Source organism: Hibiscus syriacus, unplaced genomic scaffold, assembly GCF_006381635.1.
Source record: "Hibiscus syriacus cultivar Baekdansim isolate YM2019G1 unplaced genomic scaffold, ASM638163v2 tig00110503_pilon, whole genome shotgun sequence".
In the NCBI taxonomy this organism is placed as follows: Eukaryota; Viridiplantae; Streptophyta; class Magnoliopsida; order Malvales; family Malvaceae; genus Hibiscus; species Hibiscus syriacus.
In genome coordinates this window covers 3,437,075-3,567,080 of record NW_024062764.1, presented here as the reverse complement: position 1 = coordinate 3,567,080, position 130,006 = coordinate 3,437,075, and the positions used below count along the sequence as shown (strand labels likewise).

The window sequence follows — 130,006 nt, the reverse complement described above, 5'->3', positions numbered from 1 at the left end:
CCTCTAAAGTTTTTACCCTAAAAGTTGGGTGTGATAAAGGAGCGCAAAACAAATCATTTTAAACCGTTGTTATAGATTTGAGCAAGAAGAATAAAAAGTTAGAATCAAAATTACCAAATGACTTCAAAGAGAAAGAACGAGAACAACGAGAGCAAACAAAAGAGATAAATATAAGTACAAAATTTAAAACCTATTATAAGTTAGGGTAAAGTACACAACTCAACTATTAAAAGTTACAAAATAATCCTTTGACTATAAGATGTTACTTTGTTGAGTTCCTCGATTATTAAAAGTTACAAAATGATCACTCGACTATTCATTATATTACAAACTCGTCATTTTCTGTTAAAATATTAATGGTAGTCTGGGTTTAATGTTAATCAATTTTCTAAGATTTGATAGTCGTTTAAGATTATGAAATTAGATTTTATTATATCACATACAATAAATTAACTTCTAACTCATACTACCATCCATTTTTTGACAGAATATTATAAATTTGGAACATAATGAATAGTCAAATGATCATTTTGTAACTTTCAATAGTCGAGGGACTAAAAAAAATATCCTATAGTCAGAAGATCATTTTGTATAGTTGAGGGACCTTTTATATACTTTACCCTATAAGCTATTATAAGTGTTGTTAAAAATCAAAACCTAAAATGATGAGAGGAAACACGTTTATAAAAAGAGAGACAATATTAATGTGGAAGTACGAGAGGATTAAAATGAATATTTGTTGATCCATCAACTTAAAACTTAAATAAAATTGTTTTGGATCCATATAAAAGCCGCTTCTTATTTTTCTTTTTCTTTTTCTAATTTGAAAAGGGTTTTGTATAGTCATAATCCAACATACAAACAAAGCAAAATCATGAACCTCGTTAAAAAATCTCTCTAAACCTAAGTGTAGGAAAAAGAGTATACCATGTCAATGCCACTCAGAAATCAGAGGTTCCAACAACTATGATGCACCAAGAAACATACCACCCAAAAACGAACATGCTAGTTATAACGCCCTAGAATGACACTCCCGTTGTGGCAAACTTTGCACCAAATCTCTGCAGGAGCGGTCTGCACTAACACAGTACACACAAGACCAAATACCATGGAGAAAACTAATTTAACCAAACCCTTCACTCATCAGAGCAACGTTAGGCATCAATAAAAAGGCACCTTTGAACATCATTAATCGAAGGAAAAAGATCAGGCCACTTACTATTACACCACCGGCCGATCCTAAGGGTTGCAATGTCAAAAAATTGGTTCACACAGCAGGGTTTATAATTACACAGAAGGTCATTTCTATAAAGCCAGATACTACATATGAACCCAAAAAAAGCCATTTTCCATAGAGGCTTCAAGGCTTTCTTAACCGGTTGATTCTCCCAAGCGATAACAAAACTTTTCACATTATCTGGGCATACAAAAGTCACTGTCCAGTTTGATCACCATCTTTTCCAGACTTCCCAAGACACCTTGCACTGACAAAACAAATGATCCGATAACTCCAGCTTCTCATGGCAAAGAATGCAGACACAATGGCCCAGATTTTGTACACCTCGTTTTGTTAATTCGACTAGTGACGGTACTCTCCGGAGAACGACTATCCAAACAAACGCCTCCATTTGAGGAGGAGCCAGCTTTGCCCAAACTAAATACCAAAAAGAGTCCTCAACTACTCCAGCACCAACTGCACTGTTACAGAAGCTTTTAGGGGTGTAGACACCACTGTTAGAACCCTTCCAAACAAGCTGATCCACTTCAACACTAACGCTCACCGCTCTGTTGATTAATTCTAAGAAATCCTCCCAAATTTTTAATTCCCAATCAATAAAGATCTTCTGAACTCTATTTGCCAGCACCAAACTCCATTTCTCCTCTGGCCGAACTCGACAACCTTACCAGTCTTCTTCAAGGCAATTGCAAACATACGGGGGAAAACTACTTTCATCGAAGGAACATCACACCAATAATCTTCCCAAACCGCAGAATTCCCGTCTCCAACAACATATCTAATGTTCTTTATGAACATATCATCAGATAAGTTTAAGGGACGGGATATGCCTCTCCATATCCAAGAAGGTTTAAACGCCTTCACGCTTCTTAGTAACAACGACGGGGACACAAAGTCGTACTTTGCATCAACACCCTTCTCCATAGCCTATCTGTTTCAACTCCATATCTCCACAGCCACTTATTTAATAAGGAGCAGTTTCTTAGCCTCGAATAAAAAAAAACCTAGACCGCCAAGCGACCTTAACGTACAGACCTTTTCCCATTTTACCCAATGGATCGATCTACCTAAATTAGTTCCCCAAAGAAAATTAGCAATGATTTTATAGAGCATGGAGGCTACTGCAGCAGGCAACTGAAACAACGATAAATAATAAACAGGAAGATCAGATAGCATAGATTTTAATAAGGTAATACGTCCTCCAAAAGAGAGAAACTTCCCTGTCTTGCTCGGAACTTATCCAAGATGAGATTCCACATGTCAAGGGAGTTTCTCCTTTCCCAAGGGGGAGGCCAAGGTAAGTGGATGGGAAGGTATCCCAACCACATTTTATACAAGATGCCCAATCCTTCAAACAGTTCTCATCAGTACAGATCCCAAACAACTTTGACTTTGTTGCATTGAGCCTCAAACCAGAAGCCACTGCAAAGATACGAAGCAGTCTCTTGATATTTTTAATCATCTCCAAATTCGACTCTGAGAACACTATTTGGTCATCTGGGAACTGAAGGTGGGTGACTCATAACTTTGACGATCCTACTGGTACACCAATTATCAACCCTTGAACAGATGCTTTATTAATAAGCCCACTAAGAGCTTCACCTACAAGGTTGAATAGAAAAGGAGACATGACATCCTTGCCTGAGTCTATTTTTTATTGGAAAACTTTCTGAAGGAGATCCGTTGACCAAAACAGCAACTGACGCAGTCATAACACAACAATAAACCAATCTTCTTCATCTTTTACCAAACCCCATCGACTTCATAATAAAATCCAAGAAGCCCCAGTCTACTATATCATATGCTTTAATGAAATCCACCTTAAATATAATCGCTTCTGGTTTCAGACTGTATAAATCGTCAATAATCTCGTTTGCGATCAAAGAACAGTCCGCTATTTGTTTGCCAGCTGAAAACGCAAATTGCGCTTCCCCAACCACTTCATTAATACACCCCGACAGTCCTTTTGATAGCACCATTGCCACCAATTTATATAGACTATTCACAAGTGATATAGGCCTGAACTCTTCAATCCATTCTGGGTTCAATTTCTTTGGAACGAGCGTAATAAACGATTTATTAAAAGATCTTTCATCCAATTTCCCTTTGTAGAAATCTTTAAAAAATTCCTCAGTTTCACCCTTGACAACCTGCCAATATCGTTTGTAGAAAGTAAAATTAAAACCGTCCGGACCTGGGACCTGGATCTATCGACAGATTTGATAGCTAACCAGATTTCCTCCTCCGAGAACGGGGCTTTGATAGCCCGCCTTGAATCTACACCCAATCTTTTGAGAAGGACATCAAACTTTTTGATCAGGAAAGTGAAACACAAATTAAAACTTGACCTGAAATGCTCCACAAAGGCCTCTGAGATCTTATTTAGATCAGTTATCTTTTCATTTTATGTCCGGATGACAGAGATATGATTAGACTTCCCTCTCATAGCTGCTATGAGGTGAAAAAATTTGGTATTCTTATCGCCCTCATCAATCCATTTGAGTCTTGACTTTTTTGAGCCATTCACGCTCCTCTCTTCTATATCGCGCCCACAACTCCGCTTTAAGGTCATTTATCTGCGCTCCAATAGCATTAATGGTATCACCCCCAATCATTGAGCGCTACAATATATCAATTCTTTCTTCGATTTGAGCTGTGAATTCGATTATTTTAGAGTCCACTTCTTTGAAGCAGTCTTCATTTCACTTAGAAATTTCCCGAACCCTTTATTCTTACACATTTCAGCCACATGCTTAACCAACTCCGAAAAACCTTGGTCATCCGCCCAATGAGAAAACCACTTAAAGGTACGACGACCCCGATTTACTTTTAATGCTTTGAGTACAACTGGGTTGTGATCCGATAGGCTTCTAGGTAAAAAAGCTTGGCTCAAAGAAGGGAAGTTAAGCAAGATCTCAGGTGAAATCAGAAACCTACCTAGCCTACTAGCTGAAAGCGATGTGCCCCTTTGTACCAAGTAAATTTGCTTCCCGAAAGAGGTAGATCAATAAGTTCTCTACTTTGGATGAACTTATTATAATCGACCGACGATGATCTGGTTGAAGTAGCCCCGATTCTCTCATCTTCTACTCTAACGGTGTTAAAATCGCCACCAAGAATCATAGGATGATCCACCGTTTCCATGTAGTCTCTGAGAAGGTTAAAAAACTCTTTTATTTCCCTTATTTCATTTGGAGCATAAAAATTGACCCTAACAATTTTCAAATTATCCGGTAACATCTTTCCTTCCAACTCAATGAAACTTGAACTCAGGACCTTTTTCACCATTGAAAATATCTGGTGTCCCTATGATTGTAAAATCACGTAATCATTCAAGTTTCAGTCGTATCCTGACAGGTCAATAAAATTGGATACATGTTGAGTCAGATCAATTTAATGGTTAGACTTAGATCATGTCGGGTCTATGTCAAATCAGTTCGGGTCTAAACCAAATCAGTTCGGGTCATTTTTAAGTTGATTTGAAATCAAATTCAGTTTGAGTTCAAGTCGAGTTAATGTTCGGATCGACGTCAATTCAGATCAAAACGGTTTAGGTCTGAAACAATTAAATACCAGGTTATTTCATGTTCGGATGGACTTCATTCAGTTCTCGTTCAGATCGAGTGACATCACTGACAGATAAAATTCAGGTCGGATCTTACCAGATACGGATTGATTTCAGGTCGGATAATTTTGACAATTTTTGGTTAATTGTTTTTCGCATTTCAATAATGAACGTGAGTGAAAACATCGAATTGTAATTCATAATTATATATGATTTAGAATAAATTAAAAGAAATATTAATAATTATGGGTTAATTTTGCTAAAAATATAATATGAAGTACCAAATTGAGCAAACATGAAATTGGAGGGAAAAAAGTAAATAAATTAAACACCATGCATGGATGAGCCGATGAGGGATCAAATTGAATTAATTAAAAATGTGAAGTTCATAGAAATATAAAAAGTGGACTAAATTGCATACATTTAAAAAGTTGGAGAACATAATTACAAATGAAATTTATTATGTGATATATTTTATAGGGCTTGAAGTAAATTATAAAAAATAAATAAATAAATATGTGTCAATTTTATATACAAATATAATTGAAGGAATAAATTGAACAAATATTAAATGACAAATTAAAGTTGAAATATAATAAAAAACATAAAAGGATCAAATTTAAAAATAAAATAAAATGTGAGAAAAAAATTACAAATCAGACTGAAGTGCATAAATTTCAAAAGTTGAGGAAATAATAAAAACTATATATATATAATGATGTTATGTTATGATAATAATAATATGATACATGTATATATAAAATATAATGTACATTATACTTATGCATAGATTAATACATTAATACATTATAAGTATATAGTTATATATAAATATAAGTATGTATGTATGTATATATATATATATATATATATATATATATATATATTAATTATAAAGACAAAAGGATATAAGTATATAATATAAAGTATATAAGTATATAAATTATATAGTATAAAAGTATATATACATATAAAGTATTAGTCTATAAAGTATATATTTTATATTATATACTTTAATACTTTTTATTTAATACTTTATATTATATACTTTATAGACTATAGTTTATATATATATATATATATATAGTTTATATATATATAGTCTATAAAGAATATAATATAAAATATTAAAGTATATAAGTATATAAGTATTAAAATAGATACTATAAAGTATAAAACTATATAATATAAGTATTAAAGTATATACTATAAAGTATAAAACTATATAATACAAGTATTAAAGTATATACGATAAAGTATAAAACTATATAATATATGTATTAAATTGAAAAAGTATAAAAGTATTAAAGTATAAAACTATAGAATATAAGTATTAAAGTATATAGTATAAAGTATAAAACTATATAATATAAGTATTAAAATGTATAAGTATTAAAGTATAAAACTATAGAATATAAGTATTAAAGTATATAGTATAAAGTATAAAACTATATAATATAAGTATTAAAGTGTATAAGTATTAAAATATTAAAGTATAAAACTATAAAATATAAGTATTAAAGTGTATAAGTATTAAAGTATATAGTATAAAGTATAAAACTATGTAATATAAGTACTAAAGTGTATAAGTATTAAAGTATTAAAGTATAAAATTATAGAATAGAAGTATGAAAGTATAAAAGTATGCATATATATATAAACTATAATGTATAAATATATAAACTATATAAGTATAAGTTTATATATAAAAACTATAATGTATAAGTGTATAAACTATAAGTATATAAGTATATAATATAAAGTATATATATATATATAAGTAATCATTAATAATTAATAAAGTATAAAATATATATAAGTATATAAGTATTAAATATAAAGTATAAAGTATATATAACTATATAAGTATAAGTATATTAATATAAAGTATTAATTATTAAACATAAACTATATAAATATATAAAAATAAATATGTATAAAGTATTAAATACAAGTATATATAAATATGTATAAAGTATTAAATAAAATATTAAAAACATAGGGATCAAATTGTAAGAATTTAAAATGTAAAGCTTAAAGTAATACATATTATGAGACTAAATTGAATTATTTACAAACCAAGTGAAATGGATAAAACTCCCAGCGAAGTTTTTTTCAGAGACACAGGGCTAGAGGCCCGAAATTATAGTGCATTTAAAGGCAAAATCTATCATTTTCTAAAATTTTATATTTTATATTTTTTTCATTTTCTCCTTTCACTCTCTTTTTACAACCCGTTTCTCTCGAAATTCTATACCTTCTCTTTAGAATTCAAAGCCACAAACACCCAAAACTAAAAAAAGTTTGAATTTTTTCGATCAAACTCCCATTTTTCATCCATGTTCTTCTTGTGTTCATCCCTAAAAGCCTTGTTTGATCCTTAAAACACAAGAAAACTATCCCCAACCTATTTTTTCGATCAAAACTCAAAAATCTTTTTTTTTCACACGTTCTTCCTCTTTTCCCCATTTTGATTCTGGAAAATAGAAAAACCACTCACCTTTATGGGTTAACTCGATCAAACCCAACCTTTTTTTATATTCTTTCCCTTTTTTTCACATGTTCTTCCTCGTTTGATCTTTTAAAAGACCAAAATACTCACCGGTTCTATTTTTAGTTCAAAATTCAAAATATGTCTTTGTTCATCCATCTATAACCCTAATCCTCAAATCCTAAATCCCCAAGTCTTAAATTCCTAAACCCTAACCCTAAATCCCTAAATCCGAGACTCTTCCCATTAATTTTCTATTCCCAAAATCCCAAATCCCTAACTTGGTTCATCCCCTTTTCTCATTCTCTAACCGATGCTCTTCCCTTTCCATGAGATCCCAAACAATGTTCATCCCCTATTCCCCTTCTCTAACCGAGACTCTTCCTCTCCTCCTCCATTTTTTGTTCCCCAAAATACAAAATCCCATCATTATTCATTATATTTTCCAAAACCCTCAAACCCCATCAGTGTTCATTATTTTTCTCTAATCGAGACCTCTTATTCTTCTTCTATACCTGAAAACCTAAAACCCCATTATTTTCATTATTTTCTCTAATCGAGACTCTTCCCCTTCTTTTTTTCTCTAACCAAAACTCTTCCCCATTGGAACCCTTTTTTAAGGTTCAATGGATAATATGTGTTAATGTTGAACTTTCCATGTTAAAAGCTTTTATTTTCATTTTTTTTGTTTTTAATTGTTATTTCGAGACTAATGATTTTTTTTATTTTGTATGAGACTTCCAAGCAGATCAAAATGAATAGCAACATTCTGAAAGAGGTAAATTGTCCGAGTTACTATTTTTTGTATGGTTTCTTATATTTATGGTTTGAGTATGGTTACTGATATTTTGTGTGTGTATTGTTATTGATGTTTATGATTTGAGTATGGTTACTGATTTTTGTGTGTGTATGGTTACTGATATTTATGATTTGAGATTTTGAGTATGGTTACTGATATTTTTTTGTGTATAGTTACTGATATTTATGATTTAAGTATGGTTACTGATATTCTAAAAGAAGAACACTTTTCTTTTTTTCTTCTTTTTTATATTTATGATTTGAGTATGATTACTGATATTTTTTTATTTCCTGCAAGGAGATGGTAATGATCAATTGTCCGAAGCTGTTGATATCAATGTTCCTCTAAGACTAAGAGGAAATGTTCATCCGAGTTTAGGAGAATAACTTCTCCTGTTTGGTACCATTATACTTTCATCAAATCTGTCGATGATGGGCTTTATGCTGAGTGTAAGTATTACAAAAACAAAAGGTATAAAGCTGATTCTTATATTGGTACATCTAACACTGAAAGACATACTGATAAGTTCCAAGCTTATAAGGATCATATTGTTGTTAATCCTACTATGGTAAGTTTGTTTGATCAAAATAGATACTGTGAACTGTTTGCTGAGGTTATTTTATGTCATGGTTATGCTTTGAGTGTGGTTGAGCATGAAAAAATTAGACTTTTGCATCATTATCTGAATCCTTATGTCAAGTATATTTCGAGGTATATTGTTACTAAGTATTGCATGTTGGAGCATGAAAAACATAAAAATTGTTACTTGATTCATTTCATTATGTTTCAAGTCGTATTTGTTTTACATGTGATAGTTGGTATGTCTACACTTCACGTTCTTATTTTGCTCTCACTGCACATTATGTTCATAATAATTGGAAACTTCAGTCTAAAACACTGATTTTTCGTCGTTTCCCTCTACCCTACGATTTTAATTCAATTTTTAAGTTTATTAAAAAGATGATATGTGAGTGGGTCTTAAAAGAAAAACTTTTGCCATTACTCTTGACAATGCTTCTGCAAATGATAAAATGGTGAAGTGACTTAGAGATGATTTGAATGTCATTTCTCCTCTTCCATGCAATGGTAAGTAATTTCATATAAGGTGTGTTGCCCACATTTTGAACTAGATAGTTCAAAAGGGTTTGAAGGTAATTGATTCTTTTTTTATGAAATTGCATGAAATTGTTAAGTTTATTGATTCTTCTGATTCTTTACTTTGTGCCTTTTAATTAGTTGTTAAAGATTGTGATTATTCTTTTCATGGTAAGTTGTTAATGGATGTTTCTACTCAATGGAAGTCTACTTACTTAATGATTCATAAGGCACTTGATGCTAAATTAGCCATTAACATGTTTGTTAATAGAGAAAATGACTTGGATATGATTACTGAAAATGAGTGAGAAACTGTTCAAACTATCTGTGATTTTCTTAAGCCTTTTTATGAAATTACAACTTTGTTCTCTAGATCTAAGTATCCCACTTCAAACTTGTACTTGGCTAATGTTGTTGTAATTGAAAAGTTGTGTGATGCTCACAATGATCCTTGTGAAGGTATTTATGTAATGGCAGGACCCATGCTTGAACTGTATAAGAAATATTGGTTTGATCACTCAATGATTCTATCTTTTGTTGTTTTGCTTGATCCTCGATATAAGTTACAATTTCTGAAGGAGTTGTACAATGTTCTTTATGTAGAGGAGCAGGTTCAAAGGAGGGTAAGTCTCATTTATAATAAGTTTCTTGAGTTGTATATATTTTATTCAAAAATTGTACCTTGTTGTTGTTGTTTTTCTTCTGTCCAAAGTAACTCATCTTTAGAGAGAAGTAAGTCAAGTTCCAATTGGCCTCGATCATTTAAAAAATCTGATTTATTTCAGGTAGTTTTAAAATTTAATTTAATTTTATTTTATTATGTTTTATAATTTATTAATATTCTTTATTTTTTTTCCAGAAATTTGATGACAATTTGTCAACTTCAAGGAGTGGACGATCAGATGTTGACTCCTACATTAGTTTTCCCCTTCTCCCTCGTACTGGAGATACTGAATTTGATATTTTGGAGTATTGGAAAACATAGAGTGTTCTTGTATGATACTTTCTCGCATGGAGAGAGATACATTGATCATTCCAATTACTTCAGTTGCTTCTAAATCTTCCTTTAGTATGGGGGTCGAATTTTGAACAAATTGAGATCTAAACTCTTACCTAAAAATGTTGAGGTTTTTGTAACAACTCGTAATTGGTTGTATGGTTTCGAACCGGAGAAAAATATGAAGATTATCTTACTGTAGTTAATGAATCTTCCCTTTAAAGGTAAATATATTATTTACTTTTTTATGTTAATTTTGATTAATATTTGTAATTGCTTATTAATTTTTTTTTTTACTTTTTGTAGGGAGTATTTACACTAAGTAAATACAGTAAATTTATGTCTTTGTCTTTTTTCTTCCCTTCAAAGGTTATATTTATTATGTTTATTTAATAAAAGTTTCAAATAGTTCATTAATAATTCTATTTTTTGTAGGGTGCCTTACAACAAGCAATAGTTGGTGCTTGATTCTGCTTGATATTGTTTGATTCTGTTTTATATTGTTTGTTTATGTTTGATATTGCTTGATTCTTCTTGATATTTGTAAGGGTTAAGTAAAGTCGGAAATGTTTGGCACTGTTGGCCATCGGATTCCCTTTGGCTTTACCACTGATTGTATAATTTCTGAATGCAGGATGCTTGCTGAATTGATGCAATGATGCTTTCTAAATTGATACAGTGATGTTTGTTGGTTGGTGCTTTCTGTTGCTCACTGATGCCTTGTAAATTATTGTTGTTGGTCTAACTTAAATCAATTTTTGTACCTTGTAAATTCTTATCTAAATAGTTACTCATGTTAAATTATGGTGGTGTCATTTTGGCTTTTAAAGCTAGAAAGTTGCCCATAATTAAACATTTTAGCAACATTTAGGTATAAAGGCTTGATGATGAAATTTCTAGTAGTAAAGTTAGGCTTTTAGCCTTGAAAAACCTTAGCTATAAGATCTGAGAGCATTTATTTTAACATAAATTTATTTTGCTTAGTTGATTTTATTGTAATTTTAGTGTATTAAAGTGTGATAAAATTTATTTATTCATTTAAAAAAATTTTGTTTTAGTATTTGTTATGTTATTCAAGTTTCAAATCTTTAATAAGTTCATCATTTTATCTTATATATATATATTTTAAAATTTTAAGTTAAATTACACTTAAATTATTAATCAATTTTCACATTAAAAGTAAATTAGATTTATGAATATTTTAATCCAATTTATATAATCTAATAAAATCATGTTCAATAAGACAATAACTAAATTTAATTTAATGATTATAAATAAAATTTATAATATGTGAATTATAATTAATATAAAGAATCGTAATAATATAAAAACCAAAATTATAATATACAAATTATAATTAATATAAAAATTAAATTTCAAAAAGTAATCATATTAATTTAATTATCATAAGTTTATTATAAATTTAAAATATCATAATTATATTAATTGTAACTTATTACTTATAATTCAGTTAAATATCTTATCAGTTCAACAAGTCGAATTATTTACAGGTTGAGTCAATTACAGGTCAAGTTCATAACATGTTAGGTTGAAAATAAGTCGGGTAATACTAGTTATTTACCAGGTTAATCTCGGGTTCGGGTTCATATCAGTCGGATGCAGGTCGGGTTCGGGTTCATATCAGTCGGATGCAGGTCGGGTTCGATTGTCAAAATTTTCGGTTTAATTCAGGTTCAGGTCGTTCTCAGATAAGGTGCAAGTCGGGTTCAGATCTACAATTTCCAAGTCCAATTTGGGTTCATGTCAACACCAGTTCCGACTCGAGTGAGTTTCGGATCACCACTGCTCAGGTCACAAACAATTTTGACTCAAATCGATTTCAATCAGTTTTACAGGTCGTGTCAACCTTTTACAACCTTAAGGTGTCCCAAGATACTATCAAACCTCCTGAGGCCCCCTCCGATGGCACCATAACAAAATCATCAAATTTGTTCCCTTGAATTCTTTTTAAAAACCCCGGTTTAAGCACCGAGAGCTTTGATTCTTGGATGAACAAAACATTAGCCTTACTCGAAACAACAACCTTTTTAATTGCTCTTACTTTCTCCAGTTTACCCATCCCTCTAACGTTCCAAGTCAAGAAACAAAAATTCATAAATAAAAATCACACACAAGAATGAACACAAACGTACCACACAGTCAACTCTACTGCTTTGCTTCAAGAACCTCCAGTCTTTTCACTACCTCCGCGTCAGGGGCATTGAATTCAAGCTTTACCAAAAACAAGGGTTGTAGCCGGTTCTAAATCAGTCGATTCATGTGCGATTGGAAAAGATGGTAATGTTGTAGGAATCCTTTAGCTGCTATTCGGATCAATAGCAGAATGGCTGAGGGCACACGGATTCCTCCTCTCACGGACATGCAAAGATAAAAATGAAGAATTAAAAAAATAAGAGAGGGAAAAAAGTTTTTTTTTACGATTTTACATTTGTAACCTTTGTAAAACGAGTATAAAACCCCAAATCGAATGTAAAATAAAAGAGGAGTAATTTTGAGAAATCAAGAAGCAATACCAGAGATAAAGTATTTTTCGAATGTATCTTTCGTTCTTCTTTTAATATTAGTTCATGTTCTTGTATGTACGTGTAGTGTGTTAAAACGAAAGATAGAAAGAGGAGGAGAAGAGTTAGGATCCCATTACCTTAGTCATTTGGTCATCTCGTCGGGATCTTCATATGAGTCAGGGACCGTCAGGGAGTGTCACACCCAAAAATGTTGAGGTTAATTATTGGATTAAAGTAAGTTAATTTGGGGACCAAATTACAAGGTTTTGAAATAATAAGTTGGTTTTAAATTTTCTAGACAATTTAGGGACCTAAACCATAATTGAACCATCACCCTTTAGTTGAGAAATAATAAGATATTTTAAAATGTGTGGCTAAGGGATTTTGAACCTAAGTTTAAAGCATGGCCACCCTTAACCCTACCGTTTAGGTTAGGGTACTATTGAGGATTATTTTATAAGATTTAAGTTTTATATTGGAGTTGGACCAGACCCAACACCCAAAAAACTTAACCCTTTTTTATCAAGCCAAACCCTAGAACCCCAAATTACTGAAGCAAATATCTATCGTCGCCTCATCGTCGTCTATTCACCATTCAAGCTCCGTTTAACTGTCGTGTTCATCACAGCCTCTATTGGAGTAACCGTCGACCTCCCGTGAACAAAACCCTGATGACCATTCGTTGACACCCGTCGTTGTTGTTTGTGAATCAACGTTTGAAGCTTCGATGAAAACCCACCAAACGCTATCGAAATCCTTCAATTCTAGTTGATCTTGAGCTCCGGTGACCACATCGTCTCCCTCATCGTGATCCTCACATTTTTCCAACCAAACCCCTGACTACTCGTCGAGACTCACCACCGAGAGTCATGGAAAGGTCCTTGAAGTTTCATCAAAAAACCTAACCCTCGTTGTTGCTCATGTTTAAAGCGTTTTCGATCGATTTCGTCGCTGTTTCACCTCACCGCCCTCAGCACTGGAGTCATCGGTGTCTCGCGACCAACATTGTCGTTTTCTTCCATCGTCGTTGGTAAGAGCTCCAAACACCCAATTGTTACATTTTTCTATGATTTTCACTTGGTTAATGGATTTATTTTGGTTAATTGGTGCATTTAGAGTAATCGACCGACGCCATCAGACTCTGTTGCCGTAACACGCACCGTCACGCGCCTCTATCACATATGGGGTAGCTTCTTCAGTCCAAATTATTCTTGAATCGGTCTGAGTCAACTTGAACCAAACTGAGTCAACTTGGACCAAACTAAGTCAACCTGAACTAGCCTGAGTCAACCTGAACCGTTGACCCTATAGACCGTTGACTTTGATCTAACTATTGACTTTGACTTTGACCGTGTTGATAGTTGACTTTGACCAAAAAGTTATATTTTTTAAAAAGTCATATTTTATTTTTTCTGACATCTCGAGTTTGAATCCGAAGTACGTTTCACCAAATTCAAACACGGTAAGTTTTTTTCAACATTTTATCTTCAAATTTGAATAGTTTTCCTGATTAAGTAGCGGTTTTAACATAAATTCTTTTGCTATGTATCCGAGATATTTTGGGACGTCAAATTCAAGTGTGTGAGCGATCAAATGGAGTTTAATTGGTTGACCAATGTGGCTCGAAAATTGAGGTAATGCAATACTTCTTTTTACATGTTTTAATGAACACGTTGGTATTGGTTGCATAAATAAATATTATTGGCCATTATGTATAGTTAATTATCCTTGGCTTGAACTGAATACGATATAGAGGTAGTAAACTTAATAAGACTCGGATGACTCACATAAAGAGTTGGTAGACTGATAAGAAATAATCCAAGTTCAGTGATTAATTAGCAAATTAATAAACCTCATGATCATTAAAATTTTGATTATTTTTCGTTAAAGGTTTTAATGCTGAAAATACTTGGATAGAAATTACGAAGATGCCATTGGATTGTAAAAAGATAGTGATTGTCCTAGAAATGGAAATAATATTGAAAAACTATACTTGATCCGAGAAACCACTGTATTCACTGATTAAGTGTTGGTTTTGTTAAGAAAAATCTCGACACTTGATTTTAACCTATGAGATGACAAAAGAAAACTAATTTGATTCTTGAGTAAACACCTAAAGATTGATTTAGCAGAAGTAATGTCTATGACAAAATTGAACGATTTTACCTAAATATCCTTGAAATAAACAAGGGACCTTGATATCCCCTGACAATGGAAATGGCCTAGGAATTCATTCTTGACTTGATAAAACTACGAATTCATCGATTAAATTCATGATTTGATTGAAAAAAAACCTGACAATTGATTCTTAACCTTCAAGATTGTAACATACTTGGATATTTTAATTTATAAATAAATACCTGAAGACCAATTTTTTGGAAGAACTTTATATGGTTGAATTGATTGAAATGACCCAAATACCATAGAACTCCAAATTGACTAAAATAATCCTCAAGTGTTAAAATGACCTAAATACCCTCAAGACCTAGAAAAAAGCAGATGTCACTAGATAAATTCTGGAAACACAAAAAAACCTAAGGGTTGTAATGCCCCTAAAGGTTTTGGAGTACAATCTTAGTATATTGATCACCCTTGTTAATACTGCAATATTAGAATGAAATACCCCCAAAATACATGATCGATGTTTCTAAAGGTGATCTGTTCAACTGTTGTAGTCAGTATTAAGAAATAAATATCGATGAAGTATCTCGGTCCTAATGATTCGTAAGTATCGCAATGTTGAGATCTGATCAGTTCAATTTACTCAAAATTCTGATATTTCGATGTAAATTTTGAATACCTTCCTGATGCACCCAAATCCTAAATGGTCCTGAAGCATTAAATTCTAAATGTATGATTAAATATAATAGTAATTGAACCCTTTTAATAAGGGTCTCGTTCTTGAAATCCAATCAATTTACGTAAGCTACATGTTTTCTATTCCTGATAACTACCAAGTGCTTTAAAAAAATATCTAGATCCTTTAATGTGTTCCCTATGAAAAAAGATGTTTTCTTTGATTATAAAAAGTATGACTTTGATATTTGAAATAAAAATCTGATCGATGATCTCTGTTTTTTTATATATATAATATATCTGTCTCCTGATCTATGACATTATTGGTTATTGTTTACTATCTGTATGATCTTATTTTTATTAGGATATTGTTTGGGTAGGGTTCTAGAGTTCTGAGGTTCAACAATGATCAAGTTAGTAATTCCTTACGGACCTAAGGTGACCCTTGGGTAGGCTCTTAGGCCCTAAGGTACTCCATTGGGAAGACTTTAAGGTCTAAGGTACTCCCTTAGGTTGGATCTTACGGTCAATAGGCTTAGGGTAAGTCTTTATGGATGCAATTCTAGGGAACTGCATATGGACTATTCGGGTGGATGGTATTACTGTGTTTTTAAAAGTCTATTTTACTGAAATAAACTACTAATTTTGGTTTTGTTGGAACACACTAGACTTCCCAACTCCATCTTCTGAATCTTTCTCTATGAATTTTTCTTATGAACTATAAGCTTCAGGTCTGTTACCTAAAGATTTAATTAATGGAATCTCAACTCATCACTAGGACTTGTCTATGCCTGGATAACTAAGGAAATTTTCATGTCGCACAATATATCGACATTTAAGGCCGAAAGCTCACTCTGTTATTCACCATTTAAGGTTAAATGAATTGACCATGTGCAATATCGACATTAGTAATGAGGTTCCTTCGGCCTTACTTGCAGAGTATAGTACATATGTAATTAAAGGGCATGTAAGTCACATTTATTTTTGTACTGAGTCTGAAACTTGATTTGATGTACGAAATTATTGAATTCTGATTTAATGCATGAAAATTTTTAAATCATTTTACGATTTTTAAATGGTTTAAGAAGATTTTTATTTTTATTTTTTCAGTAATTTTTACTTTGGTTACTCCGGTGGCCCTAATGTGATACCTCAGATCGGATCACCCGCATCGATCTAAGGGCGTGACAAGGAGTGAGGAGTAGGAAAACCAAAAGTTGGGTATTTTCGTCGACATTTTCGATCTTGTGTGTCCCTTTGAAGGTTTGGTTTAGGTGTTAAAACAAAGAGAGAAAGACATTAGGGTGAAATAGAGGATGATTGATCGGTTAGGGTGGCCGATTTTCATAGAAACGAAAGGTCAAAGTGATTTTAAGTGAGTTTAGGGGGTTTGTTTGATGATTTTGGCCCCAAATCAGGGTTCTAAGGTTCAAATCGTTTCAGAATCTATTTCGCATTCAATTTAGGTTTTCTAACCACTGTGTATGGTGGTCGAAGGGTTGAACTACCACTGATGTACGGCGGTGATCGAGTTTTGGGGGTCAGTCAAAGAAGAAAGCATAGGGTAAGATGGTTTTGAGAGAAAAGCACAAAGGTGAGATTTTTTCTTTTTTTAATATTTAGGGTTACAAATGAAAAGAAGAAGAAGAAAAGTAGCATATATACATCGAACTTATGTATCTAGGCTTTATTCCCCCTACTTCTGCGTATTTTTGTGTTTTGTTCACTAATTGAACTAGTTTGATTTTATTTCAAATTTACATGTTCTAATGGTGATAGTTTCGTTTTTATGTTCTTTTAGTTTAATGGGGTTTCATTTTGGGTTATTCGTAAAGATGTTATAGGTCGGATTGGATTTTTTTTACGCACCCGAACCCGATCCAAAAAATAGGTATAAACATCAAAACCTGACCCGAGGAACTTTAAATTTTCATCCAAATCTGACCTGATTCGAAATTAACTCTCCATACCCAACCCGACAACCATTTTAACCCTATAAATATCTCATTTTCAAAGAAATTTCATCTTTATGTATTTGTTATTTCTGTGTCCAGATCTTTTATAACATTTTCTACAAACAACAAATGATTTATGTAAATTAGAAGAAAAAGCAGTCAACAACAGCCTTGCTCCTCGTGAGTGAGTTAGAACTTTAAGAAAAATATAAAGAAATTGTAAAATTAAAGAAAGAGTATTCAAAATGTATAATAAAAATTAAAGAGGAGATTTAAATCTTACCTTGTAGAGAATGGACAGAAGGTGCAGAAATCCAAAAAGTCTTTAGTTTGCTCCTGTGCCTTTGGTTCTGAATAGAATTTTTAAACTTTAGATATATAATATATATAGTGGTATTTTTATGATTATCCTGGGTCGGGGCTGGACGGATGTACCCTCAACTCGACTCTAACCCGACTTTGAATTATCATCTCTCAAAACTCGACCCGATCTGATCCGAACATAATTTTTTAAAAAATACTTTTTTCGAATCAGATTAGATCAAAATCCGCCAGTTTCGGATTTTTTGACATCCCTATTTATTCGCGTTTAAACCATATAACCCTTAATGTATTTTTACATTTTAATCACTAATTTTCATCTTATTTTTTTTTGAATTCAGCCCATTGTTTTATTTACATTATGTTTTAGTCACTATTTACTTATTAATATACTTTGGATAATTTCCTGATAATGGCTGATGATTTGTAGTTTATTTCATTTTTATCCTGAGTACTTATTGTATATGAGAATGCCTTACTTATGCTTTAGATCCTTCTAGCTTTGTTTCGTATTCATTTTTCTTCAGTTTAGTTATTTTATGAAATAATAAGGATATATACATCGATAGTCCCTTGTAATTTTTTATTTGTTTCGATTTAGTCCCTTACTGTATGCATATGTACTTTTTATTTATATATATATATATATATATATATATATATATTTCCATATTAAATATTATTTTGAAATATATGTATACGTTGTGAAAAATATGATAATATTATTTCGTGAGAGGAATCTATGGAAACACACCTTAACTAGGAAGGAGTGTGTTTCTTACTCAAACAAAATAGTACCCTTTTGGAATTTGAGTAAGTTTTTAAATATTTTTAATATATGTGTTTTATTACTAAAATTTAGGACAATATGATTTTGCGTGAGAAATCTATGAAAATGCGCCTTAAATGATAAGGAATGTGTTTTTTTGAGTATTGTTCAGACAAACTGATACCCTTTTAATTTTACTAAAAATGGATTATATTTTAAATATCATTCGAATTCGTAATTTTCAATATTTAGATGACGTATGGGCGATGTGGGGAGCTCATCCTTCCCCACGCGCAATCGACTCTCGAATCCTTAAAAAATGAATCTCTGGTCAAACACAAGCTACTTTTATCTTTTAACTTAATTTTTTTCTTAAAAATATTTTTAAAAGGTATCTTTAAGTATTCGACATACTTAATCCAAAGGTTGATGGTGGCTCTAAATCATTTTTTCTTCAAAATCCAATCTTTTCAAGTTATGTTGGTTTGATCCCCACCTAACTCCAAAAAAAAATTTAAGTACAATTCTGATTATGGAGATTTTCAGATAGTTGGGGATGATACAAGATTTAAAGGTAACAATAACTTAGGTAAAGGAGGTAGTTAATGGTTCAGGTATGAATTGATTTTTAATTAATGGTTGATTTGAGATGATAGAGAACACAAAAAGGTTGAAAAACGATAAAAGAAAATATCGATATAAAGCCTAATTTAATAAAAAAAATTAAAAATAAATAGTAATAAATTATTGATTTTTGTTTACATGATTCGTATATCAATAAAATAATTCATGTCATCATGCTGGTCTAAAGATAATAGTGAAGTAACAAATAAATTTAAGGGTTAACTACACAGAAAATCACTTACGTTTATGTTTTATCTATTTTTAGTCATTGATTTTAAAAAATAAAATATAACCACCTTCTTTTTTTTATTTAAATATGATTTGGTCACCACGGGTTTAGATATGACCACTAATGATTTTTTCTGAGCTGGCACGGGTTTACTGAGCTGGATTAAGTTTTTAAAAAAAATAATAGTTGATATAAACGTGGAATTAAAAGTCCTTTGTCCTTTCTTTAAATCCCTAGCAGCCCTAAAAAAACTCCTCTGTTCTTCTTTTCTTCAAATCCTAACAGCCCTTAAAATCCCTAAAAAGAAGAAGAAGTCACGACGATGAAGAAAAACAATGATGAAGAAGATGGAATCAAGCAGTGCCATGCCCTTGTTTCGTTGTGGAAAACTAGCTAAAATCATCACTGCTTGGACTGATGAGAATCCAGGTTGGAAGTTCTATGGGTGTAACAATTATGAGAATGAGAGCATGGTTTATTGTCGATTTTTTGCTTGGTATGATGTTCCGGTCACATCTTGTTCAAGAGTTGCTATTGTTGGACTCTTTAAGAAATTGAAGAAAAACAAGAGGACAAGAATGTTAGAACAAATTTGTTGGTTATGTCTATTGGTTTTGTGTGTGATAGATGTGTGGGTTATGAAATAATGCGTCTGTTGGTTTAAAAGATTTTGTGTGGTGTTTTATGGGTGATGATGGTGGAGATATTACTTGATTTAGTTGTTCCTTGATTTTTTAAGTTTTTTGGAACAAAATTAATCCAAGCCCAACATTTCAATTCGTTTGTATTAACTTGATTGCTAATCTGAAAATTAAAGCAATGGAAATTGACATTACATTGAACTACAAAAATAGTGGGCATTTCAATAAAGAAAACTGCTTTATGTTCTATACATGTTTTTAGTGCTTTGTTTATGTTCTGTTTTTTTTATTTAGTAAACTTTGATTTATCCACCCTATCACATACATCAAACATTAAGAAGCTCAATGCATCAAGAAGATCATAATATGTAATAGAAGTATATGTGTATTTTACGACATGTGAAAAAAAGAAAATTTTCACTATAATGAATTACACAATTAAATTTATCTGAATCAGGATCTGCAAATAACATATGACTGTATTAGTTGGATGCAAAATCTTCTAACCCTACTTACTACTTTAGTTTTTAAGTATACATTAGATTTACACTATACGAGAGCATACCAACAGGAAAAAAAATTCAACATGTGGTCACATATGGACAAAACAAATAAAATGTGGACCACATGTAAAAAGAACCCTAAAAATCAGAATATACCTTATTGCAACTTTATTAAATAAACAATAAAAATCAATACATACCACATATTACTCATCAACCTCGTATAGATCAAGCAAACAATTTAAAAAACAATCCATATTCTCAAAGAAAGCAAAAGATTAAAAACAACAGAACATAACAAAGCACTAAAAACCCTAGACCATATAATCAAAGAAAACATAACCTTCTTATAGCTTATTTCATCTCAAATTATTACAGTAAAAACATATAATTAAATAAATTACATGAAAATTACCTATTATCTCATAATCTAGATTTAAAACAAAAGAACATACAATATTTTAAGGCGTTTGAGTCACCTAAATATAATTAATCTTATATTCGATCTTACACGAGTATACTGTTTCCCCTTTGATATGTATCAGCTTCAAAATTAATTTAGTATAAATTTTAATAATAAATATTAACCAAATGTTATTACTTAAATATATTAACATATAAAAATATATAATCTTATTTAATATAAACCTTAATAATAAATATCAACATAATATAATTTAACAATAGTGTATAAATAGATTCATTAAAATATAAAGATAAAAAAGTTAAGGAATATATCTTTTAGTTTTTGTCTCACATTGTCAAGAAACATAACCTAAACATTCTAATATGCCTTCATAAGCTAGTTCCATTAAGCTCTTCGACTCATGGAACTAATATATATATTAAATTACGATATTAATCCCTATAATTTTTTATTTTATTTTTTAAAACATATTTTTTTAAAATGCTTTGAATGACGATGTGGACCGATCGAAGGCGTACTTAATGATCCACGCCTTCAGTATATTCAGAAATTCAACTAAGGCGCGAATGATAATCCGTGCATTCCCTTATGTGACGTCAATTCGCACAGAACCTCGCATTTTATCGAAAAAATATGTTATATTGATAATATTAGAAGAAAGAGAGTGTCTAACATGTAATTAATGGATCGGATAGATATGTTTCGATAAAAACGCATAGAATTCTACCCTCGATTATCAGAAAATCTAAAGAACCCCCAAATTCCCCCCCCCCCCACCCACCCCCCAATAAAATCCTCTCTTTTCCCGAGATTTTTTTAAAATCTTAACCAAGAAAAAGAAAGTTTTTAAACCCCCAATTTAGGCTTAAGGAAATTAGAATTTTCTTGAGGACGTATGGGGAAGGCTCTATTGGAAAAATTGAAACCGTCCTCGTCGGCAGCCACCTCCGTTAGCTCGACAACGTCTTCGACGTTGGTGACGGAGTCGGAAAACGGGTCTCACCAGTTCAAGATAACGGGGTATTCGTTGTCTAAAGGTTTGGGGATCGGAAAGTACATAGCTTCCGACACGTTCATGGTGGGTGGATATTTGTGGGCGATCTATTTTTATCCCGATGGAAATAGCCCCGAAGATAATGCCACCTACGTTTCGCTGTTCATTGCTTTGGCAAGCGAAGGGACCGACGTTAGGGCGCTTTTTGAGCTCACACTCTTAGACCAAAGCGGTAAAGAACGACATAAGGTGTATAGCCATTTTGGGAGGACGCTTGAGAGTGGGCCTTATACGCTTAAGTATCGCGGGCAGCATGTGGTAAGAGTTTTCATCTCTCTCTCTCTCTCTCTGTGGTGGATTCAATTGCGTTTTAGAATAGCGAACCCCTTTGGATTGATTAATGTATTGGTGGATTATGGGGCTTGATGCGTTAATCGTGGTTCTTCTGTTGTAATTGTAGACACCCGTTTTTGTCTGGGTCTCGAAAACATATTATTATAATAATAATTATTATAATAATAATAATTATTATATTATTATTATTAATTATTATTATTAATTATTATTATTATATTAACATATATTACACTATTTTGTAGACCCAACAAGTGACCCGGTTCAAGCCACTACCCAACCGCCTGCTCCAGTACGCTCACCATGCCCTGCTGCCAGTCGCCATACCCGTGCCCATACCTCCACGACAGCAGCAAGGTCGGCCTCTCCTCCAAAGCATGACACCACCAAACGCATCAGGAGAAATCAACAAATTTAATTTTTTATGTTTTATAATTTGTAATGGGTATATAACCCAACCAGAAAAAGTAATATAAAGGGGGGACCCGATTTTCATCAGTAAAAACAAGAGCAATTTTTATCAACAAAAAGGAATATTTTTAGCATCAATCAAAAAAAATTTTTGGAATCAAAGAGAGAATAGGGAGCTCGATTTACCTTGAAGTCGGCGTACTCGTCGGAGCAACAAGGTCATCGGAGAGGAGGATTAGTGGCTGATCGGAGTGGAATAGCCACCCAAATAGGGTGGCCGAAGTGATGTGGGTTCCAGCTTGTTGGAGTCGGCTGCTGTGTTGCGCAGAGTGAAGGAAAATAGACAAAAGGTTGGAGTTTTAAAACCATCGACAGATTGAAAAATAGGGAAAGGAATAAGTTGTTCTTCTTTTAATTTTGGGTAAATCCCACAAAAGGTCATCATACATTAACGTGTTTTGCACTTTAGTCACCACATTCGTGGATTAATTACACATATGTCCTCTAAATTTAGGAAACACATATTATTTTGGTCACTAAGTTAAGGTTAAATCACTGTATGGGTCCTTGTATTTAGCCCAAGTAACGTTTGGAGCATTAAATCATGGGTAAACATCCTTTAGTTCCTCCTTATTTTTGCCGCATTTTATTTTGATCACTAGGTTGACTATTTGTTAATTTATTTCAATTCATCCTGCATGTTTTGTTTTATTTTATTATGGTCATTTGCTATATTATTTGTTTGTTTCGAATTAGTCCATTAATATTTATTACTTTTATTTAGATCACTGTTTTGGCAGTTTTGCTTATTATCTTTACGTTTCTATTTATTTCATTTTAGTCATGTATTATATCTGTTTAAATATTTAGATATTTAGCTGTTAATTTTGTGTAGTTTTCATTTTGGTCATCAGTTAATGATTTATGTTTATTTCATTTTGGACTTAATATTTGTTCACTTTTCATTTTGATCCCTATTTGTTCACTAGTGTGTTTTGGGTAAATACTTTGTTTTGAGCTCATATTTGTAATTATTTCATTTTAGTCATTGTTTTAGTTTATTGTGTTTTTTTAACATTCGAATCTGGTCATGACATTTTACGTATTTATTTTAGTCATTGTTATATTTAGGTTTAATTATTATTCGGCCTTCATGTTTATGTTTTATTGCATTTTAGTCCTAAACTTCATTTTGGGTTATTTTTATTTTTAGTGTCTGTAATGTTTAATATTTCTGATTTTTACTATGTTTTTTATTTACCATGTTAGTCCTTGTAATTTTATTATTTATTTTTTGATTATTATATTTGGTGATTGTAATATTTATTTGTATTTATGTCAATCGTATCTACATCTTTTTATGTTATGTATTTATTTATATCATATGTAAATAAATATGTTTAACTTTATTTATGGTGTATGTTTTATTTTGTATTTTATTTATATTTATTTCCATTTCTTTAACTGTTAATGTTATCTGAATAGTTTCAAGAACACGAATTTGTAGAACGGGCGTAGAAAGTATCACTTGATCGAAGTGGTACAATCTAATACGACGTTCAAACTAAATGGAACTTGAAATAAATCAATTCTAGTTTGTTAATTGTTAATTCATTTTTATTTTATATTGATCAATACAAGTTATGTATTTTATTTTTTTGTACTGTTAATATTCATTTTATATTTGACCCGTATTTTATCGATTGAGGAAACATTCTTTTAGTGATAAGAAATAGACGAGTTAGCTTTCCCAATGGAGGATTGCTAATTTCGAGATTTCTTTTCGAATTAAAGAATTTTCTTTAATTATTTAATTCGAAGCAAATTAATCAATTTTCGATAAACATATCATATTTTAACTTTATATTCGATTTGTAATTTCCACCATTTACGACGATGTGTAAGCGACACAGTACCTATTTTGGGCATTGTGGGGTGTTTACCCTTCCCTACACGTAACCGACTCCCGAATCCATTTAAATGAATCTTTGGTAACGCAGACCAAATTTTGTCTTAAAAAATGATTTTTCTTAAAATTGTTTTAAAAGACGTTTTTAGGTATTCGACCTACCTAACCCAAAGGTCGATGGCGACTCCCTTTTCCATTTTATTTCAATCAATCCAAAATCACCCAATTTTCCAAAATTTAAGTCATAATCGTTTTTTTAAAATAATATTTAATAGTTTTATAAAAAAAAAAATGGTTATGACAGCTTGGCGACTCCACTGGGGACTTTTTTTTAGAGAGTCGAGCTGTAAGTCGCTTACACATTGTCGTCTTGGTGGAAATTATTAATTTGAGTCTTTAGTTAACTTATAATCCATTTATTGAAGATTTTTTAATTTCTTCATTTCTTTAAATTTTTGTACTAAGGTTTCGATTTTTATTCAAAGGCTTTGTCGAGGATTTACCAAGATTTTTTTTCTTGTTCTCTTTCCCGTTTTGAGTCAAAGGTAGGTACGATCCTCCTCACACACATTACGTTCATTTACATGGCATAAGCTCTAAACACGAGCTTCGATCCAAATTAGTTGGGGTGATTGCTTTACTCTCGTAAGAATTTATTCTTCGTATGAGTTTTAGCAAATAACCCATGGGATACATACCTTATACCTTCGTAGGGATTTATTCCTCGTATGGGTATAAGGCAGTGAATCCCCTCGAATTGAACTCGTTCCGCTCGAAACCTGTAATGGGTGAGGATCGAGGGTCTGGCAGCCCAAGGGGGCACCGACATCAAGGACAATTCGATTACCCTTTTCCCGTTAGAGCCGAAACCAAGCATATAGTGAACCGTCGAACGATCACCTTAGGTATAGTCATAATGAACCTTTGTCCGTCAGTAGGTACCCAAAATAGGTGTACATGAAGGAGGAACGACTCTAAACCTTTACCTTTTAAATTTGTAGGATATATTTTTTCGAATAAAAGCATGTGAACTAGATACCATGCGGTTAGAACCAATTTCTTGAAAATAGATCATTGTGGGTAGAAAGCATGTCCGGGTAGGATTGCTATCTATTGAAAGCATGCCCGGGTAGATATCATGACGGGGTAGGTGTTATATTCATCTTTAAATAACATTTTTATATATATCGATTGTCTTACCTGTACTAACTAATTTCTTTTTTTTCTTTGTGTGCACTAACTTATTTATTTTCTTTTGTTTGTGTCTTTTTTCATTCTTCTTTACATTGCATCATCATAACATAATGCGAAAATGTTGATCAGCAAGGGGATATTCGAGAGAAAATTTTCACAATAAGAGATGAAAGTTTTCAATCAAGTAGTCGCATATACAGACATGCATTGAGGGCTAAAAGAAGTCCAGAATACAAGAATGAGACTCGCTCGAAGATAGTGCAGCATCCGAGACTGGAATGATGATCTATTGAGCCAAGGAGTAATCCAACAGTAGATTCTTATCTATGAACATTCCATCACTAACCATCAGGGAGTGGCGCATGACTTCACCACCGTCGGGGCAGTAACGGAGTTAGATTACAAAATGCTTAAGGGGCATCATTTTTTAGGACGAAGATCCGAGACGAAGAAACGACCCATTTCAGATTCGACATCTAAGAGAAGTCAAGTCTGTAAAGTGGATTATCTTGTAATGTGAAAACTTTTATCTCTGGTGAAAATTGTTCTAAAATATTCATCGGTGGGATCGATATTTCTACATTTGCATTTGCATCGTTGCATTTTGTACAACATTCATTTAAGCATGTTTACATGCATTAATCATACCTTGCGAGAAACTTTGAGGAAGCACTTCTAACTGTGCAACTGCATTCACACAGTACTGAGAATGGATGCAAAATTTGAGGAATTGAAGAAAGAGCTGAACGAGAGTTTGCAAAAGATGCAAGCTGAGTGGGAGGTTAAATTGGAGCAGATGCAAAAGGCCACTGTGGATCATATCTTGCAAAATCAAAGTGACCTAGTGGATCAAATGGTAACAAAATTGGCTGAGCTTAACCAAGGAAAAGGCAAAGAGAAGATTTCCTTGACCCGTGAAACAGTTGAATGTGTGAAGGCACAGGCTAGTTCACAACCAATTATATCGCCCAACAGGATTCCTGGTCACGAAGTGACAAAAAGAACAAATAACGAGATCCCAGAGAATTTGAAACAATGGTGTAGAGAAACATTCCAGGGAATGAGAGGACAGAGCTCTCACAGAGGGATGGATGCAACAGAACTAGTACTAGTTCCTGACCTGGTGCTTCCGCCCAAATTCAAGATGCCCGAGTTTGAAAAGTATAGTGGAACCAGTTGCCCCAATGCACATCTCACAATGTTTATCCGAAGGATGACTGGATACACCAACAATGATCTGATGTTGATCTACTGCTTCCAAGATAGTTTGATTGGACCCGCTTCTAGGTGGTATAATCAACTGAGTCATACTCAAGTCCGCTCCTGGAGGGATCTGGCTAGTGTTTTTCTGGGCCAATACAAGCACATGATTGATATGGCCCCCGATCGAACAATGCTTCAAAATATGGAGATGAAGAATTATGAGAGCTTTCGACAGTACGCACAACGATGGAGGGATATTGCATCTCAAGTGCATCCACCAATGACTAAAAAAGAGTTCATCACTCTATTCATCGATACATTGAAGTCTCCATATATCGACTACATGATAGGGGTTGCCACTAAGAGTTTCTCTGACATTGTCATGTGTGGAGAAATGATCGAAAGAGCAGTCAAGAATGGCCAGATAGGAGGCACTAGTCTTTCCGACAATGAGGAAAGAGATGAGATTAACATTAAAGGATCTTATCTAGCTAATCTGGGGACCAAACCTCATAAGGCATTCCGTCGCATCAATCCAATCCCAATAACATATGAGGAATTGCTCCCAATGCTAGTTGAGAGGAACCTTGTGACTCCAGTTCAATCCAAACCAAGAGAGACCCCATATCCTAAAGGCCATGATATTAACGCCATATGCAGCTATCACATTGGGAGCTCAGGGCACACCACGGAGAATTGTAGGACATTGAAGCGCAAGGTCCAAGATCTGATCGATTTAGGGGCATTAACGTTCAAGGTGTGATGGGGCATTCTGATCGAAATTCGGCCGGGCATCCATCATTGAGATTTTGTTACATTCTCATGCATGTCATCTTGTTTGATCTTGTTTTTCTTTTTTATGTGTGAATGTTTGTACGTCGCTTGACGTGTGAACATTTTCAATAAAATGCTTCATTCTTAGGAAATGAACAATGAGCAAATTTCAATTTTAAATATCATTTTAATTAAAAGTTTTTTTAATAACTGAGGTTGTAAATCTTTGATAAATGACAAGATTGAACCCTGCAAAACAATGACCCCTTGATCCTAATCCAGAGGTACACCAGAGTACATACCATTTTCTTGCAGGGACCGAGCTAGTTTTCTATTCACATAAAGAGTCAATCAAAGGGTTTGGCATTCAGGTATGTGTTAGGAGCGGATAAAATGGGGCAACTAGCACATGAGATTATAAAACTAATTGGTTATTATTTCTGTTTATGACGTTCAATGATGATCATAATCTTCTCAGATGGAATGGTCACGTAGATGAATCCAGTTTAGGTCAGTTGCTTGGAAATTGAACTCTAACGATGAGATTTTCTTACCTTCAACAAACACCAGGACTATAACAGGTTTTCCTCAGCGAGCTTAAGAAATGGAATCCGTAACCAAACAAAAAAAACATATATATGTATACAATAAAGCTGAGCTATTCTGCTAAAGCAATTGGTAATAGAGGAAACTCGAAAGCCCTGGCTTTATGAATAGAGTACATTCAAACCATGACATTGATCGGGTATTTGGCAATCCGGTGTATGCTCCACTGTGGTTGTCAAGTCGAAGACTTTGTGACGACATGAATCCTTCAGCTAGCTTGATAAAGGCAATTATAAAATATATATACAATAAAGCTGAATTCAGCTAGCCAAACAATGGCAAATTAAATCAAATTCACTAATATAAGGAGTTTCGGTGAATATGGACTAAGGGAGTTGAGGAACACCTGTTATAGTCGAACTCACACGAACACTCAGAAATCTCATTTTTAGACCGATATTTTTGCACTACCTTGACTAGGTGAACCTACGAAGCCTGAACAAATGGAAGATTTCAGAGAACTGAAACAAAAGTGTTCTAAAGAGTTTAGCAAGTGACTATGCTAGTTGCGTCATTTTGTTCGCCTCCGATTAAAATGTCAAACCAAGAAAGAGGAGCATGCCACGATCATCTCGATGACCAAATAGAGGAAACAAACCCTAGAATTTAGGTTGCCAACCTCTAAGACAACATTTCGATCTTGATATTTGTCAAAGATTTGCAGCTATTAAAGCTTAAAAGAGTAGTTGATTTTTGATATTCAATGAATTCATATTTTGTGATTTGCTCCAATTGTGAGGCCGAAGAAGGGGCATTATTTTAGTTCATTTGACAATGAAAAAACCACATATTCTTTCTTCGTCAAGTTGTTTTTAAAAGAAGAAAAACATTTTCAAACAAGATAAGTTCTCTGGAAGTATATCTTGGAATTCAATGAATATATCTCCGAAGCTCAGAATCGAAGCTGGGCAAGAAAAGTCAATTTTTGGGTCAAAATTTGCTGGGGCAAGGAAACAAATTGTCTCAGGTCAAGGTTTGCAAGAGTACACCTTGGTGGAAATGAAGACAAACTGAGTCAGGGATAGAATGAAGACTGCTCACGCAACTATTCCTCTCACAGATCAACATACATACATCAACACATACATACATGTTACATGAGTTTGCATCTTTGCATCAAACATTTATCATCATGTGCATTAAAGACATTTTCCTCCTCACTTGAGGATAAATTCAATAAAATTCAAATAAATTTCATCTTGACATTCATCATAACATCAAAGATTAGGCATTCATAAATACATCATTTTGATCTCTCAGGAAATCAAAGCTCAGAAATGACCAAATGTATTCAGCCTGAAAGAACAATGACATGACTTCCTGAAGTCAATAATTAAGACATCTCCTTCAACAGCAGGAACAAACAGACTATCAGTATCCTTTGATGTTGTTTTCTTGAAACAAAATTTTGTCTCGCTTGAGACAGTCTTGAAAAACAAATTTTGTCTCACTTAAGACAATTTATTTCAAAACAAATTTCGTCTCGCTTGAGACATTTTTCCTTTGAGATACAAATTTTGAATTTGTTTCACTTGAAACAAAATTAATCTCACTTGAGATTGTTATATCTCAAAAAAAAAAAACAAACTTCATCTCGCTTGAGACATTTTTTCCTTTGATACAAATTTTGAATTTGCTTCACTTGAAATAAAATTAATCTCATTTGAGATTGTTGTTTCTTTTAAAACAAATTTCGTCTCGCTTGGGACATTTTTTTCTTTGAGAAACAAATTTTGAATTTGCTTCACTTGAAACAAAATTAATCTCACTTGAGATTGTTGTTTATTTCAAAACAAATTTCGTCTCACTTGAGACATTTTCCCTCAGAATACAAATTTCAAAGTTGTTGTACTTGAAACAAAATTAATATCACTTGATATTTTCAAAGTTGATTCGTCTCGTGTGAGACAGTTTCCCTTTTAAACACAAATCCTGAAATTGTTTCCCTGTAAACAAACAAACACCTTTGAGATTATTTCCCTATAAACAAAATCGACAATCTTTGATTCTTTTTCTCTTAAAACAAAGTTTTTGTCTCTCTTGAGACAGTTTCTCTTGAGAAATCTTTGAGTCGTTTCCCTTGAAACGAATTTTGTCTCTTGAAACATTTTCTCTTAAAACAAGATCATCTTTGAGTTTGTTTCTCTAGAAACAAGGTTTTATCTCTTAATACAGTTTCTTTTGAAAAAAATCTTTGAGTTTGTTTCTTTAGAAACAAAATTTACCATCTTTGAGTCTGTTTCCCTTGAAACAAAACACACATCTTTGAGATCGTTTCCCTTGAAACGAGTTTTTGTCTCTTCCGAGGAAATTGCTTTTAAAACACATTATCTTTGAGTCAGTTTCTCTTGAAACTTACTTTGAATCGGTTTCTCTTGAAACCAGTATCCCTAAAGATGGCCAGAACTCTTCATCACGTATGAGTCGTGTCATCTCCTGACCAGAACTCCTCATCGCGTAGGAACCACATCAACCATAGATAACCAGCCATCCTCATCACGTAGGAACCGTGTTATCGCCCTTCCTAAAGATGGCCAGAACTCTTCATCACGTATGAGCCGTGTCATCCCCTGACCAGACCTCCTCATCACGTAGGAGCCGTGTCACCCTAGATAACCAGTCGTCCTCATCACGTAGGAACCGTGTTATCGCCCTTCTTAAAGATGGCAAGAACTCTTCATCGCATATGAGCCGTGCCATTCCCCGACCAGACCTTCTCATTACGTAGGAGTCGTGTCACCCATAGATAACCAGTCATCCTCATCGCGTAGGAACCAAGTTATCATCATTCCTAAAGATGGCCAAGAACTCTTCATCACGTATGAGCAGTGTCATCCCTCAACCAGATCTCCTCATCACGTAGGAGTTGTGTCACCCTTAGACGACCAGACCTCTTCATCACGTATGAGCCGTGGCGTCCCCCAACACAAACACTTCACGTTTTAAAACCAAAAAAAAGAGAACCAGACAAAAACTGGTTGTCTTTTTCGTCTTTGCCCTATTCTTGTTAACACAAGAATGTGCAAAGAGGGGCAGCTGTAGACACCCGTTTTTGTCTGGGTCTCAAAAACATATTATTATAATAATAATTATTATAATAATAATTATTATTATATTATTATTATTAATTATTATTATTATATTAACATATATTACACTATTTTGTAGACCCAACAAGTGACCCGGTTCAAGCCACCACCCAACCGCCTGCTCCAGCACGCTCACCATGCCCTGCTGCCAGTCGCCATACCCGTGCCCATACCTCCACGACAGCAGCAAGGTCGGCCTCTCCTCCAAAGCATGGCACCACCAAATGCATCAGGAGAAATCAACAAATTTAATTTTTTATGTTTTATAATTTGTAATGGGTATATAACCCAACCAGAAAAAGCAATATAAAGGGGGGACCCGATTTTCATCAGTAAAAACAAGAGCAATTTTTATCAACAAAAAGGAATATTTTTAGCATCAATCAAAAAAAACTGTTGGAATCAAAGAGAGACTAGGGAGCTTGATTTACCTTGAAGTCGGCGTACTCGTCGGAGTAACAAGGTCATCGGAGAGGAGGATTAGTGGCCGATCGGAGTGGAATAGCCACCCAAATAGGGTGGCCGAAGTGATGTGGGTTCCAGCTTGTTGGAGCCGGCTGCTGTGTTGCGCAGAGTGAAGGAAAATAGACAAAAGGTTGGAGTTTTAAAACCATCGAACAGATTGAAAAATAGGGAAAGGAAAAAGTTGTTCTTCTTTTAATTTTGGGTAAATCCCACAAAATGTCATCATACATTAACGTGTTTTGCACTTTAGTCACCACATTCGTGGATTAATTACACATATGTCCTCTAAATTTAGGAAACACATATTATTTTGGTCACTAAGTTAAGGTTAAATCACTGTATGGGTCCTTGTATTTAGCCCAAGTAACGTTTGGAGCATTAAATTATGGGTAAACATCCTTTAGTTCCTCCTTATTTTTGCCGCATTTTATTTTGATCACTAGGTTGACTATTTGTTAATTTATTTCAATTCATCCTGCATGTTTTGTTTTATTTTATTATGGTCATTTGCTATATTATTTGTTTGTTTCGAATTAGTCCATTAATATTTATTACTTTTATTTAGATCACTGTTTTGGCAGTTTTGCTTATTATCTTTACGTTTCTATTTATTTCATTTTAGTCATGTATTATATCTGTTTAAATATTTAGATATTTAGCTGTTAATTTTGTGTAGTTTTCATTTTGGTCATCAGTTAATGATTTATGTTTATTTCATTTTGGACTTAATATTTGTTCACTTTTCATTTTGATCCCTATTTGTTCACTAGTGTGTTTTGGGTAAATACTTTGTTTTGAGCTCATATTTGTAATTATTTCATTTTAGTCATTGTTTTAGTTTATTGTGTTTTTTTAACATTCGAATCTGGTCATGACATTTTACGTATTTTATTTTAGTCATTGTTATATTTAGGTTTAATTATTATTCGGCCTTCATGTTTATGTTTTATTGCATTTTAGTCCTAAACTTCATTTTGGGTTATTTTTATTTTTAGTGTCTGTAATGTTTAATATTTCTGATTTTTACTATGTTTTTTATTTACCATGTTAGTCCTTGTAATTTTATTATTTATTTTTTGATTATTATATTTGGTGATTGTAATATTTATTTGTATTTATGTCAATCGTATCTACATCTTTTTATGTTATGTATTTATTTATATCATATGTAAATAAATATGTTTAACTTTATTTATGGTGTATGTTTTATTTTGTATTTTATTTATATTTATTTCCATTTCTTTAACTGTTAATGTTATCTGAATAGTTTCAAGAACACGAATTTGTAGAACGGGCGTAGAAAGTATCACTTGATCGAAGTGGTACAATCTAATACGACGTTCAAACTAAATGGAACTTGAAATAAATCAATTCTAGTTTGTTAATTGTTAATTCATTTTTATTTTATATTGATCAATACAAGTTATGTATTTTATTTTTTTGTACTGTCAATATTCATTTTATATTTGACCTGTATTTTATCGATTGAGGAAACATTCTTTTAGTGATAAGAAATAGACGAGTTAGCTTTCCCAATGGAGGATTGCTAATTTCGAGATTTCTTTTCGAATTAAATAATTTTCTTTAATTATTTAATTCGAAGCAAATTAATCAATTTTCGATAAACATATCATATTTTAACTTTATATTCGATTTGTAATTTCCACCATTTACGACGATGTGTAAGCGACACAGTACCTATTTTGGGCATTGTGGGGTGTTTACCCTTCCCCACACGTAACCGACTCCCGAATCCATTTAAATGAATCTTTGGTAACGCAGACCAAATTTTGTCTTAAAAAATGATTTTTTTTAAAATTGTTTTAAAAGACGTTTTTAGGTATTCGACCTACCTAACCCAAAGGTCGATGGCGACTCCCTTTTCCATTTTATTTCAATCAATCCAAAATCACCCAATTTTCCAAAATTTAAGTCATAATCGTTTTTTAAAATAATATTTAATAGTTTTATAAAAAAAAATGGTTATGACAGTAATAGTTACTGTGGTTTAAGTGTATTGCTGCACATTATGAACTTGATAATGTTTTCTTGCGCTTCTTGTGCTATCTTTTTAATTTTCTGGTTGGCTGTCGTTTAAGGGCCGGATTCTGAGTGTATTGCAAGTGTGTTGCCTATATATGGTATATACAATAGTGACAACTTGTTATGCAATATGCTAGTATATCAAAATCTATATATCGCAAATTATGGACTTGTCAAAAATAGTATAAATATAGAATATCTTAAGTATGATTATGAAATTAGAAAATGCTCGAATTGGCAGGTTTAAGAGATTTGGAGTAACAAGCTTCTTTCTGGTGATTTTCTCTTTGACGTCAAAAGAAGCTATTTTCTTAAATATTTGCCCTTATTCTATGGTGCATGCGAATGCAATATGAATTGCTCGTTACTTGTCATCAATCTTCCTAGGTACCTGCACTGCCGTTATTATCATTTTTTAATTTTCTTTATTTGTATTATTATTGTTATTTATCTTCCTTGTCTCTTTAAGACCCGTGATGGTATGAATTTAAATTCATTTGAAAATAAATGTAATATTTAAAATTCAAAGTATGTTTTTGAGAATAGGTTGTATGGATTAGTAAGGGGTTGTCTCAGGAAAGGCGGACTAATATACGACTAATATATGGCGTGACCGGATACATTAAAAGATATTTAACAAAATTGGTTTAACGCTACCAAAAATGTTGAGTAATAATAATGTTGTAGGTGGAAATCATGAAGAAATATTAAAAAAAATTGGCAATCGGCAAACTTAGCTTGTCGATTTGTGTCGATACAAATAAAAAATGTATCGATCCATAGCAATATAACAGGTAAAAATATGACAAAACCGGTCTCAAAATGACCAAACCGGTAAAGCGCTACCTGACATGTTCAAAGTGTCGATACTTTAATATAAATATCGACACTTTTGGAATTTAAAAGAGAAGCAGTAATAGCGTCTATAAAGTGTCGATACTTTATAAAAATGTATCGATCCATAACAATATAACAAGTAAAAATATGATAAAATATGTCTCAAAATGACAAAACCGGTAAAGAGCTACTGGATATGTTGAAAGTGTCGATACTTTAGTATAAATATCGACACTTATGAAATTTAAAAGACAAGCAGTAATAATGCCTATAAAGTGTCGATAATTTATAAAAATGTATCGATCCATAATAATATAACAGGTAAAAATATGACAAAATCGGTCTCGAAACAACAAAATCGGTAAAACGCTATCGGATATGTTGAAAGTGTCGATACATTAATATAAGTATCGACACTTTTGGAATTTAAAAGAGAAGCAATAATAGCGCCTATAAAGTGTCGATACTTTATAAAAATGTATCGATCCATAACAATATAACAGATAAAAATATGACAAAACCGGTAAAGCGCTATCGGATATGTTGAAAGTGTCAATACTTTAATAAGTACGCATAATAAATTATCGACACTTTAAAAGAAATAGGTAAATATCATATCGAAAGTATCGACATCTGATATAAAAGTATCGACACTTGGGTTATTGTATCGATTAAATATAAATAACATATCCGGTGAAAATATGCATAACTAAATTTTCTCTGAAAATAGATAGAAACAGACGAGTATTTGAAATCGAAACGTAATTGTTGCTGCATTTCAGAAGGCGTTTCTAATGCGAAGTTTGTTTGTTTGTTGCTGCAGTCAAATCGAAAAGTACGTTGTTGAAACCCTAGTTTTTTTTATTATTACAGTAATCGAAAATAGGATGTTTATGTGTTATTTGGGGTTTTCTAAGTGAAGAAACATTTGAGATCGATTACAGGTAGAAAGTGATATTCTAGGTAAAATATAAATATAGATACTTTTATTAAATATTATAGGTAGAAAATGATATTATGGGTAGTATAAATGTGTCGATACTTGGAGTATTGAGTGTTTCCATTCGTTTGAAGGAAATAGGGATTAGGGTTTTTAGGTTTGGTTTAGGGATTTTGAATCGAAGCCAAGAAGGATTTGTGACCGATTATATAATATTATAGGTAGAAAATAAATATAGATACTTGTTTATAATATTATAGGTAGAAAATGATATTGTAGGTTGTATTAATGTGCCGACACTTGTTGTAGTGGCCATTCAAATTCTTTTGAAAGAAACTGTTTTACTACAAGAGTAGTTATCGATATTCGTATATTGAATAAAGTGTATGTAACCAGTATTTGATTTGATTTGCGTAAACTGATATATGAGGGAAAAATGAAGTCAAATGATCTTGGAATTATTGGCGGCGAAGATGACTTTGAAATTGAGGCCGAGAGTCGAAAGCAACCAAAGGGGGGATATATGTACTTCTAGTAAGTATCAATGCCTTTTTGTTATTATTGTTGAAATTGTTAAAGTATTTAAGAACTTTAAATTGATTACAAATTTTAAATATTGACAGTATGACCGAATGTCAAAGGATGAAGGAAGCTGGCAAACACATCAGTTCTGTATGTAAATTGAAATTAACATTGATTATTATTTAGCGTTAATGTATTGATTAAGAAACGTTTATGCTTAATATTAGGTGAAAAATGATGTGTTGGAGAAATGGAATTCGATGAGTGATACTGAGAAGGAACCTTACATCGCACAGTCAAAGATGGATAATGAAGAATACAAAGAATGAAGGAAAACACATGAGAATAAGGTATTCATTAAATATGTAAATACGTTGATACAAGATATATAAGAATAATAACATTATATATTGTTAAAAAATGTAGGAAGTGTCGACAAGGTGTAGCATAAAAAGAGTGAATTCATTAATTGAACAACTTAAGGAGAATGATCAATTGAATATGCTGGAAGAAATGGGGTTTGGATCGTTGATAGGAATAAGGGATCGATCTATTCAGAGGGAATTGTGTCAATCCTTGATGAAGCAATTTGATGTCCAACAATGTATTGCTAAATATGGTGATTATTCATTTCCTCTGGGGGTCCCATGTGCTGCAGCCGTCTTGGGGGTACAAAATGAAGGCAAGAGTGTTGTAGAAGTCTGTAAGAGTAAGAACTGGAAAGCACTTGCCTCCAAATATGGTTTGAAGCAAAAAGTTACATATGATGAAGTTGAAGAGGTTATCAAAAGTGGATCTTACGGGGGGATGACCTGAAGGCCCAAGTTCTATTGTACTTTGTCGGGATATTTCTTTGTCTAACGGGTGATACGTCAACGAATAAGGACAATATGAAGCTCATTTGCGATGAAGGCTTGAAGGGTGAATTCAATTGAGTTGAATATATCCATTCGAGATTGATTGAATCAATAATCGCCTTTCAAAAGGACAACCAGAGATACCTCAAAGGGTGCATAGCAATCTTAGAGGTAAATGAGTTGAAGAACATTTTTGTTTTTTTATATAAAATGATAGTATAGTTATTATATAAAATGATAAATTTTATTATAAATGCATGTTGCACTGTTCAATTTTTGGTCGGGCTGTGATGGTGTGTCGGCTTATGAAAGAACCAAGTTGGCACGCATCCGTGCATGGGGGAAGAAATAGGTGGTTAGAGTGATGGCGAAGTTAAAGTTTGATAGACTGAGGAAGTAAGAAAGGGTAATAAATGTAATTAAATAATATTAAGAATATAATCAATGTCTTAATATTGTAATTTAATTTTGAAGGTTATTTGCAAGGAGGTAGAGGAGGCAAAAGAGAAGGAATAAGAGATGGTTATAGGGGGATGACGGTCAGAGGGATGACGGTGAGGGAAAACAAAGTAAATTCGACATTTTGATGCTGAATTGGCTGATATAAAAAAATTCCTTTTTGATAATGTGCAAAGACAATCAAGATTCGAAGAGACACTTGAGAGGCATAAGGGGGGAGTGAGAGGAAAAATATATGGAGTGGTTAAAGAAGTTGAGGTATTGAGGGGTGAACTTAAGATGGTGACGGGTGGAAAAATTGATGGAGTGATCAAGGAGGTTGTAGAATTGATGAGTGAACTTACGGGGGGTAAATGGAGTGGTTGAGAAAAACTTGGATGAAGGGGAAAAAATGAAGGGTGAAATAAAAGAGATGAAGAGCTATGTAGAGCAAAAATACGATGAACTAAAAAATATGAATAAGAAAAAATGGAGGAAGAATAAAAGATGGAGGAAATGAGGAGGAAGGATGTCGATGTGATATATACACCGGAGAGTGTTATAGATGCATATTTGGATTCGGAATGTCCTGCACCCCAGAAGAAGAAGCAGAAGGTAAGTTGAATAAAAGAAAACTTGATTTGATTTTTATCATGCTGTTGTGACAAAAAATTGTATGCAAAATTGTAGGTTGAAAAAGCAAAAATTTCAAGCGGAATTGGTGAGCTCGAAGCTGCAATGTGTGATTATTTATGGAATAGTGGGTTAGAATCGTCGTAAGTGAAATATATTGCTTTGTGAGTGATATTTAAATATTTTATGACAAGATATTAATCCTAATGATTCATACAGATATTCTGTAATCGCAAGGAGAAATCAATATGCTAGTGTATCAGACGTTGCAACGTTGAAGCCTACGGAATGGGTTGGCGGTGTGGTAAGTAGAAAGTAAAAAATGTTAAAACCTATTGAATATGTTTTGATTGTGTAATTAATTTTTTAGGTTATTGATTTTCTCTGCTGAATATTATGCTACGATTCGAAAAAGTCAATCGGGAGGATTGACTACCTTTCATACCACTTAGCGATGAGTTAAATTAATAAATGTTTAAAAGTAGTGTTATAAACGATAAATTAATAATGATTGTCGCGTAATTGCAGCAACAGGCGTTGGAGGCCAACAACAAAGTAACTGTTGAGGGTATTGCGAGCTTTTGGGGTGCCATATTGGATAACTATGTGAAATTCGTCGGCTGCGAGAAGGTAAGACACCATAGGAATTGCAAATGATGTTTTCGGATATATAATGTTGAATTTTGTCAAATTGGGTGTGAAATTTGTTACAGATCCTGATCATAATAAACTACCATAATTCACATTAGTATCTGTTGGTGTTTGATATGGTAGAACGTGTTGCAACGATATATGATAGTCTGTTTACATCTGAAGCAGCTAAACAGAGAGTGAATGATGCTAAGATATTGGTATGTATGAAAGGAAATTATGTAAATTATAAAGCATAATTTGTTTGGATCATGATATTTTTTTAATGTAGATGAAAATATTAAATAGTTATAATAAGAAATGCATTTGGGTAGAAGCATGTGGCTTTCTAGGAAAGGTCCCCTTGAAAAATTTCAAATTTGTGGAGCATAAGATGAATGAGCAATTGAATGAGTATGAGATGTTATCATAAATAGAAAACTTAATTTATGCTGGTTTTATAATTGACATGTGTGGTATTCAAATTTTGTAACAGATATGATTGCGGCATTTATGTGATGATGCAGATGAAATCGATCGGTTCTAGAGGGGCAACTGGTGATTTTGTAAATGGAATTAAAAATTAGTTTGTGGTTAAATTGTTAAAAGTCGTAGATTGAATGTTGTGGTTTACAATACTTAACGTACTGACAATTTGAATATAGGTTGTTGGACAATGGGATCATATGTGAATATTAAACGATCTCGTAAGCCACAAAGAAAATAAACTAAGAGATGAGATGACAAAAGCTGCCATGAGACACAAGAATAACAAAAGGAAGCGATGATGTAAATGTAGGGTTAATTTTGTATAAGATTTATAATTTTGTATACGATTTATAATTTTGTATGTGAATGTAATTATGTATGAGATGAGAAAAGTTAGCAATAGGTTGTTGTACATGTTTCTTATACACAGTATGAGTCATGTTGATACTTACGATATATGGAGGTCATTGTCTGCATTATTCCAAATGTCACTAACATAATTGTCATCATGTGCGGGACTGAATGGTCATTCCATATTTAGGTATATACAATAACTAAAAATTCAATAACTTTAAAGTAATAAGGAAATTTACAATGTAGGTGGTAAAAATAGACTTTTTTAATGATAAAATTAATAAACACAAAGATTTGTTTCCAACATTTTGTCTAGTATGGTTCACAAACATAAAGTTTCCAAAAAAGTGTGTCGATACATTTATAAAAAGTATCGATCCCAAAAACATCGAAGCCAATAATTATAATGTAATAGGTAATTTTTCAATGTAACCGGTATAAATATACCAGTTTTATGAGAGAATAGGTCTACATAATGTATCGACACTTTTGAAATTTGTTTCGATACTTTTTTTCCATAATGAATGCCCAAACTAGGTGCACGCATAAAGTGTAGATACATTTATAAAAAGTATAGATCCCAAAAATATCGAAACTCATAATTATAATATAATAGGTAATTTTACAATGTAACTGGTATATATATACCAGTTTAATTAGAAAACATATCAAAATAATGTATCGACACTTTTGAAATTTGTGTCGATAGATTTTGTCCAGAATGAATGCAAACGAGGTGCACGCATAAAATGTCGATACATTTATTAAAAGTATCGATCCCAATAACATTGAAACCGATAATTACAATGTAATAGGTAAATTTGCAATGTAACTGGTGTAAATATACATGTTTTATTAGAGAATAGGTATACATAATGTATCGACACTTTTAAAATTGGTGTCGATACATTTTGTTCAGAATGAATGCCAAACTAGGTGCACGCATAAAGTGTCAATACATTTATAAAAAGTATGTATCCCAAAAACATCGAAACCTATAATTATAATGTAATAGGTAATTTTGCAATGTAAACGATATAAATAGACTGGTTTAATTAGAAAACAGGTCAACATAATGTATCGACACTTTTTAAATTTGTGTCGATACTTTTTGTCCAGAATGAATGCCCAAAAGAGGTGCACGTATAAAGTGTCTATACATTTATAAAAAATATCGATCCCAAAAACATAGAAACCCATAATTATAATATAATATGTAATTTTTCAATATAACCGGTATAAATGTATCAGTTTAATTAGAAAACATGTTATCATAATGTATCGACACTTTATAAATTTGTGTCGACATTTTTTTAAATTACGCGTGTTTTTTCCTTCATTAGTTATATTTTAAATTAGAATCGATACAAACTCCAAATCGAAAAACCCTAAACTTAAAGGCAGAAGAGAACTCTTCGACTCCGACGAATACCAGCGTTCATAACAATTACAATCAGATATTTATGTAAATTTATCGATATTTTGCCATAAATTAGGGTTTGATTGATTTCCAGATTGGAATCTTTTTTCCTTAATGTGTTTGTGTTCCAATGTAACAGCATCCACACCAAAAATGACTCCAAAACGTCAGCGTCAGAGGCGCGGTCTTTCTCAAAGCTCTTCTCAACCACAACCTCATTCTCAAACAATCGCTTCTTTTAAGCAAATCAGGTCATTCGAAACTCTGAACCTTAGATCTGATGAGGAGAAAGAAAGATGGCAGAGGAGTTTTAAAGTAAGGAAGATTCATCCCGAACGTTTCATTGACATGGGTTTCTTGTTCGTTGATAAATATGATTTCAGTTTTAAATCCACATTTACATCTTGGGGTTGGATTGAATTCCTTGGTGTAGAACCAAAATATTACCCCAACCTAGTTAGAGTCTTCTACAACAATGATTCCTTTCAGCGTGAGCCTAATAAGAGTAATTAATAGGAATTAATACCCATGTTAAGGAATTATGATTTGCGAGAAGTCTAATTCTGATATTAGGTAATCTGAGTACCCAGATGTAAGCAGGTAGTGATATGATGTTCAGAGAAATTCGAGTCTATGCATATGTTTAGATGTATTTACTTCTCTATGTTTGTGATCTAGGTGAATATGCCTTGTTGCATTACATGTTATGAGATATGTGATGTATGATAGTGATCTATGAGATATTAATAATAAGTCATAAGATTACATGCACATGTAATATAAGATAAAATATAAGAAATAATATGTTATATTCATATGAGAAAAATGTATATGTGAACTATATAAAATGGGATAAAGAACTATGTGATGTGACCATGTGTGAAAAGGATGAATAATGTGAATTTCATGGAAAAAGCTACGTGAAAGTACACTATGTGACTATGTGATCATATGAAATGTGATAAAGAGCTATGTGAAAGAACTATGTGATATGAATATATGAATGTGTAATGAGGTAAAAGATAATGCCCATGTCATGTGTTATGAGAGCTATAGGTATAGTTGGCATGCCAAGAGTCGAGGGTCTACGCGGTCCTTCGGGATATAGTGGTCCTTCGGGACTTAGTGGTCCTTTGGGACATATGTGTTATATGTGGTCCTTCGGGACAAATTCTATGCGCCCCTAGTGGGAATTATACGAGCTGTGGTGACAACATAGTGCACAACCTCTATGTACTCACATACCTTAAGTTCTCAGTAGTGTGCATGGGCTAACCAAAAAGATAACAATAAAATGTGAGTTGTAATGAGAAATGTGTTACATGTTTTATGTGATGATATATGTGAATGTGTGTATATGTTACAGGAAAGAATGTGTGTTATGGGTTATGGCATTTGTTATGTGATGTACATGAATATATGTTAATGTATATATATGAATGAATATCAATGACTCATATGATGATGTAAGAACATGTTATAAGATATAGAATTTGAAAATAAGAGATCATATGAATAAGAAATAAGAGATAGAAAGGATAATCATATAAGAGTATGAGAAAATATAAATGATGATATGCATGTGTGTATGTAATTGTTACATGAAAAAGTATGTACACAAGTATGACATTGTATTACATGATATGTACATGCATTTGATAATTTACATATGTATTTATATGTCTCACTAAGTCTATGACTTAGCATGTGAGTGTTTCATACGTAGGTTCATGAAAGCAGGAAGAGAAGATAAGAGGAGCAAGACATGTTAGTTTCTCCATACCGAAAGTCAGATCAGAACCTAAATGAATAACATGTATTTTGTTATATAGAATCTAGTTGGCATGTAGTTAAAAGATTTGTATTAGATACGCTCTAATCAGTTTTGTAAAACCATATGTTTTATATCATAGAAAGTAAAGGGTTTTATTAGAAATATCAAACTAAATCTTGGGTATTTTGTAAAAGTAAATGTTTTGAGAAGTCAATGTGACACCTCATACTCATATCCGGGTCGGGTACAGGTTGGGGGTGTTACATTTAATGGTATCAGAGCTAAGGTTTAATCGATTCTAGGCTTAAACCAAAGTCAAATGAGGTTTAAAAATATGTACATGCCAACTCAAAGTGAAAATTTCTGATCTGATATAGTAAAGAGTATGATGTCTTGCTAATAGAATAAGATTTGTATGATATATTAGAAATTGATTATAGAAATTGTCAAAGCGAATCTATAACCGACAAATCTGATGGTGATAGCAATTCACCTGCTTTGGCCAGACAGGATGAAGAGCGAAAACCTCAAAAGTGTCTTATAAGATTAAATATTGATTTCAGAAAGTTGAAATCATATCTGAATAATGATAGAAAATTTTCACTGTTTTGAATCTGAAAGGTGACATGGAGTCATTTTGTTATTTAGTGGATAAGATAGAATATGGTGAACAAGTGTCACCATAAGAGCGTTAAAAGATCAAATGATGCAATGAGAATTGGTAGAAGAGTTCAAGAATAAATGTATTAGTGACAAGCGTATAAGATGTATAAATCTAGAGATTATGAATTTGAAACAGGGGAATCATAACGTGTATGAATAAGAGTGTATATGATTAGAAGAACTGTTGCTGACTAACAAGGGTAAGTGAAGATGAATGTATTAGAGTTAAAGGATTAAAGATGATGTCAAGTTAAGCTAACAAGGTATGGCATAGAATTTGTAAATGGTTATGTATTTTGATTCGAACAAGGATTTTAGAAAGAATAAGATTTGTGCAAAGAGTGTTGACTATCAGAGTTATGAAAATGTTATAAAGATTGATTATCAAGGATAAATATGAGGGAAACAAAAAGAATATGTGAATACAGATGGAAGATACAAGTTAGTTATGTTATAAGGAGATCGTGATTATGAAAAGGATAGAGTTTAGAAAATCAGATATGACAAATATTATATTGAGGCATGTATTATGAGTATGATTAGAAGTAAAGACGGTATGTCAGATAATGTGAAAGATTAGTTGATTAAGTAAAGTATTTGTTTTAATCAATTATGATATGGATCTTAATATGGTTGTGTATTTTGATCAGATAAATATTATGAAGACAATGAGATAAATATTTGTATGTCGAAAAGAGGGATTTAAGGAAGGATAATACAAGTATAAAAGTTGGTTAAACATTAGATTCTGTATAAGTGAAGTTATTTATCAAAGTTACGAAGATATGTTCTTATTGTGCATGTCTTGAAGATTCAGGGATGAATTTTTTTAAAGGAGGGGAGATTTGTAATATCCCAAAATCAGGGCTAGTGGCTAAAATGAGAATTTTGAAAGTATTGTGCTCAATTTAGAAATCAGTTAAAAGTTCAAGGACTTGAGTAAGGAAATTTTAAGGATGGATTAAATAGCATAAATGGATGAATTAAATGGGTATTTTGGTCTTTTATGCTTAAAGGATATCTTTTCACCTTTAAATAAGGGTTAGACACGTGGGTTTGAGAGAATTCTGGAATCCTTCTTCTTACTCTCTTCTTCTCCTTCCCATAGCTCAAGTTTAAAAGGTAAGTTTGATTTTAGTTTTGAATTCTTTGACTAATAAGTGGGTTTTGATTATTTGAGTGTTATATAAGCTTAAGGAAAGCTTATATGAACTTAAATCATCAAGTAAAGAGAATAAGAAGAGAAATTCTATTATGGGTTTAGAAATGAACTTTTGATATAAAGAGGTTTTTAAAGTTGTAATGAAGAATTTGTCTTGTTAGTAGTTTATTTAAGAGATATGAAAAGTTAAAATTAGATTCAGAACATGATGAAATTTGAGTATGATTCTTGAAGCCTATGTAGAGGATAGGATTTGAAGATTTAAGATGTGATAATGAGTACAAATGAGCTTAAGTATGTGTGTTTGAGTTTAGGATATGAAAGGGGTTGAAGTATGGCATAATTGAGTTAGAATGAAGTGATTTTCGTGCTAAAATGTAATTTCTGGGCTGTGTGCATCGATACACATTCAATGGGTACCGATGCACTCTCAATGAAATAAACATCGAATGCAATGAGTGCATCGATACATCCATTAAAATGGAAACATCGAATGTAAATTGTGTATCTATGCATGGGTAGTGCATCGATGCACCTGTTAAGGGATGCATCGATACAATGTAGAATGTACCTATGCACTTAATTGGGAAATGGAATAAATCTTTTTTTCAGTCTAAGAATTGATAGATTATAGTATATCAATTGGATACTGATAAGTATTAATACATGATTGTGTAGACATCGATCGAAAGCAAAGTTTAGATAGGTCGTCAGAGTAAGATACGCAAGAAAGAGAAAGAGCTTGGTAGTGCTATTGGTGATCAGGTGAGTACCTGATATGAAGTGTAGTCATGTTAAGAAATTATGACTAGCGAGAAGTCTAATTATGATATTAGGTAATATGAGTACCTAAATGTAAGTATGTAGTGATATGATGTTCAAAGAAATTAGAGTCTATGCATATGTTTAGATGTAATTACTTCTCTATGTTTTTGATCTAGGTGAATATGCCTTGTTGCATTACATGTTATGAGATATGTGTTGTATGATAGTGATCTATGAGATATTGATAATAAGTCATAAGATTACATGCATATGTAATATAAGTTAAAAGATAAGAAATAATATGTTATATGCATATGAGAAAAAGGTATATGTGAACTATATGAAATGGGATAAAGAACTATGTGATGTGACCATGTGTGAAAAGAATGAATAATGTGAATTTCATGGAAAAATGCTACGTGAAAGTAAACTACGTGATTATATGATCATATGAAATGTGATAAAGAGCTGTGTGAAAGAACTATGTGATATGAATATGTAAATATGTAATCAGGTAAAAGATAATGCCCATGTCATGTGTTATGAGAGCTATAGGTATAGTTGGCATGCCAAGAGTCGAGGGTTTACGTGGTCCTTCGGGATATAGTGGTCCTTTGGGACATAGTGGTTCTTCGGGATATATGTGTTATATGTGGTCCTTCTGGACATCTAAGTTGTCCTTTGGGACAAATTCTACGTTCCCCTAGTTGGGATTATACGAGCTGTGGTGATAACATAATGCACAACCTCTATGTACTCACATACCTTAAGTTCTCAGTAGTGTACATGGGCTAACCAAAAAGATAACAATAAAATCTGAGTTGTAATGAGAAATGTGTTACATGTTTTATATGATGAGATATGTGAATGTGTGTATATGTTACAGGAAAGAATGTGTGTTATGGGTTATGGCATTTGTTATGTGATGTATATGAATATCTGTTAATGTATATATATGAATGAATATCAATGACTCATATGATGATGTAAGAACATGTTATAATATATAGAATATGAAAAGAAGAGATCATATGAACAAGAGATAAGAGATAGAAAGTATAAATATATAAGCATATAAGAAAATATAAATGATGACATGCATGTGTGTATGTAATTGTTACATGAAAAAGTATGTATACAAGTATGATGTTGTATTACATGATATGTACATGCATTTGATAATTTACATATGTATTTAGATGTCTCACTAAGTCTATTACTTAGCATGTGAGTGTTTCACACATAGGTTCAGGAAAACAGGAAGATAAGCTAAGAGGAGCAAGACAGGTTAGTTTCTCCTTACCGAAGGTCAGATCAGAACCTAAATGAATAACATGTATTTTGTTATATAGAATCTAAATGGCATGTAGTTAAAATATTTGTATTAGATATGCTCTGATCAGTTTTGTAAAACCATATGTTTTATATCATAGAAAGTAAAGGGTTTTATTAAAAATATCAAACTGAATCTTGGGTATTTTGTAAAAGTAAATGTTTTGAAAAGTCAATGTGACACCTCAGACTCGTATCCGAGTTAGGTACGGGTTGTGAGTGTTACATTTAATGGTATCAGAGCTAAGATTTAGCCAATTCTAGGTTTGAACCGAAGTCAAATGAGGTTTAAAAATGTGTACATGCCAACTAAAAGTGAAAATTTATGATCTGATTGAGTAAGGAGTATGTTGTTTTGCTAATAGAACAAGATTTGTATGATACAGTAGAAATTGATTATAGAAATTGTCGAAGTGAATCGATAGTCGACAAATTTGATGGTGATAGCAATTGACCTGCCCTGGCCAGGCAGGATGAAGAGCAGAAACCTCAGAAAGTGTCTTATAATATTAAAGGTTGATTTCAGAAAGTTGAAATCATATCTGAATAATGATAGAAAGTTTTCACTGTTTTGAATATGAAAGGTGATATGGAGTCATTTTGTTATTTAGTGGATAAGATAGAATATGGTGAACAAGTGTCACCATAAGAGCGTTAAAAGATCAAATGATGCAGTGAGAATTGGTAGAAGAGTTCAAGAATAAATGTATTAGTGAAAAGCGTATAAGATGTATAAATCTAGAGATTATGAATTTGAAACAGGGGAATCATAACGTGTATGAATAAGAGTGTATATGATTAGAAGAACTGTTGCTGACTGACAAGGGTATGTGATGATGAATGTATTAGAGTTAAAGGATTAAAGATGATGTCAAGTTAAGCTAACAAGGTATGGCGTAGAATTTATAAATGGTTATGTATTTTGATTCGAACAAGGATTTTACAAAGAATAAGATTTGTGCAAAGAGTGTTGACTATCAGAGTTATGAAAATGTTATAAAGATTGATGATCAAGGATAAATATAAGGGAAATAAAAAGAATATGTGAATACGGATGGAAGATACAAGTTAGTTATGTTATAAGGAGATCGTGATTATGAAAATAATAGAGTTTAGAAAATCAGATATGATAAAGATTATATTGAGGCATGGATTATGAGTATGATTAGAAGTAAAGATGTTATGTCAGATGATGTGAAAGATTAGTTGATTAAGTAAAGTATATGTTTTAATCAATTATGATATGGATCTTAATATGGTTGTGTATTTTGATTAGATAAATTTTATGAAGACAATGAGATAAATATTTGTATGTCGAAAAGAGGGATTTAAGGAAGGAAAATACAAGTATAAAAGATGGTTAAACATTAGATTCTGTATAAGTGAAGTTATTTATCAAAATTACGAAGATATGTTCTTATTGTGCATGTTGTGAAGATTCAGGGACGAATTTTTTTAAAGGAGGGGAGATTTGTAATATCCCAAAATCATGGCTAGTGGCTAAAATGAGAATTTTGAAAGTTTTGTGCTCAATTTTGAAATCAATTAAAAGTTCAAGGACTTAAGTTAGGAAATTTTAAGGATGGATTAAATAGCATAAATGGATGAATTAAATGGGTATTTTGGTCTTTTATGCGTAAAGGATATTTTTTTCACCTTTAAATAAGGGTTAAACACGTTGGTTTGAGAGAATTATGGAATCCTTCTTCTTACTCTCTTCTTCTCCTTCCCATAGCTCAAGTTTAAAAGGTAAGTTTGATTTTAGTGTTGAATTCTTTGATTAATAAGTGGGTTTTGATTATTTGAGTGTTATATAAGCTTAAGGAAAGCTTATATGAACTTAAATCATCAAGTAAAGAGAATAAGAAGAGAAATTCTATTATGGGTTTAGAAATGAACTTTTGATATAAAGAGGTTTTTAAAGTTGTAATGAAGAATTTGAATTGTTAGTAGTTTATTTAAGAGATATGAAAAGTTAAAATTGGATTCAGAACATGATGAAATTTGAGTATGATTCTTGAAGCCTATGTAGAGGATAGGATTTGGAGATTTAAGATGTGATAAAGAGTACAAATGGGCTTAAGTATGTGTGTTTGAGTTTAGGATATGAAAGGGGTTGAAGTATGGCATAATTGAGTTAGAATGAAGTGATTTTCATGCTAAAATGTAATTTCTGGGTTGTGTGCATCGATCACATTCAATGGGTATCGATGCACTGTCAACGAAATAAACATCGAATGCAATGAGTGCATTGATGCATAGGGAGTGCATCGATGCATAGGGAGTGCATCAATACATCGATTAAAATGGAAACATCGAATGTAAATTGTGTATCGATGCATGGGTAGTGTATCGATGCACCTGTTAAGGGATGCATCGATACACTGTAGAATGTACCGATGCACTTTAATGGGAAATAGAATAAATCTTTTGTTTCAGTCTAAGAATTGATAGATTATAGTATATAAATTGGATACTGATAAGTATTAATACATGATTGTGTAGACATCGATCGAAAGCAAAGTTTGGATAGGTCGTCAGAGTAAGATACGACAGAAAGAGAAAGAGCTTGGTAGTGTTATTGGTGATCAGGTGAGTACATGATATGAAGTGTAGTTATGTTAAGGAATTATGACTTGCGAGAAGTCTAATTATGATATTAGGTAATATGAGTACCCAGATGTAAGTATGTAGTGATATGATATTTATAGAAATTCGAGTTTATGCATATGTTAAGATGTAATTGCTTCTCTATGTTTGTGATCTAGGTGAATATGCTTCGTTGCATTACATGTTATGAGATATGTGTTGTATGATAGTGATCTATGAGATATTGATAATAAGTCATAAGATTACATACATATGTAATATAAGTTAAAAGATAAGAAATAATATGTTATATGCATATGAGAAAAAGGTATATGTGAACTCTATGAATTGAGATAAAGAACTATGTGATGTGACCATGTGTGAAAAGGATGAATAATGTGAAAAGAGCTATGTGAAAGAACTATGTGATATGAATATGTGAATGTTTAATCAGGTAATAGATAATGCCCATGTCAAGTGTTATGAGAGCTATAGGTATAGTTGGCATGCCAAGAGTCGAGGGTCTATACGGTTCTTTGGGACATAGGGTCCCTTTAGGACATATGTGTTATATGTGATCCTTCGGGACATCTAAGTGGTACTTCGGGACAAATTCTATACGCCCCTAGTGGGAATTATACGAGCTGTGGTGACAACATAGTGCACAACCTCTATATACTCACATACCTTAAGATCTTAGTAGTGTGCATGGCTAACCAAAAAGATAAAAATAAAATGTGAGTTGTAATGAGAAATGTGTTACATGTTTTATATGATGATATATGTGAATGTGTGTATATGTTACAGGAAAGAATGTGTGTTATGGGTTATGGCATTTGTTATATGTTATACATGAATGTATGTTAATGTATATATATATATATATATATGAATGAATATCAATGACTCATATGATGATGTAAGAACATGTTATAAGATATAGAATATGAAAATAAGGGATCATATGAACTAGAGATAAGAAATAAAAACGATAATCATATAAGCGTATGAGAAAATATAAATGATGACATGCATGTGTGTATGTAATTGTTATATGAAAAAGTATGTATACAAGTATGACATTGTATTACATGATATGTACATGCATTTGATAATTTACATATGTATTTTATGTCACACTAAGTCTATGACTTAGTGTGTGAGTGTTTCACACGTATGTTCAGGAAAGCAGAAAGAGAAGCTAAGAGGAGCAAGACAGGTTAGTTTCTTCTTACCGAAGGTCAGATCAGAACCTAAATGAATAATATGTATTTTGTTTTATAGAATCTAGTTGGCATGTAGTTAAAAGCTTTGTATTAGATACGCTCTGATCAGTTTTGTAAAACCATATGTTTTATATCACAAAAAGTAAAGGGTTTTATTAGAAATATCAAACTGAATCTTGGGTATTTTGTAAAAGTAAATGTTTTGAGAAGTCAATGTGACACATCGGACTCGTATTCGAGTCAGGTACGGGTTGAGAGTGTTACATTCAATGATATCAGAGCTAAGGTTTAGCCGATTTTAGGCTTAAACCGAAGTCAAATGAGGTTTAAAAATGTGTACATACCAACTCAAAGTGAAAATTTCTGATATGATAGAGTAAGGAGTATGTTGTCTTGTTAATAGAATAAGATTTGTATGATATAGTAGAAATTTATTATAAAAATTGTCGAAGTGAACCGATAGCCGACAAATCTGATGGAGATAGCAATTCACCTGCCATGGCCAGGCAGGATGAAGAGCAGAAACCTCAGAAAGTGTCTTATAAGATTAAAGGTTGATTTTAGAAATTTGAAATCATATATGAATAATGATAGAATGTTTTCATTGTTTTGAATTGGAAATGTGATATGTAGTCGTTTTGTTATTTAGTGGATAAGATAGAATATGGTTAACAAGTGTCACCATAAGAGCGTTAAAAGATCAAATGATGCAGTAAGAATTGGTAGAAGAGTTCAAGAATAAATGTATTAGTGACAAGCATATAAGATGTATAAAGCCAGAGATTATGAATTTGAAACAGGGGAATCATAACGTGTATGAATAAGAGTGTATATGATTAGAAGAACTGTTGCTGACTGACAAGGGTATGTGATGATGAATGTATTAGAGTTAAAGAATTAAAGATGTTGTCAAGTTAATCTAACAAGGTATGGCGTAGAATTTGTAAATGGTTATGTATTGTGATTCGAACAAGGATTTTACAAAGAATAAGATTTGTGCAAAGAGTGTTGACTATCAGAGTTATGAAAGTGTTATAAAGATTGATCATCAAGGATACATATAAGGGAAATAAAAAGAATATGCGAATACGGATAGAAGATATAGGTTAGTTATGTTATAAGGAGATCGTGATTATGAAAAGGATAGAGTTTAGAAAATCAGATATGATAAAGATTATATTGAGGCATGGATTATGAGTATGATTAGAAGTAAAGACGGTATGTCAGATGATGTGAAAGATTAGTTGATTAAGTAAAGTATATGTTTTAATCAATTATGATATGAATCTGAATATGGTTGTGTATTTTGATCAGATAAATATTATGAAGACAAGGAGATAAATATTTGTATGTCGAAAAGAGGTATTTAAGGAAAGAAAATACAAGTATAAGAGATGGTTAAGCATGAGATTTTGTATAAGTGAAGTTATTTATCAAACTTACGAAGATATGTTTTTATTGTGTGTGCCGTGAAAATTCGGGGACGAATTTTTTTAAAGGAGGGGAAATTTGTAATATCCCAAAATCAGGGCTAGTTGCTAAAATGAGAATTTTGAAAGTTTTGTGCTCAATTTAGAAATCAGTTAAAAGTTCAAGGACTTAAGTTAGGAAATTTTAAGGATTGATTAAATAACATAAATGGATGAATTAAAGGGGTATTTTGGTCTTTTATACTTGAAGGATATTTTCCCCTTTAAATAACGGTTAAACACGTGGGTTTAGGAGAATTCTAGAAGCCTTTTTCTTACTCTCTTATTCTCCTTCCCATAGCTCAAGTTTAAAAGGTAAGTTTGATTTTAGTGTTGAATTCTTTGATTCCTAAGTGGGTTTTGATTATTTGAGTGTTATATATGCTTAAAGAAAGCTTATATGAACTTAAATTATCAAGTAAAGAGAATAAGAAGAGAAATTCTATTATAATGAACTTTTGATATAAAGAGGTTTTTAAAGTTGTAATGAAGAATTTGACATGTCAGTAGTTTATTTAAGAGATATAAAATCTTAAAATTGGATTTAGAACATGATGAAATTTGAGTATGATTCTTAAAGCCTAGGTAGAGGATAAGATTTGGAGATTTATGATGTGATAATGAGTACAAATGGGTTTAAGTATGTGTGTTTGAGTTTAGGATATGAAAAGGGTTAAAGTATGGAATAATTGAGTTAGAATGAAGTGATTTTTGTGCAAAAAAAATTTCTGGGCTGTGTGCATCGATACACATTCAATGGGTATCGATGCACTCTCAACGAAATAAACATCAAATGCAATGAGTGCATCGATGCATAGGGAGTGCATCGATGAATAGGGAGAGCATCGATGCATAGGGAGTGTATCGATACACAAATGGAAACATCGAATGTAAATTATGTACCGATGCATGGGTAGTGCATCGATGCACCTGTTAAGGGATGCATCGATACACTGTAGAATGTACCGATTCAATTCAATGGAAAATAGAATAAATCTTTTTTTCAGTCTAAGAATTGATAGAATATAGTATATCAATTGGATACTGATAAGTATTAATACATGATTGTGTAGACATCGATCGAAAGCAAAGTTCAGATAGGTCGTCAGAGTAAGATACGCAAGAAAGAGAAAGAGCTTGGTAGTGCTATTGGTGATCAGGTGAGTACCTGATATGAAGTGTAGTTATGTTAAGAAATTATGACTAGCGAGAAGTCTAATTATGATATAAGGTAATATGAGTACCCAAATGTAAGCATGTAGTGATATGGTGTTCAAAGAAATTCGAGTCTATGCATATGTTTAGATGTAATTACTTCTCTATGTTTTTGATCTAGGTGAATATGCCTTGTTGCATTACATGTTATGAGATATGTGTTGTATGATAGTGATCTATGAGATATTGATAATAAGTCATAAGATTACATATATATGTAATATAAGTTAAAAGATAAAAAATAATAAGTTATATGCATATGAGAAAAAGGTATATGTGAACTATATAAATTGGGATAAAGAACTATGTGATGTGACCATGCGTGAAAAGGATGAATAATATGAATTTCATGGAAAAATGCTACGTGAAAGTAAACTACGTGACTATGTGATCATATTAAATGTGATAAAGAGCGATGTGAAAGAATTATGTGATATGAATATGTGAATGTGTAATGAGGTAAAAGATAATGTCCATGTCATGTGTTATGAGAGCTATAGGTATAGTTAGCATGCCAAGAGTCGAGGTCTACGCGGTCCTTCAGGACATATGTGTTATATGTGATCCTTATGGACATCTAAGTGGTCATTCGGGACAAATTGTACGCTCCCCTAGTGGGAATTATACGAGCTGTGGTGACAACATAATGCACAACCTCTATATACTCATATACCTTAAGTTCTCAGTAGTGTGCATGGGCTAACCAAAAAGATAACAATAAAATGTGAGTTGTAATGAGAAATGTGTTACATGTTTTATATGATGATATATGTGAATGTGTGTATATATTACAGGAAAGAATGTGTGTTATGGGTTATGGCATTTGTTATGTGATATACATGAATATATGTTAATGTATATACATGAATATATGTTATATATATATATGAATGAATATCAATGTAACATCCTCCATATCGGTTGAGTGATTAATTTGCAAAGTTTCAACATTTGGTGATTAAAGTAGAATAATTATATAGTTTAAAAAGTATGGTGAGTAAATATGAGATGGAGGTAAAGACCAAATGGTCATTTGTAAGGAAATTTTAATTAAAATAAAATGTTATGGGGTTATATGAGAACCCACGTGTGACATTAGGTTTCCAGAACCCTCCCATTTCTTCTTCCTTCTTCCTTATTTTCTTCTCTTCCTTCTCTCAATGTGGAGCTTGCAAGTAAAGGTAAGAATCTGAACCTTGGTAGTTTCTTTGATTTTTAAGATTGGAAATGAAAGCTTGGATGTTATATAAGCTAAAGGAAAGCTTATATGACATTAAAACAACAAGATAAGTGTTTTAGAGAATGATTTGGAAAATGAATTTCCAGAATGCTAGAGGGGAATCGATACCCCCAGGGGGGAACCGATACCCCCTCATCGTATATGAAATTCCAGAATGCTTGAGGGGAATCGATACCCCCAGGGGGGGAACCGATTCCCCCATGAGAAAAAAAAAAGAGAAGAAAGAAAAGAAAGAAAGACTAAGCTATAAATTTCTTAAATTAGTAATCTATTAAAGCTTAATTTCAAGACATAGACATCTGATGATCATCTTAAAAAAATTATGTTTATGTAGATACCGAGGATCGTCTTGCAAATTTTAAGAGATAAAAAGTTGTATGCCAAATTGTCCAAATGTGAGTTCTGGTTAAACGAAGTAATTTTCCTGGGGCATGTGATCTCGGCGGTTGGGATTAGAGTAGACCCTCAGAAAGTTAAAGCTATAATGGATTGGGAAGTTCCTAATAATGTGTCTGAAGTTCGGAGTTTTCTTGGACTTGCCGGTTACTATCGAAGATTCGTTAAGAATTTTTCGATGATTGTGCTGCCTCTAACAAAGCTAATGAGAAAGAATGTACCATTTGTTTGGATCTCTGAATGTCAAGAAAGCTTCGAAGCTTTAAAGAGAATTCTGACGGAAACTCCGATATTGGTTCAACCGGAATCTGGCAAGAATTTTGTAGTATACAGTGACGCATCCCATAACGGGTTGGGGTGTGTATTAATGCAAGAAGGAAAAGTGGTAGCGTACGCATCGAGACAGTTGAAACCACATGAAAGGAATTACCCCACTCATGATTTAGAAATGGCTGCTGTAGTATTCGCTCTCAGGATTTGGCGTCATTATCTTTATGGGGAACGTTGTTACTTATATACGGATCATAAGAGCCTGAAGTACCTGATGACTCAAAAAGAATTGAATTTGAGGCAACGTAGATGGGTAGAGTTCTTAAAGGATTATGATGTGATAATTGACTATCATCCCGGAAAGGCTAATGTGGTAGCAGATGCTCTGAGTAGAAAGACGTTTGCAGCTTTACGAGCTATGGATGCAAGATTATCTTTAACGGGAGACGGTGGTCTTTGTGCGGAATTAACCCTTAAACCAGCATGGTTGGAACGAATTGGAGAATTGCAAGGTAAAGATGAAATGTGTTTGAAAAGAATTGAACAAGTAAAGAACAAGGAGATTAAAGACTTTGAGATTAAGTCAGATGGAAATCTATATTGTAAAGGAAGAATTGTAATACCCGACAATGACGACTTGAAGAAAGAAATATTAACAGAGGCTCATTATAGTCCGTTAACGATGCACCCGGGTGGAACCAAGATGTATATGGATTTGAAGGATCGATTTTGGTGGTCAGGGATGAAGCGAAGCATCACCGAATTTGTGTCTAAGTGTTTGATATGTCAACAAGTCAAAGCCGAGCATCAAGTTCCATCAGGATTATTGCAACCGCTTTTCATTCCTCAATGGAAATGGGAAAATGTTACGATGGATTTTGTTTCGGGGTTACCCTTGACTCCGAACAAAAGAGAATCAATCTGGGTAATTGTTGATCGATTAACTAAGTCAGCGCATTTCCTCCCTGTTAGAACGGATTTCTCTATGGAAAAGTATGCAGAGCTGTATATTAGAGAAGCTATTAGATTGCATGGAGTACCTGTTTCCATAGTCTCTGATCGAGACCCTCGATTCACTTCTAGATTCTGGAAATCTTTGCATGGAGCGTTGGGGACTCGTTTAAACTTTAGTACGGCTTTTCATCCTCAGACTGATGGGCAATCAGAGAGAACTATTCAGATATTGGAAGATATGTTGAGAGCATGCGTAATAGAATTTAAAGGATCATGGGAAAAGTATTTACCGCTGGCAGAGTTCGCTTACAACAATAGTTATCAGTCTAGTATAAAGATGGCCCCATATGAAGCATTATATGGAAGAAAATGTCGTACTCCATTAAATTGGTATGAACTCAAAGACCGAAGTGTTCTTGGTCCTGATTTAATTCAAGATGTAGAATAGAAAGTTCGAGAAATTCAGCATAACCTCAAAGTGGCCTCTAATCGGCAAAGGTCCTATTCTGATCTTAAAAGGAAAGAAATTGAATTTCAAGTTGGAGATAAAGTGTTTTTAAAAGTGTCTCCATGGAAGAAGGTGTTAAGATTTGGTCGGAAAGGAAAATTGAGTCCTCGGTTTATTGGACCATATGAGATTGTAAAGAGAGTAGGACCGGTAGCATATCAGCTAGCGTTACCACCTGAGATGGAAAAGATACATGATGTCTTTCACGTTTCAATGCTTCGAAGATATCGATCGGATCCCTCCCATATTGTAAATCCAGAATAGATCGAGGTACAACCGGATATGACTTATGAGGAAGAACCTATTCAAATTTTAGCCCATGAAGTTAAGCAATTGAGGAACAAGATTATTCCTTTGGTCAAAGTGTTGTGGAGAAATCACAAAGTAGAAGAAGCAACATGGGAGCGTGAAGAAGATATGCGACATTAATACCCTCATTTGTTCGTGCAATGAAAATTCGAGGACGAATTTTCTTAAGGGGGAGAGATTTGTAACATCCTCCATATCGGGTGAGTGATTAATTTGCAAAGTTTCAACATTTGGTGATTAAAGTAGAATAATTATATAGTTTAAAAAGTATGGTGAGTAAATATGAGATGGAGGTAAGGACCAAATGGTCATTTGTAAGGAAATTTTAATTAAAATAAAATGTTATGGGGTTATATGAGAACCCACGTGTGACATTAGGTTTCCAGAACCCTCCCATTTCTTCTTCCTTCTTCCTTATTTTCTTCTCTTCCTTCTCTCAACGTGGAGCTTGCAAGTAAAGGTAAGAATCTGAACCTTGGTAGTTTCTTTGATTTTTAAGATTGGAAATGAAAGCTTGGATGTTATATAAGCTAAAGGAAAGCTTATATGACATTAAAACAACAAGATAAGTGTTTTAGAGAATGATTTGGAAAATGAATTTCCAGAATGCTAGAGGGGAATCGATACCCCCAGGGGGGAACCGATACCCCCTCATCGTATATGAAATTCCAGAATGCTTGAGGGGAATCGATACCCCCAGCGGGGGAACCGATTCCCCCATGAGAAAAAAAAAGAGAAGAAAGAAAAAAAAGAAAGACTAAGCTATAAATTTCTTAAATTAGTAAGCTATTAAAGCTTAATTTCAAGACATAGACATCTGATGATCATCTTAAAAAAATTATGTTTATGTAGATACCGAGCCTACTCGAGTTCGGGAACAATCTACAAGTAGGATCGATCGAGGAAAAGGCAAAGAAGTATAGGTGAGTGCATATGCATAGCATGAATATAGTATTATATTCAGTTCTAGACTTGTGATAAGTCTAGATTCCATATTTTGACATATGATCATATTCCATATTATGATACATGACATGAATTTATATAAAATGTATTACATGACATGAATTCATATTATATGTATTGCATGACATGAATATGCAGAAAAAGTTATATGAGCTATGTGATAAAGGTATGTAAATGATATGCCTATGTGATAAAGGTATAGAAATAATATGACTACGCGATATGAACTACGGGAAATGTATAAGCCCATGTTATGTAGATGAGAACTATAGGTATAGTTGGCATGCCAAGGGTAGAGGGTCTACGCAGTTCTTTAGGACATATGTATATCCTTTGGAACCTGTGTGAAGTCTTGAAAGACACATACTTGATCCATAATATATGTATATGATTCTTAAGGAATTCTATGTGGTCCTTATGGACATCATTATATGGCACTACGGTGCAATTCTACGCGGTTCTTTAGGACATATGTATATCCTTTGGAACCTGTGTGAAGTCTTGAAAGACACATACTTGATCCATAGTATATGTATATGATTCTTAAGGAATTCTATGTGGTCCTTATGGACATCATTATATGGCACTACGGTGCAATTCTACGGGGCACTTCGGTGCATTTATACGAGCTGTGGTGACAGCATAGTGCACAACCTCACATTACTCCAATACCTTAGGTTCTCAATATGCTATCATGGGCCAATAAACTTATTAATACAGATTCATGAATGTTACAGTCATACGCTTACAGGTATGGATATTGTATACTACATTGATTAAGTACATGTTTGCATCTCATCTCATATGATCCTGATATTTTTATTACATTACATTGCCTTATTATTATTATTGCCTCACTAAGTCGATGACTTAGCGTGTGGGTTTTTCACACGTAGGATCCGAGGAATTAGACGAGACAGGTGAAGCAGCTTGACAGTATTACTCCTGCAACCACCAGATCAGAAGCAACTTAATCAGTAGGTCATTTTGTTATGTAAATAGCAGTTGGCATGTAATTAAAGGGTTAAGTTGTGTATGCTCTGAATATTTTGGTAAACTTATATTACAATATGTATATTATTGTATTTTCTAAATACAAGTTCAAATATTTTACTATTATTTATTAAGAGTTGTGTTTTAAAGTCAATGTAGTATCTCTGACTCATATCCGGGTCGGGTATGGGTTGGGGGTGTTACATTTAATGGTATCAGAGCTATGGTTTAGCCGATTCTAGGCATAAACCAGAGTCTATGGAGTCTTTAAATGGAATACATGCCAACAAATAGTGAGAACTTCTGATCTGGTATAGTATGAGTATGCTGTTTTGCTAATAGAACAATGTGTTTATTCTTATTAGATGTCCGGACATAATAGCTCCCGAAGTGAAGCGGGAGAAGATAGGCATGCTGAAAGCAGTAATTCACCTGCCCTGGCCAGGCAGAGTGAAGAACGGGCATCTCAAGGAGTGCCTGTGCAAGATCAAGATACGTTCTTCAGAACGTTAGACGCTATTCTGCGCGTCTTCAACCTCCTGCTCCACTAACTCCAAGAATTAATGTAGCAAAAGAGTTGAGAAGTTTAGGAGCTCCCGAATTTAAGGGAGAAGCTGAGGAAGGTCCGGTGTCAGCGGATCTTTGGTTGAATGATTTGAAAATCATGTTAGATGGTCTCCACTGTTCCGAAGTGGAGAAATTAGATGGAGCTGTGTCTTTATTAAGGGGTCAGGCGAGGATATGGTGGACGAATGTCACCATGAGGATGTCAACCGACCAGTTGACTTGGTCTTTGTTTTTAGAAGAATTTAAAAGCAAGTATATTGGAGATCAGTTTATCCGACAAATGAAGCAGGAGTTTATGAATTTGAAGCAGATGAGCCGCTCTGTATATGAGTACGAATGTGAGTTTAATAAGCTGAGCAGGTTTGCAGCTGAGCTTGTGCCTACTGAGAAAGATGCTTGTGAATGGTTCGTGGAGGGCTTGCGCCCTAGACTTAAAGAAATGTTGATAGTATTAAATTTGTCCTCGTTCCAGGAGGTGATCAATCGTGCAAAAGCTCTTGAAAGGGCTCAGAATGAACGATTTGGGGACTCAAAAGTTCAGACATCAAAGAGGACGACTACTTCTTCTGGCTCAGTACCAACAAAAAGGGGAAGAGACTCGGGATTTCGATCACAAACTAGATCAGAATCAGTTGCATCATCTGCTAGGGGAGTAAGTCAGGCAAGACCTAGACAGACACAGTCAGTGGAATCTGGTGCTGGGAGATCTACTCTGGGTCAAGGGAGACAGTGTCAGCATTGTGGGAAAAACCATTATGGAACTTGTCGTATGGAAGCTGGGACTTGTTTTCGATGTGGAGAGGCCGGACATTTTGTCCGGGATTGTCCATTGATTGTTGGTGAGCCGGCACCATCTGGAAGAGCTGGTTCTTCCTCACAAAGAGGACGAGGAAGAGGCAGAGGAAGGAACCCGTCTGAATTCTCTGCTCAACCTGAAGTTCGATCCACTGCTCGAGTATACAACCTAAAGACAAGTGAAGACCGTGATGACCCTGATATTATAGCAGGTACTTTTCAGTTGTATGATAAATTAGTATTGGTACTGATTGATCCGGGTTCTAATTATTCTTATATTACAAGTAAGTTAGTAAAGGAATTGGGGATTCCCTTAGAAGCTACGAGTAATGAGATTATAGTAACAACTCCGTTAGGACATAGTGCCCGGGTGAATAAAGTTTGTAAAGGGTGTCCCATAAAGATTCAGGGAATTGAATTCCCTGCTAATCTGATGGAATTACCCTTTGAAGAGTTTGAAGTGATTCTGGGAATGGATTGGTTGTTCCGGTATTATGGAGATGTTAGTTGCAGATTGAAAAAGGTAACTCTGAAAAGTCCAGAAGGAACAGAGATAAGTGTGAGCAGTGAAAAGTTTAATCCGTTAGTGAATGTAATATCAGTGATGTCTGCCAAGAAATTATTGCTACAAGGATGTCAGGGTTTTCTTGCAAATGTGATTGATTCAAGAGCTCAAGAGAAAAGGTTAGAGGAAATTCCAATAGTTCGAGAGTTCCCTGATGTTTTTCCTGCTGAATTGCCAGGATTACCTCCGGATAGAGAGGTAGAATTCCAAATTGAAATAATGCCGGGAACAGCTCCGATTGTAATGGCACCTTATCGAATGGCTCCGAAAGAATTGCAAGAGTTAAAGAATCAATTACAAGAGTTGCTAGAGAAGTGATTTATCCGACCAAGTGTATCGCCTTGGGGAGCTCCGGTGTTATTTGTTAAAAAGAAGGATGGATCAATGCGTCTTTGCATTGACTATCGACAGCTCAATAAGGTGACCATCAAGAACAAGTATCCCCTTCCGCGCATTGATGACTTGTTTGATCAACTAAAAGGAGCTTCGGTATTTTCAAAGATTGATCTACGTTCGGGTTATCATCAATTGAAGATCCAGGAGAAAGATATTCCGAAGACAGCTTTCAGAACGAGATATGGTCATTATGAATTCATAGTAATGCCATTCGGAGTAACGAATGCACCTGCTGCTTTCATGGATCTTATGAACAGGATTTTTAAGCCCTATCTGGACCAGTTTGCTGTTGTCTTTATTGATGACATACTGGTGTACTCGAAATCCCATGAAGAGCATAGCACACATCTGAGGATCGTCTTGCAAATTTTAAGAGATAAAAAGTTGTATGCCAAATTGTCCAAATGTGAGTTCTGGTTAAACGAAGTAATTTTCCTGGGGCATGTGATCTCGGCGGTTGGGATTAGAGTAGACCCTCAGAAAGTTAAAGCTATAATGGATTGGGAAGTTCCTAATAATGTGTCTGAAGTTCGGAGTTTTCTTGGACTTGCCGGTTACTATCGAAGATTCATTAAGAATTTTTTGATGATTGTGCTGCCTCTAACAAAGCTAATGAGAAAGAATGTACCATTTGTTTGGATCTCTGAATGTCAAGAAAGCTTCGTAGCTTTAAAGAGAATTCTGACGGAAACTCCGATATTGGTTCAACCGGAATCTGGCAAGAATTTTGTAGTATACAGTGACGCATCCCATAACGGGTTGGGGTGTGTATTAATGCAAGAAGGAAAAGTGGTAGCGTACGCATCGAGACAGTTGAAACCACATGAAAGGAATTACCCCACTCATGATTTAGAAATGGCTGCTGTAGTATTCGCTCTCAGGATTTGGCGTCATTATCTTTATGGGGAACGTTGTTACTTATATACGGATCATAAGAGCCTGAAGTACCTGATGACTCAAAAAGAATTGAATTTGAGGCAACGTAGATGGGTAGAGTTCTTAAAGGATTATGATGTGATAATTGACTATCATCTCGGAAAGGCTAATGTGGTAGCAGATGCTCTGAGTAGAAAGACGTTTGCAGCTTTACGAGCTATGGATGCAAGATTATCTTTAACGGGAGACGGTGGTCTTTGTGCGGAATTAACCCTTAAACCAGCATGGTTGGAACGAATAGGAGAATTGCAAGGTAAAGATGAAATGTGTTTGAAAAGAATTGAACAAGTAAAGAACAAGGAGATTAAAGACTTTGAGATTAAGTCAGATGGAAATCTATATTGTAAAGGAAGAATTGTAATACCCGACAATGACGACTTGAAGAAAGAAATATTAACAGAGGCTCATTATAGTCCGTTAACGATGCACCCGGGTGGAACCAAGATGTATATGGATTTGAAGGATCGATTTTGGTGGTCAGGGATGAAGCGAAGCATCACCGAATTTGTGTCTAAGTGTTTGATATGTCAACAAGTCAAAGCCGAGCATCAAGTTCCATCAGGATTATTGCAACCGCTTTTCATTCCTCAATGGAAATGGGAAAATGTTACGATGGATTTTGTTTCGGGGTTACCCTTGACTCCGAACAAAAGAGAATCAATCTGGGTAATTGTTGATCGATTAACTAAGTCAGCGCATTTCCTCCCTGTTAGAACGGATTTCTCTATGGAAAAGTATACAGAGCTGTATATTAGAGAAGCTATTAGATTGCATGGAGTACCTGTTTCCATAGTCTCTGATCGAGACCATCGATTCACTTCTAGATTCTGGAAATCTTTGCATGGAGCGTTGGGGACTCGTTTAAACTTTAGTACGGCTTTTCATCCTCAGACTGATGGGCAATCAGAGAACTATTCAGATATTGGAAGATATGTTGAGAGCATGCGTAATAGAATTTAAAGGATCATGGGAAAAGTATTTACCGCTGGCAGAGTTCGCTTACAACAATAGTTATCAGTCTAGTATAAAGATGGCCCCATATGAAGCATTATATGGAAGAAAATGTCGTACTCCATTAAATTGGTATGAACTCAAAGACCGAAGTGTTCTTGGTCCTGATTTAATTCAAGATGTAGAATAGAAAGTTCGAGAAATTCAGCATAACCTCAAAGTGGCCTCTAATCGGCAAAGGTCCTATTCTGATCTTAAAAGGAAAGAAATTGAATTTCAAGTTGGAGATAAAGTGTTTTTAAAAGTGTCTCCATGGAAGAAGGTGTTAAGATTTGGTCGGAAAGGAAAATTGAGTCCTCGGTTTATTGGACCATATGAGATTGTAAAGAGAGTAGGACCGGTAGCATATCAGCTAGCGTTACCACCTGAGATGGAAAAGATACATGATGTCTTTCACGTTTCAATGCTTCGAAGATATCGATCGGATCCCTCCCATATTGTAAATCCAGAAGAGATCGAGGTACAACCGGATATGACTTATGAGGAAGAACCGATTCAAATTTTAGCCCATGAAGTTAAGCAATTGAGGAACAAGATTATTCCTTTGGTCAAAGTGTTGTGGAGAAATCACAAAGTAGAAGAAGCAACATGGGAGCGTGAAGAAGATATGCGACATTAATACCCTTATTTGTTCGTGCAATGAAAATTCGAGGACAAATTTTCTTAAGGGGGAGAGATTTGTAACATCCTCCATATCGGGTGAGTGATTAATTTGCAAAGTTTCAACATTTGGTGATTAAAGTAGAATAATTATATAGTTTAAAAAGTATGGTGAGTAAATATGAGATGGAGGTAAGGACCAAATGGTCATTTGTAAGGAAATTTTAATTAAAATAAAATGTTATGGGGTTATATGAGAACCCACGTGTGACATTAGGTTTCCAGAACCCTCCCATTTCTTCTTCCTTCTTCCTTATTTTCTTCTCTTCCTTCTCTCAACGTGGAGCTTGCAAGTAAAGGTAAGAATCTGAACCTTGGTAGTTTCTTTGATTTTTAAGATTGGAAATGAAAGCTTGGATGTTATATAAGCTAAAGGAAAGCTTATATGACATTAAAATAACAAGATAAGTGTTTTAGAGAATGATTTGGAAAATGAATTTCCAGAATGCTAGAGGGGAATCGATACCCCCAGGGGGGAACCGATACCCCCTCATCGTATATGAAATTCCAGAATGCTTGAGGGGAATCGATACCCCCAGGGGGGGAACCGATTCCCCCATGAGAAAAAAAAAAGAGAAGAAAGAAAAGAAAGAAAGACTAAGCTATAAATTTCTTAAATTAGTAAGCTATTAAAGCTTAATTTCAAGACATAGACATCTGATGATCATCTTAAAAAAATTATGTTTATGTAGATACCGAGCCTACTCGAGTTCGGGAACAATCTACAAGTAGGATCGATCGAGGAAAAGGCAAAGAAGTATAGGTGAGTGCATATGCATAGCATGAATATAGTATTATATTCAGTTCTAGACTTGTGATAAGTCTAGATTCCATATTTTGACATATGATCATATTCCATATTATGATACATGACATGAATTTATATAAAATGTATTACATGACATGAATTCATATTATATGTATTGCATGACATGAATATGCAGAAAAAGTTATATGAGCTATGTGATAAAGGTATGTAAATGATATGCCTATGTGATAAAGGTATAGAAATAATATGACTACGCGATATGAACTACGGGAAATGTATAAGCCCATGTTATGTAGATGAGAACTATAGGTATAGTTGGCATGCCAAGGGTAGAGGGTCTACGCGGTTCTTTAGGACATATGTATATCCTTTGGAACCTGTGTGAAGTCTTGAAAGACACATACTTGATCCATAGTATATGTATATGATTCTTAAGGAATTCTATGTGGTCCTTATGGACATCATTATATGGCACTATGGTGCAATTCTACGCGGTTCTTTAGGACATATGTATATCCTTTGGAACCTGTGTGAAGTCTTGAAAGACACATACTTGATCCATAGTATATGTATATGATTCTTAAGGAATTCTATGTGGTCCTTATGGACATCATTATATGGCACTACGGTGCAATTCTACGGGGCACTTCGGTGCATTTATACGAGCTGTGGTGACAGCATAGTGCACAACCTCACATTACTCCAATACCTTAGGTTCTCAATATGCTATCATGGGCCAATAAACTTATTAATACAGATTCATGAATGTTACAGTCATACGCTTACAGGTATGGATATTGATGAAGTATACTACATTGATTAAGTTCATGTTTGCATCTCATCTCATATGATCCTGATATTTTCATTACATTACATTGCCTTATTATTATTATTGCCTCACTAAGTCGATGACTTAGCGTGTGAGTGTTTCACACGTAGGATCCGAGGAATTAGACGAGACAGGTGAAGCAGCTTGACAGTATTACTCCTGCAACCACCAGATCAGAAGCAACTTAATCAGTAGGTCATTTTGTTATGTAAATAGCAGTTGGCATGTAATTAAAGGGTTAAGTTGTGTATGCTCTGAATATTTTGGTAAACTTATATTACAGTATGTATATTATTGTATTTTCTAAATACAAGTTCGAATATTTTACTATTATTTATTAAGAGTTGTGTTTTAAAGTCAATGTAGTATCTCTGACTCATATCCGGGTCGGGTATGGGTTGGGGGTGTTACAATCAATGACTCATATGATGATGTAAGAACATGTTATAAGATATAGAATATGAAAATAAGGGATCATATGAACTAGAGATAAGAGATAGAAATGATAATTATATAAGAGTATGAGAAAATATAAATGATGACATGCATGTGTGTATGTAATTGTTACATGAAAAAATATGTATACAAGTATGACGTTGTATTACATGATATGTACATGCATTTGATAATTTACATATGTATTTATATGTCTCACTAAGTCTATGACTTAGTGTGTGAGTGTTTCACACGTAGGTTCAGGAAAGCAGGAAGAGAAGCTAAGAGGAGCAAGACATGTTAGTTTCTCATTACCGAAGGTCAGATCAGAACCTAAATGAATAATATGTATTTTGTTTTATAGAATCTAGTTGACATGTAGTTAAAAGATTTGTATTAGATACGCTCTGATCATTTTTGTAAAAACATATGTTTTATATCATAGAAAGTAAAGGGTTTTATTAGAAATATCAAATTGAATCTTGGGTATTTTGTAAAAATAAATGTTTTGAGAAGTCAATGTGACACCTCAGACTCGTATCCGAGTCAGGTACGGGTTAGGAGTGTTACATTCAATGGTATCAGACCTAAGGTTTAGCCGATTCTAGGCTTAAACCGAAGTCAAATGAGGATTAAAAATGTGTACATGCCAACTCAAAGTGAAAATTTATGATCTGATAGAGTAAGGAGTATGTTGTCTTGCTAATAGAATAAGATTTGTATGATATAGTAGAAATTGATTATAGAAATTGTCGAAGTGAATCGATAGCAGACAAATCTGATGGTGATTGCAGTTCACCTGCCTTGGCCATGCAGGATGAAGAGCAGAGACCTGAGAAAGTGTTTTATAAGATTAAAGGTTGATTTCAGAAATTTGAAATCATATCTGAATAATGATAGAATGTTTTCACTGTTTTGAATCGGAAATGTGATATGGAGTCGTTTTGTTATTTAGTGGATAAGATAGAATATGGTTAACAAGTGTCACCATAAGAGCGTTAAAAGATCAAATGATACAGTGAGAATTGGTAGAAGAGTTCAAGAATAAATGTATTAGTGACAAGCGTATAAGATGTATAAAGCCAAAGATTATGAATTTGAAACAGGGGAATCATAACGTGTATGAATAAGAGTGTATATGATTAGAAGAACTGTTACTGACTGACAAGGGTAAGTGATGATGAATGTATTAGAGTTAAAGGATTAAAGATGATGTCAAGTTAAGCTAACAAGGTATGGCATAGAATTTGTAAATGGTTATGTATTTTGATTCGAACAAGGATTTTACAAAGAATAAGATTTGTGCAAAGAGTGTTGACTATCAGAGTTATGAAAATGTTATAAAGATTAATGATAAAGGATAAATATAAGGGAAATAAATGTATTAGTGACAAGCGTATAAGATGTATAAAGCCAGAGATTATGAATTTGAAACAGGGGAATCATAACGTGTATGAATAAGAGTGTATATGATTAGAAGAACTGTTGCTAACTGACAAGGGTAAGTGATGATGAATGTATTAGAGTTAAAGGATTAAAGATGATGTCAAGTTAAGCTAACAAGGTATGGCGTAGAATTTGTAAATGGTTATGTATTGTGATTCGAACAAGGATTTTACAAAGAATAAGATTTGTGCAAAGAGTGTTGACTATCAGAGTTGTGAAAATGTTATAAAGATTGATGATCAAGGATAAATATAAGGGAAATAAAAAGAATATGTGAATACGGATAGAAGATACAGGTTAGTTATGTTATAAGGAAATCGTGATTATGAAAAGGATAGAGTTAGAAAATCAAATATGATAAAATTATATTGAGGCATGGATTATGAGTATGATTAGAAGTAAAGACGGTATGTCAGATGATGTGAAAGATTAGTTGATTAAGTAAAGTATATGTTTTAATCAATTATGATATGAATCTGAATATGGTTGTGTATTTTGATCAGATAAATATTATGAAGACAATGAGATAAATATTTGTATGTCGAAAAGAGGGATTTAAGAAAGAAAATACAAGTATAAGAGATGGTTAAGCATGAGATTTTGTATAAGTGAAGTTATTTATCAAAGTTACGAAGATATGTTTTTATTGTGCGTACCGTGAAAATTTGTGACAAATTTTTTTAAAGGAGGGGCGATTTTTAATATCCCAAATTCAGGGCTAGTGGCTAAAGTGAGAATTTTGAAATTTTGTGCTCAATTTAGAAATCAGTTAAAAGTTCAAGGACTTAAGTAAGGAAATTTTAAGGATGGATTAAATAGCATAAATGGATGAATTAAAGGGTATTTTGGTCTTTTATGCTTAAAGGATATTTTTTCGCCTTTAAATAAGGGTTAAACATGTGGGTTTGAGAGAATTCTGGAATCCTTCTTCTTACTCTCTTCTTCTCCTTCCCATAGCTCAAGTTTAAAAGGTAAGTTTGATTTTAGTGTTGAATTCTTTGATATATAAGTGGGTTTTGATTATTTGAGTGCTATATAAGCTTAAGGAAAGCTTATATGAACTTGAATCATCAAGTAAAGAGAATAAGAAGAGAAATTCTATTATGGGTTTAGAAATGAACTTTTGATATAAAGAGGTTTTTAAAGTTGTCATGAAGAATTTGACTTGTCAGTAGTTTGTTTAAGAGATATAAAATGTTAAAATTGGATTTAGAACATGATGAGATTTGAGTATGATTCTTGAAGCCTAGGTAGAGGATATGATTTGGAGATTTAAGATGTGATAATGAGTAGAAATGGGCTTAAGTATGTGTGTTTGAGTTTAGGATATGAAAGGGGTTGAAGTATGGCATAATTGAGTTAGAATGAAGTGATTTTTGTGCTAAAATGTAATTTTTAGGCCGTGTGCATCGATACAGATTCAATGGGTATCGATGCACTCTCAACAAAATTAACATCGAATGCAATAAGTGCATCGATTCATAGGGAGTGCATCGATACACCCATTAAAATGGAAACATCGAATGTAAATTGTGTACCGATGCATGGGTAGTTCATCGATGCACCTGTTAAGGTATGCATCCATACACTGTAGAATGCACCGATGCACTTCAATGGGAAATGGAATAATTTTTTTTTCAGTCTAAGAATTGATAGATTATAGTATATCAATTGGTTACTGATAAGTATTAATACATGATTGTGTAGACATCGATCGAAAGCAAAGTTCGGATAGGTCATCAGAGTAAGATATGCAAGAAAGAGAAAGAGCTTGGTAGTGTTATTAGTGATCAGGTGAGTACATGATATGAAGTGTAGTTATGTTAAGGAATTATGACTTACGAGAAGACTAATAATGATATTAGGTAATATAAGTACCCGGATGTAAGCTGGTAGTGATATGATGTTTAGAGAAATTCGAGTCTATGCATATGTTTAGATGTAATTGCTTCTCTATGTTTGTGATCTAGGTGAATATGCCTTGTTGCATTACATGTTATGAGATATGTGTTGTATGATAGAGATCTATGAGATATTGATAATAAGTCATAAGATTACATACATATGTAATATAAGTTAAAAGATAAGAAACAATATGTTATATGCATATGAGAAAAAGGTATATGTGAACTATATGAATTGGGATAAAGAACTATGTGATGTGACCAAGTGTGAAAAAGGATGAATAATGTGAATTTCATGGAAAAATGCTACGTGAAAGTAAACTACGTGACTATGTGATCATATTATATGTGATAAAGAGCTATGTGAAAGAACTATGTGATATGAATATGTGAATGTTTAATGAGGTAAAAGATAATGCCCATGTAATGTATTATGAGAGCTATAGGTATATTTGGCATACCAAGAGTCGAGGTCTATGCGGTCCTTCGGGACATATGTGTTATATGTGGTCCTTCGGGACATCTAAGTGGTCATTCGGGACAAATTCTACGCGCCCATAGTGGGAATTATACGAGCTGTAGTGACAGCATAGTGCACAACCTCTATATACTCACATACCTTAAGTGCTCAGTAGTGTGCATGGGCTAACCAAAAAGATAACAATAAAATGTGAGTTGTAATAAGAAATGTGTTACATGTTTTATATGATGATATATGTAAATGTGTGTATATGTTACAGGAAAGAATGTGTGTTATGAGTTATGGCATTTGTTATGTGATATACATGAATATATGTTAATGAATATATATGAATGAATATCAATGACTCATATGATGATGTAAGAACATGTTATAAGATATAGAATATGAAAATAAGAGATCATATGAACAAGAGATAAGGGATAGAAATGATAATCATATAAGAGTATGAGAAAATATAAATGATGACATGCATGTGTGTATATAATTGATACATGAAAAAGTATGTATACAAGTATGACGTTGTATTACATGATATGTACATGCATTTGATAATTTATATATGTATTTATATATCTCACTAAGTCTATGACTTAGCATGTGAGTGTTTCACACGTAGGTTCGGGAAAGCAGAAAGAGAAGCTAAGAGGAGCAAGACATGTTAGTTTCTCCTTACCGAAGGTCAGATCAGAACCTAAATGAATAACATGTATTTTGTTATATATAATCTAGTTGGTATGTAGTTAAAAGATTTGTATTAGATACGCTCTGATCAGTTTTTTAAAACCATATATTTTATATCATAGAAAGTAAAGGATTTTATTAGAAATATCAAATTGAATCTTGAGTATTTTGTAAAAGTAAATGTTTTGAGAAGTTAATGTGACACCTCAGACTCGTATCCGGGTCGGGTACGGGTTGGGGGTGTTACAGGAAGCGTGTCAAAGATGTCGGATTAGATCAAGAGAAGGAGGACCATGAACACGACCAACCAATGGGAGACGCAATGATGTAAGAAGCTCCAGTTGGAGAGGATGTCACAATTAAGACAGTGATGGAATACATGGTCAATTTTTGGGAGCATATTGATTCCCTTGTGAGCGAAATGCGAGCCGATATTTCATCATTGTGCGATAAAGTCTCTATTTTGCGTAACAAATTACGTCAACAACATCAAATGAGTTATGTAATTATTTATTTATGTTTCTAAACATTTACACGTTGTAAAATGTATTTTATTTTTTTTAACAGATGTTGACAACCAAGCACTCAATAAAGATGACGATGAAGATGAAGAAGAAGATGATGATGATCCAAACAAGTATATTGTGTCTGCAACGCCGCTTGTAAGAAAACTTGTAATTTTTTATTTCAATGTTGTCCTTGCCTACATCCCAAGACATCCAAAAGGTTTTAATTCTGTTCATTTGTATCCATTATTTTAACATATAAGTGTACAACATTAATCTCATTTTCTTCATGTTGTAGATGTTATCCTCAGAACATAAGTATATGAATTTATGCATTTTTTTGTACAGAATTTTGTTTTTGCCATTTGGTCTTCCAATATGAGGTTAGAACTGTTGAGCAATTAATTTACTATAGCCACATTCGTTAATATACAATTAAATGTTAACATTAAATGTTAACATTCAAACTTGATTACAATCTCAAGCATAACATCGACCGTGTACTTGAGAAACTACCTTTGTTATCTAACCACTTTCTATTCATTTGTCTATGATTCCTACATATTTATGTTCGACTGTTTGTAAACAGGATCAAGGAATGTGCAAAAAAGAAGATAATGTTATCTACTGTAAAGATCACAACGAAGTTTGGAACGAGTACCCTGATTTTAATGCCCTAAATACTCCGTTGGTAAATTATTTATAATTCGGTAAGTTAGATTTATGCCATATTTTTCCAGTTAAACAGGTGTTCATACATTGATTGATTAACAATTTATGCTTTTATATAGAAAAACAATTACATATGTCCAGATCCCTTCGACGTTGCTTCCCATTTGAACGACAATGCTCTAGGTATGAAACAAATCTATTCTTGATTATGCTAATTTAGTTTATTGTTAGTAAAATTGCACCTAATTAATTTAATAATTGAAATTATTTATATATGTCCTCAGAAAAAGACGGTAACATACGAGAGTATTTGGAAAATTTGTTGAAGGCGCCTAATGTTCTGGACTTCATTAGCAATAACCCTTTTCCATCGGATTAATTTCGTTGTGGGTACATTTTTTTAACATTGTTATGTATAAATTTGTTGTGTATGTATGTTTTCGTTTGATTATATTATGTATATATTTTCATTCGATTTAAAAATACTAAAACATATAACACAGTAAATGTGTCTTTTAATATTACACAGTATAACATATGACTTATACAGTAAATATTCCATTCGGATGGCCTGTGCATAACAAAACAATCTACCTATCTCTTCCATGTGAGTACTATATTCCCATGTGACATGTGTGACAACCCTATCAACTCACAACTCAGTTTTGAACTGAATCAATATTGTCTTTTAACCGCTTGATGGTTCATAACGCATGTTACTTGAACAATATGAATCAATTATGCAACTTCCATGTTCAATTTATCACTGCATTTCATGTTCATTTCATATTTAACCAAAGGCTGAATTTCAATTTCAATTTGAGTTTGAATTTCAATATAAAATTCGGCTCCACTATAAATATTAGCTTGAGCCTTTGTTCCATCCAAACAACAACTTACTCAATGGAAGCATCGGAAGGTAACAACTTACCTTTTTCAAAACTTATTAACTTAGACAATATGCATGTTATCATTGATTATTCCTAATTTCCATTGTTTTTTTTCCAACTTTTAACGCGAGGGAAATCCCGACCATTTAAATTTTGGTTAACAAGAACGAAGATTGGATATCCGAAGAATGTCTTCCGGATACTATCTATTTTAGGTAGCTCATTGAGATAGGTTAACCCTAAATTAAAACTATCTTAGCTAAATATACTTTATATAGAAGCAACTGCAGATTTAAAATCTCAATGGTGATGCATTTGGTTCTCAAACAGTTAAAGCGTCAGAAACGTTTCAAATGTATGATCTGGGTGGTATACGGGATATGCAACAAATGACAACTAAAAATCATGATAATTGAGGGCTACAACTTGTAATAATAATAAAAATAATTGAAGGGTACACGCGTATAAACTATCGATACTTTGCTAAATTAACAATGTAAATGGTAAAATTCTACATGTGCAATGATAATAGGCTTACATAACAAGCGTCTCAACTTGTCATTTACGACTATTTTCATTATACCGGAGAAATTTTATTCGTTTACATTGTTAATTGTATCAGGGTATATGCTTTACATGTGTATCTTCCATTATTTAACATTATTATTAAAAGATCTAGCGTTTCTCGAGATTTTTTGGATGCATTTTGTTGCATTACCCGTGTACCACCCAAATCATAAGTCAGAAATGCTTCTGATGCTTTAAATGTTTGAGAACCAAATGGATCGCCTTCGAGATTTTAAATATGCAGCTGCTTCTACATCAGCTATGTTTCTCTCAAACGGTTTCGGTTTACAGTTATCCTATCTTCATGAGGTGGATGAAATGGATAATATTCGGAAGGCATTCTTTGCCTACCTAGTCTTCCTACTTGTTACTCAAAATTATGATGGTCGAGATTTCCCTCGCGTTTCATTCAGGTTGATTGCTCCAAATATATAATGACATTTTATCTTCGAATCGTTGTTGGTTAATTGGTCGGGCATTTTATATCCATATTTGCGTCTCTGTATACCGAGACATTTGAGGATTATTGAAATATCAATACTAGTTATTAATGTATTTTATATCTGCGTGCAAATGTATCGAAACAAATTATTAAAGAATCGTTTTCTATAATCTCCACAACAAAGTTTCCATACTTAGAATTTCTAAATCGATTAAAATTTGAGAAAACGGTAAAAATTTAAAAATCGATTAAATATAACAGATTGAAAATGAATACAACCAGTTTCTCTAATTTCGCCTACAAAGTATCGGTAACTTACAAACATGTATCGACACATAAAATTTTCAAACATAAAGTTTCCAACAAAGTGTCGATACATTTATTAAAAGTATCGATCCTCAAAACATCGAAACAAATTATTATAAAGTAATAGGTAAAATATACCGGTTTAATGAGAGAATAGGTAAACAAATGTATCGATACATTTATTAAAAGTATCGATCCCAAAAACATTGAAATAGATAATTAAAATGTAATAGGTAAATTTACAATGTAACCGGTAGATATTAACCGATTTTTTTATAAAATAGGTCTACATAATGTATCGACACGTTTTAAATTTGTGTCGATACGTTTTGTCCAGAATGAATGCCAACGAGGTGCACGCATAAAGTATCGATGCATTTAAAATTGTATACATCCCAAAAACATCGAAACCGATGATTATAATGTAATAGGTAACTTTACAATGTAACCGGTAGAAATATACCGGTTAATTAGAAAATAGGTCTACATAATGTATCGACACTTTTTAAATTTTTGTCGATAACTTTTGTCCAGAATGAATGCTTGTCGAGGTGCGCGCATAAAGTGTCGATACATTTAAAATTGTATCGATCCAAAAAAACATCGAAACCGATAATTACAATATAATATGTAAATTATCAATGTAACCGGTAGAAATTTACCGATTTTATGAGAAAATATGTGTACATAATGTATCAACACTTTTTAAATTTGTGTCGATACTTGTTGTCCAAAATGAAAGCCAAACGAGGTGCACGCATAAAGTGTCGATACATTTATTATATTTATCGATCCCATAGACATCGAAACCCATAATTATAATGTAATAGGTAAATTTACAATGTAACCAGTAGAAGCATACATGTATAATTAGAAAATAGATCAACATAATGTATCGACACTTTTTAAATTTGTATCGATAACGCGTGTTTTTTCCCTTCATTATTTAGATGTCGATAAAGCTTTTAACACCATCAATATAAACCCCAAATCAAAAAACCATAAAGGCAAAAGAGAACTCTTCCACTCCGACAAATACCAGTGTTCATAATAGTTACGATCAGATCTTCATGTAAATTTATCGATATTATGGTATTCAAATTAGGTTTTGATTGATTTCCAGATTGGACAGTTCGTTTTCCCATCATGTGTTCGATATGTATGTTGTCGAAACCCTAATTTTTTAGATTGTTAGTCTTTAAAAATAGGGGTTAGGTTTTAAAGTTTGGTATTTTTGAATGGTTATAGGTTGAAAGTTAAATCTTTGTCCACGAAGATCAAGACCTTCAAATGGAGCCCCAGCGTATCAAAATTGAGGAAAATCGAAAGCGACTAGTAAGTATCAATGTATTCATGTAATTGTTCTTGAAATGGTAATTGGATTAAAGTATTTAATAACTTTTAATTGATTACAAATTTCAAATCTGTACAGTCTGACTGAATGCCAAAGGATAAAGGAAGCTCGTAATCATGTTAACTGCATAGCCAATAAAACCCCCTTTGGGTCCAAATGGTAAGCTATGAATTGGTAAGATAAGCTTTCTTTGAGGGTTTAGGGTTTAGAGCCATCCAACGTAAGGAGTGCATGATTGAACATTATATATAATAATTGTGTTCAAATGTTGAAGAATTGTTCTTAATTTTATATAAGGATAGTTTTAATGATATACGTTCACGTTTCGAGACTAATTAGTTAGATGCATGTAATACCCTATATACTCGAAACAGAGCACAAGAAATTAGGCACTTAAAGATTTACCAAGAGTGGTAGCTTTTTCTCAGCATGAAGACCGAACCTATAATCAACTTTGCAATTATGCTTATACTGCTGAAGAGAACCTGCTGAATGATAGTATTTGCACACAACTGCAAGCATTTTATGGGAAATCCTTAGATCTGTGTTGCATAATTTTAGTAGAGTAGTTGGGTTTAGGGTTTAAAATACTTGCAATTGTGTGCAAATCCTATAATTCAACAGGTTCTCTTCAGCATGATAGGCGTAATTGCAAAGTTGATTTTAGGTTCGGTCTTCATGCAAAGCAAAAGCTACCGCTCTTGGTAAATCTTTAAGTGTCAGATTTCTTGTGCTCTGCCTCGAGGATATAGGGTACTGCATGCATCTAACTAATTGGTCCCAAACGTGAACGTATATCATTACAACTGTCCTTATATAAAATTAAAGAACAATTCTTCAACAACTGAATACAACTATTATATGTAATGTCCAATCATGCACTCCTTGCGTTGGAGGGCTCTAAACCCTAAACCCTCAAAAGAAGCTTGCTTTACCAATTCCTAGCTTACCATTTGGACCCCAAGGTTTTATTAGCTATGCAGTCAACATGATTAACCTGGATAATCCCAGTTACAAAATTGATTCCGGCCATTATTTGCGGGAGACTCTAGTCTATAGATTGTTTGACATATTAAACGATCTCGTAAGCCACAATCAAAATAGACTAAGAGAGGAAATTTTGTAAATGTAAGGGAAATTTTGTATACAATTCATAATTTTGTATACAATTTATAATTTTGTATTTGAATGTAATTATGTATAAGACGAGAAAAATTAGCAATAGGTTGTTGTACATGTTTCTTATACACAGTAGGAGTCATGTTGATACTTATGATATATGGAGATCGTTGTCATCATGTGCGGGACAGAATGACCATTCAATTTTGTCTTTGAAAAAATCAGTTGATGTAGGCTGTGTGCTTGTATTCAAACTGAGCTTGACTTGATGACATGTTAGTTTGTTATGTCCCTCACCATTGCAGAAGCCACATCGTCTAATTTTCTTCTCGACCTTGTTCTTTGGTACTTCTTTTTTCTTGTGTTATTTTTGTTAAGGGTCGCGAACGTTATTTACTACACTACTCCGGTTGACTGAATCATTCACACCAAACGAGTTTTCAAATTATTCTGTTAGTCTTTTAATCTCATCTCTTATGGTTTTGAAAGATGTGTCTGTCTTTGATGCAATGTAGCATAACCTACTTGATGTGGCACGTAGAGCAGCGAACCTTTCCATTTGCATTACTTCTGGAGGCACATTCAAGTCAACAAAACTAGGTGCAGAAGCCTTTGTATCCTTAGTCCACCTACTTTGAATCAAAGACCTGAGAAAATATGTGTAATCCAAGTTCTTCAAAACATAAAGTTGATGGCGACATGGAAGTCTGACGGTCTCAAATTTTTTGTAGGAGCAATTTAGGGTTTTTATACGAGAATCAAAACTAATTTCAAATGTCCTATTTTTTTCTTTGGATTTTATCAAAATATAATTTTGACATTCATCTGATAAGGACTGAATCTCTTCCTGAATCCGGTACAATGTCTCCCGTTGAAGTTCTTCTTGGAACGCATGAAAAGATTCGCGCGTATAAATCTCAGCGGCATGGCTTTCAAGGTCAACCAGTTTTGTGATCTGGAAGGGCTTTGTCTGGGAACTTAAGTAATCCGCTTTCAACTCATTCATACGTATTCTACTAAGTCCATCTTCAATTGCATGAACAACATCTAAATATGTCTTCTTGTGTTTTAGTGCATTCGCGAGTGAAGCATTCATAGATCTGTACCTTTGTGTTGAGCGAATATTGGCAAATAAATGATCGGTTAGATATGCTTGTGCCCATAAGTAACGAGTATTTCCTTTCTCAATCACCCATGGATGCTTTTCGACGTTGAATTCTGAAATATTTGAACGCCATTGAATATCAAATTTGTCGGTTGTCCACCAGGAAGCCATGCATTTTGAGAATGCTGTTGTAAATTTTGGGTCACCAATGTTAGCTTGTGCATTGCGAGAAAGATGCCAAGAACATAATCTGTGCTTAGCATAAGGGATAACAGATTTGATAGCCCTCTACATTGCCCTATCCCCATCGGTGACAACCGAAATAGGCGATTTATTCATCATGGCTTCTAAAAACTTTTGTAGCACCTACTCGAAAGATTGAGACGTCTCGTCAGTGATCATGGTAGTAGCAAACACAATTGTGTTATAGTTATGATTGACACCGACAATAGGCATAATTGGTATATCATACAAATTATCTTTGTACGTTGTGTCGAACGCAATTACATCACCGAAGCATGTGTAATTTGATCTCGATATAGAATCCGACCAAATAAGATTATGCAATGCCCCTGATTCGTCTACCAAGTATGTCACAAAAAACCGGGATCATCATTTTTCTTATAATCAAAGTAAGAATAAGTGCATTCACATCCCCATCGACAATTTCCTTTGCTTTACCTCTTTGAAGTGCATTGTAGAGGTCTTTATGTGTAAATCCAACATTATGATAGCCCCCTGCCTGCTACGTTAAATAGTTCATTACTTATGATGTGACAACACCGACCTCTTTCAATATTGTTGCCTCATCGATATCAGCCTTACTTACAGCTCTATTAGAACGCATAAATGGTGTCATAGCAGGTGTGCACAATGCATGATTATATTTATGATAAGACTTACTTATAACCCAGTGATCGTTTGTATTTGTTTCTGTAACTACGACTCTAGCCTTCCATCTGTTAGAGTATTGCCCAAAGACCAATCATATGATGATTGTAATAATACTTTTATTTACCGATTTTATTGAATAAAGGCATTGCCGCTATTATTTTCAGTTATATATATGTGTTTAACATAAACAGGAAGATAATAAAGACCATATAATGACATAATTGTTATTATTAAAAGATCCCTAGTCAAGTATTATTATGGACATGGACAATAATAATACGCTTAAGACTAACATGTTATTGATTGATGACAACGAGTTGTCATTGACATAGAGATGTCAGAATTGATACATGATTATATTGTTAGAGAACAATGTATTGGATTGACCCACCATGAGCATATATCTTGGATTATTATGTGACAGTCATAACATTGCTCATGGTGATGACTATATGTATGATCCTCAAACTTGAGATCAATACTATCCCAACATATATTGTTGTATGTTTTGATGCAGCTAAACAAGCTCCGTAACTGGTTGCCCTATAAAGACTATTATTGAATATATCTCAATATATGTAGTGGGTGTGTATGATTAAGATAGGATATGACCTTCCTAGATAATAGGAAATATATCACATGCCACTTGATTGAGTAAGACTAGAAACACATGGCCATGCTCGAATAAGTTGATATGAGATATCATAAACTATTTTGTTAATTAAAGTCTACTCTAGAAATTAAGAAACAATAGATGGGCTATACAAGTGTGACTATTCCAAGACTTGTGCCTATTCTAGATATAAAGGACATAAGGATATAATACATAAAAGAGTTAATCACCAAGATGATATGTCGAATCATATTTTCTTGTAACTTAGGTGACAATGATATATTGCTAGATGTCACTCATTGTATGTAATATTAGAATTGTTCTAATAATTACTTCTAATGTTACAAGAACCTACAAGGTCACACCCTAAGATTGAAACGAGCAAAGATGTACAATTTGTTGTACGATACTAAAATATATCTAGAGTTAATTAAGTATATATTTTAATAATCCCGAATATTTAATTTCAATTAATTAAATATAAATTTAATTAATTTGAAATAATAAAATCCCTGATATGATTAGGGTAACTTGGATATAAAAGGATTATTAAATTCCAATTAATTAAATATAGATTTAATTAATTTGAAATAATAAAAACCCTAATATGACTAGGGTAACTTGGCTATAAAAGGGTGTGTTAGGTCTAGCAGCAGTTTTTGTAAGAACACACACAAAACTTTCAGCCACTTTCTCTCAAAACTGTTTTGGGGGAAAACAAAATTGCTCTCAATCGGGTGAACTGAGTAGAGGCCGAGACGTGATTTCGTGGAGGCTTATGATTCGAACCGATCTACACCACCAGAATTCACTATTTTTCAAGGAACCCGCTGTAAGTATTCGCATATTTTCTTCCCGATTTCAGTTTCTCGTACTTGGATCGCTGGTGAGACCGTCGAGTTTTGTTTCCGTTGTGCCATGGGGTGCGCTGACGGTCCCAACAGTGGCATCAGAGCCACTTGTACGATCTGGATTTTGGTTAAATTTTTTGTTGATGCGATATGTATGAGATGCATGTTCTAGATCTATTGATTTTGGTAAATATGCTGATATTATTGTTCGAATCGATAACCACAACGATTTATATATTAATTTATTAAAATGTTTTTTAATCGATTTGTTGCTGGATGATCTATGGGAGTGTGATAGCAGATTGCGTTTGGAAGTGGAACAATGGTTTTTCCGATACAGAAAACCTTCGGGATTGAAAATCCCAAAAGCACGATTCTATTGATAATTGTTATCAAATCGTGAAGTTTTTCCATGGAAACAGAAGTACTGTTTTTCAAAAAAATCCCATCGGCCGTCGCGATACGGCCTAAGCGCGCTAGGGGCTCCGCCCCTTGACCCCGCAAAGGGCTTCGCCCATTGACCCTCATTAGCAGTACAAATTGAAGGCCCATATTACTATTTTTAACAATCAAATATATATGATATGTTTGTTTTGCACGGTGTTTGATATGCATGGTTATAGCCCTTGTTCAATTTACAATGGTTTATTTTGAAATACGGTCTGCGAGCCGTGCCTTTCTATATCTCTGTTATATTTATCTTCTCATCTTACTCCCTCTTATTTAAAACGAGTTTCTTTTAAAATTGTAATCCTATGAAGAATCACAAGGAGCAGAAGAATGGCGAGAAGATGTCTAGAGAGCAGTCTTAGGCTTTAGAGTTCTTGGTTCTCCCATTGGCTTGGGATGGGCCACCTTAGTCATTGTTTTGGGCTATAACCATTGCATCTTATTTATTGCTATATTTGTTATGTATGCAATGCATCAAATGATAAAATAAGAATAAATATTGATGATATCAATAAGGGCCTAATATTAAAGCGAACAATGATGAGATAATTACGCAAATCCCTCTTTATAATCTAAGTTAACTTAACCGTCCAATATTTACCCTCGTTAAGGCTTTGATTGATATTGTGTGGGCTTTGCCAAAGGAATGGCACATAAATCTATCTTGGTTAAACACGAAGAATAAGTAAGTGATATTCACCGGTTGAAATATTGGTAATAACTTAGCTAGGTTATTCTAATAGGATTAGAAACCTAGAGGTTAAATATTTGGATAAGTCATGAGATGACTTGAACAAAAGTTGTTCACCAAAATGAGGAGTTACATAAGATGTAACTAGTAATGTGTTACTTACCTAAATAATCACTATCCTAAAAGAAAAGCCAAAGTTGATTTAGGAAATTGATGTATTATGGATCCTCACCCACTAGAAAAATTTTCGTTGATTTTTTTCGAAATTAAAACAGAGAGGGTTTTTAATTTTGAATAAAATAATAGGAGTAATTTGTAAATAAAGTCCTATTTATAAATTTTAATTTGGTAAATTTACTTACTTTAATATTTCCATTGTTGTAGATTTAATGGCAAACAACACTTTATCACTGCGATCACTCCTTGAGAAGGATAAACTTAATGGCATAAACTTCCTTGACTGGTTTCGTAATTTGAGAATTGTTCTCAAACAGGAAAGTAAGGAATATGTCATTGAGGAACCTGTTCCTGATGAACCGGCAGCTAATGCTTCCAAAGCTGACAAAGACAAATTCAAGAAACATATGGATGATATGTTAGATATTGGATGTCTAATGCTTGCCACCATGACTCTTGAGCTTCAGAAGTAACATGAGGACATGGTTGCATATGAGATGATTCAAAATCGCAAAGAAATATATGAAGGGCAAGTATGTCAAGAGAGGTATGAGACCTCTAAAGCTCTATTTTAATGCAAAATGGCAGAGGGAACTTCTATACAAGTCATCAAGATGATGGGCTACATCCAAACGTTGGAAAAACTGAGATTTCCTCTCAAAGATGAATTAGCTACCGATGTTATCCTGCAATCGTTGCCAGATAGCTTTAGCCAATTTTTCCTTAATTTCAACATGAATGAAATTAACAAGACTTTGCCACAGTTACTTGGCATGTTACGATATGCTGAAAGTAACATGAAAAAGGTTGGACCTAAGCCCATTCTGATGGTCCACAAGGACAAATGAAAGGGAAAGAAAAAGATAGTGGCAAAGTCTAAGGGCAATGGTAAGACCAAACCAAAAGGGAAAAATGCATTGAAACCCAAAGGAGGAGTTAGCAAAGAAGGAAAATGTTTCCATTGCGATAAGACCAGACATTGGAAGAGAAACTGCCCTGTTTACCTTGAAGAGGTCAAGAAGGCAAAAGCAAATGGAACGTTTGTTTCAGGTATTTATGTTATTGATGTTAATTTGTCAACATCTACTTTTTGGGTATTGGATACCGGTTGTGGTTCTCATATTTGTACTTCTGTACAAGGACTGCAAAAGAGAAGGAATCTGGCTAAAGGAGACGTGGACCTACAAGTGGAAAATGGAGCAAGAGTTATTGCATTAGCTATAGGGACATATGTTTTATCTTTGCCTAATGGACTTGATTTAAATTTAGAGGATTGTTATTATGTGCCTAGTTTGACTAAGAACATTATTTCTATTTCTTTTTTGGACAATATTGGTTTTGAGATTATTATTAAGAATAATTGTTGTTCTTTTTATCTCGATAGTGTTTTTTATGGTTCGGCACAATTGGTTAATGTTTCTATATTTTGGATCAAGAAAACACCATTTATAACATAAATACTAAGAGATCAAAAACAAATTACTCAAATCAAACTTATCTTTGGCATTGTTGTTTAGGCCATATAAGTGAGAAACGCATATCAAAACTCCATAAAGATGGATTCTTAGATTCATTTGTTTTCGAGCAATATGATGTATGCGAATCTTGCTTGTTGGGAAAAATGACTAAAGATCCTTTTAATAGTAAAGGTGAGCGAGCAAGTGATTTATTGGGGTTAATACATAGCGATGTATGTGGACCAATGAATACACAAGCCAGAGGTGGATTCCATTACTTCATTACTTTTACCGATGACTTCAGTCGGTATGGGTATATTTATCTTATGCGCCATAAATCTGAAGCCTTGAAAAGTTTAAAGAATTTAAAAATGAAGTACAAAATCAACTAGGTAAGAGTATTAAGGCACTTCGATCAGATCGAGGTGGAGAATACTTAAGCATAGAGTTTGATGAACTCCTAAAAGAATGTGGGATTGTCTCACAGCTTACACCACCTGGTACACCACAGTGGAATGGAGTTTCTGAAAGAATAAATCGAACACTGTTAGACATGGTTCAATCGATGATGAGTCATAGTGATCTTTCGACTTCGTTTTTTGGGACATGCACTTGAAACAGCCTCTTTCACACTAAATCATGTTCTATCTAAATCGGTTCAAAAGACACCATACGAGATATGGACCGGGAAACGTCTTAGTATGCCTTTTATGAAGATTTGGGGTTGTAAAGCTTATGTAAAACATAAGATGTTTACAAAACTCGAACCTAAATCTCATAAGTGTATATTTGTTGGATATCCTAAAGAAACTAAGGGATATTATTTCTTCAACCCTAACGAGAACAAAGTGTTTGTTGCTCGAACATGAGTTTTTCTCGAAAGAGAATTTCTCTCAAAGAAAGGGAAGGGTAGAAATATTGAACTTGGAGAAGTTCAAGAGCAACAAATAAATGAACCTGAAGTTGAGCATGTTTCACAAGTTGTTGAGGAGCATTCAACAGATTTAGAAACATAATCACTGCGTAGATCCACAAGAGAACATTGTGCACCTAAGAGATTTGGATTTCTCGTTACGACACATGGAGATGTTCTTCTTATGGATCAAGATGAGCCCAGGACTTATCAAGAGGCAGTGTCTAGCCCAGACTCTGAGAAATGGCTTAAAGCCATGAGATCTGAGATGGATTCCATGTCAGTAAACCAAGTATGGACTTTGGTTGAACCACCTGAAAGGGTCAAACCTATAGGGTGTAAATGGGTTTTCAAGAAGAAAACTAACATAGATGGTAATGTACAAACATACAAGGGGCGATTAGTCGCTAAAGGTTTTCGACAAATTCATGGTGTAGACTATGACGAAACATTCTCCCCTGTAGCTATGTTTAAGTCTATCCGGATCTTGCTCGCAATAGCTGCATTCCATGATTATGAAATTTGGTAAATGGACGTCAAAACCGCTTTCTTTAATGGAAAACTTGAAGAGAAAGTGTATATGACACAACCAGAAGGTTTTTTCTTTCCAGGAAATACTGGAAAGGTTTGTAAGCTACAGAGGTCTATTTATGGACTAAAGCAAGCTTCTCGAAGCTGGAATCTTCGTTTCAATGATGCAATCAAAGAGTTTGGTTTTATCAGAAATGAAGATGAGCCTTGTGTTTATAAGAAGGCTAGTGGGAGTATTGTTTCTTTCCTAATCTTGTATGTAGACGACATACTCATCATAAGAAATGATATACCTACTTTACAGTCTGTTTAGACTTTGTTAAGTTGTTTTTCTATGAAAGATTTGGGTGAGGCAGTGTATATCTTAGGAGTTAAGATCTATAGAGATAGATCAAGACGACTTCTAGGTTTCAGTCAAAGTACATATATAGACAAAGTGCTGAAAAGGTTCAGTATGGAAGAATCCAAGAAAGGATTTTTGCCTATGAGACATGGCATTTCTCTTTCGAATGAAATGTATCCTTCAACTCCACAAGAAAGAGAACGGATGAATAAGATTCCATATGCTTCGGCTATTGGTTCTATCATGTATGCCATGATATGTACTCGACCAGATGTATCGTATGCTTTAAGCATGACAAGTCGGTATCAAGTAAACCCTGGTGAAAATCATTGGGTTACGGTTAAAAATATCTTTAAGTACTTAAGAAGAACTAAGGATAAATTTCTTGTCTATGGAGGAGATGAAGAGTTTTGTATAAAAGGTTATACTGATGCCAGCTTCCAAACTGACAAGGATGACTCACGATCGCAATCGAGTTTTGTGTTTTGTCTTAATGGAGGTGCTGTGAGCTGGAAAAGTTCGAAGCAAGACACAGTAGTTGATTCTACAACAGAGGCTGAATACATTGTAGCTAGTGAAGCAGCAAAAGAGGCTGTTTGGATCAAGAAATTTATAATGGAATTAGGGGTTGTTCCCAGCATATCAGATGTTGTAGAACTCCGTTGTGACAATAATGGAGCCATTGCACAAGCAAAGGAACCCAGATCTCATCAACGATCCAAACATATTCTTAGGCGCTTAAATCTCATTCGAGTGATCGAGGAGATGTGGAAACATGAAGAGTACACACGGATGACAACATTGTTGATCCCTTGACGAAGCCTCTTACACAGCAGAGGCATGATCGTCACACTGAGTCACTCGGTATTAGATATGTGAGTGATTGGTCTTAGTACTAGTGGGAGATTGTTAGAGTATGCCCAAAGACCAATCATATGATGATTGTAATAATACTTTTATTTACCGATTTTATTGAATAAAGGCATTGCCGTTATTATTTTCAATTATATATGTGTTTAACATAAACAGGAAGATAAAAAAGTTCATATAATGACATAATTGTTATTATTAAAAGATCCCTAGTCAAGTACTATTATGGACATGGACAATAATAATACGCTTAAGACTAACATGTTTTTTATTGATGACAACGAGATGTCAGAATTGATACATGATTATATTGTTAGAGAATAATGTATTGGATTGACCCACCATGAGCATATGTCTTGGATTATTATGTGACAGTCATAACATTGCTCATGGTGATGACTATATGTATGATCCTCAGACTTGAGATCAATACTATCCCAACATATATTGTTGTATATTTTGATGCAGCTAAACAAGCTCCGTAACTGGTTGCTCTATAAAGACTGTTATAGAATATATCTCAATATATGTAGTGGGTATGTATGATTAAGATAGGATATGTCCTTCCTACATAATAGGAAATATATCACAGGCCACTTGATTGAGTAAGACTAGAAACGCATGGCCATGCTCGAATAAGTTGATATGAGATATCATAAACTATTTGTTAATTAAAGTCTACTCTAGAAATCAAGAAACAATAGATTGGCTATACAAGTGTGACTATTCCAAGACTTGTGCCTATTCTAGATATAAAGGACATAAGGATATAATACATAAAAGAGTTAATCACCAAGATGATATGTCGAATCATATTTTCTTGTAACTTAGGTTATAATGATATATTGCTAGATGTCACTCATTGTATGTAATATTAGAAATTGTTCTAATAATTACTTCTAATGTTACAAGAACCTACAAGGTCACACCCTAAGATTGAAACGAGCAAAGATGTATAATTTGTTGTACGTTACTAAAATATATCTAGAGTTAATTAAGTATATATTTTAATAATCTCGAATATTTAATTTCAATTCATTAAATATATATTTAATTAATTTGAAATAATAAAATCCTTGATATGATTAGGGTAACTTGGATATAAAAGGATTATTAAATTCCAATTAATTAAATATATATTTAATTAATTTGAAATAATAAAAACCCTAATATGACTAGGGTAACTTGGCTATAAAAAGGTGTGTTAGGTCTAGCAGCCGTTTTTGTAAGAACACACACAAAACTTTCAGCCACTTTCTCTCAAAATTTTTTTGGGGGAAAACAAAATTGCTCTCAATCGGGTGAACTGAGTAGAGACCGAGACGTGATTTTGTGGAGGCTTACGATTCGAACCGATCTACACCACCAGAATTCACTGCTTTCCTTGCTATTTTTCAAGGAACCCGCTGTAAGTATTCGCATCTTTTCTTCCCGATTTCAGTTTTTTGTACTTGGATCGCTGGTGAGACCGTCGAGTTTTGTTTCTGCTGCGCCATGGTGTGCGCCGACGGTCCCAGCAAGATCCTGTTCTTTTGACTGGCGTATGAGCACGTTGATGATCAACATTATTGACTTTTGATACTCGAAACCCTTCTTTGGAATAACAAAATTCTCGTGTCTTCACATTCCCTTCCACGTCAAGCCGTGTTGTTCCCTGACGTGCACTAAACCCACGTTCCCGTGCGAATCCCTTGTAAAAGTACCAAGCTTGATCACATGAAGAGAAGAGCTGACCAACCAATCTGTCAGATTTATCAACATTATGTACTTCATGGCATTCCTTGGTTGGCTTAACATTGTCTGCATCAGTATGATCCATGGCAAAAATTTTGTTGTGCAAGTTTAGTGGTCCCAACAGAAGTTGATAGAGATGTAAGTAAGTAAATGTTCATTGAACAACATGTTTCAGTCGTGCTTTCAATAGGATGTGGTATTAGTAGTAGTAGTTGAAGGGTGGGCACAACATTAAATTCACATGACATATTTAGGTATGTACAATAACTACAAAATTCAATAATTTTAAAGTAATAGGTAAATTTACAATGTAGGTGGTAAAAATGGGTAAAAATAGACTTTTTGATGACAAAATTCGTAAACACAAAGATTTGTTTCCCATATTTTATCCAATATGGTTCTCAAACATAAAGTTTCCAAAACAGTGTCGATACATTTATTGTAAGTATTGACCCTTAAAACATCGCAGCCAATTATTATAAAGTAATTGGTAAAATATATCGGTTTAATGAGAGAATAAGTGAATATATGTGTCAATACATTTTCTAAAAGCATCGACCCCAAAAACATCGAAACTAATAATTATAATGTAATAGGTAAATTAAAAATGTAACTGGTATAAAAATACCGGTATATATCTACCAACAGGTCAACAGAATGTATCAACACTTGTTGAATTTGTGTCGATACTTATTGTCTAGAATGAATGCCCAAACGAGGTGTACGCATAAAGTGCTAATACATTTATTAAAAGTATCGATCCCAAAAACATCGAAACCGATAATTATAATGTAATAGGTAAATTTACAATGTAACCGGTATAAATATACCGTTTTATGAGAGAATATGTCAACATAATGTATCGACACTTTTTAAATTTGTGTCGATACTTTTTTCCAAAATGAATGGCCAACGATGTGCACGCATAAAGTGTCGATACATTTAAAATTGCATCAATCCCAAAAACATCGAAACCGATAATTATAATGTAATAGGTAAATTTGTAATATTACCGGTATAAATATACCGGTTTTATGAGAGAATAGGTCAACATAATATATCGACAATTTTTAAATTTGTGTCGATACTTTTTTCCAAAATGAATACCCAACGACGTGCAAGCATAAAGTGTCGATACATTTAAAATTGTATCGATCCAAAAAACATCGAAACTAATAATTATAATGTAATACGTAAATTTGCAATGTTACCGGTATAAATATATCGGTTTAGTTAGAAAATAAGTCAATATAAGCGCTACATATTACATTATATAAGCGCTACTTAATATGTTATTGTATTTGATAATATTCCCGGTTAAATGCTTATTTTATTATATAAGCGCTACCTATTACATTATATAAGTGCTATCTATTACATTATATAAGTTCTACCTAATATGTTATTGTACTTGATAATATTTCCGGTTAAATGATATAACATAATCGATCTAAATTTTAACTATTCACTTGTTTAACTAGTTACACCATTTTTTAGTTGTTTTTTAACCGCTGCAGTGGCAGAACTTCCTATTAGTTAGGAGAAATAAAAGTCTATTATTTAGTCAAGTGTCTGCTCTTAGACTTTTGAGCTTTGAACTTGTATAGAAGTTACTTTTTATTGAATACAGTTGCTCTGTTGAATGCTCGAGGCTAATGCTATATGTTTTAATTTTTTTCCTTGGAAAGAAAAGATGTTTTGCATATGACTCCGGTATGATTGTTTTTGTGGAAGGATGCTTTTCTGAAGCTATGCTTCTATCTTCTTTCAACTATGCTCAGTGTCTTTACTACTGTTTAAACTAACTGTAGCTTTTTTTTTCTGCCCTCATAAAGCATTCAGTGACTAATACGATCCTTAACTAACTATGCAAAATCTGCTAATAAGACATTTACTGGTTATGATATATTAGAATTTAGGCTTAGTCACTTGGCCATGGGTTCTTAGCATGCTTCATTGAGGAATTTGCCATGTCCCAGGGTTTGACCCTGTCTCCAGTCTTTCCCCTGAAAAATGAACAAAAAGAAGCATAGTTATTTATTTTTTTCTGTTATTTCTCATAGTATACAAGACTTATCGGTGAGCATTGGGGTAATTCGTTTGATCTGCTGCAGGGGATATAAACAATTTTTCAAAAGAACACTACTTGAGCAATCAGACTACCTCAAAGACGATTGCCTCTCTGTTCACTGTAGTGTTGGTGTTGCTAAGTCACATACAGAGGGTCCTAAGATCTACTCCATAGCTGTACCACCTTCAAACATCAATCAACTTTTCGGGAAACTACTAGAAAGTGAAAAGGGTACTGATGTAAGCTTTGAAGTTGACGGGGAAGTCTTTCCTGCCCATAAATTGGTACTTGCTGCTCGTTATCCTGTGTTTAGGGCACAACATTTTGTACCAATGAAGGATCAGAATACAAAGCAAATTAAAATTGAAGAAATAGAAGCTCTTGTTTTCAAGGTTCAGTGCACTTCCCCCTCCTATATTGGACAAAAAACTCATGCTACTTCTTATCCTTGATAATGCACCAACAATGGATGCATGGTGTCGTCAACTTGCCATGAATACGCCTTCATATCCATGATATCAATTTGCCTTTGATAGCCACCCTGATGCCTGTAATTAGTAAGTGAATACTTCTCAATAGAAACGTTAGGATAGGGTTGGGTATTTGAAGTCAAGGTTATGGCATGTACTGACTTGAGTCATTAATTGCTTAATGTAACACACTTGGGTGGTTAATGTATATTTATTTCTTACATTTCCCAAAAATCATGATAATAATCAGGCCGACTTTGAAGTTACTATTTACTCATCAAGCTAGAGCAAGCATTCTTTAGTAATGATTACTGATATCTTTTGTATCTGCTTAATTTTGCACTCTTCACACCCTACTTCAATTTATACACTGGGATTCTCTACCTGACATGCAAGAGCTCACTAGTCTCAACTCAAAGTGGGCCTCCGATTGATGTCTAAGCACCTGCTTGCTGCTGCTGATAGGTATGGGCTAAATAGGCTGAGATTACTCTTGTCAGAACGTCTCTCTCGAGAATTTATTAAACTTAAAAATTAATTAATTTGAAGAAAGACCATGAAATATAATTTTAAAATAATTTAATTTTAGAGTCGTCATTAATTTTTAAATTGATAGGTTGAAAACATAAAATATCATTTTAATGAGTTCAGGAAAATCATTAAAAGAAGAAAAAAAAATGGTATACGTTTTACCAAAAATTTATTTTTAAGGGTTTGAGAGTCGAATACGTATGAGAAAGAGTGAGTACCCCCACAACGCCAAAGTCTTGGTACCTAAATGATTATATGATGTTTAAATGTTGGAAAATTACAAACTTAAAAATATATTTAAATTATGATCCTTTTATTTATTTGAATTTATTTAAAAGATGTCAATTTTCAAAAAAAAAAAACTAAAACAATGTTGCTTTTGCAAATAAGGAAATAAAAATTTGCTGACAAATGATAAATGCAATGGGTAAATTTTTTTAAAGAGCCCAAAATATATTTTATAGGATAAAGCTGTTTAATTAACTCCAAAAAATTATAATTATTTTTACGAGAGAAATCACATCATTTTGTACGAATAATCCTTGAAAGTGCACTTACTTTAAAGTTAGGAGACTTTTTCTTGGATTCCCCTTACAAAATGGTGTTTCTTTAATTTTATGGATGATATAGTTTAAAAGAGTATAATATTATATTAAATTCTAGAAATGCTCAGATAAAAGAATGCCTTTTTGTGCGAACAATCCTCGAGAATGCATTTCCTTTGTAGTTAGGAGACTTTCCCATAGATTCTCCTTCCAAAAAAACATTACCTCACATTTTTTCTCATATCAAAGATAAAAATGAAAATAAAATAAAATAAAAATAAAACGAGGTAAAAATAAAAAAATGTAAAAAAAAAAAGACAATCGAATACAAAAAAAACTTTTGTTCTTTGAAAAGACAATTTCCCTTGTAGTTGAGAGATGTCTTCATAAATTTCCCTCACAATAAAATTTATATTTTCTATATATAAAAAAAATGATGATTTATATAAAAAAATAAAGTTCGAATAATAATATAGATATGAAGATATGTGCATAAAAGGGTAGCAATAATAAAGATAACCAAGTTCGATTTCAAATCTAAAATACGAGTCGAACATCAATAGCCTACTAGCATAAACAAGGCACCAACATGCAAATTTATAAACAAACAACTAAGATTAAAATACCAACCAAATAAGAATATAAATAAATAAATAAAGTTGAAACGTAAATAGTTAAAAGTATAGGCATTAAAAATAAAAATACCACATGCAATATCAGTGACTAAAATAAAATTAAGTGTAAGTTAAGATGCTTAAAAGAAAATACAAAAAATTAAAAGTTGGAAATTAAAATGAACTGAAATAAAACGCGAGAAAGTTAAAGTGCAGAGAATTAAAATACTGGAATTTAAAGTGCGGGAAAAAATAAATAAAAAAAGAAATAAATTGCATAAATTTAAAAGTTAGAGGGTTTTTTAACCGTTTAACCCGGACCATAAATAATGCGGATTGTCCCCCAAGACGGATCACCGCAAGGTATTTCAATATTCGAATGTTAGAAAATTAGCGGTTAGTTTGTGCAATAAAATAAATGTTAGTAAGTTAATAAGAAAAATAAAAATAAAAAAGCCAGTATGTTAGTATGAACAATAAAATAAAAGTTAGAATGTTAGTAAGTTAGAAAAGTTACCAGTTAGTGGTTAGTAGAGTCCATACCATAATAATGTGGATCTTACCCCGGATTGGGTCACCACAAGGTCGAATCGAATAATGCAAACAAATATATAAAAAATAAAATAAAAAATAAAAAAAGTTAGTGGTTAGCAGAGTTCGAACTATAATAATATGGATTTTACCTCGGATCGGGTCACCACAAAGTCGAATTGAATATTGCAAACAAATATATAAAAATAAAATAAATAAAATAAAATAAAATAAAAAGTTAGTGGTTAGCAGAGTCCGAACCATAATAATGTGGATCTTACCCTGGATCGGGTCACAACAAGGTCGAGTAATAAGTGAAACAATAAATAAATAAACAATTGTTAGAATGTAAGAAAATAAAAGTAAGTGGTTAATGTGCAATAAAATAAAAAATAGAATAAATCAGTGACAAAATTAAAAATAAACAAAACATCATACCAAAGTTAGAATAAATAAACTATAAATAAATGACCAAAACAATATGAAAGCAAAACAGTGAGTCACAATAAATAAAACAACATATGCATAGTGACCCAGATGTAAAAACAAGGCTAAATATGGGGGACCTTAGCATGATTTTCTCTTGGAATGACTACCAGAAAATGAAGACACTATGAAATCGAGGGACTATGCACGAAATTTACCCAAAAATAAACTAAACACCCCCATGAACCTGAAATCACTTGAAATGTTATTTCTTCTTCCTCAACTCACCGGACGTCACATTTCAGGCCACCATATCAATGTCGGCCGATGAAACCCAACCGCAAACATTCCCACAAAAAGTCGGCCACGACGACCAAACAAAAAGAGGCCGAAAAGGCCCTCGAAAATGAGTCAAGTAACGACCCTAAAAAATGAGTCAAGAACCGGCCCTATCTCCCCCTCTCATCTCTACTTTCTCTCTAGTTTCGAGTGAAATGGCCTCGTTCACCCTCGACGTCGTCGCTACTAGCGGTGCTCTCCTCTCACCTGCCACCACCTGTGGTGGCCAACAAAAAAACTAACCAAATAGAGTATAATAGCCCCCTCCCTCACCGAAACTAAAAAAATCGATCTACGACGATGATAGAATGACCACCGACGACCACTCACCACTCTTTCCTCTCACCCTGGTAATGCTAAGAATAAAAGAAGGAAAAACAACTTGGAAAATCAAAAAAAATAACTGAAGAAAAGAGAGCTTTTATTTTTCTGTTTTTCTAGCTTACCTGAAACGAGGGTGTTTTTCTGAATTCTTTTTGGCTTTTAAAGCCCCACCAATATTACAAATCGTAAAATTGTTAGCTTAGTCCCTGGATTTTGCTTATTCTTTTATTTTTGGACAAAACTAGGGTATTACAACTGCTCCTCTTTGCTCATCTGTTGTGTAAACAATGACTAATCAAAGACAAATAATTGCCTAATTTTGTCTAGCTATGATGTTCGCTCTGCATCTGAGCTCCAATTTTTTGTCTGAAAATAGATGATTCAGATATGACAATGTTCCTTCACGTTGAGGACTTCGAGTCAATATGGATATAACTTGGTGTTGAATATGACGTTGCTCATCCATGTTGAAGAGATCTGAACGTTTTTAGATAAATTGTTTGTTAAAGATGACATTGTTCCTTATTGTTGAAGAAATCGGGTCAATCTGGAGATAATTTGGTGTTGAAGATGACTCTACTCATTCGTGTTGAAGAGATCTGGTCACTTTCAGGTAAATTGTTTACTGAAGATGATGTTGTTCATTCTCGTTGAGGAAATCGGGTTAATCTGGAAATAATTTGGTGTTGAAGACGACTCTGCTCATCCATGTTGAAGAGATATGGTCGCTTTAAGATAAATTGTTTGTTGAAGATGACATTATTAATTCCCGTTGAGGAAGTGAGGTCAATTTGGATAATTTGGAGATAATACGGTTCCTTTGCGTTGAGGAAGTCTTATTGTCTGAGGATGACACTGCTCCTTCGCGTTGAGGAGATCTGGTCGGTAGACGACATTGTTCCTTCATGGTTAGGAAGTCTAGCCATTTTAAAATAAATTTGGAGACAACACAGTTCCTACGTGATGAGGAAGTCTGATTGCTTGAGGATGACACTATTCCTTTGCGTTGAGGAAATCTGGTCGGTGGACGAATTTGTTCATACATGATGAGCACGTCTAGCCATCTTTAAGGATAATTGGAGAAAACACGGTTCCTATGTGATGAGGAAGTCTGATTTCCTAAGAATGACACTGCTCCTACGCATTAAGGAGATTTGATCGGTGGACGACATTGTTCCTACGTGATAAGGAAGTCTGATTGCCTAAGGATGACGCTGCTCCTACGCGTTGAGGAGATCTGGTCGGTAGATGACATTGTTCCTACGTGATGAGGACGTCTAGCTGTCTTTAGGGATAATTTGGAGATAACACGGTTCCTACGTGATGAGGAAGTTTGATTGTAACATCCTCAATACCGGGTTAATGACTAAATTATAAAATTTCAGAATTTGGTGATTAAAGTAGGATAATTGAATAGTTCAAGGACTTATATGGGAAATTTTGTATAGGACTAAATATCAAAGAAGAATGAAGTGAAGGACAAAATGGTCATTTGTAAGAAATAATTAAAATTTTATGGTTATATATTAACCTACGTGGATGAAAGAAAGAAAAAAATCCAAGTTTCCAGAGTTCTCTTCTTCTCCTTTCTTCTTCATGTATGAGAGCTTAAGACAAAGGTGAGGTTTCTTTTTAGTTAATTTATTGTTGAATTTAAGGTTTGTTTATGATCATTAGATGATAATTAAGCTTAAGGAAAGCTTAATTTGTCTTGAAACAACAAGATGAAAGGTATAGGAAGGATTAAAGAAATGAAGTGAAAAAGTGAAATCTTGGTAGAAAGATAGTATTTAGATTTCTAGACCAAATTTGACTTGTCATCAATGGAATTAAGAGATATGGAGTGTTACAATTGGAATTAAAACATGTTAAAAATTGAGTATGATTTTTGAATTCCATGTAGAGAATATGATTTTGAAGTTTAAGATGTGATAAATGAGTATAAATGAGGTTAAGCATATGTATGTGAATTAGGAACATGAAAGATGAGGAAACATGAAGTGTTGAAGCTTAAAAGAGTGAATTTTCATGCCTAAAAAGTAATTTATGGGCAAGGGGTATCAGTACCCATTCAACAGGTACCGATAACTCAAGAGTAAAATTCAGGAAGACATTCAAAGGGTACCGATACATAGGCAGTGTATCGATACTCTCTTGAAATAAAAATTTCGAATGTAATTTGTGTATCGATACATAGGCAGTGTACCGATACACCAGTTAAGGGATGTACCCTATAGTGGGTACCGATATACTTCAAAGGGAAAATGGAAATAGATCTTTCTTTTAGTTTAAGAAATGAAAATTAGAGTCTGCTATTTGGAATACTGATATATATAAATGTGTGATTATGTAGATGCTAAGCCTAAACAAGTTCCGGAACATTTGGCAAGTAATATCGATCGAGGGAATGATAAGAGATCGGTATCGACTAGTGAGGTCAGGTGAGTGCATACTAGTTGTAAATTATATGTATGGAAATAAGACTCCCGGTGAGTCTAATTTCAATATTTGGTTGCAAGAATATATGAATGTTGGTAGGTGTTTGATATGACTATTATGTATGCATGAATACATGAATAGATTCATAGAGGTTATATGTTATTTGGTGTGATAAGAAAATATAAATAGTGATATGAAAATAATGTAGAATTATATGTTATTATGATAAGTCATGTAAAATAGTACAATTGATCTATATGCTTATATAAGAATATGAAATAAGTTATATGATAGGGATATAAGGAGTTGTATGAGCCATATGATATGACATTATGAACATATATGAGAAAGGATATAAGAGATAATGTGTTACATGTTATATGTGACATAAGATACGTGAACTGTGAAAGTGAATTATGTGTCTATGTGAAATGATATAAATGATAATGCTCGTGTTATGTGTAATGAGAGTAGAGGTATAGTTGGCATGCCAAGAGTCGAGGGTTCTACGTGGTCCTTCAGGACATAATGGTCCTTCGGGATATTTTTACGCGGTCCTTCGAGACAAATTCATTTGCCCCTAGTGGGACCTTATACGAGCTGTGGTGACAGCATATGTGCACAACCTCTATGTACTCACATATCTATAGTTCCTACATGTGTACATGGGCTAACAAAGAGATAACAATAAATATATTACTTGTGATGTATATAATTTTGTGATATGATTTGTATTATATGATTTATACGATGAAGTGTGTATTGCTTGGTTAAATGATTCATATGTTGATTAAAAAGGTTAGGTATAAGAGGATATGATTATAAGATATAAATGATAATAATATTGATAGTGGAATAAGGTTAGTGATGGAAATAATGTGTGATATGTATATGTGTACATTACATTATATAATGTTATATTGTTTTGTGTGGCATCATGAGATGATATGTTCATACATGTTTAAATAATTAGAGTTTCTTTTATAATTTTAATGCTTCACTAAGTCATAGACTTAGCGTGTGAGTGTTTCACACGTAGGTTCAAGAAAGCGAGAAGATAAACGATGAAGAGCAATACAGGTCAGATTCTCCTTTCCACAGATCAGATCAGAAAAGAAATGATTAGTATGTATTTTTTTAATGTATATAGTTTGCATGTAATTAATAGATTTGAATAGTTTACGCTCTGATATGTTTTGTAAACTAATTATTTTAATAAATTTGAAATTCTTCATTCTTTTATAAAAGTGATTGTTTGAAAAGTCAATGTGACACTTCGGACTTGGATCTCGGTCGGATACGGGTTGTGGGTGTTACATTTAATGGTATCAGATCTAAGGTTTAGTCGATTCTAGGCTTAACTGAAGTCAAATGAGTTTAAAAAAAAAAGGTGTACATGCCAACATAAAGTGAAAATTTTTAATTTGATAGTGTAAGGAGTGTGTTGTCTTGCTAATAGAATTATATTGCTAACTTATAATAGAAGTATAATTATGATAATTTTGAAGTGAAGTGAGAGGCGTTATTCCGGATTGTGATAGTAATTCACTTGCCCTGGCCAGGCAGGATGAAGAGCGGACACCTCAGGAAGTGCCTCATGAGATTAAAGGTTGATTTCAGAAAGTTGAAATCATATCTGAATAGTGATAGAAGATCTTCATTGTTTTGAATCAGAAAAATGATATGTAGTAGTTTTGTTATTACGTGTGTAATATAGAATATGGTGAACAAGTGTCACCACAAGGACGTTAAAAGATCAAATGATGTAGTGAGAATTTATCGAAGAGTTCAAGAAGAAGTGCATCAGTGACCAGCATATAAGATATATAAAGCTAGAGCTTATGAGTTTGAAATAAAGGGATAATACTGTGTATAAGCAAGAGTGTGGATATGATAATGGATATGATAAAAGTTTGCATTCTAAATAGAAGGAGTTAGCGTTGGCTAACAAAATTAAGTGATGAAAAATGTATTGGAGTTATAAGATTTTAAGATATTTCCAGGTTATGATATCCAAATATGAAGTAGATCTGGATACAGTTGTATATTTTGATCATAGTAATGTGATATAGTGAAGGAGGCGAGGATTCGTATGTTTGAGTAAGTTAAGGATTGATAAGAAGAGTTTAAGAATGGGTATATTGGTGATCAGTTTATAAGACAAAGGAAGTTATAATGTTGAGTTTGAACAACGAAAATTACTTGGTGTATGAGAATGAATGTATATTTGATAAGTTAAGTAAATTATTGATAGGTTAATTCCGACTGGAAAGAATGTATATGAATGGTTCGATGAAGGTTTACTCTTTAGACTGGAAGAGTTGGTGTTGATTAATAGAGTTATGTGATAGTAAGTGTAATAAAGTTAAAAGAATAGAAGATGATGTCAGGGTAAGTTAACTAAGTATGGTGTGGATTGAGATAGGATCATGTATTTTGATCATGGAAATGTAAGGTAGTAAAGGAGATAAGGGAATAGTACAGTATATGAATAAGAGTGTGGGCTTGATAAGTGAGTACATTATACATGTTTGATTTCAACTGAAAGGATGTATATGATTAGTTTGATTAGGGCTTATGCCCTATCAAAATACTATTTTTTATCCATTTTTTTATATTATTATCATTATTTTATTTATATTATTATTATTATTATTAATAAAAAATTTATTTACATTACAGGCCCGTTTTACAAATCCCAACCCAATTACACATGCCCAACAGTGACCCAAACCCGGTGGCCCAGATCCAGAAGCCCAAATGAAACCCTAAACCAGATTAGAATTTTCATTGTCTCATGCCCATCCGCCAAATAATCACCACTATTGGATATGGCAAGATCCAACGGCCCATACGCATCCAGCAGGAACCCTAGGGTTATGATACCCTAGGGACTACAACCGTCGCTCCTAGCTTCCAGACGCCACTGCCGACACCACTCCACTGCCAGGTGACCCAATCATCCGTTGACGACGCTCTGTTGCTACCACGCCGCCTCGAAGAAGCCTCCAGGAGCGCCACGAAGCCACCCACGTTGCAACTATGGGATGAGTCACCACATAGTTTGGTGACTCACCGAACTTGACCCTTGTACCCGGTCCGACGAGAGCCTTATCGAGACTATAATGCCATTATTGATCCTGCAAAATAGAAAAAAGGGAACGAACAGAGAGAACCCAAAAACAGAGAGGGAGTTACGGGAACAACACCAAGCAACCAACAATAAAAGGCAAGAAACCAAAGCAACCAAAAATATCAACAAAAACAAAAAACGAAAGAAGCTTACCAGAGAAGCCACACAGTGACCGGAGATCCTATGCGCTGACACAAATATTCGAAATACCCAAAGGTATTTCTCTAGATCTACTCCGATTAGGAGTTCTTTAGGGGAAACTAAGGCTGCATTCGGCCTTGGGGAGATCGGGGCTTCATTTTGATGTAAATTAGTATTTTCCGACCACCGGAGGTGGTGACCGGCAGTGGGGTTAACGGCGGCCTACGGCTGCCGACGCTGATCGGATTCCCTCTGATGGGGAATTATAGAGAGAGGTGAGAGAAATAATTTTTTTCTCTCTAGAGAGAGAACGAGAAAGGAGAGAAATGAAATTTGGCCTTAAGGCCGATTATAAAAGAGGTATAAATACCCTCACCAAAACGACGTAGTTTTGGTGAGGGCCTCTGTGTAATTTCGTGTATGGGTTAACCATTCCCGCAGTCACTGTAATTTTAAAATCTTGCAATTTAATCCTTAAAACATGTCTTTATTTATTATAATTTGGTATTCAAATTTTATTTTATTATAATTTAGTCACTGACATAAATATATAGACTTTAGGCAAATAACAAATTTAGACCACTAATTTTAATCATTAATATTTTAATTCCTAATAGCATGTTTTAATTTAATTTAATTTAATTTAATTTGATGTTCAAATTTTATATATATTTATTTTCGTCACTAAATTAATAATGAGGTAAAATAGCATGTTTAGCCCCTGTAATTTTAAATAATTAATTACTAATTAGATATTTAATTTCAACATGTTATAATTTAGTCACTAACTTTAATATTTTCATTTATTTTTAATTACAAGTTTTATTACTTTTTATATTTTAAATATATAGTTTTAATTTTATTTATTTTAGTCACTGTTTAGTTATATTTTAATTTTATATGTTTATTTTCAATATATTTAATTATTATTATTATTATAAATATATATATAATAAATAATAATTATTTATTTTGTTTTGTTTTATTTTCTATTAAAATCCTATTTATAAATTTAATTTTATAAATTACTTTTAAGAAAAATAATCATATTTTAATATATATTTATTTTTCAAATTTAAGAAAGACTAGTCTTAAAGCAACTGGATATGCATTTTCTGATATTTTTAAATAAAAATAAATATTTTACTTTTATAAATTATATATATTAATCTATTTTTATATTATTTTTAGACAAATATTTTATTAATATTTATTTATTTTTTAATATTAAGAAAAGAGCTATCTTAAAGCACCTAGAAGTTCTTTTCTGATATTTCTAAATAAATAAATATCTTATTTATATATATATATATATATATATATAAATTAATATATTTTCTTAAAATTATAGTAATAAATTTAAAATAACAGGATTATAAATTAAATATATCTTTGAATTTTTAAATTTCTAATAATAGAGACAATTTATAATTAATGAGTACCAATTTTGGGCGTTATAGGGGTGTTAATCCTTCCCTAAACGTAACCGACCACGAATCCTTTTTTTACTAAAAATTTTTGGTTATACGCAGATCAGTTTATCTTTTAAAGTATGTTTTCTTAAAAACTATTTTAAAAGATATGTTTTAGGTATTTGACCTACCTAACCCAAAAAAAGTCAATGGCGACTCCCAAAACATTTTGAAAATCAAAATCATTTATTTATTCATTTTACTTTTCTCGCCAAGTAAAAATTTGTGCCCGGACGAAAACCGGTTATGACAGCTTGACGACTCCGCTGGGGACTGGTTAAACTTTAAAATCAATTATAAATTGTCTCTATTAATTAGAAATTAAAAATTCATATATTTAATTTATAATTCTTTCCTTTCAAAATTTTTATATATACTTATTATTTTTTATAATATTTATATATATTATTTTTTATTAATATTTTTATTTTATTTTCAAGTATTAAATTTCGTTATTTATTTGTTTGTCAGAGGTTTGAATATTTATCCTCACACACATCACTTGCATTACATAACATAAGCTTTATAATCAAGCTTGTCCCTTTAAAGTGGGAGTCAAAGTGACGTCTTCGTGAGAATTTATTCTCTGTGTCAGACCTAGCAAGTAGCTTTCGGGGTTCATATGCTCTATGTCTTCGTGAGAATTTATTCTCTGTGTCAGACATAGAGAAGTGTGTCCCCTCGAATTGAACTCGATCCGCTTAAGTCTGTAGTGGACTAGGATTGAGGGTTTAGCAGCTCAAGGGGGCACTAACAAGGACAATTTAGGTACCTTTACTCTTAGATCTGAAACTCTGCATATAATAAACCCTAGAAACTCTTCCGATCTGAAGCCATGCCAAACTTTTGTCCAAAATAGGTGTACACGAAGGAGAAATGATTTCTAACTTTTTTCTTTTAATTTATTTATTTCCCTGCTAAATAAATTGCATGTAAATTTAGATTATTTAAAGTATGTAGAAAGCATGTTTAAATAGAATTATTTGGGTAGATATTAATTTAAATTTTTCCTTCCATATTATTTGAACTAATTCATTTCTTTTTTATGTTTTCTTTTATTTTTGTTGTTTGCATAACATCATACATGATTAAAGGTATTGATCTTCGAGTTAATCGTCTAATTGGAAAACCTTTATCTATGGATAAAAAGTGGTCAAACCAAATAGTTTCAAACTCAGAAGTAAGACAGTGGTTTGAGGACTTACAAAAGCAAGGGGGAGATAATCTGCAGGATGATTATGTACCTGAGTTAGCAAGTTATGCTCCAGTTTCGCTAAAAAGAAATGATATGCAAGATTTACGAGGCATTTGGGAGAGCTGGGATTCAAATAGAAAGCTACAGTTCTACCAGTCTTACGGGGACATCCCATATTAGTTCTATGTCGAAGTTGATGATGACTTGCTTCGAGCCCTAATTCAATTCTGAAATCCCGGTTATAATTGCTTCACTTTCAATAAGGAGGATTTGGTTTCTACTATTGAAGAGTATACAACTTTGCTACACATAGAAGGGGCTTTGGAGAATCGAATTTATTCAATGTCAGTTAAAACTCAACCTTTCCGAGTTAAATTAGCAAAGATTGCAGGAGTACGAGAGAAATGGGTAGTAGTCCGCACGAAACTAAAGGGCGAGGGCGAAGGATTGCTTGGACCAACATCAAAGAAATTATTCAGAGTCATCAAGATGATAAAGTACGATTTGATCTTTTAGCTCTGGGTATATATGGTATGGTCATCTTCCCAAAAGCATTGGGATACATTGAGGTCGCAGTAGTAGATTTGTTCGAGCAGCTACCAAAAAGGGTCAATCCTGCTTCTGCAATTCTAGTAGAGACTTTTCGATCGTTAAGCGCTTGTAGAAGGCTATGAGGTGGACGATTTTCAGGATGTGCACCATTGTTATATATATGGATCCGTAGCCATTTTTGGAGGACAGAAAAGGTTTCATACCGTTGCTTTAGTACGGACTATTCACCGTTGAAAGAGTTTCTAGAGCAAGAATGGTTGAAAGAAGTCACAAAAGATATGTGGATCACTACCCTTCGAAATCTACAAAGCGACGATATCGTTTGGCGTGCCCCGTGGCAAATTCAAATGGAATTCTTTTACAAATGTGGTGATAACAACTGGGTGATGCTACTTGGTTTATGGGGAGGAATTGAATATGCACCATTTCTGGTTATAAGGTAGTACGAGGGTCGTCAATTTGTTCCTGTTACTGCTGGATTACATTCGTCTGAGTTCGTATTTCATAGCAAAAATTACAAAAGAAACATCATGGAGGTCGTTAAAGCTTGGAAAATAACTTTATATATTCGAGCCAAAGCAGCGAAGGTAATGTTAACTCTTGATTATGAGGAATGGAGAAAAATGAAAATATTCCTCTACCAGATCAAAATGAGGATATCTCTATGGAAGATCGCATTCGGTCAGTTCCATCAGAGATTGAAATCCTAAGAGCCAAGTTTGAAGCTGAAAGATAAGGTTGGTCGAAATAATTAGAGAAAATGAGACGAGATAAAGCTATGTTGGGCGTCGACGTTGACTTTCATTCAACACAATGTGCAATGTTGAGGGAAAACAAAGAAAAAGTTGATGGTGAGTTCAAAATGTTAAAGAAGAATTACTATGAGCTACATAAATACCGGAAAGCATCAGTATCGAACAGAGCAACAGTACATATGACCAAAGAATTGAACATTGAAAAATGCCGAGTTGAAGAGTTGAAAGGAAAAAATAGTCGTTTACTCAAAAGCCTTGAGAAAGGAAAGCAGAAAATGGAAGATCTCGAGGTTGACAAAAGGGAGCGAATTATGAAACACAAAGCTGAAATCGCGAGATTATGAATGAAATGCATAAAGAAAGGGATTGAGACAAAGAATTAGAAGATATGAAGAATGGCATGTTTGAGAGATTTGGGGATGAGAAAAATACCATGTTCAAAGGATTTGAAACTGAAATGAACAATATGATTGCCGAACTTGAAGTTAGGGGCCAAAGAATTGAAGAGTTCGATGTTGAAAAGAAAAAATGGGAGTTGGAGAGGAAGAATTTCAACACCAGTCTTGAAGTAGAGCAAGAAGTGGCCAGTAATTGGATGCAACGATGTAAAAACAAGAATGTGCAAATCCAGAATCTTAATCAAAGGACACAAGAAACACGAACAAAACTTGAAGAGGATATGAATCAGTGTAGAAACAAAAACTCATATTTTAATGTTTATATCTTGCAACTTGAAGAATCATTGTTCCAATAGAATGTTCGTCTAGGACCTGGTGATCTTAAAGAAAGTTATGAGGAGAACGCTTCGCTACGAAGATGAATCCGAGATCTTGAAAATATTCTGCACAGTTGTTAAGTCAGAATCACTGAGTTAGAGCAAACTCTCGAGGGAACTAATGAACAATGGCAAAAATCAACTGATTTCTTTGAAGAAATAAGTGAAGAAAGAAGCATTATGGTATTCAAGGCCATGGTACAATTGAACGAAGTTGCCAGATATATTGGGGAGTTAGCTGCTGAAGCAAAGATTATTGAACATCACGTTGATCCAATTTCTAAGTTTGGAAAGAAGATGTCATGGCTGATGAAGGAAATCATAGAGCTTAATAAGAAAGCTATGTTGTATCTGTAGTTATGAACTATTATAAATAAACTTTTGTATGCCGATGGAAGTTATTCTATGACAGTTAACTTTTTGGAATCAATACCTTTTGCATACATTCATTTTGCATTATTCATTGCATTATTTTCTTTATAAATAATCATTATTTTTATTTTACATTAAGATAAACATTCATTACATAAAATTCAAAAAAATAATATCAAAAGGATTTTCAATCGCAGTTATTCTGGCCAAACGAGAAATTCAACATCACTACGGTACTAGACAAGCTACTAAGAAAATCATGGAGGATAAAATACAACGTCTCGAGGAACAACATAATAAATAACAGGCAGAAATGAGAATGAAGTTAGAGAAAATTGAAGCTTGCATTGCAAACTCACAAGACAATAATATTCAGAAAATAGAAGATATGCTCAAAAGCAAGCTACCATTGGAAAAATTCATGAAAATCCTATACCTTTCGACCAGGAACCTATGTATCATTTAGATTTCACGCTGGAACTAGTTTATCATTCTGGCATCACACCTGTGCAAATCCATGCTCGCACATCGGCACTTCAAGAGACCAAACCACATGAAAATCAACAAGTGGATCCTACGTCTTCAAGCAAAAATCTGCTTATATCAGATGTAAAGATAGGGGAATTTAATGCTGAACATCTGATTCTAGATTTGAATGAGCTGAATGAGAAAGAAAAAACCAATAAAGAATTGACTAGACAGATCAAGAGCTTGAAGGAAAGAATAAAATCCGTAGAGGTAACTGAATCGTTCTATGGGTTTGACGCCAGCGAGTTGAGTTTGGTCTCGGACCTAATCCTCCCCATCAAGTTCAAAGTTTATGAATTTGAGAGATATGACGGTACTACATGCCCTTCGTCCCATATTACCATGTTTTGCCGCAAAATGGCAGGTCATGCGAAAGATAAGAAATTGTTAATTCATTGCTTTCAAGATAGCTTGACAGGACAAGCCTTAAAGTGGTATACTCAACTGACCAAAGCCAATATTAGATCATGGAAGGATCTGGCAAAAGCATTCCTAGAGCAGTACCGCCACATTACAGATATGGTCCCTGATAGATAGACTCTCTAAAATCTGGAAAAAAAACAACAACGAAATATTCAGACAGTATGCCCAGAGATGGCGTCATACAGCGGCCCAAGTTCAGCCACCTCTATCAGAAAAAGAAGCCACAATGATGTTCTTCCACACTTTAAAGGCTCCCTATTTAAGCCATTTAATTGGGAACGCAACCAGAAATTTTGTAGATCTAGTTATTTTTGGAGAACTCATTGAAAATGTCATGAAAAGTGGAAAAATTGAATCAAGTGAGGGGTCTAGTTCCAAAAGACCCATGTACCAAAAAAAGGAGAATGAAGTTAACAATGCGAACACTTACAATGAGGATACCTCGAAAAGTGTTACGATAACCCAACCAAGGGTTAAGAAGGAGGAAACAAACACTTATCAAACGGAATCCAGAGGATCTCACAGGGAAAATGAAAGGCTTTCCTTTACATCCTTACCAGCCATATGCTGAGATCTATCATTCGCTGTTAAAGGCAGATGTTATATGACCCTATCCGTTGATTCCCATGCAACCATCATTCCCTCCATGGTACGATATGAAAGCACACTGTGTTTATCATGATGATATTACGGGTCACTCTATTGAAAACTATTTGGCATTCAAAAGGGTGGTCCAAAATTTGATTAATATTGGAAAACTGGAATTTAATTCACCATCTATATCAAATTATCTGCTGCCAAATCATAGAGACAAAAATGTGAACGCGATTCAGGAAGAGAATAGAATGAAAACCAAAACTGATGTTTCTGAAATTAAATCCCCCTTTAGTTGGATATTTTAACAACTCTCCCTATCTAGTATAATTCAGCAACAATTCAAGCCAAAACCTAATGAAGGCCAAAATTATTGCGAGTATCATCAAGAAAAGGGACATGGAATTTAACTATGCCCTGAATTCAGGGATTTGGTGCAAAAACTGATGAATAATAAAGAGATAGAGTTCTTTGAAGAAGAACCAGGAAAAAGAGAAGATGACATTTGCGCATAAGAAGATTCGAAACCTAAACAGAGAACAAGTGATCCCGTGATCATCACTGTGAAATCATCTACAGTGAATCCTGCACCAATAAAGTCGAAAGTGGTTATCATAACTCCTTTACCATTTCCATACAAGGATACCCGCAAGGTACCTTGGAATTATACTACCAATGTTTTAATGCTAGGAGGATCTGTTTCTCTGGAAAAAGCAGAAGAGAAAGTACATAGTGTGGATTCAACATCTGAAGCAGTAAGTGAAGTCGGATTCTTTACGAGAAGTGGGAGGTGTTATTCTCCTGAGACATCGAATGCATCAGAACAGGAAAAAACAAAGGGAAAAGCTACAGTGATACCCCAAAAGGTATTTGATGATGAATCCCCACCAACAGTCAATGAGCCCGTAACAGAGAAACAAGTGCAATAATTTTTAAAATTTTTGAAACATAGCGAATATAGTATGGTTGAACAGCTACATAAACAACAAGCCTGAATTTCAATTCTTGATCTGTTGATGAATTCATAAGTACACAGAAATGCTTTGATAAAAGTTCTTAATCAAACATTTATCCCTGAAGATATATCTCTCAACAAGCTTGATAGGATTATGGAGCACATAGCCGCTGATAATTACATCACGTTCACTGATGATGAAATAGCGGAAGGTGAAATGGGATCAGTGAAAGCTTTGAATATTACAACACATTGTCATGGCCATGTCTTGCCAGGAGTATTAATTGATAATGGATCTGCTCTTAACTTAATGCCTCTGGTTACACTTTAAATGATGCCGGTGGATAAATCGCACATGAAGTGCTATCAGAATGTAGTGCGAGCTTTTGATGGCACTCAAAAGCAGGTGCTTGGAAAAATGGAAATACCACTGTTGATAGGACCAATCGTGTACAATATTGATTTTTTGGTAATGGATATCCACCCTACATATAATTGTTTATTAGGAAGGCTGTGGATTTATTCTGCAGGAGCTGTTCCTTCGTCGTTACATCAGAAACTAAAATTTGTTGTTGACGGTCAACTGATATGTGTAGGTGCTGAGGAAGAAATCATTGCTTCTGTGACAAGTGATGATCTGTATATTGAAACCAATGATGATGCTCTCGAATGTTCTTTCCGAGCTTTGGAATTTGTCAATACAACCTTTATTGTTGAGGGAAGCAAAATTCCACATCCCATATTGTCCGATTGCACCAAAATGACTGTATGACAGACTTTAGGCATAAGAGCTAAAACTGGGAAAGGTTTGAGAAAGAATCTTCAGGGGAGTTCAGTTCCTGTAAGTATGAAGATGAAGAAAGATCATTTTAGGCTTGGATTTAAGCCTAATTTTCAGCAAAGGAACAAAGAGATGAAAAGAATAGCTGAAGATAGAAGGGCAAGATTAAAAGGAGAAGAAATTCTCTGGGAACGCATGTCTTTCCCTCATCTGAAGTCCACATTCAAATCCGGATAAATGGCCAATGTAGAACAACAGCTTGTTGATGCTCTTAAAAAAGGAAAGTTGACAAAAGAATAAATCATGGTTGAGAAAGCTTTGGGAGGATTATTTATCAACATGATCACAAATGACCACAAGACTGGCAAATACTTGGCTGAAATTCGCCCTTGCCTTCCTGGTGAAACGCTAAACAATTGGACTGCTAAAGATCTCCCTATAGTTTTTAGTATTAACTCAGAGTAATACTCAGAACTAATCTTTTATGCTTTAGCCCAAGAATATAAAAAGTTTTTATTATCTTGTAAGGGCAATTATGTTAAGTTCATTTAATATCAAATACAAGAAGTTTTCTTAAAATTCGCAAATGGCAATCATTCTTTATACCTTACATTTTTACATTTTTACATTCATTATTTTTCATTTTTTATATTTATTTCATAAATTTACTATATCCTTTCAGAAATATATCCGACTTAAATTTGCAGGTGTCACAATGTTAATAGTCTGATTATTCCTAAATCTAATCATGAGATAAATTTAGAGTGGCTCATATGTCTGGAGGAAATCAATGAGTGTGAGGATCAAGTAGAATGTGACGTTCCTGCCGAATTATTAAAACTGGTAGAAAAAGAAGATAACCAAATTTTACCTCACAAAGAAGAGATTGAGACTGTAAATCTGGGAACCGATGAAGAAATGAAAGAAGTGAAAATTGGTATTACTTTGTCAGCCCAGATAAAACAAGAATTGATAGATCTCCTCCAAGAGTTCAAAGATATCTTTGTCTGGTCTTATCAAGATATGCCTGGTTTGAGTACGGATATAGTGGTGCTCAAACCTCCAATCAGTCCAGCATATAAACCTATTCAACAAAAGCTCAGACGAATGAGGCCAGAAATGTTGTTGCAAATCAAAGAGGAAGTGATGAAGCAGATTAATGCAGGTTTCCTACAGACAGCCAAATATCCAGAATGGGTTGCCAATATATTTCTCGTACCAAAGAAGAATGAGAAAGTTTGAATGTGTGTGGATTACAGATATCTTAACAAAGCTAGTCCGAAAGATAGCTTTTCATCACCTCACATAGACATATTGGTGGATAATACTGCAGGACATGCAAGGTTTTCATTCATGGATGGCTTTTCAGGGTATAATCAGATAAAAATGAACCCTGAGGACATGGAAAAACAACATTTGTAACCATGTGGGGCGCTTTATGTTACAAAGTAATGCCATTTGGATTGAAAAATGCAGGGGCAACATATCATAGAGCAATGGTAACTCTGTTTCATGACATGATGCATAAAGAGATTGAAGTATATGTGGATGACATGATTGCCAAGTCCCGAACCAAAGAAGAACATATTCAAAATTTGAGAAAGCTTTTCCAAAGATTGAGAAAGTATCAATTAAAGCTCAAACCCGCTAAATGCACTTTTGGGGTAATATCAGGGAAGCTTTTGGGATTTGTAGTCAGCCAAAAAGGAATCGAGATTGATCCAGATAAAGTAAAAGTAATTCAAGATCTTCCCCCACCCAATACAAAAAAAGAAGTTCGAGGCTTTTTGGGAAGATTAAATTATATATCTCAGTTTATTTCTCAATTAACTGACAAATGTGATCCAGTGTTCAAATTGCTCCGAAAGAACAATCCTGAAGTCTGGAATGATGAATGTCAAGAAACTTTGGATATTATTAAGAAATATTTATCCAATGCCCCCATTTTAGTATCACCAGTGCCTGATAAACCGTTAATTCTCTATTTGACAGTCTTTGAAAATTTGATGGGATGTGTACTAGGACAGCATGATGAATCTGGAAGAAAAGAAAAAGCCATTTATTATATGAGCAAGAAATTTATTGATTGTGAAATTCGATACCCACCAATACAAAAATTATGTTGTGCCTTAGTGTGGGTTACTCGAAGACTCAGATAATACATGTTATATCATACCACTTGGCTGATATCTAGACTTGATTCTTTAAAGATCTTAATGGAATCACCAACTTTGAAAGGCAAAATGGCTAGATGGCAAATGTTATTATCTGAGTTTGATATTGTATATGTCAACCCAAAAGCGATAAAAGAAAGTGTCATAGCTGATTTTTTAGCCAATCGTGTATCAGATGATTATCAGTCTCTGAGTTTTAATTTTCCAGATGAAGATTTATTGCACATATCCATGAACAAAGAAGTCAGAACAAATGATGAATCCTGGAAGCTTTATTTTGATGGAGCATCCAACGCCTTGCGAAGAGGAATTGGGGCAATGTTAATTTCTCTAGAAAATATTTATTATCCTTTGACAAGTAGACTGGAGTTCTTTTGCACCAATAACATAGCGGAATATGAAGCTTGTTTCATGGGATTGAAGGCAGCCATAGAAAGGAAAATTAAATTTCTCAATATATATGGAGATTCATCATTAGTGGTGTATCAGTTACGAGGAGAATGGGAAATAAAATATCCCAAATTGCTGGAATACCGAAATTTTACCCTCGAATTAGTGAAAGAATTTGAGAAAGTCACCTTTAATTATCTCCCTCGAGAGGAAAATCAAATGGCAGATGCTTTGGCTACATTAGTTGCTATGTTTCAAGCAACTAAGAAAGTTGATATGATGCCGATCAAAATACAAGTATATGAAACTCCTGCACATTGCTACAGTGTGGAAGCAGAAGTAGATGGCAAGCCGTGGTATTATGATATCTTACAATATATAAAGTATTAAAGTTATCCACAAAATGCATCTGAGATTGATAAAAGAACATTGAGAAGAATGAATGTTGGATACTTTCTTGATGGTGAAACTTTGTATAGAAGAAGAAATGATCAAATGCTATTGAGATGTATAAATAATAGCGAAGCCAGAAACATCATTGAAGAAGTACATAGTGGGATATATGGAACACATGCAAATGGTCTTTCCATGGCCAGAAAAATAATGAGATATGGGTATTACTGCGCTACCATGCATACAAATTGCATTGATTATGCAAGGAGATGTCATAAATGGTAGGTATATGCGGCTAAGATTCATGTACCTCCAACGTCTTTACATGTAATGACCGCACCTTGGCCATTTTCTATGTGGGGAATAGACGTCATTGGGGCAATCACACCAAAAACATAAAATGAACATTGTTTCATCCTAGTGGCAATTGACTATTTTACCAAGTGGGTTGAAGCTATTTCATATGCTAATATTAAGAGGTCTACATTTTACAAATTTATAAAGAAATAAATAATTTGTCGGTATGGGCTACCAGAGAGAATCATTACAGATAATGCTCTGAACTTGAATAACAAAATGATGACTGAACTTTGTGCACAGTTTAAAATCAAGCATGCAAACTCAGTGGTGTATCGTCCAAAGATGAATGGAGCATTTTAAGCAGCAAATAAGAACATCAAGAGAATCATTACAAAGACTACTGAAACTTACAAAGATTGGCACGAGAAGTTACCTTTTGCTTTATATGCATATCGAACTACTGTGCGAACATCTACTGGGGCAATGCCTTTTTCTTTAGTCTATGGGATGGAAGCAGTCTTATCGATTGAAATTGAGATCCCCTCACTTTGAATCTTGAGAGAGGTAAAATTAGATGAGTTTGAATAGATCCAAGTTCGATTTGATCAATTGAACCTTATTGATGAGAAGAGATTAAAAGCTATTTTCCATGGACAGATGTATCAGAAACGGATGATGAAGTCTCATGACAAGAGAGTACATCCAAGAGAATTCCAAGAGGGTGATCTAGTGCTGAAAAAGATCTTGCCTATATATAAAGATTTCCGTGGGAAATGGATGCCTAATTGGGAAGGGTCATATGTTGTAAAAAAGGCCTTTTCCGAAGGAGCGTTAATCTTGGCATAAATAGATGGAAAAGTTATGAGAAACCCAATAAACTCATATTCTGTCAAGAAATATTACGCTTGAAAAAAAATGAAATGAAAAGAAAAAAAATGATAAAAAAATATATAAAAAAGGAGGTTCAAGATGAAAACCCGAAAAGGGCGTCTTGCAACCAAATGAAGGATTTGAGTTGAAAACCTGAAAGCGCTGCTCAAATGCATGTTGATATTAGGCATCTGGCAATCAAAACCTATTAAGAGCTTGATATTTTGGGAGAAACTTTACATCTACAAGCATTCTGGCAACGTTTGAGATCTTCCAGACATAAGCTTACCTCAGTGCTCTAATTTATATCAAGTTGATTAGTTTAGAAATATTTATGCTAATAATTTGTTGAGTCATTTAAATTTTATCATTCTTATGTTTGACATGACTTTGAATATATATTTATTATTTATTCCAAGATTATCTTTTTGAAATTCAATTTGTTTTCGAAATTGAATTTATTCTTTCACATAAACATCTTGTAAATGGATTAACATAATTTTGAAACAAGCAAAATATTTTTGGTTATCACTTTATATTAATACTTTTAAGTACATGAAATCCAAAGTAAGTCTTATCAACGTTTGCAATCAGCGTTGAAAAGCAAACAAGTTATTACCACCATAGAGTCATTGAAAAGCGGAATAAGAGGAAATATGTTCTCAAATTGGCAGATTACGAATATAGCCCCTTTTCCATACAACGGCACAAGAATACTTCGAATCTACAAATTATGGCTCTACATACCATGATATTTCGGTCCAAGCACCAACTGGAGCAAGTACCACGTTCTCGTAGTAGAAATAAGGAGGCACAATAACATCTTCTGGAAGTGTTCTTTGAGTTATCTGATCTGATTTAGTAGGAACCCCAAAACCAATCATTAGATTTGGAAAATGAACTGCATGATCATCTTCATTATAAAGCTTCTTTTCAAGCTTCCTTTGCTTCTTCCTTTTCCAAAAATCATAGCACAAGTTTCACTTTTTCTTATAATTGAGATCATTGCATAATGACTTCCTATCTTCTACCGGAAGAAGTGCGTCAGCAGCCTTAGCCATTTGAGAAGCACATATAAAATATGTCAACTCTGTAATTGATGAATCCGAACCACATCTCTTCATGGCTATTAAAGCCTCAGCCTTTGAGTACCCCATTTTCGTCAAGTATAACAGTTTATTCTCCTCATCAGAATCAGAATTAAGGATTTCCTCGGTATCAGAAGAACTATCAATATCTTTGAAATCATCCTGAAAGATCGCTTCATAATCAGATGAGTAGTTATCAGAATCAACATGTTGCATGGGTACGGACTTTTCAAGAGCATGTACCACTGTATATGTAGTCTTGCTATTACATCAAAATAAGATTACTGTTCACATAAATTGGTTTCTCTCCCACATAAAAGTATATTCCAGAAATAGCCTTCAATGAAAATAAGGTTCACTGTGTCAGCCTGGAATGAATTACCAAGCGATTTATACTACTATGTCCCACTAGATCCCTCCAGATCCAAAAAATAAGCACCTCATTCAGAAGAGGCACAATTCAGACATTTCCATCAAAATGATTGATTACTTCTTAAATTTGTGACAACATGAAGAGAATTCCTCGAGTTACTTGACAACTGATGTTTAGTGACATCAGAATGAGAGTATTCAAGATAAACACATTTGAGGTACGAATAAAGCCGCAAGTACCCACAACAGTACACTGTCAAAATTGGACCTCGTGGGGATCATGATATTGAAATCAAATAAACATTGAAAGTAAGCCTTATAGTTTAGAAGGTTGGAGCATTTTGAAGGCCCAATTTAGACAGATCCATACGGGACATCTTGAAAGCCCATTTCAACTAAAAATATAATGGTAGGGCATTTTGAAGGCTCATAGTAATATGAATATTTGGGCATTTTGAAATCTCACATCATCAAGAAGCAAATACTGGGGCATTCTGAAAGCCCATTTCAATCAGAATCAGGATTGTTCATGCATTTTGAACATTTGTGTCAGAAAATGTTATGGCATGCTGAAAGTCCTTTTCAATCAGAATCAGGAATGTTGACGCATTTTGAACATTCATATCAGCAAATGCTGGGGCATGCTGAAGGCCCACATCATCATGTGTAAAATATTATTGACTTGAGAAAATATTTCCAATGAGACAGAAAAGTATGAAGAATGAAAATGGTGAAAAAGTAATAGTAGAGCTGACTATACATAATTGTTTCGTTCATCAGGCAGTTGCATTAGAGTCCTATTGTTGAACAAATATTTACTCAGCAAGTATGGCTTCAAATACCCAATCTTCTTAACCATGTGTCATATAACAACGTGTTCTTTATAGGCTACATCACATTTGCATGGATAAAGATGGTCCCCATGTAGACCATTCGATCCAGGGTTCAGTTCTTTAAAATCTCGGCTTTGAATTTTGTATTCTGTGTCAGTGATGATTGGAAATATTTCTTTGAGATTCCTGGCATTTAATTTCAATCATATTGTTGGGGCTACGAAGCTGTTTTCACAATAGTTTTCGCTTACTTGATGACATTGAAGAAAGAGGCTCGGCTTATGTACATTATCCTTATTCCCACTGTTACTGGGGTTATCATTACCAGTCAGAGTGAACTGATTTTTCATCTATTTGATTTATTATGTACGTTTCATCTACAGCAGCAAGAATTTTGTGAATGAAACATTTCTTCTAAGACTTTAACGCAAATTAAACAAAGAAGACATAAATATTACCCTTCCAAATCAGAAATGCCAGCTTTAAATGATATTTTAACCAAATGAAGAAAGACCAAGTTAACCACTTTGAAGTAAAAAAATACATTCAACATTCATGCATCATATTTAGGCATTTTTAAAAATAGGGGCATTTTCATTCATTTTATCAATTTGAATATTTGACAGGAATTTCAAAGATTTTAGAAAAGATTTGAATCCATATACTCAATGGATCAACTTTTCCAAAAGAGTTCATAATGAGAAGAACTCATCTGAAGAAGGAAGAAGAAGTTCATAATGAGAAGAACTTGTTCAACGTTTTGCTTGATTCTATCCCAGAAAGAGATAAATTAGTATCAACTTTTCCAGAAGAGTTCATAATGAGAAGAACTCATCTGAAGAAGGAAGAAGAAGTTCATAATGTGAAGAATTTGTTCAACCTTTTGCTTGATTCTATCCCAGAAAGAGATAAATCAACATCAACTTTTCCAGAGAAAGTTCATAATGAGAAGAACTATCTAAAGAGGAAGAATAAGTTCATAATGAGAAGAGCTTGTTCAACCTTTTGCATGACTCTATCACGGAAGGAGATAGATCATCATCAATATTTCCAGAAGTGTTCATAATGAGAAGAACTCATCTGAAGAAGAAGAAGAAGAAGAAGTTCATAATAAGAAGAACTTGTTCAACCTTGCCTTAATTCATCACATATTGAAGTTGAGTCAACAATACATCTTTTGAAGGTCAACATTTCCAGAAAGAGTTCATAATGAGAAGAACTCATCTGAAATTGTTTAACTTTTTGCTAGATTACATCACAGAAGAAGATAGATTATCATCCCCAGTAGAAAAATAGAAGAGTTCATAATAAGAAGAACTTGTTCAACATTTCCATCTTAATCAAGTGAAGTCAAATGGATAAAAAAAATTTATTATCTTTTCGTCTTTGCCCTATTCTTGTTAACACAAGAATGAGAAAAGAAGGGCAGCTGAAGATATTAATTTTTTATCCATTTGTTTTTTATATTATTATCATTATTTTATTTATATTGTTATTATTATTTAATTATCATTATTTTATTTATATTGTTATTATTATTTTATTATTATTATATTATTATTATTATTAATAAAAATTTTATTTACATTATAGGTCCGTTTTACAAAACCCAACCCAATTACATCATGCCCAACAGTGACCCAAACCTGGTGGCCCAGAACCAGAAGCCCAAAGGAAACCCTAAACTAGATTAGAGTTTCCATTATCTCATGCCCAGCCGCCAACTAATCACCACCGTTGGATCTGGCAAGATCCAACGGCCCATACGCATCCAACATGAAACCCTAGGGTTATGATACCCTAGGGACTACAGCCGTCGCTTCTAGCTTCCATACGTCGCTGTCGACGCCACTTCACTGTCAGGTGACCCAATCATCCGTTACCGACGCTCTGTTGCTACCACGCCGCCTCGAAGAAGCCTCCAGAAGCACCACAAAGCCACCCACGTTGCAGCTATAGGGTGAGTCACCAAATAGTTCGGTGACTTACCGAACTCGACCCTTGTACCCGGTCCGATGAGGGCCTCATCGAGGCTATAAAGCAACAAAATAGAAAAAAGGGAACGAACAGAGAGAACCCAAAAACAGAGAGGGAGATACGGGAACAACACAAAGCAACCAACAACAGAAGGCAAGAAACCAAAGCAACCAAAAATATCAACAACAAAAAAAAATGAAAGAAGCTTACCAGAAAAGCTACACAGTGACCGGAGATCCTATGTGCTGACACAAATATTCGAAATACCCAAAGGTATTTCTCTAGATCTACTCCGATTAGGAGTTCTTTAGGGGAAACTAAGGCTGCATTCGGCCTTGGGGAGATCGGGGCTTCATTTTGATGTAAATTAGTATTTTCCGGTCACCGGAGGCGGTGACCGACGGTGGGGTTAACGGCGGCCTACGGCTACCGACGCTGATCGAATTCCCTCTGATGAGGGAATTTTAGAGAGAGGCGAGAGAAATAATTTTTTTCTCTCTAGAGAGAGAACGAGAAAGGAGAGAAATGAAATTTGGCTTTAAGGCCGGTTATAAAAGGGGTATAAATACCCTCAACAAAACGACGTAGTTTTGGTGAGGGCCTCTGTGTAATTTCGTGTATGGGTTAACCATTCCCGCAGTCACTGTAATTTTAAAATCTTGCAATTTAATCCTTAAAACATGTCTTTATTTATTATAATTTGGTATTCAAATTTTATTTTATTATAATTTAGTCACTGACATAAATATATAGACTTTAGGCAAATAACAAATTTAGACCACTAATTTTAATAATTAATATTTTAATTCCTAATAGCATGTTTTAATTTAATTTAATTTGATGTCCGAATTTTATATATATTTATTTTAGTCACTAAATTAATAATGAGGTAAAATAGCATGTTTAGCCCCTGTAATTTTAAATAATTAATTACTAATTAGATATTTAATTTTAACATGTTATAATTTAGTCACTAACTTTAATATTTTCATTTATTTTTAATTACAAGTTTTATTGCTTTTTATATTTTAAATATGTAGTTTTAATTTTATTTATTTTAGTCACTGTTTAGTTATATTTTAATTTTATATGTTTATTTCCAATATATTTAATTATTATTATTATTATAAATATATATATATATATATATAATAAATAATTTTTTTTGTTTTCTATTAAAATCCTATTTATAAATTTACTTTTATAAATTACTTTTAAGAAAAATAATCATATTTTAATATATATTTATTTTTCAAATTTAAGAAAGGGCAGTCTTAAAGCAACTGAATGTCCATTTTTTGATATTTTTAAATAAAAATAAATATTTTACTTTTATAAATTATATATATTAATTTATTTTTTTATATTATTTTTAGATAAATGTTTTATTAATATTTATTTATTTTTAAATATTAAGAAAAGAGCTGTCGTAATGCACCTAGAAGTCTTTTTCTGATATTTCTAAATAAATAAATATCTTATATATATATATATATATATATATATATATATATAAATTAATAGATTTTCTTAAAATTATAGTAATAAATTTGAAATAATAGGATTATAAATTAAATATATCTTTGAATTTTTAAATTTCTAATAATAGAGACAATTTATAATTAATGAGTACCAATTTTGGGCGTTATAGGGGCGTTAATCCTTCCCTAAACGTAACCGACCACGAATCCCTTTTTTACTAAAAATTTTTGGTTATACGCAGATCAGTTTATCTTTTAAAGTATGTTTTCTTAAAAACTATTTTAAAAGATATGTTTTAGGTATTTGACCTACCTAACCCAAAAAAAGTCAATGGCGACTCCCAAAACATTTTGAAAATCAAAATCATTTATTTATTCATTTTACTTTTCCCGTCAAGTAAAAATTCGTGCCCGGACAAAAACCGGTTATGACACCCTAGGTTGAAAAGTTGTTATTGATTAGCTGTAATGGTATGGATAATAGAGTTATAAGATTTGAAGGAAAGATAAAGTTAAGTTAATCAAGTATGATATGGATCTGGATATGGTTGTGTATTCTGATCATATAGATATGATGTAGGCATGGAGATAAGTATTTATATGTTTTAAAGGGAGCTTTGAGGAAGGAAAATACAAGTACAAGAGATATTGAAGTTGATTGTCAAAGTTATGAAGAGGTGATAAAGATCGGCAATCAGAGATGAGTATAGGTGATAGGAAAGGAGAATGTGACCATGAAAGAAAAGATATGATTTGTGTATAAGGATATTTTTATATTTGAATACATAAAGGAATAATGGAATAAGAAAATGAAAGGATGAAGTTTAAAGAATCAAATGTGATAAAGGTTATGTTGAGGTATAGATTTTAAGTTTGACTAGAAGTAAGAAATGTATAATGGGTAATACGAAAGGTTGTTTGAATCTGTAAAGTGTATATTTTAATCATTTATGATGAAGATTTAAGGATTTCATTTTTGGTCAAGTAGACTTAGTTAGAAAAATAAAGAAGGATTACATGTATTAAGGAAATTTAAGAAGTAGTCAAGTGATTATGGATTAAAAGTTGGTTATTATTGCAAGGCATTTAGAGGTTGAGGAAGAAAGTGAGTGATTTATGATTTTTGAGTGATAAGAACTGATGCTAATGTCTATATGATAAGTGACATGATATGGATATATATAAAGGAAAAGGGTATTTGAAGAATTAAAGTGATGAAAGCCAAGTTATTAATGATAATACGAAAGATTAAATTGAGAATGTAATATGAGAATATGAATAGGATATGTAACATCCTCAATACCGGGTTAGTGACTAAATTATAAAATTTTAGAATTTGGTGATTAAAGTAGGATAATTGAATAGTTTAAGGACTTATATGAGAAATTTTGTATAGGATTAAATATCAAAGAAGAATGAAGTGAAGGAAAAAATGGTCATTTGCAAGGAATAATTAAAATTTTATGGTTATATATTAACCCTCGTGGATGAAATAAAGAAAAAAAATCCAAGCTTCCAGAGTTCTCTTCTTCTCCTTTCTTCTTCATGCGTGAGAGCTTAAGATAAAGGCGAGTTTTCTTGTTAATTTCTTGTTGAATTTAAGGTTTGTTTATGATCATTAGATGAAAATTAAGCTTAAGGAAAGCTTAATTTGTCTTGAAACAACTAGATGAAAGGTATAGAAATGATTAAAGAAATGAAGTGCAAAAGTGAAATCTTGATAGAAAGATAGTATTTAGATTTCTACACGAAATTTGACTTGTCATCAATGGAATTAGGAGATATGGAGTGTTAGAATTAGATTTAGAACATGTTGGAAATTGAGTATAATTTTTGAATTCCATGTAGAGAATAGGATTTTGAAGTTTAAAATGTGATAAATGAGTATAAATGAGTTTAAGCATATGTATGTGAATCAAGAACATGAAAGGGGAGGAAACATGAAGTGTTGAAGATGAAAAGAGTGAATTTTCGTGCCTAAAAAATAATTTCTGGGCAAAGGGGTATCGGTACCCATTCAACAGGTACTGATACCTCAAGAGTAAAATTCAGGAAGATATTCAAAGGGTACCGATACATAGGCAGTATCAATACCCCCTTAAAACGAAAATTTTGAATGTAATTTGTGTACCGATATATAGGCAATGTACCGATACACCAGTGAAGGGATGTACCCTATAGTGGGTACCGATACACTTTAAAGGGAAAATAGAAATAGATCTTTCTTTTAGTTTAAGAAATGAAAATTAGAGTATGTTATTTGGAATACTGATATGTATAAATGTGTGATTATGTAGATGCTAAGCCTAAATAAGTTCTGAAACATTTGGCAAGTAATATCGATTGAGGGAAAGATAAGAGATCGATATTGATTAGTTAGGCCAAGTGAGTGCATACTAGTTGTAAATGATATGTATGGAAATAAGACTCGCGATGAGTCTAATTTCAATATTTGATTACATGAATATATGAATATTGGTAGGTGTTTTATATGACTATTATGTATCCATGAATACATTAATAGATTCATAGAGGTTATATGTTATTTGGTGTGATAAGAAAATATAAATAGTGATATGATAACAATATAGAATTATATGTTAGTGTGATAAGTCATGTAAAATAGTACAATTTATCTATATGCTTATATAAGAATATGAAATAAAGTTATATGATAGGGACATAAGGAGTTTTATGAGCCATATCAGATGACATTATGAACATATGGGAAAGGATATAAGAGATAATGTGTTACGTGTTATATGTGACATAAGATACGTGAAATGTGAAAGTGAATTATGTGTCTGTGTGAATATGTGAAATGATATAAATGATAATGCCCATGTTATGTGTAATGAGAGTAGAGGTAAAGTTGGCATGCCAAGACTCGAGGGTTCTATGTGGTCATTCGGGACATTTTTACGTGGTCCTTCGGGACAAATTCATATGCCCCTAGTGAGACCTTATACGAGCTGTGGTGACAGCATATGTGCACAATCTCTATGTACTCACATATCTATAGTTCTCACATGTGTACATGGGCTAACAAAGAGATAACAATAAATATATTACTTGTGATGTATATGCTTTTATGATATGATTTGTATTATATGATTTATATGATGATGTGTGTATTGCTTGGTTAAATGAGTCTTATATTGATTAAAAAGGTTAGGTATAAGAGGATATGATTATAAAATATAAATGATAATAATATTGATAGTGGAATAAGGATAGTGATGGAAATAATCTGTGATATATATATGTGTACATTACATTATATAATGTTATATTGTTTTGTGTGGCATCATGAGATGATATATTCATACATGCTTAAATAGTTAGAGTTTCTTTTATAAGTTTAATGCCTCACTAAGTCATAGACGTAGCGTGTGAGTGTTTCGCACGTAGGTTCCGGAAAGCGAGAAGAGAAATGAAGAAGAGCAAGACAGGTCAGGTTCTCCTTTCCACGGATCAGATCAGAAAAGAAATGATTAGTATGTATTTTGTTTAATGTATATAGTTGACATGTAACTAAAAGATTTTAATAATTTACGCTCTGATATTTTTGTAAACTAATTATTTAATAAATTTGAAATTCTTCATTCTTTTGTAAAAGTGATTCTTTGAAAAGTCAATGTGACACCTCGGACTTAGATCCGGGTTGGATACGGGTTGGGGGTGTTACATTGATTCCCTGAGAATGATGCTCCTCCTACACATTGAGGAGATATAGCCATAGTTGCTAATGATAAACTTGATATGAAATCTTCTTTTCCAACATGGAATTGTGGAATGAAGTCTTTGCTAACGTTGAATTCATGTCAAATATTTGAATGAAAATAAATGAGTGGAAAGAAATTTGTTTCCAGAAAAGCTATCTCAAATAAGATAAAAAAAATTCGAGTGAAACATTTCAAAATTTGAATTTCAAGGAAAAATTTTCTCAAGCAAGACGAAATTTTGTTTCGGGAGAAACAATGTGAACGATTTATGTTTCAAGAGAAACTGTCTCAAGCGAGACGAAACTTTGTTTCGAGAGAAACAGTCTCAAAGGTTTATGTTTCAAGAGAAATTGTCTCAAGCGAGACAATTTATTTCTAGAGAAAACAATCTCAAGTGTGATCAATTTTGTTTCAAGAAAATTATCTAAAACAAGACGAAATTTGTTTTTAGAGGAAACAATCTCAAGTGAGATTAATTTTGTTTCAAGAAAAATTGTCTCGAATGAGACGAAACATTGTTTCGAGACAAACAATCTTTAAGGTGACGGACAATATGCTCATGCATGTTAAGGAGATCTAGTTGTCTTTGGAAGATCTGATCATTCACTTCAGGATGTCAAAGTTGTGGATGACATTGTTCCTTCACATTGAGGTCGTCTAGTCATCACCAAACTTTTATTTCCTGAAAGATCAATATAAAAATGATGCTTTATGAATCAATATTTTGAATGTTTTTATGAATGTCAAGATGAAGTTTATTTCATGTATTTGATTTGATTTTTATTTTGACAAAAAATGTTCTTTTGAATTTGTCTTCATGAGAGGAGAAAATGACCTTGAGGGAGGAAAATTAGATGATGCCCTCATGAGAGAAGAAAATTGTCTTTTAAGAATGAAATAAGGATTTCAGGGAAAAACAATCTTAAGAAAGACTATATTGATTTTTTGGACGAACAATCTTGAGAAAGATGAAACTAGTTTCTCAAAAGAGATTATAAAAATATCCTTACTAGAAGAGAAAAACCTTTTTTATTGCATGCTATGATGAATGTATGATGCGAATATGCAAATTCATGTGATGTGTATGTATGTTGATGCATGCTTTCTTGATCTATGATGGGAATGGTTGCATGGGTAGTCTCCCTTCTATTCCTAATTCGGTTGTATGAGTTTTCTGCTAGAGTGTACCCTTGCAAACTTGACTCGTGTCAAAAAAAAATTTGCCCTTGATAAAATTGGTTTTCTCTACCTGAACTTGTGTAGAAATCTAATAGAGCTTTCATTCTTGCTTTGAAAAAAGAATCCATCATTTCAAGCTTTGGAGATTGTATACGCACAACTACTCTGTAACAGGAAATCAAAGACCAATGCTTGGAGCTCTCCACCGTAGAAATTGATGGAATATCATACTGCTTTGGAGAACCATGAGACACATCTATTCCATGGATGATAGTTGGACCCTTATAAACAACTGGAATTAAAGGTGTTGGCTCAATTGCTAACATCGAATTCAGTCCTCTAAGCTTTGCATTGATTTTTAGAAGCAAATTCGTAAGGTATTGATCATTGATCCTAGTTAGAGCCATACACTATGTCACTATGCCGAATTCAGCAAGATTAATAAAGATCATAATTTTTCTTATCAGGTAAAACACAAAAGAGGAACTGTGGAGCTTCAGGAAGTTCAGATTGGGTTTCCCTAATTATTTCTTCAAATTCTTTCAACAAGGTAGGAGTATTTGCTCTGATTGGGTTCTTGACTCGCCTTGAATAAATGATATATTTGAATTGAATCCCGAATGAGGCTATTTGAATCACATCATGTTGAGAAGTTAACGACAACCCATCGTTTAATCTTAGTTGCTCCACTAGTTTCTTGCTGTTAAGATTTCATTGCTCATTCCGCGACAAGAAAACTATGTCGCTTTTAACTTTAGTACAGGAAGAACATGACATTCCACTTGAGTGAAATTTGAACTTAGAAACCCCATATGATTGAATCATTGGTTCATTTCCATAAATATTGATTTGTAAAGCATTAGAAACTCATTTATCCTTTCTTGTGGCTTCTTCCTAGAACTCTCAACTAGGGAAGCTCTTTGCATGGTGTTTCAGAGATTTTGTGTAGCGTTGCAAGGATACCAAAGAGTAAAACTCTGTAGGAATATAAGTGGGACGCTTTGGCTTATCAAAATTAATGGATGGGAAATCACCAGAATAATGCAAGTGTGTGTTGTGATGATGAACAAAACAATCATGTACAGTAAGCTCCACTATCTCTGCTACGCCATTTTCAGTCTCCGTGCCTTTTGTCTTATTGAAAATAAATTTCTTCTCAATTCAATGATTTTGTATTCCTGGATGATATAGGCCTTCAAAAATTCCCCAACATTTATCATTTCTTGCTCCAGCACTGATTCTAAGCATGAAATTTGTGTTTGAGAGCCACATGTCAACTACCAAGATCTACTCCGGAGATATTATCTTGTTTGAAAATGTTTTTCCTCTCCTTTTATTTTCAAAATTTTGAAAAATAACATTTAAAATAATTTTGAAAAATGTTTAATCAAAAATTTTGAAAAATATTACCCCTTTCTAGATTTCACAATTGAAACAAATCATAAAACAAGAGTTCATTAGATATCAAAAAATTAATTAGTCTCTTAGTACTTCAAACTTATAACTCTTTGACAAGTGTTAGGATTAGGGATTGGTTTCAGGATGGCTTTCTATTTTATAAGGTTCCAGCCATCAAGTCTTTCTTCTTGTCCATGCTCTTTGAAACGTTATACATGCCCCTAATTTCTAGATTGGCATTTAATTGGGTGCAAACAAAATGTCGCAACTAGCATAATCAAATGTTACACCTTTTAGAACACTTATATTGCAGTTCTCTTAAATCTTTCATTTGTTCAAGCTTCGTATACTACTCTAGCCAAGACAGTGTAGAAACATCGATCTAAAAATGAAATTCCTGAGTGCTCGTATGAAATTGATTATAACAGGTATTGCTCAACTTCCTTAGTCCATCTTCATCGAAACTCCTTATTTAGTAAATTTGATTTAATTTGTCATTGTTTGGATAGATGAATTCAGCTTTATTGTACATATATGTTTTAAAATTGCCTTTATTTGGCTAGCTAAAGGATTCATGTCGTCTCAAAGTCTTTGACTTGAAAATCACAATAGAGAAAACACTGAATTGCGAAATACCTAATCAATGTCATGGTTTGAATGTAATCTATTCATAAAACTAGGGCTTTTGAGTTTTCTCTATAATCAATTGCTTTAGCGGAATAGCTCAGCTTTATTGTATACATATATAATTATATTTTGGGTATACAGATTCAATTTCTTAAGCTTGTCCAGAAGAACATGTTATAGTCCAGGTATTGCTGAAAGTAAAAAAATATCATCGTTAGAGTTCAATTTCCAAGCAACTGACCCAAACTAGATTCACCTACATGACTATTCCATCTGTGAAGATCATGATCATCATTGAACGTCATCAACAGAAGTAAAAACCAATTAGCTTTGCAATCTGATGTGTAAGATGTCCCATTTTGTTCACACCCTTACATACCTGAATTTCAAGCCCTTAATTGTCTCTACAATCGAGGAGAAGGTTAGCTTGGTCCCTGCAAGAGAAGGGTATGTATTTTGGTGTATTTTCTGGAGTAACATTAAAGGTTATTATTTTACAAAGGTTCAATCTTGTCACTTGCCCAGAGGTCATAACCTTAATTCTCAATGGAGGTTTTAATTTAAGTGATATTAAAAGAACTACAAGATTAAAACTTGTTCAATTATTTAAGCTTAGAAGGTATCATAAATTAAATTATTAAAAGATCAAAAAATATTTAAACAAATATTAAAGACAGAACAAAAATCGAGTTCAAACGAAACAAAGCTCTTAAAGCAAGTGGTAGATGCAATGACTTATTGATCAACATCAGAATGCCCTATCATTCTTCGAATGTTCATGCTCCTGAATCAATCAAATTCTAGACTTTTCACTTCACTGCCTTAGAGTTCCTAGTGGAATGCCCTGAACTTCCTATGTGATAGCTACATATGACATCGATATCGTAACCCTCAAGATATAGTGACTCTTTTGGCCTTTGGGAAGCTTCTCAGGTGAAATATTTAGCTGTGGAACATGTATCATCACAAGTTCAGAGGTTTCTATGGATGAAGAAGCATGATTTTTTCCTTTTTCCTGATTAAGCCCATCCAATTTCCCCATCTCGTTGCATTCTCTGTAAATTCTCTTGCAATTATTCCTTCATTTTTTCGAGATTTGCTTACATTATGTCACGTGATTAAGGCCACTTCCATTGAATTCTCCATGAATTGATCCCCATGTTTTCATGAATGATGCATGTAAAAATATTTAAATAAATGTAGTGCAGAATATAAATGGAAAATGTATTTATTTTCAAAAGTAACCATTCTTAGAAAGAGTTTCATTCATCCAAAAGAGTTTTCATCATTACAAGAGAGATTAATCTACAAATGCGGTTTGGCCCTTTTATTTAGCTTAATGATCTCAGTCATGATCCTAGCAACTTTCTCTCCATACTCAGAGGATAAACTAATGCGAAATAGAATGACCTCAGCTCTGTTGGCTAGCTCTTGTTCGAAAGGCTCGTTTCCAGGAAAGAGATAAATTACGTGCTCTCTTCTTGTAATGGTCTCCATGGTATGTGATTTCAGATTTACTCAAGCCGCTCGTAACTGGAACAAATTGGCGTGCTCTATACTGTCTGAGGACCATTAACGTGGCATAGCAGACTCCACCTCATAATCCCAATAACGGGTCATAGTCAAGATCTCTACATATGACTAAAATATTGGTATATCCTAGCCTAGGAACACACCAAGTGATGTCTCGGTCCTGTAAATTACTGAAGGTTGACCTCAATTATCTCTTTGGCAATCCCTCTAGCCAGTCCTTGCTAAGAAATTCTTTCAAGGGCGAGTACATGGTGGAGAAACGGTGATAAGACATTTTCTCTTCTTTCCAGAAATGACAACAAATCCAGACAGTGAGTAGTTGAGCGCAGCCTATGAATCGACCTCCCTCCAATCTACGACAATTATTTAAAGATCGAAAGGTCTCTGTAAAGACAGTCGATGCATGATTTATACCTCTCTCCAAGCTTTCATAGAAATCTACAACAACAGCGTCTACGTGGAACAAAGTCTTTGGACATATCACCAGACCATATATAGCCAGAGAAAAAGTGTCTAATCTCTTATCTTCATCTATTTTCTCGAGTATCACCTTCTTGAGACAATGCCACAGAAAACACTCATTTTCTCCCTTTTGTTAGGTGTGCTCTACTATCCAATTTTCACCTCTACCAGTAATCTTCACAAGTTTGCTTTTGAAGGATTGGACTTTCAGAGGTCTGGAATAAATTCTATCCACTTAGAGGCTCTCGAAGATAAATAGAGTTGTATACTCTTATATTGTTGGCGTTAAATCTTGTCTATTGAATGTGAAGTAGTTGTAAGCATGATTCTAGAATTGGACCAGAGCATTAAGCAAAGGTTCCTCTATCTTTACAAAAAGGAGGTAGGCTATGTTACCAAATTTCTTGTAAAACTTCTCTTTAGTAGCTATTCTCCAATTCTCCCAAATCTCTATCAGCTCTTATAGATCATTCTGTTTGAAATTGACATTGACATCTATAGACATTTGTGATACATAATCCCTAGGCAAACTGTCTCCTTTTACTTTTTTTGTTTCTTTAGACCAAACTCGGACAATCGGATTAGGTTCTTCCTTGTTATGAAAACTTTTTCCATCTTAATGATCGCTCTTCTACTGTGTTGATTACTTGGTTAATCAACACCTTTATTTTATTTATGATGATCATGCAATGCCAAACAATAAACAATTAAACATAAAAAATGTGTTAGTATAAAAGAATTCAAATATCAAGAAAATATTATTGAAAGGTAATTGCAACATCTTCCCACATGATTTTCTACCCTTATTAGGTTAAATCCTACCCAAAACATGCTTTCTACCCCCCATGCTTTGTTCGAAAATAAAACCTAACCACATGATTTTCTAGTTCACATGCTTTATTCAGAAAGTAAAATAATACGAGTAAAAAGAGAGGCTTAGTGTCTTTTCTCCTTTGTGTACACTTATTTGGATGTCTAACAACAGTCAGAGTTTCAGCATGAATTTTATTGGGGTGGGTTACTAGGGTTCACTATATGCGATATTGGGTTCTAAGAAAAAAAAGTACTCGAATTGTCCATGTTGGTTCCTCCTCAGGCTGTCAAACCCTTAATATTGGCTCATTACAGGCTCGTGTGAATCGATTTAAATTCGAGATGATACATTCCCTTGTGTCCATGCGGAGAAACAATTTATCTCATGTAGACATAAGATATATGAAGCCCAAAGGTTACTTGCTAAAACCCATGTGGAGAAACAAATTATCTCACGTAGGCTAACCTTTCACCTCAACTTAAAAGGGACAAAGCTCGTAAGAGAGCTTATGGTATGTAAATGCACGTGTTGTGTGTGAGAAGAAACTCACATACCTTTAAAACACGATAAAAGACAACCCTTTCACAAGTTCCAAAAATCTGTTCAAATCTGAAGACCACTAAAATAAAAAATCAATTAGTTGAAAGTAGAATAATGCATGATATGTTGAAACTCAAAATAAACAAAAGGATCATAAATTAAATACAACTTAATTTTGTAATTACCAAGAATAAAAACAACATTTAATCGTTTATGATTTGACTCTCTAAGTCCTCAGTGGAGTTGCCAAGCTGTCATAACGTTTCCTGTAACACCCCAACTCGTATCCGACCCGGATACGAATCCGATGTGTTCCATTAACTTTTCAAAACATGTACAATTATAAAATATTTATGAAATTTAAACTTTTATTAACAGAAAAAACCATATATATATACATAATTGAGTTTAAAACATTACAAAATTGATCAGAGTATGCGTAAATTACACTTTTGTTCATGCTGACACTTTTGACTCGTCAAAATACATATTGTGAATTTACTTTTGATCTGATCTTTGAGTGAAGATATGATGCTTCGTCAATCCTAAGGTTGATCCTCTTGCTTTACTGTACCTACGTGTAAATCAAATACACGCTAGTCATCGACTTAGTGAGGCATAACATATAATAAATAATTTCTATAAATATGAACATGCAATCAACTATCTAATGACAATTATGCTCACCATAAATCCACAAGTCCATATATATATATATATATATAAATCAAAATAAGAGATAATAACATGTTAATATATGATACTGCACATATTCTTTATATTTTATAAACCCATGTACATTTCCGAGAACTCAAGGTATACGAGTAGTATGAGGTTGTGCACACATATGCTGTCACCACAACTCGTATAAAATCCACTAAGTGGCATATGAGATCTATGTCCCGAAGGACCAATCTATATGTTCTGAAGAACATAAGTAACTGTCCATACGTCCCGAAGGACATAGGTAAATTGTTCATGTGTCCCGAAGGACACAGGTAACCCTAGACTCTTGGCATGCCAACTATACCTATAGCTCTCATGTCACATATCATGGGAACTATTATTATGTTGCATATATTCATATATTTCTATCATTTCTCTTATAATCACATGTTCCTTTTCTTCTGTCACATACCACATGTATGTGTAAACATCTATCTCATATCATATCACCTACTTTATTTGCATATATAAACTTTAATCAAATAGTATATATCAGATCATATAAGCATATAGCTCATTGTCACATAAATCACATATAAACATATAAATCACTTTCACATAGCTTATATCAACTTTCCAAATCATTTCACATTACTTATCTTTTATACTCATATAATTACATGTTTTACTTCATTTCACACATAGTCAAAAGTTTATTATCATATAACATGAATACACACAAATCATATAACATGTGCTATATAAACACATGCTCATACTTATGAGTTCATGCATTCTAAGGTAGGAAATAGACTCGTCGCAAGTCTTATTTCCTCTACACATCATATACTAACTAGTTTGCACTCACCTGGGCCTCACTTGCTATTTATTACTCCTATGGCTTAATTTCTCTTCTTGATCAATTCTAACCTTTCGGTCGTTCCAGAACTTGCTTGTGCTCGATATCTACATAATAATATATTCCAATTATTATAATTAAATTCCTTAATTTCTTAAGCTACAAGAAAAGTCTAATTTCAATTTCCCTTTAATGAGGTATCGATGTCCACTATAGGGTATCGGTACTACCCTAACTGATGGTATCGATACCAAGATGGGTATCGGTACTGAAATTGCATTCGATGTTTCCTGGTATCGATACCTCCATTAGGGGTATCGATACCTAGGGTATCAATACTACCTTCCAAGGTATCGGTACCCTTTGAATGTATTCGCTATTTTTACTCTTGAGGTATCGGTACCTATTGAATGGGTACCGATACCCTTTGCCCAGAAATCACTATTTAATCCCAAAAATTACTTCATTCCAACTCAAATCCTTCATAACTTAGCTCTTTTAATACACCTAACTCAAGAATACATACTCAAACAAATTCCTAGACATTTAACACATCTTTATCCTCAAAATCTCATTTTTCCTATGGAATTCAAGAATCGTACCAAATTTTCTACTTGTTCTAAATTCAATTCTATCACTTCATATCTCTTAATTCAACCCTTGACAAGTCAAATTTAACTTCCAATTCTACTTATCAACTCTATTCCAAGTTTTCATTAAAAAAACTCATAATCTTTAATCTCTCCTAACTCCATCATTCTTTGATTTTAAGATGACTTAAGCTTTCCTTAAGTTTATACATCACCTAAGGATCATAACCAACTTTAAATTCAACAAATAATCAACAACCAAGGAACTCACCTTTTACTCTGGCTTCACGTGTGAAGGAAGAAGAAGAAGAGAACTCTAGAAATTTTATTTCCTTCCTTTTTCATCTCCCACGATTAAATTTATAATTCCACTCAAACAATTATCTTGGTGGTCAAATGACTATTTTTCCCTTCAATCTTTTCAAATCTACGAATCCATCCTCTTAAATAAAATTCCCAATTAAGTCCTTAAACTTTCAAATTTTCATAATTTGATCATCAAATTTCAAAAACTTTCATCTTAGTCACTAACCTGGTTACTAACCTAGTTTTTGGGATGTTACAAATCTCCCATCCTTTACGAAAATCCGTCCTCAAATTTTCATTGCACCAATCGAAAAGTACACTACCTACCCATATCTTTTAATATTCTCTTATTATTTTTCTTACCTTCTCTTTCCTGTTCACTGCTATAAGACTTATCTTTTCATTTACTCAATTCTTCATCTACATTCGTTCTTATAGATCTATATAATGTTACTTATCATATATGCAGTAATTCCAATCTTTACCATTCAGAATCATGTTTCACTTGATTTCTTTCATCGTTTCCTAATTTT

At 33.3% G+C, this 130,006-nt stretch overlaps 2 protein-coding genes across 2 annotated transcripts; both read left to right on the top strand.

The window, feature by feature from the left end:
- The first annotated feature begins 21,869 nt into the window (after nt 1–21,869).
- LOC120129707 (BTB/POZ and MATH domain-containing protein 2-like) lies at nt 21,870–22,394 on the top strand. The gene has a single exon (XM_039147148.1). It carries the CDS (start codon nt 21,870–21,872, stop codon nt 22,392–22,394), a length of 525 nt encoding a protein of 174 aa, XP_039003079.1.
- Nucleotides 22,395–26,599: 4,205 nt separating this feature from the next.
- Nucleotides 26,600–89,453, top strand: LOC120129706 (speckle-type POZ protein-like). The gene is made up of 4 exons (XM_039147147.1): nt 26,600–26,941; nt 38,772–38,873; nt 73,372–73,493; nt 89,045–89,453. Exons 1-4 carry the CDS (start codon nt 26,600–26,602, stop codon nt 89,451–89,453), a joined length of 975 nt encoding a protein of 324 aa, XP_039003078.1.
- The last annotated feature ends 40,553 nt before the right edge of the window (nt 89,454–130,006 follow it).

Excerpts from the sequence above, each read along its gene's own strand:
- LOC120129706 (XM_039147147.1), top strand. The coding sequence starts at position 26,600 with ATGCAAGCTGAGTGGGAGGTTAAATTGGAGCAGATGCAAAAGGCCACT. Across the intron at positions 38,874-73,371 it reads AATTCGTCGGCTGCGAGAAG|TTATCCTATCTTCATGAGGT; the intron begins GTAAGACACCAT and ends TTCGGTTTACAG. Across the intron at positions 73,494-89,044 it reads TTCCCTCGCGTTTCATTCAG|GGGATATAAACAATTTTTCA; the intron begins GTTGATTGCTCC and ends GATCTGCTGCAG.
- LOC120129707 (XM_039147148.1), top strand. The coding sequence starts at position 21,870 with ATGGGGAAGGCTCTATTGGAAAAATTGAAACCGTCCTCGTCGGCAGCC.